We start from the raw sequence: 122,116 nt of genomic DNA, 5'->3' as shown, positions 1-122,116 counted from the left end.
TGTCCCTCCACCCCATAAAATACTGTCATACAGGGCCTCAAGGTGGATCTGTGACTCAGGCTTCCCCCAGGAGCCCCAGCCCTTCAGAGGCTTCCCAGAGCTACTGTGCACCTAGGAGAACCTTCTAGCATTGTCCTGCTACACTGCCCTGTCTGGTCCCTCTGACCCCTGTACACCAACGGCAGCAGCAATGAGGGGTGAAGAGCAGGCTGTTGGACACTCCACAGTGACTAGCACTTTCAATGCCTTGTCTGAAAATCCGGCCACATGAGCTCTTAAGAATGACTCAGTGCTAGAATCTTATCTGTCCAACCTCAAAATGTACAACTGTGTGGCTCACATACCATGCCTACAATGTGCTGGGGGAGGAGTGGAGAGCTGCCAGCTTATTAAGTCATAAGCAATGACCAGAACATGCAAAACATGCTGTAGCATCAGAGGACAGCCAGTGTGGTTTTTGTGCATGAAGAATTGGTCAAGGGCTGGGGTTGTGGCTCAGTGGTAAGGCACTTGCCTCGCATGTGTGAGGCACTGGGTTCATTCCCCAGCACCACACAAAAAAACTAAACAAACAAAATGAAGGTATTAAAAAAAAAAAAAAAAAAAGAATTGGTCAAGCCAGAATGAAAACAGAGTGTATATGAACTTCAGAATTTATTTAAACAGGAAACCTGTAGGTTTGAACAAGAGGGGAAAAGGAAGGTAAAAAATAGCATCTCCAGGAAAACAGCCCAAAAGGCACAGGGTGCCTGTTGTGCCCTCCCAAACAGTAAAGCAGATATGAGGAGCCCAAAGACCTCATGCCTACCCAATGAGGCTCTGCACACACTTTAGACTACCGAACTCTAAGCTTCACTGTACAAAACACACTTGAAATGTGTATCAAAATCACCAGCCAAAATAGCTTTTCAAAGCTGAAGGCTCAAAGCCCAAGTTTAGACACCTTCACAGTGTGGAATGTCTGCAACCTTGTGTCCCAGTAGGAGGAATAGCAGTGTCCACCAAGTGGTGCCTCTGTACTTGGGCCACTGACCACAGAAACCACCCTAGAAAGGCTGATAGGCGCTGAGTGACAGCAAAAAGGCACATGTCCCTGTTCAAGCTGCTCATTCCTGGGTGATTCTTAGTGTTCTTTCTACTTACGTAATCAAGATAATCAACTGAACTTATCAATGTTCTGGGATGAAAATGGAAGAGCACTTATTACTTATTACAGAACTTTTGTTTTCATATTTAGTAATTTAAAAACTCACTGGATTTTATAAAAATTTCTTCCAACAGGTTACTGAATCTACAAAACAATGAGAATTTCACCAAGGACTGCACATAAACCACAAAAGCAACTCACGGACAAGAGCTGCTCTTATTGCAGGTGGCCAATAACACTGTTTTAGGTCATGAAATTAGTATCTCATGATAAATATTCTGAGTGAAGACTGCATAGTTTGGGGCACAATTGCACATTCAGATGAAGCACTGCTGATCAAGGCACACGGAGCTGGGAGCTGGAAGCATCCAGAGGTCCTTAAGACTTCTCCTCCTCATCTTTAATTTCGGAAATTCTGTCTATAGATTTAAGGATTTCAGCAACAAAATTCAATGTTTCAGCTCCAGAAACCAGCTGCCTAAAATGGAAATAGATATTGGGGACTGTTAACTACAACTGATCAATAGCAATGAATTAGCCACACATATGGTACACATCTATAATCCCAGTAATTCAGGAGGGTGAGGCAGGATTACAAATTCAAGGTTAACCTGGGCAGTTTAGCAAGACTCAAAAAAGGGCTAGGGATGTGGCTCAGTAGTTAGGCACCTCTGGGTTCAATTCCTGGTACCAGAAAAAAAAAAAAAAGGGCTTGGGGTATAGCTGTAGTAGAGTGCTCCTGGGTTAACCCCCCAGAATTGAACACATGCAAAAAAGCAATAGTGGAACTAAAGCAAAGAAGTTCCAGAGTAAAACCCCCTCAGATCCACTGAGGAGATGCTTTGCTCAAAAGGAGAATGGACTTCATTGCCTGTAAGCACTTCTAGTGCGGTGCCACTACTGTCTTGCAGAGATCAGCCCAGTGAGAAACAAGTTCAGCTGGTTCCCAACTTATAATAGTTTGACTTTATGAAGGTGTGGAAGCTATACATATTTCACAGGCACTGAACTTGGAGTTTGATCTTTTCCCAGATCAGCCACATGTGGTACGTTACCCTTGGGATGCTGGATAGCAACAGCAGGCATCAGGCACACACAATCCTGGGAGTTACCCAGGACTTCACACTGCTATGCTGCTAAGCTCTGGTGTTTGGTAGATTAAGGGTATTAAATGCATTTTCAATGTACAATATTGTTGATATACAAAATGGTGGGATTATGGAGATGTGGTTCCATGGTAAGCCAAGGAGCATCTGTGATCATTATTAGTAATGACAGCAACTGACATTGCCCAGCAGGGTCGCTGCACCAAGAACAATTTAGTGCAAATGCATTTTTTTCCCCTCTCTTTTTGGTACCAGGGATTGAACTTGGGGGGCACTTGACCACTGTGCCACATCTCACCCCTATTTTGTATTTTAGAGATAGGGTCTTACTGAGTTGCTTAGCACCCGGCTTTTGCTGAGGCTGGCTTTGAACTCACGATCCTCCTGCCTCCGCCTCCCAAGCTGCTGGGATTATAGGTGTGCACCACTGCGCCTGGCTATATTCAGTTTTTATAATAAGAGGGAATCTATCATTATCCTTTATCCATAATCTCAGTATTAAGGAGCTGGACTTGGGTCTGCATGACAATGTTTGTGCCTCCCAAGTGGAGACTGCTTCTCCAAGGCAGGTTAAAAAGACTGCTCAGCTACCCATATGATGACCTTGAGATTTAATGGGTCCCCCTAAAACACCTCCCTCCCTGGAGTAACCTGGTCCAGCCCCAGACCAAGAGCCTGGGCCACTACCCAAATAGGTAGTGAAAATTCTAGTCTCACCCCTTACCGGTTTCAGGGCCTCCAGCCCACAGCACTTACTTTATGGAGGCATGTGCACTGTTCATGACAACACGGAGATTCTGTAAGGCCACGTCAGTGTTTTGCTTTACCACCGTCAGGCTGGCACCCTGGCCTGACCTCAGGGCTTCATTCTCGCGCTTGAAGTTGGAGACCTGTGCCTGGGAAAAAAGGGTGGGAAATCTGCTAAGGACTTTTGTGACTGAGTGGAGACTACTTAAAGGCAGCCCAACAGAAAACACACGTCACCCTTGGTGGAGAGGTGTGGACTTGTCCGTGGGCCCTGGCCCACTCATTCCAACAGGTGCTTTGCCTTGCTGAGGGTATTTCCTAAGGGAGACAAACCCCAACGTTTCTCCCTTAACTACAGGACATGCTCAGTATTTAGCCCTAAGAAATGGGGACTTCTTACAGGTACATGCCCCACCCTAGATGCCAAATTATTAAAAGCATGAAAAATGGGACCAGGAGGAGCATGCCCTCCATTTATTTGAGGCCCTAGTGGAAAGCCTGTGCCACCCGATTTTGAGATTGCCTGCTGGGGGGAATAGGGTGAACCCAGAAAAGGGTCTCTCATACTTTTTTTTGGTACCAGGGATAGAATTAGGGACCTTGCACGTGTTAGGCAAATGCTCCACCACTGGGTCACCTGCCCAGCCCTTAAAAAAAATTTTTTTTCTTTAAACTTTGATTTATTTATTTATCTTTTATGTGGTGCAAAGGATCGAACCCAGTGCCTCACATGTGCTAGGCAAATGCTCTACCACCCCAGCCTCTTTTAAAAAATTTTGAACTTGCCAAGTTGATGAGGCTGGCCTTGAACTTGTGATCCTCCTGCCTCAGGGTCCAAAGTAGCTGGGACTACAGGCATTTGCCACCATGCCCTGCAATATCTTTCTCACACTCACATGTGACTCCACGAATGAAAGGGGAAAACACTTAAGATCTTTTCCTTAATTACCTGGAGCAAGTTTATTTCCTGTTTCAGCTTTATGACGTGATTTTCTGCCTTTACAGCCCGTTTCTGTTGCCCAAAAAATAAACACAAAAAGCATTACTGATAACATAGTCAGCCCAAGAAACTTGTCTGACAAAGGGAGGAGGGAGCTTCTGTCACCCTTCCTGGCCCTTCTGCCTCCAGTGACAGTGGAGGCCGGCCCCATAAAACCTGTGCTCTGCTTCTGCTCCCCAGCAGAGCATGGCACAATGCCAAAGGACACTGGTCCACCTGAGGGAGAGCTGCACACTCAGTACTGTGAGGGCATCTGCCTGACCTCAGGTCCAGCTGGACCTTCTCTGGAGCTTCCTCCCATCCCACAGGCAGAAGCCTTCCGCACCGTCATCAGCTCCAGGTTCTGCTCCACCTGCTGGACCACTGACTCCAGGTCATGGTAGTCACTCTCCTCTTTGATCATCTTTGCTTCTAGCTTCCGCTCAAGCGTCCTTACCCTTGTCAGAGGAAAAAAACGAGCTGTTAAGTTCATGTGGTCACTTTTGAGAACACTTTGAAAAGCACTTTAATGTGATTAGCTGGATAAAAGCCACTTGGAGCTTGTGTTTAGAACATGTCCTCAGACAGAGATGAGGCAGCAGTGACCTAGTGCATCTGCACAGGTTTGGGGAGCTGCTCCAAGCTCTGCCCATCCAGCGAGAAGCTGGGCTGGTTTGGGTCTCACCCTGACAAAGCTTTCACAGAGTACAAGAAATGTGCTTGATGTTAAAGTTTTACAATAAAACCCAGATACAGTTCAACTCTGGGCATTTCATTATCACTTAGAAATGGTGATTTTTCCTTCGTGGTAGATGTTTAAGTTGACTCCTAACTAAAAGCTTACATACATTTCTGTTTGAGTTTCAGAGAAGCTCTGAACCTCATTCAGCTTTCTTCTTAGCTTAGAATTTTCATCTTTCAGCTGTAGAAAAAGAAAATCCTTATTAGAAACTTAAGTGTGTCTCACTCAAAAGGGGCATGTGCTTCTGCAATGGGCTCTGGAAGAATTTTTTTTTTTTAATAATACTGGGATCAAATCGAGGGCCCTGCCCATACCAGGTGCTGAGCCACACCCTCAGCCCTGGAATTTCTTAATAGAAACGCCCCAGGGAACTGGAGTCATTCTGCAGCACGCTTACATAGATGACCTACTGTCACAGACTCCAGTTCTACCGCAGCTTTTAATGTTTTTAGGTGATCATAATTTTTAAAAATCCCTTCACTAAGAGCACTCAGCAAGATGTCCCTGAGCCAAGGATTCAGCTACCCTTTATTCCAGTCTGTTCCTAGATGGGCCGCACCACTTAAGTCATCACAACACCTCTTAGTAACCAGAAGCACATTTGAGGAGGGCTCTCATCAGGGGAGTTCTATAGCAGGCTGTCACACGACCAACTGTCTTGTCCCTGAAGGCAGAGCCAGGCCACCCAGAAACAGAAAGGCCCCAATCCTCCTCCAGGAGAACACTGCTCAGACCCTTGCACTGTGCTTGTGTGCCAGCCCCTCACTTACTGCTTCATAACTTATCTGCAGCGTCCGCAGGTGTCTGTCTCCCAGAGACTCCCCGTGAGTTGTAAACTCTGCACTAGGACTCCCTGCTGGAGATGCCAGAGAGATGCGTGAATCTGTGTCACTCAGTGTCCAGGGGGGCAGAGACTCGGGCCCCGCCAGCTCCGATGGGGTGGAAAAAAAGGAAAGGTACGTGCCACAGGGTGATGTGCTGGCCGTGGCCCTGGAGGAGTGAGTCTTTTCCACAGCAGATGGTAAATAGGCCCCATTCCACCCACTGTCTTCATCTTCCTCCTCCTCACCCACGATGTCGCCAGCCCCTGTGGGGTCTTCAAAAAATGGCTGCTGATATTCCAGGCCATACCCCACAGTCTGGGGGGTGGGAGAGCTGTGGTCCAGTCCCAATGAGTGCCTTGAGGCTTCCTAAAAACAGTAGAGGCAAACACTGAGACCTGGAAGCCACTGCTCACCTTTCTTTCTCTATGCTCAGCCTGGAACATGACAAGAAAGGCCCATCTGTTGCCAAAGGGGCCAAACAGCTGATGAAACCCCCGATGTCCCCTCCTCAGCAGCAGCAGCAGCAGCTTTACTTTGCCCTACATACTCACATGTCTCGTCCAAAACACCACAACATAGAGAGACGTCTTCTGAAGTGACTAGGGCAACTCCCCAGACTTACCTTTGGGTAAATTCTGCTATTGGTCGTGTCATCTTTCATCAGACCAAGGTTCTTGGTTTTCAGAAACTCTTTAAAGGAGAATGGATTTGCCTCTTCAAGGTCTTCCAGTTTGTCATCTGAAAGAATGGACATCAGAGAGACTGTTACAGGGAAACCCTCCAAGTCCTCTCTTCCAAGCATGACCACATCATCTCAAGAATGCCATCCTCTGTACCCTGTGACTCAGATGATACCAGTAAACAAGAACTGCCAGAAAAGGGATCAATAAACAGATCTCAATTCTTTCCATTTCTCATTCCTGGAGTCCCACAGGAACCCCTTGGGAATCTCTTTTTTTTTCTGGTGGTACTGGGGATTGAACCCAGGGTTTCACACATGCTAGGCAAGTGCTGTCAATGAGCTACAACCAGGGCATCTTTATGATGGGCCAGGCTGCCTCTACTCCACAACCAGACACTGGTGTGGGGCTTCAAAGCTCATGTGCTACAAGACTTGGTAACTGCTCTGCCTCAATCCTTCCTCCAACCTCTGTACCCACTGTCCCCCACTATCCCACACCTAACTGCCACACCTAACCCACTGTTAACTGAACCTCTTCCAGGTGCCAATCTCATATATAGGGTTCCTATAATCCCTGCCCTGCTGCCTCTTCGTGCTTCTTGGGTGGGACTGCCCCATCTTCCTGACATCCTGTCTTAGGTTTCCCTGCCCTCACACCCTCTCTCTTTCTCTAGGGACAAGATGGCATCCTACCCCCACCTGCTCTTTTGGGCTCCAGGTACACCCCTTATATCCTGTCATATTGACCACCCGTGGCCAGACATGTGCCTAGCACTATGTGGTGGACAGAAAGAAAAAGAAAGGATCACTGAGCTACTCTACCTCCAAAATGGGTCTCGTGAGCTCCTGCTGGGCCTTGCTTAGTACATTTCCCTTTTCCATAGCCAAAATCTGCAAAAAGACATTGTCACTCTACCATGATTATAGGAAGCTTTATGTGCTTGGGGAGGGAGGAGCTTGGAGTCTATCAACAGTGGTTCTCACTAACAAAGGAACTCAGGGGACAAGGCGCCAGGGCTCTGGCCCAGGCAGGTGACTTGGCTCCCATACAGTCTGGCAGCCTGGGACTGTGAAGGCACTCCCTGTGAATTCCGGTGCCCATCGGGGTTGGGTGCAGCTCCTGTCTTGTGATGCCCCTAAAGGTACTGGGACCCTGACATAACCATCTGCACCACAACTGTCTGGACGGAATGAGGATGAACTAGATCTAGCCACCACAAGGAGAAAGTGCTCCAGCTCGCTTCCAACTCCCCAACTGAAGGAAGAGCCCCAGTTCTCGCCCCCACCGGGAAAGTCGGGTGATTTCCCTGCTCCACTGCACACTGACCTTCCTGCACTGGGGCTGTCAGCCTGGGGGCGGGAGCTTCCCGAAACCAGACTGTAAGCTCGGCGGGCGCACTCCCGGGCGGCACTCAGTGCGCGCTCAGGGCTCCCTGCTGGGTCCGCGGCTCGGGCAGCCGGCGCCCCGACTCTCACCTGTGTCTCCCACGGAAGCCAGCACCGGGCTGGGGACATAGCACATAAATGTCGGCCGAATGCCGAAGAAGTGCGGGTGCAGGTCCCCGCCATGGGGGCGCTCACAGTCTAGCTGGGGGAGACAAGACCGGCGCTCATAGAACGCAGCAGCTGAAAGCGACAAGGAGAGCGGCTTCACCGCGGGCCGGCCCGGCCCCCGCCCTGTCCCCCCGCGGCCGCGGCGGCCCCTCACCGTCGGGAACGACGAGGCTCCGGGCCCGGGACAGCGGGGGCGCACCCGGGCGGCGCGCGTAGCCCGACATCGCCGCGGCGGCCTAGCCGGGCCGCGGCCCTACGGCCCGCCGCCGCGTCGCCGCCGCCGCTTCCATTCTCTGGCCGCCGCTTCCGCCTCACGCGCCGGAAGCGCGCAGAAGCCGTGGCCCGTGTGGGCGGGGCCCGTGCCGGAATCGGAAGTGACGGCAGAAGCGCGGGGGCGCGATGGCGGCGACGGTGCTGGTGGCTGCGCGGCTGCTGCGCGGCGTCGGGGCCGGAGGCCCGCGGCCCAGGTGAGCCGCGCGGTCGTCCCGGGCGGCTGGGCCTGGCTTCCCCGCGGTTCATGCCGGGGCGGCAGGCGGGGGCGGTCGGGAAGGAGCGCTCGGTGACCGTTGAGCTGCTAGACTAAGAGGGGAGTCGTCATGCCGTGGGGCAGGCCTGGGGACAGAGAACTGGGGCTTGCGGGGTGGTGAGCAGGCGCCAAGACCGGAGGGGCTTGGCGAGCCGGAACTAGCCCAAGGGGGAACCCGAGTAGGTGCTACCAGGGCCTTCGGGGCCAGGTAGGGGCCGCGACTAAGAGGAGGCTGTCCCGGTTAGCTGCAGCTCAAGGGACTTCCTGTTGGAAGCTTGTTTCCCGGTGGTAGTCGTGAAGACCCGAAAAGCGCAGCCTCCCGGCCTCCGGCCCTGTGACTGAGCCAGGGTCTCGATCACTCTTTTGTGCACTCAATGCAGAATTTTTGAGACTGCTGAGGAAGGGGTATTTCAGTTTTTCTTTTTTTAGGAAAGTTATTTTAATAAATGACTTAGTGAATTAATGCTAACAAAATATTTAAAAGATAATTTGATGAATCTTGGAAACGGAGATGTTGACTTTTAATGTGGACAGAACATGACTGCACAGAAGCAGTCTTTACAAGTGCACCGCCTTGAGTTTGTTGTAACTGGGCTTTTCCTCTAGGTTTGGACCCTCTGCACACAGACAGTTTAGTAGCGGAGGCGCCTATCCCAACATCCCTCTGTCTTCTCCCTTACCTGGAGTACCCAAGCCTGTATTTGCTACAGTCGATGGACAGGAAAAATTTGAAACCAAAGTTACCAGGCTGGATAATGGGCTTCAAGTGGCATCTCAAAATAAGTTTGGACAGTTTTGTACAGTAGGAAGTAAGTACTATGGTGTGCTGCAAGTGTTCCCTGGTATTTTAACGTGGCATGCTTTTGTTGATTGTTGGTTGTAATTAGCATGTCATGTTTAGAGTGGAAGCATGTTACAAGCCTAAAAACTTCACCAAATATGACTGCCAAGTGTCCATTTTGGGTGGTAACATTTAGGGTATAGTCCTCCCCCCAACTTTGACCTTTCTGTGATTTGTGAGTTTTCATCTCAGTGTAGGATTTCACAGTGTGACAATGTGTATATTTGTAAGGATGGTGAGCGTGTTTATTACCTTCACGAAGTTTTGACTTAAATCATAGTCTCAGCTTTGAACAGTTTGTCTTGCTTAGATTTCCTATTTTGAGTATCTGATTTAACCTGTCCATTTACTTTTTGTCACCAGTTCTTATTAATTCAGGATCAAGATATGAAGCGAAGTATTTTAGCGGAATTGCTCACTTTTTGGAAAAATTGGCATTTTCGGTCAGTGTTCAATTTGTTTGGTGTTTCATGTGTGCGTGCGGGCGTGTACTGAGGATCAAACCCAGGGCGTTATGCATGCTGGGCAGGTGCTCTACCACTGAGTTATGCCCTCAAGCACTCAATTTGGAATTTTTGAGACTGCTGAGGAAGGGGTATTTCAGTTTTTCTTTTCTTAGGAAAGTTATTTTAACAAATGACTTAGTGAATTAATGCTAACAAAAGACTTAAAAGATTATTTGTATGTTTTGGAAATGAAATTACTTTTTTTTTTTTTTGTTGTTTTTGGGATTTGGATTCTTTAAGTTTTCTTATTTACTTTTACTAGTCTACTGCTCGATTTGACAACAAAGATGAAATTCTGCTTACTTTGGAAAAGCACGGGGGTATCTGTGACTGCCAGACCTCAAGGTACTGTCTTTTATGTGGAGACTTACTCTGTGACCATGTGGAACTGCCCTTCTCATCCTTGGTCAGAGGCTCAATGAGCCCCTCCCATCAGAGAGGCTAAGGAGATTAGTGGTGAGAAAGGAGCCCTGGCCAGGACACAGAGTTGGGTGAAGAAAGGGGACAGAACACAGGTGACATGTCTTACATGGAGAAGCAGTACCTGGAAGAACACTTGCCCATCACTTCAGTGAGGGTATTGGCTATTGTCAGAGCAGCCCTGTGCCCGGGATGCTTACAAATAAAGCAGAGGGCCACATATAGCGCATGGGCACAAGAGCTGAGGGTGGTGGGTGTCCCAGAGTGAAGACACAGTCTGGAATGGGGAAAGGAATCAAGGGAAAGAAGGTGTTGGGATTGTTTTTGAAGGGGTCTGCTAGACGGATGAGGTAGGGCCATGCCACAGCCCAGCATAGCCAAGGCACCAGCTGTGTTCGTTGTATAGCCGGAAAATAGGTGTGGAAACATGAGGACAGCTGTGGAGCATGCTCAGACAGTTCTGGGCCATATGAGGTGATGCAGACAGATCATGGATTATTAAAAATGGTTGATTATGTAAACCTGAATGTGAAAAAATTTACATAAAAGACAAACACTAAGAATTCAGTTAGTAAGGAAAAAGCCTAGTGTTCAGGTCCTCCATGTCTTTGCCTCAAGCTTCCTACTTCTTCCATGTAAATCCTCTCTTGGTCAGGCAGGCCCTTTTCCTGACTCAGATGCAGCCCACTCTCCAGCTTAGGCAGTGGAGCTGCAGACCGCCCACTTCTCAATGTGGGGCCTTGTTCTGAGTAACAGTCTAGCTGGACAACAGGCTCAGTCCCTAAGCTGTTGAGGCTGAAGCATGTTTGCATGTTGACCAGTGGGTTGCTCAGCAAGGCTTAGAAAACAGGATAAAGCGCTTCTCCTTTCAAGATGGCTTGTAGTGAAAACCTTGGTAGGATTGGCTCCATTTGATTCAACAGTGTCCTTTACTGAAGAGCTTCCCTTGCCTGCCGCTGTGGCTCTTCTTGCTTGGACTCCATGCCCTAGGGAGAGGGAAGAGAAAAGGCTGGGTGTAGCTTGGGAGCAAGTGCTTGCCTCGCTTGCTCAAAGCCCCAGGTTCAGTCCCCTGTACCATATAAAAAGAGGAAAAGGAAGTGTCTTTTGGTTTTTAACCAAATGATGGAAAGTCCCTGCTGATGAGGAAAGCTTGAGAGCCTGACCCCAGAACCTGACATTGCTGTCTTCCCAGAGATACCACCATGTATGCTGTGTCTGCTGACAGTAAAGGCCTGGACACTGTGGTTGGCTTGCTGGCTGAGGTGACTCTGCACCCCCGCCTGACAGGTATGGATCTAGTAAGCACATGGTCAGGGTGGTGGGGAGCCAGAGGGACTGTTAAAGGGCCACACCTGGGAGGAACAGCCCCACATTGTTGGTACAGTTTCACTGGGGATGATGCTGGTGAGGCTGGGGTTGTAGCTTTGTGGCAGAGTGTGTGCTTCGCATGCACAAGGCCCTGGATTCAATTCCCAGCACCAAAATGAAGAGGAAAAAAATCCTTGGCACTGGGTACTATGGCACACACCTGTAATCCCAGCAGCTCAGGAGACTGAGAAAGGATTGCAAGTTCAAAGCCAACCTCAGCAACGGCGAGGCACTAAGAAATTCAGTGAGACCCTGTCTCTACATAAAATACAAAATAAGGCTGGGGGTGAGGCTCAGTGATTCAGTGCCCTTGAGTTCAATCCCTGGTACCAAAAAAAGAAAGAAAGAAAAATCTTTGGCATCTTAGGGCTTAGTGCTTTGACTCATCTCTCTAGGCCCTTTGAGATTTTTAGTGAAATTTCAGAAATGTTCAAGTCATGTGCAATGACTTGGGAGGCTGAGGCAGAAGGATTGCAAGTTTAGGTTAGCCTGGGCAACTTAACAAGACCCTTAGCAACTTAGTGAGACCCTGTCTCTAAATAACAAAAGGGCTGGGGATGTGACTCAGTGGCAAAGTAACCAGGGGTTTAATCCTCAGCACCAAAAGAGAAAAGAAATGCTCTTCAAACTTACCCTTAAACACCTTGACTGGCACACTATCAGAATTTTTCATGGTGGCCACCATTGTCCTTGGCCTTGCAGATGGACTTGCAGGACATGGAGTTCCAGCAGGGAGAGGTACAGGTTGTCCTAGGGACCTGGCAGGTGCTGTGTCAGCAGTGGGCCTCAGTGCCCTGAGGCCAGGGTCCTGCCCTAAGATCCTCTTGACCGGGGCAGCTGATGGAATGGCACCCTGACCTGGGTCTGTGTCTGTTTCCTAAGTGCCTTTGTGCTGGGCCTGGTGTCCTTATAGCTGTGCCTTGACACTCAGGTCAGGTGTCTTCAGGGCCTTTTACAGGTGAGGCAGCAGAGGTGTGAATCATATTCAAGTGACTACTTCATGGCAGAGGGGACAAGAGGTCCTGGTTTCTGCTTTCTGTTTGCCTGGCCTTCCCTTCACTCACTTGGGTACCCTCGGGCTGCCCCTTGATGGAGGTAGAGGCACCACTGTGCCACCAACACAGAACCTCTGCCCCACTCTGCTTCCTGTGGCACGTGCCGCTGTGCAGACTGAACTTTGTTTTTGGGTTCCCTTGCAGATGAAGAAATAGAGATGACACGGATGGCTGTCCAGTTTGAGCTGGAGGACCTGAACATGCGACCTGACCCTGAACCACTTCTCACTGAGATGATTCATGAAGTAAAACATGAACCCACACGTGTATTCTCATGGGGGCTTCTCACACATGGGTGGGTGGGAGATCCCTACTGTTGTCCTCACCGGTTATGGAACAGTTGAGACATGGTCTTTAATTGTTTTGTGGTGCTGGGGATTGGACTCAGGGCTTGTGCTAGGCAAGCACTCTACTGTGGAGCTTCAGACCCAACCTCCTACAGGACAGTCCTGATGTCTGAACCTGCAGTGTGATGTTTGCATCTTCCACTTCCAACAGTTACAAAACCTTTGCTATTTTTGTCTGTAGAATAACCCTCCTATTTTGCTCTTTTTGTGAGCTGCTACTGCCAGACTGCAGCTGAACTCCCCAGCCTGCATTGGGTTTTCCAGAGGTTGAGCAGGAACCGCCTACATTCTCTGTGTCTGTTTCCCTTTGTCCCCCTCTCAGGCTGCGTATAGGGGGAACACTGTGGGCCTCCACCGTTTCTGCCCTTCAGAAAACATAGCCAAGATTGACCGGGAAGTGCTCCATTCTTACCTGAGGAACTACTACACCCCTGACCGCATGGTTCTGGCTGGAGTGGGCGTCGAACATGAGCATTTGGTGGAATGTGCTAAAAAGTACCTGCTTAGAGCCCAGCCAGCCTGGGGGAGTGCTGGGGCTGTGGAGGTGGACAGATCTGTAGCGCAGTACACCGGGGGGATTGTCAAGGTAGTGAGGGGAGCTCTGGGGAACTTGCACTTTGCATTTCTCTGGCATGTGCTTTTGGTGTATTGTGGGTTTGTTTGTTTTTTTTACAGGGGATTAAACCCAGGGGTGCTCTTCCACTGACCTCCATTCCCAGCCCTTTTTTGGGGGGAGGGGTACTAGGGTTTGAACTGAGGGCCACTTGGCCACTGAACCACATCCACATCCCTATTTTGTGTTTTATTTAGAGACAGGGTTTCATTGAGTTCCTTAGCACCTTGCTTTTGCTGAGGTTGGCTTTGACCTTGCCATCCTCCTGCCACAGCCTCCTGAGCTGCTGGGATTATAGGCCTGTGCCGCTGCATCTGGCTTTCCCTAGTCCTTTTTGATATCTGGTCTTACTAAATTGCTGGGGCTGGGATCACAGGTATGCATCCTGCCCCATGGTGTTTGTATTTACACTCTTACTTTAGTGTACAGTATAGTCCCACGAGGAACAAACACATCCTATTTTTGAAGGAGTTCATCAGGTCTCAGTTGAGCCTCAGGACATTTGAGCACAGCATGTACTCACTGCCATGTCTTCATTGGATTTCTGCATAACACTTGTTTGCTCTTGATTACAGCTAGAGAGAGACATGTCCAACGTCAGCCTTGGCCCAACCCCTATCCCAGAGCTCACACACATCATGGTGGGGCTTGAGAGCTGCTCCTTCCTGGTGAGTCCAGGCCTGGGTCAGGCAGCATAACCGAGGAGGCGAGTCTGCCCTGGCCTAAACGCTGTCCCCGTCCTTGTAGGAGGAAGATTTTATCCCTTTCGCTGTGCTGAACATGATGATGGGAGGAGGGGGCTCCTTCTCAGCTGGTGGGCCAGGCAAGGGCATGTTCTCCAGGCTCTACCTCAACGTGCTCAACAGGTTGGTGGCCTTCAGTGGACAGGGCTGTTCTCAGGATGCCATGTGTCTGGACCTGTTTCCTGTGGCCTGGCACTGGCCATACACCTTTGCCCAACCACCCCATGTTCCCTCAGGCACCACTGGATGTACAATGCGACCTCCTACCATCATAGCTACGAAGACACTGGCCTCTTATGCATTCATGCTAGCGCCGACCCAAGACAGGTGAGGCATAGCCAGCAGCCTGCAGACCAGGGTCTTGCTTGTGGGATCAGCAGGCTGATGTGCACCCTCATCTCCTTCTCTTTGTAGGTTCGGGAAATGGTAGAAATTATCACAAAGGAATTTATTTTGATGGGCGGAGCTGTGGATGCAGTGAGTAAGCCTGGAGCCATTTCCAATCTTTATCTGCCATCAGGTGGGGAGAGAGCCACGTGAAGGAGCAGCCAGCAGTGGGGCTTGTGCTGGCTGGCTCCACTCCCGGGCCTCCTGGCCGGTCCTGAGGAGAGTCTCCATACTTCTCAGCTGCCCCAGGGAATGGTGGTGAATTCAAGCAGTGCCATATCAGATGGGTACCCCTTTTCCAGCTGTTTATGCCTGAACATAAGTTTCTATTGCCTTCTGCGGGGATATTGGAGATTGAATTCAGGGGTGCTCTTTCACCGAGCTGCACCCCTAGCCCTTTCTTATTTTGAAATAGGGTCTCATTCAGTTGCCCAGGCTGGCCTTTAGCTTATAATCCTCCTGCTCCAGCAGCTTGAGTTGCTGGGAGGTCAGGTGTTGCAGTGCCTAGCTTATCCACTGATTTTGTTTAATTTTTGATATCTCACCTTGATGTTTGGAAGCCTGGTTGCTTTTTGGACCAAATAATCCAATTTGTGCCCAGGTGGGGAAGCCTGCCATGTCACCAGTCCATACCCGCATAGCACTGGGCGTTGTGCCTGCCTCTGAGCGTCCTGCAGCACAGCCTGGTCTTCAGGCTTTCTCTCTTACTGTGCCCACACATTTTTAAGTCAGAAAATAAGCATATTTCAGACATAATATGCTTGTAGATCAGCACTCTTCACTTTCATTTGTATCTCAAAAAATACTTTTCCACCTAGATGAAGTCAATTTGACATAAATTTATGGTGTTATTTGCTTGAAGTTGTGAAAACTGAAAATACCTGTGTTAGTGAGGAATTATTTTAGTAAGATGGCTTATAGCAGCCCTCTGTGTTACTGTGTTTCTTGGAGCATGGTGGCTCCCAGGCCCATTCGCACATCGACTTCTTGCCACTCTGACCTGTTCCTCCATGGAACTGATACTCTAGAGCCACAGTTTAAGTTCAAGTCTAGTCAGGGCTTCTTGGACGCCATGCGGGAGAGTCTGCGCCCAGGACATATTTTGCGTTTTCTCATTTTCCTCCTACTCTTGTTGTATGCCAGCTTTGGGGCCCTAATTGGGTATTTCATGTTCCCCACATGCTGTGATTTGGGCAAGAGATGAAGGAGAATCAAGGGCACACTTCTCTCCATCATGAGCATGGCAGAGGCTTTCTCAGGTGCAGCTCCTGCCCAGAGAACTTGGTGGCTGAGCCTGGCTGAGTGTGCTGGTGACCCAGACCCAGACATCCCTCTGTCTCTTGTATTCATTACTGCATTCAGGGAAGACCTTTGTGCTGGGACACATTCTCACCAGTCCCTCTTCCAGTTTGTGGCGACTACTGGTGATCAGGTGGGTAATTGAGTAATAGCATATGACCCTCAGGTGGAGCTGGAGCGGGCCAAGACACAGCTGATGTCGATGCTTATGATGAACCTGGAGTCAAGGCCTGTCATCTTTGAGGACGTGGGGAGGCAGGTACTGGCCACTCGCTCCAGAAAGCTGCCCCATGAGCTGTGCACGCTCATCCGTGAGTACACGCTCTCAGCCAGTAGCTTCCACAGCCTAGGCTGAACTCAGATGAGGCTATGCCCCACTATAGAGGGATAGTTGGGTGCCCCTTGTGGACATGACTGCCCTGCCCACGGGCCTGGTCCTTGCCAGGTGACTTTGGCAGGGAGTCAAAGGGCTGGGGTGCATATTTGCTTCTAGTCTCACCCCGTGTCAGCTGGCACTTCAGCCCCTGACCTAGCCTGGAAGGGGTGGTTGTCAACGTGGGTTTTCAAGGAGGACCAGTGGCTGAAAAGTGCCAAGGGAGCAGTGCATTGTGTAGCAGCAGTGCCTTGGGTCAGCGCCTGCCCTTGAGGGTCTGGCAGGTGCCTCAGCACAAGCCTGGCACAGAGTGCTTGTTAGGTGAGAGGTGTGTTGCTGCAGGGAGGTGTCTCCATGTGAGTTGCCTTGGGTGTGAACTCCTTGGAGATGTGCATGGTTCGTGAGCAGTGTGAACACCAGGACTTTGAAACCCGAGGGAGCAGCAGTCACAACACCCTTGAGGTTGGAACTTGCCAGCTGGGAATGAACATGACCTTTGTCCCCCACACTGGAAGGCAGGCAGGCAGGCAGTGAAGGGCACGATGACTGAGCATTACCTGCTGGCATCACCTGTCCCAAGGGGACTGCCATCCTGTCCTCCTGGGGTTGGCCTCCTGCTGGGGAGAGGCACCTGCCCTGCCTTTCTTTAGGACCATCCTCGAGTGTGCTGGTGTGGTCTCGGGTCTTGTCTTCTGTAGACAGTCAGGCTGCCTGCTTGGTGTGCTCCTGGGCAGTGGTGTTCTTCACATGGCCCCTCTTCGAGGGTGGTTCCTGCAGAGGTGCAGCCCGGAGGAGTGCAACCTCCTCCTTGGACCCCTTACAGATGTGCCCACTAGATAGGCAGTCCTTATTCTGGGAACAGCAGCCTCTGTTGAAGTAGGCATGCCATCGCGACATTTCCCATTTACTAAGAAAAGCTTGCACTGTCATTTTGACCGTCTTGCCCTTGTCCACCCTGCTGCTGCTGGACCCTCTGGAGCCCTCAGCAGCCCCCGACCCCAGGTGCTGGGAGCAGTGAGCCCCTCAGCCATATGGTGGTGGTGGCTTTGTGGGGAGCTGCTTGTGCTTGCCTGACATCCTCGCTCACTCTACATCAGGCAATGTGAAACCAGAAGATGTCAGGAGGGTTGCGTCTAAGATGCTGCGTGGGAAGCCTGCTGTGGCCGCCCTGGGGGATCTGACCAACCTGCCCACTTATGAGCACATCCAGGCAGCGTTGGCCAGCAGAGATGGGCGACTGCCGCGAACTTACCGGCTCTTTCGGTAGAGACTCTCCAGGATCTTCAGGGACCCCAGCTGCAGAGAGGTGTCTCCATGTGAGTTGCCTTGGGTGTGAACTCAGTGGAGATGTGTGTGGTTCGGGAACAGTGTGAACACCAGGACTTTGAAACCCGAGCGAGCAGTAGTCACAACACCCTTGAGGTTGGAACTTGCCAGCTGGGAATGAACATGACCTTTGTCCCCCAAGCTGGAAGGCAGGCGGGCAGGCATTGAAAGGCACGCTGACTGAACAGAGCAGAAGCAGTTGAGCCCGTTCCTGCTAATAAGATGGTGACTGTCTCTTATCCTTCTGCTCTCCCTCACCCTCTAGCACAAGGGTGCTGGGAAAGCCCTTGGTAACCTGCTCTAGGAGGAATCACCCAGTCCAACCCAGTGTCTCAAAGCCTCTTGCCCCAGGGTATCAGTGAGTGCAGGGCTGGGGCTGCTTGTACTTGAGGACCGGTGGTAACTGATGGTGGCAGCAGAGGGGAGGGGCATGGCATTGCAGTGTGCTGCTGCACGGATGGGAGCAGTCCCCAGGTCTGCAGAGCCAGGAAGCGTGGCCCTTTCTTAGTGCAGATAGAGGGACTGCACGTCTCAAGGGAGTTGGGCTTCTGGGCATGCTTGTGAATTGGCTTCTGAGTGTGCTTGTTGTTGAATTCTTTTCCTGTAGTCACTGCACTCTGGACACCTGGAACCTTCACCCTGGGCGTCCAGTGAAAGGGTCTGCTTGATGCCTGCTGGTGGGAACACAGTCTACTGGGACTGGAGCCTGGGGATGTCCCAGTGTGCCTCAGGTGACTGTTCTTGCTGGAAGGATGCCACTGCAGGTGCCCTGAGCACCTGGGGCAGAGCAGGGGTGCTGGCCTAGGTCCTCAACAACTGCTGAGCAATCCCCGCACCCTGGGAGCCTAACCACATACCCACTAGGCTGCTCTTCTCAGGGTCTGTGCCCCACATCACAGTTCTTCCCATTCCCTCCTCCCAGCCTCCCTGGCCATACCCCTTTTCTGTTCATCTTCCCTTTGCCACTAACTTGCACCTCAAAGTCACCTTCATGGGCATTTCCTGAGGTAGGTTGTGTAGTTGGTCCTGAACTCTTGAGAACTCTGGTAGCCAGACAGGGGCTGGCTACACCTGGACTCTTGCTGAAGGACAGTGTGTTTGAGAGAACAAGAGCCATTTTAAAAATCACCATCATGCCTAGTCCTTACTTGGTTCTTATATTAATTTGATTTTTTTATTAGACTAATTTGCCATGTGAAATGTTCATCTAAATGTATCAAGTCCATCAGTATGCTCTTGACCTCTGACCTTGTTAGGCTCAGCACTCTCCAACTCGGGCCAGACTAAGACAGAGGCACCAGTGGCAGAAATAGGCGGCCTGAGAAAGAACCTATAAAACCATCCTCCTTCCAAGGCTGGCTCCACAGGAATCTTACTAACAGAAATTTTAGTTCATTGATTTGGAACTTGAGATTCATTTGAGCAAAATACACATGCAGACCATTGAGTTTTTATTGAAGTGGAATGGTGGGCACTCTCCCGCTTTATCAGAAACATTGGTGCGTTGCTTTAAAGTTTATATCCCATATTTTGGAAGCTGATATTAATAGAAGTCTTAGTGTTCGCTGGGATTGCTCGTGGCTTCAGCCCAGTCCACCCGAGTCTTCCCCTTGCGTTGCCTCTGGCCTGCAGGAGGAATGCTCAGCAGGGACTGGGACAAGACTGTCAGCAGTTGCGAGACGAGTCAATTTCCTGCCTTTGTGTTCCATGGCCTTTTAAAACAAGAATACTGTAAGAATAGGGTGTGCACAGACTTTCTTTCCAACATTCAATTTTGGGCCAAAGAGTTTTTAAGATTTTATATACGCATTTATTTAAAAATATAAATATGGAAAAATAAATAATTTAAAGACTAGAGTGGATGTCCCTAGATCTCTGTACATTCAAGGCTATATCTTGTCAAGAATATAAGACTCAAAGAGCAATGATGTGGTCAAAGCCCTCTTTAAGGAATGGAGTCCCCAGCTAGGCTTCCCTGCCCAACCTAAGTGTCCAGGGCAGGAAGTACCACCTCTGTCAACACCACCCTGTGGCTGATGTCCCAAAAGCAGATGGTCTGCTGATCACTAAAACGGAGGAAGAACATAGCTGGACTTGGCCTCTGGAGGGAGGGGAGGTAGCCCTCACTCAGCTGGGGGTGGGGGAGATAGGATCAGCACATGGGCCTCAGCCCAAGGAAGAGAGGGCTCAAGGCCTGGGAGAGGGCAACTGTCATGACCCCAACATGGCCTCAGCATGCTGTAGGGCAGACCCAGGGCCTGACCCCCATACACCTGTGTGGAGAGGAAGGGCCCAGCTTGTGTGGGACATAGAAACTGGCTCTGGGTGTGGAGCCGCAAATGAAGGAATGGAGGGAGAGGCTGTGGCACTAGGCAGGTCCTCTGCCACACTCCAGAGCATGGGAGTTTCAATACCCTGAGAAGCCCCCCAGGTGCCTGTGGGGACAAGTCTTAAGTACAGGCTCGCCCAGGTATGAGAAGGCAGCTTTCTTCCCGGGATGCACAGTCTGGCCTGGGGGTTTCTTGGTGAGAAAGTAGGGCAGCCCTAGTAGCAGTGCGTCAGGACCCCAGAATGAATGACAGGTGTCAGGAGCACACACTGCAGTCTTCTCCAGCCGCTCTAGGTCAAAGGTCCTCCTCTAACAACTTCAGGAAATGGTGCAGATGGCACTGGAGTTCTGATTCTTTATTGCTTGCTGCTTCTGAATTTCTTTTGAAATCCGTCTTTTAATTCCTATCAAGTACAGTTCTCGGTCAAACTTGCCAGCAGCTAGTGGAATGCTGTGAGGGAGAAGCAGTGTTAGGAATGCCTCAGCTCCCTAGCACAGGCGCCGTCCTGGACCAGGGTGCCCCCTGGATGGAGCCTCAGCTCCCTAGCACAGGCGCCGTCCTGGACCAGGGTGCCCCCTGGATGGAGCCCCAGGGCTACCTGAGGGATACGGCCTCCAAGCACCAGGCCGCCAGCCACACTGCCCTTCAGGGCTGGCTCTGCTTCTCCCTGGGGCCCACTGGGAGAGACAGCAGCGAATCTGGAAGACTTCACTCCTAAAGCCTCCTCTTCCCTTTCCTTGGTCCTGAGGTCATAGGACAAGCCTCCTTGGGCAACCCTGAGGATACTGGGAGCAGCTCCCTAGACAGCAACTTCACATTGGACCCCAGGGGCTGCCAGCACCCTACCCACCTTGCCTGTTGCAACGCATGTTACTGCACCTGCCCAGCCCAAGCCACAGCCAGAGCCTGGGAGGGAGCTGGGCACAGGGGACACTCACTTGTCTCGGCCAGGCCTCACTTTCACCCGGAAAAGGCCATAGACAGGGCGGTGGTCAGATGTCTTAATCCCAGGGCAGGAAGAGTACTTCACAGGACAGATGTCGCCCTTATGGCGGCTTCTGTACAAGACCCGGTCCTTCAGAAGAGACAGCAGAAGCAGGAGCACTGATGAGGTGCCATTCTGCTGCAGGCCTGGCCTGCCTGCCTCTGCCCAGCTGTGTCCCATAGCAACCTTCCAGCCGGGACCCTCAAGCACTTTACTGCTGGGGTTCTAGAGACCTATGGTGTGGTGCCTGCTTCCTCCTGGCCCTCTAGGAGCCGTTGGGCGCTGCCTTGCCCCTACAGCTGCCCCAGTACTGGATCTCAGGTCTGGCAGGGAGCCGAGTTGTACAGGAGTCTCTCCACCTTCCCTCCAGATCCCTGGCTGCAGAACAAGCTGTGGCCTGGGAGAGTATGGGGCATAGGCTGTCCTGGCACTCGGGGTGTGTCTGAGGGCCAGCTTGCCTGTGCTTTTGCAGCACCTTTGGAGGAGGGCACCATCAGTCAAAACAGACTCTGAGGTTGGGTCACTGGCCTGGCAGGCTGTGGTGTGCATGAGAGGGCTCCTGAGTGCCAGAGGGCAGCCTGAGCAAGGCAGAGGTCATTCTCCTGAGGACATCCTGTGGAGGTAGAGGCTGGCCTGGGTGCCTACCGTGTAGGAGGGGGTCCTCTGTTTGGAGGTGCTGTCATAGGTGTCCTTCCCAATGTCAAACTTGTATGATGGGAGGAAGTGGATGTCCGGCTCCTGGAAGCCCTTGAAGATGGACCCTGCAACACAGGCTAGCTCAGATTAGCACAAGCCCACATGTGCTGGCCAGCCCCAGGCTGCTCACCTTTCTTCATCTCCTGGATGAGCTGGTCATGCTGCAGCAGTGCCGGCACATCCACATCCAGGCCCTGCTTCAGGATGGCCTCCACAGCCGTGCGTCCACCACTCAGGCGGAAGTTAAAGTCTCCAAACCAGAACACCTCATCGAACCGGGTGGTGACATCCGCTGGGTACAGGGAAAAGTGCATCCATGCTGGTCTCCCCTTCTGTGGCCACAGCGACAGATGCACAAACCCCAGGCCGAGCAATGGAGCTTCTCCACCTGGGTGCCCTCCCCCAAGAATCACAGGACAGCTGGTGGGAGTGGGGGAGGCAGCCAGTGAGGTCTTCTGGCTTGTCCAGATTTGGACAGCTGCAGACAAGCCAGAAGCCACCTAAGCAGTGACCCTCATAGCAAACTGGCCACTGTCTCAGACCCTCACTGCCCTGGAGGGTAGGTGGCAACGATGAAGACCCCGGCTAGCAGGTGAGCAAAAGTGGCCCAGCTGGACTTGGGGGTCTCACAGGTCCACACACCATCTGTGCAGCAGCACCAAGTGACTTCCTGCGATTTCTTGACCTTGACTCTCAAACCCCTAAACAGTTCCTGCTAAACCATGCAGAGAACAAGCAAGGAGATGCCTGAGGCACCTGCCAAGCACAGCTCACCTGCACTGGAACGGTAGGGGTTGGTGTCTGGTACGTTCCTAGGCAGAGCCAGGGCTTGGATGGTTCTGGTGTAGTCCAGCAGCCGCTCCGCCACCTTCCCATCACCAGCTGAGGACGGAAATGGGTGGGGACATGGGTTTCTAGACACACGTCCAAGGGACCTGCCTGGCCACCCCACCCTGTCATCTGCTGTGAGGCTCTGGACAGCTCTGCCTCAGTGGCTGTCCTGAGCAGCAGGTCCTATCAAGGCAGAGTGACTCTGGGAACCAGGCCTTGGCTGACAGCAACTCACAGGTAAAGTGGGACGTGATGAAGAGGAAGGAGGTGCCGAAGAAGGTGAAGCTGACGCCCAGGGCCCCCTTGGTCTTGATCTGGGACACAATGCGCGTTGTCACCGTGGAGCACTCCACCTCTGTGAGGGGTGGGGTGAACAGCCTCAGTGAACCTGCTCGAAGGCCCTCACGCCACCTGTGCCTGTGTGCATTCCCGTGCCTGCGTGTCACGCAGCAGTCTCCAGAGCCGAGTCCCAGAGGACCAGTACATCTGTCTGAGAGCGGGCCCTGTGTGGAACTACCACCCTCTGAGTGCACCTGGGGCTGTGGGACATGGTGCCTACCTGAGCAGAACCAGATGAGGTCCCTGCGGATGAACAAGGACACATACAGAACCCCGTGGGCTGCCGAGGACAGCAGCACATAGCGGGGGCCCAGTGTCTCCTGAAGGCGTGTCTCCCACTCCCGCCTGTAGGGAAGAAGTAGGTGGCTGGGGTAGGGGGAGCACAACTGGAAAGCCCCCAAAAGGACTCCTGGGGATTTCCCAGGACTGAGCTCCATCATTTTGCACTGAGAATGGTGGATGGGCAAAAGGAAGGCCACCGCCTGGGGCTGAGGCCAAGTCCCATTCGAACAGCCTGTCTCTGTTCTAGATCCCTGTGGGACCCGCACAAGCACCTCTGTCCCACACTCTGCTTGGCTGGGCTCGCAGGGCAGGGGTCTCCCTTAAAGTGCATGGTGCCCACTCCCCACGGTACCTGCCAAACAGGCCCCAGGAACTCATTGGGATGCCCACAGGCTACATCCTGTGTCAGGATGGCCAGTGATGCCTTTTGGGTCAACAAAGAGCCTACGGAGGGCCAAAGTGGCCTAAAAAAGATCCAGCACTGTTCCTTGCTACCTTTACAGCCTTGTAAATCAACTATTGGTTTACAAAAAACTGAAAACTGCCTATCTCAAATTATCTGCATCAGTATCTGTAAAGAAACCGACTTGCATGTCCAGCCTGGCATGGAGATTAGCACATGGGGCCTCAGGCCCACAGCTTCAGACTCAGGCCTGTCTTAGCACTGCTGTCCACAGAAGATACTGCTGAGCCCGAGGGGCTTGGAAGGGGCCCAAGCCGGTGCCTACCTGTCAGAGCAGCCCTCCTGCACCCCGATGACATACAAGTCCTGGGTGTAGTCGGCCTCGGTGGGCAGCAGGAACTCATTCAGGCTTGGCGGGAGCTCCTATGGAGAGGAGCACAAGATAGTATTACATCAAGGCCACTGGCTCCTCAGGCCTGGGCAGAAGCCATGGAGCACCTGTGCCACTACCCAGTGGTGGCTGCAGGGCACCCCTTCTGAACGAGGGAACTGAGGCTACTGCAGTCGATACCGAGGTGTGGTTTCCACGTCCCATGGAGCCTTGATACCCTAGAGGCCTCGTTTGTAGGCAGGCTGCTCTGCCTCAGGCTCCCTCCCTGAGCACGAGCCCAAGCTTGTCCATCACCATCTCTCCACTGACCAAGGCTGTGTCTGTGACCCCCTGTGTGCTTGACGAGCATCTGGCATCTAGTCTCTGTTGCTTGCCACTAGGCCTCCCTACCCCTCAGGGACAGTCAACCTTGGCCAGGTCGGTTGTCTGGCCCCTCATGGAGCTGGTGGCCAGGGAGATGCAGGTGGGCACTGGGGGCCCTCTCAAGGGAACAGTGTGCTTTCCCTGCTCTACCTGCACACCTCTGTTGGGGCTGGCGATGGGGCATCGGGCCTCGGCTCCCAAGAGCAGAGCCATGCAGGAAGCAGTTCTGTCTGCTCAGGCGCCACCCCGCAGTCTTACCTTCTGGCCCTGCATGTTCCAGGTGGCCACAAAGAGGGCCATGTTCCGGTCTGGGAAGTACTGGGCCAGCTCATCTGCCCCTAGCAGGGCCCCACTGGCCAGGAGACTCCCCTCCAGGTAGCTCCTGCAGAGAAAAGGCAGAATGCTTCAGTGCCCAACCAGGAGGAGTGACCACAGGGACATGCTCTCTGGGCTCCCAGTCCCCGAGACTTGAGGCCAGCAGCAGGGCTGCCTGGGCCCAGAGGGGCAACACCGAGCCCCACAGAATGTCGGCACCATCTCCCCTTGAGCCGGGGTTCCCTGAGCCAGAGCACGCATGAGAACCTGCCTATTCCAAGAGAGGAGCTGTGCCTGCTGCTAGCCACACAGCTGCCTCCTTGAGGAGGGGGACATCACTTTGGGCTGTTTTGGTAGGTAAGGTTCTGGGAGGTCACAGAAGCAAAGCCAAACTCTGTGCTGAGAATGGGGTTGGGTGGACACAGTGTATTTCAGGGAGGGGCCTGGCTCTCCACTCCTCCCCAGGTCAACACAGTGGGATGGGTTAGGATAGGAAGGCAGAGGAGCCCATCTCAACCACCCAACTGCAACGGGATGGATGTCGTAGCACACCACAATGCCGCGGGGCCGCAGGAAATAGCAGCAAGCCGCTGACCCTACTGTGGGTGCCCCTTGCCTCTCCTGCCACAGGGTCTGCAACACTGCCTGTAAAGACACCAGGTGTGTGCAGCTCTGTGGACCACTCGTCGGGCACAGCTGCTGGCTCTGCCACCATGGTGCAAAAGTCTCCAGGGCCACACGTGCCTTGAAAACACTCACACAGACATGGAACCTGGACTTCAGGGGATGGGCATCACTGTGAAGTATTGCAAGTTCTGATTTTCTTCTAGCCATTTAGATATGTAATCTGGTCTCTGCCTGCTACTGGTAGGACAGGCAGTGGCTAGACACACATGTGTCCCTCCACGAAGTGTGTGGACATGTCTTTCACAATATGAGGCGAGAATCCAGTTCCTCTCTACCTGGTCCCTGCTACTGTCCCCTTAGTCACAGGCCACTCTTCTCCACAATCTGGAGGGCCCATCTCCATGGACAGGGAGGCCTGACCTGCTCAACCGTCTGGCATGGCCAGGCCAGGGCCAGCCATGCTGTTTCCAATCAGTTTCCAGGCTGCATCCACCCTGCATCTGACTGCTCTGCCTCTCACATCCTTGTAATCCCATGACTTAACTTCCTTCCCACCTTGGGGGCGCCCAGCAGGCTCCAAGTCTGCCATGCCAGCCCCAGAGACACCAGGACACAAAAGCTGGTTCAGCTCTTGGGGCCTTGGCACCCCTGGTGCCTGTGGAGCTTCAGCACTAGCAAAGGTGGACTCTTCAGAGCCCTTGTTCACGGACACTGCAGGCTTCTCACGCTCTTCAAGGGCATAGCCTGCCTCTTCTGAGGGCACTTTCCCCTCATCTTAGTCCTCTCTGATCCTGCTACAGAGACAAGCCCCAGGCGAGCAGTGGGCCTGAGATGGGGGAGGGTGGGGTTGGAGTGTGCTTCTTCCTGGGGCTGGGCTAGCCATACCACTGGCTGCTCCCTCACACCCCAGGTCCCAATCCACCACTGTGCCCTAGCTGCACTTCACCCTTGCCCCTCTCATACTGTATTTAGGGTGGGCCCTGGACTTGATGTCCTTGAGTGGCCACCTGAAGACACAGGTAGACTGGAGGGAGGCAGCCATCAGCCAGCTGCCCCTGAGGCCCTGGGAGTCCTGGGAGGAAGGAGTCCCTTCAAAGGGACCTTGTTCTGGACTTCTGCTCCAGAACCGGGAACCCTGCAGGAAGCACTTCCTGCTCTGCCTGCTCACAGTCCCTCCACCCCAGTGCTCCAGCAGCACAGCACCGGAATACTGAGGGCAGGCAGCCCTCAGGACCAGAGACCCAGGTCCTAGGACAAGACCAGGCTCAGGAGAGGAGGCCATGGGTTTTGACAGGCTGAGCCCAAGTCGTCTGTGGGCCCTTGGTTAGGGTTACGATAGGAGTCAGGCAGACAGGAGGACATTGGGGTGGCACTAGCCTCTTTTCAAGCTACGGAACTCTATGTAAGATCACAGAGAGCCACACACAGGAACCAAGGGCCTATGCCTCCTCCAGGGTGTGACATCTCCACTCAGCTGTGGGGACAGAGCAGGGCTGGAGCACAAGCGCTGAGCAGGTCTTGAAGCAGAGCACAGGAGTCCCTGTGGTTCCAGGCATCACCAGGCTGCTGCTCCCCTGGGAAGCAGAGCCTTTCCTTGCCTGCAGCCTGTGGGTCCTGCTAACTGTCCTGCTGAAATGCCAGCCTGTGCCCAGAGCCCCCCAGGGCAGGGGACTGCAGGCAGCCTATGGCTGTCCAATGTCCCTCACACACAGTGGTTAAACAGAAAAACACTCAAGGCAGAACAGAAGGAGGCCACCTTCCACGTGGAGGACCACCAGCACAAAATGCAAGCTAGCCAGTATAGGCATGGAGCATGGGGGCGCCATCTTTTACAAGAGCACCCTGCCTCGGTGCAGTGATCAGGCAGGAAAGTCCTGGAGGAGAGGCCCAGAGGCAGCATGTCTAGGACGCACACATGGGAGATGACTGCTGAAAGGAGACCTGCCCTCTTTGCCTGCACGTGAGGCATTCCTTAGGAGAATGCTTGCACAGCCTGCTCCCCAGCAACAAAACAGGCCATGGCGAGACTGCCCTCCCAGCAGTCTTACCTGCTCCGGACGTCCTTGGTGCGGATGGGCGCCAGGAGGCTGAAGGAAGACTTGGCCGAATGAAGGGAGTGGGTGTCACAGGCCAGGGGGCTCCGTGGCCGGCTGGGGCCCAGGCTGCTGTGGGCCCGTACCAGCCTGGGCTGTGTGTGGTGCTTGTGGTCGGCATGCTCGGAGTCAACCTTGTTTGCCATCCTTGGGGAGTTGGAGGCCACGTTCAGATCCGGGGTGGGTGGCGGGTGAGGGGGACACAGGGTGGCCAGCCTCGGGGAGCTCCCAGCTGGGGCAGCCTCCCTGTGCAGCAACTCCAGGGAGGTGCTGATCATTCCAGAGAGACAGTTACCCCATGAAGAGGGGCTCCCACCCTCGCTGCCCACAGCCCTGCGGGGCTTGGGGATCTCCTGCAAAGATGTGCTCAGGCAGGGTGGGGGGCAACTGTGGGCCGGGGCCTGGGGGGCCATGTCCTGCTCAGAGCCCTTGTAGGGGCTGGTCCCACCCTGGGTGGGCAGGTCCTCCTGGCTCCGCGGAAAGCGCCTCCTTCTCCAGCCCTTATCATCTAGGGACAGGGTCCGCTCTAGCCTGGGCCTCGTGGGGGGCTGAGGGGTGGTGGGTTTTGCCCGGGCTTGGGGGTCCTCACTGCTGATTTTTGCCGGATCGCTGAAAGAAGGCACGGGGTTCTTCTCAGGGTCCTGGCAGTGGGGAGTGGGCAGGGCCCCAGGGCTTGGGAGGAGGTCTTTGTTTGCTCCGGGAAGCCGTCCCTTGAGCATTCTGGCTTCCAGCTGCCCAGGAGCCTCTGTGTGACGCAGGCACGTGGCCTTGGTCGGCATGGTGCTGGAGCCCTCACCCAAGCAGCCTGGCCCTTTGAGAGAGCTCCTCCCTAAGTTGCCACCAACTCAGGTGTCAGGGACACAGTCGGAGGTCACGAGGAGCAGAGGAGAGAAGCTGGGAGGCCCCCCTTTGGCCTGGGGTGGTCCTTCAGGGGAGGGCAGTTCTGCATGGTTGGAGTCACCAAGGCCTGGTGGAAATCCCGGAAACCTTGCTGTTAGGGGTCCCAGGGTCTCCCCAGGAAGGCGGGCCTGCTGTCCTGGAGGATGTCCGTGGTGCTGCTGGTGACAGCCAGGGACACATCCAGGAGGGGCTGGTCCGCGCTTCCTCCCGGGGCTGAGGAAGCCTGTCCCCGCCCCTGGGCCCACCTCCGGGTGCCGCGGCGACACCAGCCCTCCCGCCCCACCCGGGCCAAGTGGGGCCGACGGGCCGGGTCGCCCGGGCTCACCTGCGCCCGCCGCTCCCCGCAGGCCCTGCCGGAGCCCGAGGGCCCACCCACCGCGCCGGGCGCGGGCCGGGGAGGGCGCGGGCCGGGCTGGCCCCGGCCGCCCGCAGCAACGACCGCGCCCGCGAGGGGCTGAGCGCGGCCTGGAACGTGGCCCAGGGGTCAGCGCACGCGGCCCGCTCAGTGGTCACCCCGGCCCCGCCCCGAGCGCCTCCGCCCCGCAGCCCGAGCGCCGCAGCAGCGGCCCCTGGTGGCCGGAGGACCACGCCCGTCGGAGGGAGGGTGCCGCGGGCCGACCGATAGGCAGCGACGACGGAGCACCGTAGCAGCACCCATGGGACGACCCAGGCCCGGTGTCTCCACACTATTCTCCCCGCAAACACAGGAAACCACAAAAGGTACTTGAGAGCCCAAAATAGTTTATTTAACAATTTGCATTTAGGAAAAATAGCAGCTCCCACCTCCGAGGGAGCTTCCTGGATCAAGTGGCAGGCAGTCACATCCTGAGCAGGGATGCTCTGGAGGGCGAGGGTCCCAGCAGGCACACCTCTCAGTGGTGGGAACTGGTGGGTCCAGGCACACTGGCCTGGGAAGCAATCTGGAAACTTTCTGGGGGTCTTTCCTAGATGATGAAGTAAACCAGAAAACTGGGAAGGGCTGTGCTAATTCCACATTCTACAATCTCTACACTTAAACTCAAAAATGCCAAACCGTTTATGTTCCCCCAGCAGAACCTACCCAAATTATTACCTACTGATTTTTATAAATATTTAAATCTCCCCTTTCCTTCAGTCTCTAGATCAACAAGAATAAGGAGTTTTAAGAACAGTCGGTGAAGCCTTAAAGCTGTCTGGGAAGAGTGGGAGGCCTGGTGGGCCTAAAGCTGCTGAAGGTCTCTACTTGGGGCAGAGACCAAGGCTCCAGAGGTCTGTCGGGAAAATTCCAAGCCCCTCCCTTCAAGATGTACCAACTTGGTTGGTGCACACCAACCAAGGGGCACGGCACATGGGTGCAGCCTGCACAGCTCCTTGGCTAGGTGTCTGTGCAAGCTAACACTCAGGAAGGGAGACCCACACTGGCTGGTTACATCAGCTCTCTGGGGCTCCTCCTAGTGACCAGGTCAGGCATCCCAATTAGGCTGGAAATATCTTCATTACCAGAGAGAAATGCACTCTGCGGTCAGGACCTGTCTCCCCAGCTTTGAGCACCTGCAAGGTGCAGGGCCGAGGATCCTCTTAGGTCTTTTTTCTCAACATCCTCAAGGAATTGTAGATTCATCTGCAATAATTGTCAGGTGGTTGGAGCAAGGCCCTGGCTTCCCAGGATCATTGATCGCCTCATGTGGCAACCCCCATCCAGTCTTGCTTCATGGGATGTGCTCAAGAGGCTCAGAGCGTCACATTCTCAGATCACCCTAAGTGACTAGGAAAGGAACACCGTGCTTTTGTGTAAAAATGAATCAGATTCACTCTATCCAGCATCTGAAAGGAACCATGGAATTAATTTTGCAATGATTCATAGAGATGGACGGTAAGGAGGAGATGCACAGTATGACCGGCTCTGAGGTACTGCCATGTCCACTGGGGGCAGGAGACCCTAGGCAGTCCATCCAGTTCTTGGTGGAGAACAGTCATCTCAGGGTTCCAAGTGCAAATCCAAAAGGGGATGACTCTAGTTCAGTGCCGGGTATTTCCTCTGGCCAATCCTCCCTGGCCTTGAGCTCCCTGAGCTGGTGGAGGCCTGGAACAGAATAAACAGCACTGACCTGCGTGCCCACCTCCAGGATGAGCAGCACCAGGGGCCACACAGCAGGAGGCCGGTTAGTGGGAGGAGCCACAGGGACTGCTGACTCAGATCAAATGGTCACTAACTGGGGAACTGTTCGTCCACCCACCACCCTGAAGGCCTTGGTGGCTGCACTTGGTCATTCCTGGTACATGGGAATATACAGAGGGTTTTTTCCACAGTGGTTCATTCTGTCAGGGCCATGAGACCTAAGGCCAGTTCTGCAGAGCTGGCGCAGCTGAGTGTGCGGTGAGTCGAGTGGTGGCCAGTGGCTGGTGGCTTCCCTACTGCACATGGAGTAGGCCACCAGGCACCAATGGCAGAGCAGACCTTCCTCCCCCTCTTTGACACCTGCTGGACCAAAGGCAAGGGACGGGGCAAAGCTACGAGGCAAGCACAAGATGAAGTGAAAAGAAGAGAAGGAAGTGACATCATCTGAAGCTGAAAGCAGATAGATGCAAATATAACTGGGGACGCAGCAGTGTTGGGGGGTCAGAGCCTCATCTGGACAGGGCCATCAAGGGAGCACTAGCACCCCGCAGGACAAATGTGATCAAGAGCCCGTGGGCCAGGTGGCCAGTTGACAACAAAGCCAGGTGAGCTTCGCATTTGGAATCCCAAGATGCCTACCCACACCTCTTCCCCTATTGCACTCCCCTTGAAATGACAGCCAGACCACACTCCAAGGCAAGAGACTGGAGAGAGGAGAGAAGACAGAGGCAAAGAAATCAGAGAGTACTTCTGAACATTTCCCTGGAGGAGGCACACAAAGGCCAGCACACTGAGGGGTCTAGCCCACAGCATAGGCACCCTCAGCACAGAGCTAGAGGCCCCGGAGGGCAGACACTTCCCTTCAAACTTCAGAAAGGATAAAGACCCTGGAATCCCAACAGTGGGCACCAGAAAATGGCAAGAACACCTTGGATTCTAAAGAGAACTGTCAGGAATTCCAACAGCCCAACCACCAGGGCAAAGGCATGTTCAAGCTGCTGGGCCCTGCCAATTGGCCACGCACCCGGGCTGCAAAGTGCCCCGACAGCACCCCCAGACAAAGGGATGGAGCAGAGTGCAAGGGTGAAAGACGCCAAACCAGGGGCTCCAGCTCCAGGGTCTGCATCCCAGGATGAGGCAGGAAAGGGCCCAGGTGGGAGCCTGCTGCCCAGAAGCCAGACTCAGCCCAGGAAAGCAGTGCCATAGACACACAGGACTGAACTTGGGAAAGCCACATACCACAGGCCAGCACCCAGGGAAGGAACACAGTGCTTCCTGTGGTCCACCCAGTGCAGGACAAGAGTTCCAGGTGGGCTGGGGGTGAGACAAACCCTAAACTCCTGAGCAGCAGGCCGAAAGAAATCACTGAGCCTGAAGAGCCCAGCAGCAATGACACAGGACAGCTCAGAAGAAAAGGGGCCAGACGCCAGTCCTGAGAGAACCAAGGAAGAGAGGGACAACGGGATGGGGAGCAGCTGCCTCCTCACACCTGTGCTGTGCAACTCTGAGAGTCTGGGAAGAAGAGAGGCCTCCACTATGCAGCCAGGGTCACAAGCCAACAGGCCAGTTGGGGCTGTCTCCAGGAAAGGCAAAGGTCACTCACCTGTGCCAACTGGGAAGGGCTATAGAAGGGCACAGTTCCACTGGGAGGATTCCCTGCAGGGCAGTGGTCACCGGGAGCCTGCAAAACACAGAGAAGTCACCTCAGAAAGGCAGGACTGCACAGCAGTTGCTGTCCAGCTGCAGACACGGGCCACTCTTCCAGAAGGACTGCCAATGTTCTCAAACAGGCCACAGGAGCAGAACAGGGACAGTACTGGCAACACTGGGTGTCATTACTGGATGGCTCACAGGACTATCGCAAAAACAAAAGCAACATGCAGAGTACAATGCTTTGAACTTTAGAAGACACACAGAGCGCAGACCCGAGAGGCTGCTGGTGGTGGCCCGTCAGCTGGCAGAGGTGGAGCATGAGCAGAATCCAGGGTCTCATGTGCAGCCAAAATGTCCCTTGAGCCTCTGTGACAAGAGTGAGCTGGCCCTCAATATACACTGAAGGTGGAGCATTCCTCCACCTCCCCAGACCAGCCACACAATGGCCACGAGGGCTACACTCCCACGGATGGCAGGAGACTTCCTTACACCTGACCAGCAAGAAGCCATCTTTCTTCCGAGGGCAGGCATCCTGGTCAGTGCAGCCAGGGCCGAGGCCCACTCCCTGGAAAGCCAGTGCAGAAGAAGCAGAACACGGAGCGTCTTCAAGCTTCCCCACACTGTGGGGTGGGTCTTGTCGTGGGGGCATCTGGACAGCTAACCAGGAGGGCCGGACAGCCAAAGGAATACTCATCCCTGGTCAGTAGTGCTTTAGCAGGACCAGGTGTGTCAGTCACAGGTGCACAGAGCAGCCCAGCATGGGCAGGCCAAAGGCAAGGCCACGAAAGCGAAATCTGGCGAAAGAGGACTGCCAGCCACACAACCTGGTCCGCAAGCTGGCTTACTCAGTGCGACGGTGAGTCCCTGAGCTGCAGCGCAAGCGCTGCCAACAGCAAGAACATGCCAGAGGCAGTCATGCTCCAAGCTACAGCTCAGTTTCACAAAGCTTTGAGGCCACCAGAAACAATGTGCTTCAGAAAGGGAAGATGCCCGCTAGCTTAAAATCCCTCTTTCAATCTAAAGTGTTTGTTAAGAAGCAAGCTTTGGGGCTGGGGCTCAGCGGTAGAGTGCTTGCCTAGTATGTGTGAGCTGCTACTGTCACTTTCACATCACAGAGGGGCAACTAAGGCTCTAGAGAGGTGAAGCAGGTTCAATCCTTTGCACCACATAAAAATAATAAACAAAATAAAGATATTATGCTCAACTATAACTAAAAAATATTTTTAAAGAAAGAAAGAAACATTGGCTTGGCGTGGCACTGGGATCGTCCAGCCCTCAGCCTACAGCTCTGTGCCACTCCAAGGAGGCCTTGGTGGAGGAAGGCCCTCCTTGGAGCTCCCACAACATGGTGACCACACAAGTGCCCCTCCAGGAACATACTTTCTGCACTTCAGACCCTAAGCTGCCTTTCCCTGTGCACATGTGCATTTTCAAAGGAAAGGGCCACTGGTTAATGCAAACGAGCTGGCCAAGCCTGGGCCCCAGAAGGAATTTTGTGCCAGGTGCTCCCTTCCTCTCCTCCCTGGGTGCATCCAGTCTGTAGCAGGGAGTCAGGACCCAGGGAGTGACCCCTGCAGAGCTTTTAACATCTGCCCAGGAAATAGGAAATGGGGCAATTACCCACTCCAAGAATTGAGGTCTTTCTGAACACACACAGTGCATCAACACGTCCACAGCCACTTCACCCTCCCCAAGGGAAGCTGTTGCCTGCTGCTCCCAGCTCCTGGCTGCCACCCTGCACTTCCTGTGGATCTCACCTAAGTCGAAACATGCTCATGTGTATGCTCTGGACTCTGACTCATAGAGGAGGCATTGTGTGGCAGGATGGGGCCATCATCCTGCAAGTCCCTTCCCACCTTCCCATGGCACTCTGCCTACCTTGGGTTCTGTGGTGGGCTCTAAATTGGCCTGAGCCCCAGCTGGCCCTGGTCCTACCCTGCCAGCTCCTTCTGCAAGATGTGGTTCCTCGGCATCTGTGAATGAGAGAGGGCATGAGGCCACCACCCCATCCTGATCCGAGGCATCTTTTATAACCCAAGGGCATGAGCTCCAGTCCATGTGGGGCCCCCATGGAAGGAGGCCAGAGCATGGAGAACATGACCTTGAGTGGGTCCTGCTTCTAGAGGGTGGTGTCGGAGGTCAGGGACCAGAAGGCTGATGTGGACCCGCTCACACCCTTGCTGCCTACCTGGGCTTGGTGTAAACAGGTTAGAAGGAATCGGCAGGGGAGCAAGCGGAGCAAAGAAATCTGCAGGAGCAGGAGCTGGCTCACCCCGCGAGGCCCCACTCGGGTTTAACACATCCACATAGCGAGCTCTGGATCCACCTGCCAAGGGGTGGGAAAAGCAGATTTAGGCAGGCAGCCCAGGCAGTCTCCAGCATCTAAGTTATTGCCTTACAAGTATATCAGAGTGAACATGGACCCTCTGAGGAGGGCATCCCCAAGAGCAGACTGGGCTGGCTCCTGCCCAGCAGCAACAACATCACATAGGTTACATTTCTGTTTTTCTTTTTTGGTGCTAGGGAGTGAGAGCTCTACCCAGGAGAGCGCTACCCAAGCTGCACCCCCACCTTTAATTTTAAGACAGTGTCTCACTAAGTCACGCAGACTGGCCTTAAAGTAGCTGGGATTAGAGGCAGCTGTCACCGCACACAGCTCTAGATTGTGTTTCTGACTCATGGGACACCTCTGCCCATAGGTTATCAATGCTGATGCTTTGCACTGGAGAACTAGACTCTTCCCCTCAAAGATTCCTCTCCATAAAACTCATCTTCTCTAAAGCACTGGGACAGACACCCCGCTGGTGCACACTGCAACAGCTCAGCTCTGCAGGACAGTGCACCACACAGACTCCTTAACTTCAGCTGTGGTCATTACCTGCTTTTCTAGAAAACATGTTCACGGAGGCTGTGGGAGGGCCTGTAAGCCCAGGGGGAGCCACATGTGAAGCCCTGGGCAGCGATGTTGGAGGTGGGGGTGGAGCCTTCTTCTGCAGAGGGAGAAACAGCTCAGAAATCCACTCAGGACTCTTCAAAAGGAGGACCCACATGCCAGAGTATCAAGGAGCAAACAAGCACCCACCCCTCATAGCAAACACTCAAAAATCACAGCCTACCTCCTCCTCTGGCTCATTCAAATTCACCCACTGGTTCTTCTTTTCATCCCAAACAATCTACCAGGATTTAGAAAGTAAAGACAAAAAACAAACAGCAGAGTGAAAAGTCAAGCCATCAGCATTTCATCACTGAGGATGCTTCTCTCAAGCCTGCTCTGAATCTGAAAAGCACTGTGTAGCCTGCAACAGGCACAACTCCACCATGCTGTCTCTGCAAGACTCACCGACTTGTTCTTGTCATCTGGCAAGTAAGCTTCTGTCCTTTTTCTCCCAGGTAGCCAACGAGAGAACCAGGACTCACTCTGAAGATAAAGCCACCAGAACAGCCGTGAGCACACCATACTTGATGAAACAAGCCCAGCCCCAAAAGACAGACACCATGCCATGTGAGGTCACCAGGAGTAGGGCCCAGAGAGAAGACAGAAGGTTGGGGTTGGGATAGAGGCTGAGGGCCGTGAGGACTCTTGTTCAGTCTGGGAAGATGGAGGACACAGCGTGTGCTGTAGTGTGCACGTACTTTTAGTGCATGGAACTGTGCACAAAGAGGCTGGGATGCTGTGTTCACGCATGCACATGCGCACACACATTTTTTTACAATGCTGGGGATGGAACCCAGGGCTTTACACATGCTAGGCAAGTGCTCACCTTTGAGCCATGCCCCAATCCCCATGTGTATCTTAAACAAAATCCAAAACAATATCCCTTTGGGAAGGTTAAGCATCTGAACCCTGATGAACAAAGTCCTGGACATTCTCTACCTGAGGAGTGAACAGCAGATAAGAGGGCCTCAAAACAAAGGCCCTTTGGTTTCCCAGGTGGAGGGAATTTGAGTGAGAGGCAATGTAATTAATGTGTAACATGCTAGACTTTGTCTCTATTAAAAAGGACAGAGTAGGAGTGGTGGAACACACGTTATGCCAGCAGCTCAGGAGGCTAAGGCAGGAATATCACAAGTTCAGCAATTTAGCAAGGCCCTAAGAACTCAGTGAGACCCTGCTTCAAAATAAAAATAAAAAGGGTTGGGGATGTGGCTCAGTGGTTAAGTGTGATCAGTCCCTGGTGTGTGCGTGCGCACGCGCACGCACACACACACACACACACACACACACACACACATAGAGCTGTGGCATGGCTACTGGTAGAGCTTACCTAGCATGTGTAGGACCCTGGGTTCCATCTCTAGCACTCCAAAAGAAACCCAAATGAAAAGCAGAGAAAAGCAGTGCAGCCAAAGACACTTCTGGTCTTGTTTTTCCAGCAGTCCCAGAGACAACCTGTCCTGGGCACTGTCACTGCCTGCTCACTGAGAAACTGTGCAAAGCACTGCGCTTTGTCTTTCCATTCATCTTTTGATCACTCGTGTTCATGTTCAGAACACCTGCCATTCAAGTTAAGTCCTGCCAAACGGAACCCTCTGAAAACAATGCCACCCTGCTCTTGGGAGGACACCATCAGGAGCACAGAAGCTCTCTACCCCCTGAAGGGGACATTCACACACATGTACCTAATACGGGACTTGGACCATGGTGCAGGCAGGACTCCCACAAGTCACTAAGATGCCCCACTAGAAATGGAGAAAGATTGGAATGAGCACCATAAAAAGGGCAGGGTGAAAAAGGAGAGGGTAAAACACATGCAAGGTGCTCCTCAGAGAAGCCAGTGGACCACAGCGAAGCTCCCGCAACCCAGTAGGATGCCAGAGCCAAAGGCCTGGAGGGCCACAGCAATGCTGGAACACTTCTCTGCCACCATAAGCAGAGGACTTGGCACCACCCTTTGGGAAGCCGTTCAGCAGCATCCCTGAAGCCTAAATTCTCCTCTCAAGGGGAGACACCAGGAGAAGCAAGCACAGTGACATCAAGGGACAGACAAGAGCATTCATGTGGCTCTATTTACAATGACCCCCAAACAAATACCATCCAAACATCCATTACTGAGAAGAAGGGTGACAGGATGCAGCACATATGACAGGAGCTATCACACAACACCCAGAAGGTGGTGACTGTTGCCCCACTCCTACCAGTCATGCTCTGGGGCTGCTCTGACAGGTGACAACCACAAGGGCACTCTGGGGACCTCAGCCACCCTCACTGACCATGTGGTGCATACCTCACACGCACACACAAGACCCTCATTCAGCTGCTGTGTGCTTTACACTCAATGGCTTGCTGCAACTCAAGAGCAGAACTTCAGGTGTTACTTTAATTAAAACACAAGCAAACACCTTTTCCTTGCTCCAACATCTGAAGAAAGCTGCCTCCGAGAGGCCAGGCTCCCTGCCCAGCAGGACAGTGCGGTGGGTGGCTCTGCACTATACCTTCTTGGGTTCCTTGGTCTCCTTTCTGGCCACATGTGCAGGCCTCTTTGTTTCAGAAGCAGGTGACAGAGAAGAAGCAGACTGTGCTGACCCTGAGCTGGTGGGATCCCAGGCTGGAGAAATCTCTGCATCCTGTGCTGTCCTAGAGGAGCCCTGTTCAAAGGCGAAAGGGAAGCTAGCTCTCCTCAGGCTCCTCAGGGGAACCAAGTGAGGCAGGCCACCAAATGGACCAGGCAGGGGAAAGGGTGAGAGCAGCCCAGTTCTGTGTGCTCTGAAGTGGCAGCTACACTAAGCAAGCCACTCCAGCACTCCACATGAGTTGGAAGGAGCAGTGGCTGCACTGAGGACAGGCCCAGGCAGAGCCAGGCAGTGTGTGTGAGACAAGACCTTTAAAAGTCACTCCTGATGCTGGGAATGGTTACACATTCCTGTAATCCCAGCAGCTCAGAGGCTAAAGCAGGAGGATCACGAGTTCAAAGCCATCTTCAGCACAAGCAAGGCACTAAGCAACTCAGTGAGACCCTGTCTCTAAATAAAATACAAAATAGGGCTGTGGGGGTTGGGGTTGTGGCTCAGCAGTAGAGTACTTGCCTAGCACATGAGGCCCTGGGTTCTATTCTTAGCACCACATAAAAACAAATAAATAAAATAAAGGTACTATTTACAACTACAAAAAATAATTATTTAAAAAAAAAAAAAATAGGGCTGGGATCTGGCTTAGTGGGTGGTCGAGTATACAGGAGTTCAATCCCTGGTACCAAAAAAAAAAAAAAGAGTCACTCCTGGGTTAAGACTCTGCTTTCCAAACTGCTGGACCCTTGCTTTACTGTTCCAAGGACAGGATATATTTCAAGTCAAGAACTTATAACAAAAGGGGCTGGGGATATAATTCATATAATTCAGTTGGTAGAGTGCTTGCCTAGCATGCACAGGGCCTCAAGTATAAGTCCCACCACTTCCAAAAAAAAAAAAAAAAATAGAACTTAGAACAAAAGCTCATGGCGTCTATAAAGAATCTTCTAGAATGTTGGAACAACACCATACAAAACAAATGTCTCCATCTCTCTCCACACTTTAAGGGTTAAAGTGATTTGGGAGCCCTTTGTCTTTGATAAAAATTTAACAAGTAATTCCAAAAATCTTCAGGATCTTCCTACTTGCTACCGAAGAGTGTGGACTCTAGGTGCCTACTCAGTGAGCTTTATGGAGAACAAGTGGTTATGAAAAGATGGGGACAGTACCAGGTCAGCAAAGTTTCCACCGAAGTCCTCCTCACTTGGCTCGGGAAATACATTCCCGACAGGCACATCCTGTGGCACCATTCCTGCCAAGGCAGAGAGAGAATTGGGTGGGCTCTAGGCTCCGACAAGGGCAACAGGGCCGGCCCAGCACACACACCAGCTGAGATTCGTGGCTCCACTCTGCTGGGAAAACCAAGACTGAAGGCTTTTCCAATGCGGGGAAATTACTTTGTTCCTTAAAGCCAGGCCCAAGTTTTCCTTTGTTCAAATAGGCAAAACGAGTTGGCACAGAGCAGGGATGAGCTCTACCAATCCAACTTCCAGACCAAAGTCTGCCACGTCCACCTGTGCATCCCACAGGACACAGAAGGACAGCCTGGGGGCAGACCCTGAGAAGCTGCCAAGGCCATTTCTTCGTACCCTGAGTGGCCATTTATGCTTCATGTCATGACACAGCCAAGTCATGACAGAAGCCAGCAGCAGCACTCCTGCTGCAGAGACCCTTAACCCATTTGGCCTGTAACTTCTAGAGCTCTGGTCCAGTCTCCTCTACCAACCACTCCTGAATACCAAGGCCACCTTGGTGCTGCTCTCAGGACAGCAGCATCTCAGCAGACAAACCTGGGTCCAGGCTCCTGGTCTCTTGGAGCAGGGAGCCATTTTCCTGGAGAGATGGTACACCAGGTGGCAACCCCGGCCCAGTGTACAATGCTGCAGGATCAGGTCTGGAGGGCTCTGGGAAGCCAACTGCAGGCTCTGGGGGTCCACAGCCAGGACCTGACTCCAGGGCTCCTATGGGTGATGACACTGGGAACATCGGCACCCTGGCAGAGTGGGCCAGCTGGCCATCAGGGAGCATCTGTGGAGCTGCAGGGGACAATGGAGAAGAGGAGGTCTGGTCACATGGGGGAGCTGAATGCATGCCACTCATAGTTGTTACAAGTTCTTTTGCATAGCCTCACTCCTTTTATCAAGGGGTGTCAGTGTTTAGATAAAAAGCAGAGCATTCACTTTCTGGGAGACCAAGGGCAGAATAGATGCCTGCACCTGTCCCTGGCTGTGATGTGGGGCACAGGCTCCACCCCACAGCATACCCTGAAGACAGGCTAGTGAGGGGCTGCCTGCCACAGGTCCAGAGTCCTCCCTACTGTGCCAGGAGTCAAGCAGGCTACTCACCCTTACACCTCCCCCAACTCTGCACATGGGTAGGGCCTGGGCCTGATAGCACCAAGCTGGGCCCTGGATACAACGAACAAAGCAGAGTTCTGATGGAGGGACCCAGTCAGACAACAAAGCAAGCACCAAGGAGTTGGCAGGGTGGGTTGGGAGCCTGCAGATGGAGTAGGCTGGCTATTTGGCAGAGGGCAGGTGGCAGAATGGCAGGGCCAGCAGCAGCCCAAGACAGAAGTACAACTGGAAGACAGGGTTGGAGGGCAGCTTGTGAGATCAGCAGGGCTACAGGCTGAGCCTGCAGGACTGTGGGCTGCCCTGAGGACCTGTCTTTTCTCAGGTGAGGTGGGATCAGGCAAGAAGATCATCGAGGTCATCTAGGTCAGAGGTATGGGGCACGAGGGAAAGGTATGGACCCTAACTCCTGGAAGAATGCTGCCTTTTCCTCAGGCTGCTGGTGGGGCACAATAGGGCCCTGTCTGAGCTGGCATTTGTGAGCCTCCCAGAGAAGCACATGGGTGAGGCAGCTGGAGTTCAGGGGACAGACCTGGCCAGGCAGGAGGGTTGCTTTCGGCAGACAAGTGAGGAAAGCTCAGCAACTCAAGGGCTTGCCAAGAAAAGGAGCATAAAGAGAAATGAGGGGGTAACCGAGGGGCCCCAAAGCCCTCCTGGAAATGTACAACATCTCAACTCCTGCTAGCATAGTGAGATGTTCCCTGTTCAGAAGCAGACCCCAGAGAGCAGGCACACGGGCTGCTGCATGTCCCACCTGAGGCCAGCAGATGCACGCCCTGGCTGGAGGGCTCGGTGCTCGGCATCAGCAGGGGCTGGTCAGCACCCAACCCCGATGGCTGACCCTGCACTGGGGCATCCAACTGATCCACCTCAGAGCCTGGAGTGCTGGGGCACTCCTGGGGGTCGGCCCCATCCTGATTCCATGGCACAGCACCCTCCTGAAGAGAACAGAGTCAGGTATATGGATGACGTCTCAGCAGCCCAGGAATGCCCACTGCCCTTCCTGAGCAATGAGGAGATTCTAACAACATGCATGCTGCTACACCTACACTGTTGACATCAAATACTTTCCAGGTAACAATCACAGGGGCACAGACCCTCTTGTCCAGTCTCTGTGCCAAGTCCTGGACGAGGCTGTGCTGCTGTAAAAGCCAGCACTATACCTGGATCTGCCTCTCCACACGCTGCAGCTGCACCAGCCAGGCAGGCTCAATAAAGGACTCCTCCTCCGGTTTCTCCCTCAGCTGAGGATCGAAGAGGCGCAACTGGGAAGACATCTAGAACCAAAGCCAAGGCACCTGTCACTGTCAGGGGACCTGAGCAAAACCGTTTTTGGGTCTTTTTTTTGTATTGTTTTTGCATGGTGCTGGGGCTTTGCACATGCTAGGCAAGCACTCTACCATTGAGCCACATTCCCAGCCCTCACAATTGTTTTCAAATGAACAGTGCTCTGGAATCATGTTGATGGGCACTTTTTAACAGTGTGCCTGTGACACCCCAAACCAACCATACTGGTGATCAGATAGAGTCTACAAAAAGGGTGAGGTCTGAAGACCTACGAACTCACAAGCATGTGGACCAGCAAGGCCTGTGCCACACCTGCGGCAGGTGCGTCAGTACTCTGCCTGATCCTGCACATGACGCCCCCATCCAAGTGCTTAGTGGACCTAGGAACCTGTGTGAGCCTTGGCTGAGTGTACAGGCCATAGCAGGGCATAGATGCAACAGGCCTGCTGAAGCTGGGGTGAGGATATGGGATTCACTCGTTATTCTTGGTACTTTGGTATAGGTCTAAAAACTACCAGAATAACAATTTTCTTAAGTATTACATTCCCTACCACAGAGATGGAGATGCGAAGGAGAAGAAGCACCCTGAAGTGCTAGCACTGGGAGCCACCACAAGGTAGGAGAGGCTTAGGGTTTCTGTTCCTGCCCTTGGCCACCAGCCATGAACCTCGCCACAGGACAGTACAGAAGCTAGGGTTTGCCAAGTAACAGACAGATGCTGACTGAGACCCGAAGCTCATTGTCTCAACCACCATACCAAACTCCCTCAAAATGCAAATTACCGAAGGTGGGGATCATCTTATTTTGAAGCTTACCACTGAGTTCCTGTACTGGCAACAAGGCACCCGAAGAACTCCTATGCTAAGACTGCAGAACACATAACACCTTCCAAGAAAGCTTAAGTCTCTAATGCAGGTTCAGACATCTGCCACAAACCCACCCTTCCCAATACCGTTCCCCGTTCCCATGTCTGGGTGCCCACAGGTTTCCTACAGGCAGCACAGCACGAGTGGGAAGCACAGGAGACCCACCTGGACCAGCTGGCTGATGAGCACTGCAGAGTATGCGGTGGGCTGCGTCAGGATGCTCTTGGCGATCACCTCACAGTAATGGAAGGCCTGCGTGGCGAGCCCCATCTCAGCCAGGCGGCAGGAGTAGATAAACTTAAACACCTGGAACACAAGAAAGGCTGCGACCTGGGGGCTTCCCACGCCACTCCGCCAGTTGTGGACTGCTCTGCACATCTTGTTTACCACTGAAAGAGCACCCACAAGGCCATCAACCACAGTGCCAGTCCCCGACCTCTGAGGTATTTTAAGGTCCACACATACATACATACACACTCTCCTGTTTGAGACCACACAGACCCCATGCTAAAAACAGATAACATACGTATAACTACAAAGCTCTGATTAAAAAAAAAAAAAATGTAGAATTTCAAGTATGAAATCAAGGATTCTAGTTTTTTAATATTTTAAATATTAAGAACTCCAGCCACTTGGGAGGTTGAAGCAGAAGGATTGCCAGCCTGGGAAACTTAGTCTAATGCCATCTCAAAAAAATGACTAAAAAGGACTGGGGATATAGCTTAGTCATAAAACACTCCTGGATTCAATCCCCAGTACAAACAGGTAAATGAATAAATAAATAAGTAGACACATAAACAGATAATAGATACATAAAATCTTAAGAACCAAAATGTAAATTAAAAAACCCTCAAAGCCATTTGGTTTAGTTTTTGAGGAAAACACAAATCATCTTGTCTCTCCAAGAGGATATCCAAAACCCCTCACCATTATTTGCTTAAGAATTCAAAAACCTCAACCACCACAAGCTTTTAGGGACCAGGCACCCATCCCACTTACCTGGAAATGAGGTAAGGCGCTGGTCTGGGCCCCAAGCGACTGGGCATATTCGTAGGCTTCTGTCCTCTGGATAGCCTCGTTTGTGGCAAACTTTAAAAATGGCAAACTGTTGAGGAAGGAAATTGTTACTCTGCCACATACAACCACCCTTGAGGCAAGTCACCCAGAAGTGGCCCACCCTGGGACAAAGATATAAGGCTGCCGTTTCCAGACTAAAGGAGAGGGACGTTTTCCTTCTGAAGGAAAGCATACCGCTACATCTACTTGATTCCTTACCTGTGATTTGATCCAATCAAGACAAGTTTTGTAGTTTTCTTTGTATAAACCCCAAATCCAACCTGGGCCATAAGGTAGCAGAAGTGTGCAGCATCTAAGAGGCCTTTGGAGGCTGATGAGAGACAAAGCAGCTTCCCTCAGTCCCTGGGAATGCTCCCAATAGGCATCACACAGATAGACCCACCCAAGGGAATGCCTGTGGCTCCTGGGACGCCAGGCCTCTGGTGTCCCTAGCACCACACCCCACGGCCTACCTCACACCTGACCCACCTAGGGTATCGCCCATCGTAGCCATGGTCCTGGACTCGACGTCCATGTTGTTGTTCAAGTTGGACAAAACCATAGCAAGATGTGGCCTCCAATCTCCCCACTTCTCGTCCCCACAACACTATAATTAGAAGAAACCAAACAAACCCTCATCCTCAGAAGAGCAGCACTTATATCTCCTAACAATTGAGCCCAGGGAGAAAGCAAGAGCAAGAGGTGGATGCAGCGAGAGCATACCCACGAGAAGGTGCTCACCGTGGATGCAGCAGGCATCCGCCCAGACATGAGCTGATAGACCGTCTGTAGAGGGTCATTGATCGGAAGGCTGTTGGCAAACCTAAACAAGACACAGAAGAGGAAGACCTGACTCTGGCTCTGTTGAAAATACCAAAGCCCAATCTTAGCCCTTTTACTGAATGATCAGACTGAGGTCTCACTTTGGGAAAACACACATATCTCCAATATAAAAAGTACAAAAGGTGAAGATGGAAAATATTAAAAAACACCAGTTAACAAAAAATTTTACATCTCTCAGCAGTATGACACAAGGAAGAGGGCCAGGTAAGCCTCCGAGCCCATGCTGAACAGTCTCATGGCACAGATGGAACATGATGATGAGCCCCTACCTGGTCATGACGCGGGCGTGTGTCCGGCTGTCCATCTTACTTGCAAGTAGCAGAGCATGACCCCATAAGCCATTTTTCATTGCAGACTCTAAAGCATCCTGTAACATATGTCAGGGTTCATGACAGCCATCAGAGTAACTCAGCACTGCAACAAACAGGCGACGGCCACATGTTATTACACCCTAAGGGAAGATTGGAGACTGTGTTCTCGGTTTGGAGGACAGAGAAACCAACATTCTGTTTCCCTAGTTTCACAGTCCTGCAGCATACAGTCTTGGTAAGTGCATACTGCCTTCTCTACTGCAGCATGAAGACAGGCCTACTGGTCACACCAGTCAGGGCCCAAGGCAGCATCACCCCAGACCAGCCTGTGCACTGTGAGGAAGGCCACATCAGCACCCACTCCTCAATCTATATGACACACAAGTCTCCAAGGACACCCTCACAACACCATGCCTTCATGAATGCACTTTTGCTGCACCCAAAGCAACCAGTAGTATAATTCTGCACTTACAGCTAGGATGCAAAAATGTTACCACAGAGATAAGTATAATAAAATGCTAATAGGTTACACAATTTCATTCAATTGTGAAGTTAAAATCCTGTTGATCAAATAAATATGAGCTTTCACCATGAGTGATGGCATGTGTCTGTAGTCCCAGATACTTGGGAGGCTGAGGAGGGAGGATCACTTGAGCCCAGGAGTTTGAACAGCATGGGCAACACTGTAGAACCCTATCTCAAAAAAAAAAAAAGAGCTTAGGAGGGTGGTAGTACAACCATTGGAAGAGTTTGTGCTTAGCATGCACAGGGCTCTGGATTTGATCCCCAGCACCAAAACAAAAATATGAAGTTTCTGAGTTGTGCAGGGCCCCATGGGCTAGTTCAAAGTGATTCTCACCCTTAGCACCTCCAGTACAGGACATTTTCTGCCCTAGGCCCAGCCCTCCTGGGTGGCCAAACTGTCTCCACTGCCATCACCCTAGCCCCTCCCTCCATTCATGCAACCAGAGCCCACAGCCAGGGTGCCAATGTGCCTCCAAGGCTCTAGAACCCAATCCTGTCCTCCATGCACTCGGCACCTCCTCCTAATACCCAGTACTGCCCACTGCAGGAGCTAGGGACAGAGGCCTCACATGGTGAGAGCAGGCTCATCTGCGACACCCTGCCATCCCTGAGACATGGCAGCGCAGCAAGCAGAGCAGCACGCAGAACTCACGCCCATCCATCAAGTTCTCACCATGGCATTGTGTGGAAGGAGACACCACCAATGTCCTCAGGGACACCCTGTCTAACAGAGGACCTGCTTCCGTGCCCTAGCAGAGCTGCTGATGCTCCTGGAAGAATGGCTGGTCTCTCCTTAGTGCCCAAGCCAACAGGTGGATGCGAGAAGCCCCATGGTCCTAAGCACAGCCATGGCTCACCTTCTTGCGGCCATAGAGCAGCAGTTCTCGGAACCGCTCTGTCTCCTTCTCCAGCGTGCTGGTGCTGGCAGTCTGACTGTCCATGAGAAACGAGAGCTGGGCCTCACCAGACTCCTCCTCCTGCACCTGCTCCACGGCCTCGTTAGTGAAGTCTATCAGGTTAGCCTCGTTGGGTGACTTCCCTGGGAGCCACACCGTCCTGTGGTCACGCAACAGAAGCTCTGCGATGTCTGTTCCCACCACGGTCTACGGGGTGCACAGAGATGGCACAGAGAGCCAACTAAAGGCTTTCATATCAACAGAATTGCCAGCAGGATGACAAGACAATCCCCATACAGTCAGGAGAGGGTCCTCGCCAGGTTTCTGCATACCCAATTTTCCAGCTAGGACATAGCCAGAGACACAATGGGCCCATAGCCCCCTAGGACTGAGACCTCAGATGACGCCCCCACTCTTCCTTCCCCAGGTCACGGCTAAGAGGACCCTCCTGAGGGAGCCACGTCACAGCAGGCCTACAACCCAAGCTTGGGATGCAAACAGGGGAACAGATCCTAAGACCAAAGACCAACAAGGACAGGCATGGAAGACTTAAGAAGTAACACACCCCATTCTGTCTGCACAGCAGAATGATGAGATTCCAAAGGAGACTTGCAGACTCTTTGTCCATTAAATTTTCATTCTGCAAACATTTTGTAGCCTTGTTCTGGGCAAAATTAATAACATCCACTTTATGGGTGTCGTCTCTGGAAAAGAGCAAGTACCAGGTCAAGTGCCAGCAAGGTCAGTGACCTGGGGGTAAGCTTTGCAGCTATATTGTGCAGAACCTGAGTGGTGCTTGACAAGGTACATACTTGCCAAGAGGCCCTGGGAATGAGCGCAGCTCCTCCTGCTCAGGCGTGTGCTGCAGCAAGGTCTGTAATGAGAGGGACGTGGGGAGCAGCTTGCACTGGCAGCCCTACCCAGCATGGCACCACACTAGCCCCACATAGAAAGCGGGTGTTCTCATGGCTGTGACGGGAGTCTGCCATCTTCCTCCTACAGTGAGAACTGATGCAGGTTCCCAACACGTGACAGGAGAGCCTTCAGGGCTGTAGAGCTGGTTGGTGGCCTTCCCCACCACAGCTTCCCTTACAGTAGCCCCCCACCACCATTTGGTCCGTGAAGCACCCCATCCATTACAGATAATCAATGATAAAATAAGCATCCCCAAAGTCAAAAGGTGTGATTAAGGACAAAAACTGCACACACAATAAAACCAAGTCCAACCCCAAAACAGCTGCCTAACGCTGCCTTCCAGGAGGAAGAAGCTGCAAACAGAACAGACCCCGAGAACACACATCCCACAGCCATGCTCGTGGAGACATGAGTGGCAGTTGATATCAGACCAGAGGCACACAGAGCTGGCTGAGTCATTGGTATTACCTCCATGCTGTGGATCTCCACCAGAGCAGGCTGTCCTTCCGAAGGCAGGTTGGGGATCACTTTAATGAGCTGACCACCAGGACCAAACCTGGCACAGATGTGAGGCACTGAAAACTTTTCAGGAGAAGTTGGTCTTGATGGAACTACATTTAAATAAATCAGAAAAGAAACAATCAGCTCATCACTTCTTAGAGTTTTTGCTCCCAAGTCCCCTGACCAGCTCCTTCTCCATCTGTGATGGCCACAGAGCAACCAACGGAAATGGCAGTCAAGCACCTCAAGCAGGCAATGAGGCTTTTAACTCAAGTGAGGCTTTACCCTAGAAAGAGAGGCACTGTTACACCTGACAACTTTACACATATTTCTGCGTGTTTTCAAGACACGGCTATTAATCGAGGACTCTGGAGAGAAGGTTAGAGTGTGACTCATGGCACAAGTCTGGGAACAGTTCCCTGAGACCGCACCCCCACAGGGCCAGTGCGGGGGTATGGAGAGCTGCCACCTAAGCTTGGCTAGTGGCTGTTACACTTTAACAACGCACGTGTAGATGGGCTGGCAGCTCTCAGAGCCAGAGCCACACTGCAATCCAGGGGCCAGGACTGGTCTGTTGCAACAAGCTCTGCTACTCAAGATAGGAGGGGACAGAGCCATCCTCAGGCTGCAGAGAGCTGAGTGAGGAAGTGCTCATGGATCTCCATCACATTCAGAACTGAGTCCCTCATTCTGGTTCAGAGCTGGCCATCACCCTCTGAACTGCTGAGACAAACCTTGATCCACAGCAGGCCAGCCGGTGTCCGAAGGGTAGCTATACTCTGGAAAGCCATGGGCACTGCCGAAATTGCTGTTGTAGGTGCCATAGGCATAATCGCCGTGAAAGGAGCCTGGGGGAGGCGGGACCTCGAAGGAACCAGTAGTCACATTATGGCTTCTGAAAATCTGACTCTTGGAAAAGAAAGCAACAGGGATAGTGAGTTCCATCAAAGCCGGCAAGGTTGTGGGCACACCATCCAACTACACCAGGGAACTGGGTTCGCAGAACTGCCCACACGCACCTGGTGGGAATGGGAGCTGAGACTGCTGCGGCGGCTGGGCAGACTGTGTGCGCTGCGCAGGCTCCGGGCTGAGTGCTCACTGTGGACGCTGCGCCTATCCACCTCCTCCCCATAAGGGTCTCTGGGGGGCTCAGTGTCATCGTCAAAGCTACCTGTGAAACGAGGGTCGTACCTCCAGTGGTCATCGTATTTCTCAGGCCTAAAGGAAATAGGGGTTAAGGCAGAGAATGGGCGTGAGAAGGGAAACTGGGACACCATGCAATTGCTGGCCCTCACTGCTCCCTGCCCTCCCCTCAATACCAAGGCACACTTCTCATCCTAAAGAATGTTAGTTATAGCAGACCAGGCACAAGAAGCCAGGCCCAAGGTCACACTCAGACCCTGACTACAAGTGCACCTCAAGTGTGGCCCTTTTCTGGGTTGTTGGTTAGACAGACAAGCCACTGGCCAGCACTACTGCAGGTTGGCTCTCCTTTCATAGCCCAGAGCTGGAAGCACCAGAGAGGTGTGGCCCAGCCTCCCTCTTTGAAACCAAGACTGAAACAGTAGGCAGTGCTCCCCAAAGGCTGGGAACTACAGCTCTCTAGCCAGCTCTGAGGATGGGGGGTGGGTGGGTAAGCATACATCCCGGCATACTGCCAGCCTTCCTGACTCAGGTGCACTTTACCTACCTGTCGCCATAAGCATAGCTTTCCTTCCTGTGTGGGTCATACTCAGCATCACACCAGTACCTTCGGTCCCAAGTGCGGGGATCCCTGAATCTAGAACCATAGTAGCGATCCCAGCGACCTGGATCTATAAGTGAGGAATGCAGGGGTCAAAAGAAAGTCAGAGTTCATGGAAGAACTGCACTGTCACAGGCTGGGGAGGTGCCAGCGCTCTCAAGGAACCACAGCCTCCTTCTAGGATGGGAAGACCCCTCAGTGGCAGCCCTGATTCTGGAGGAGAAGGCTGTGTCCTGCCTGTCTCCATGACACCTCTTGGCAGTCAGCTGGCTGTTCTTTCAATACGAGTGTTTTGCTTTAAAAGAAAATAGTGCTAAAAGACATCTTTATTAATGATTTTGTCATCACTACTACCTTTTTTTTTTTTTTTAATATGGGAATGAGGTCCATGCCTCATGCCATGAGAGCACTCTACCATTGCTCTATCCCCAGAACCAATTGCCACTGTTTAATAGTTAATCCCTGAGTCTAGATTTTACTAGTACTTCTTCCTAATATGACCCAGAAGATTTTAAGAAATAATCTCAATAATAAAAGGTAATTTCAGGCCTATAATCCCAGCTACTCACAAAGTTGAGGTAGGAGGATGCAAGTTCATAGCTAGCCTCGGCAATTTAGCAAAACTGGTCTCAAAGTAAAAAATAAAAAGAGTTGGGGATGTGGCTCAAGGATACAGCACCCATGAGTTGATTTCTCAGTAAACCCCCCAAAATAAAACACCTTCAAAAAGGAACACCATGAACAAACTGGGTATGGATGTACCATTTTTGCCAAGTGTGTACAAAATGTCTATTTAAAGCAGGAACACACATTCAAGGAGCAAAACAACCCTTTTGGAAGCAGGAAGGGTGGGTCACGTGGGCACTATCTAGAGGCTGCAGGGCCCTAAAAACAGAAGTACGTGGCTAGGGCAGACGTAACCAGCAGGGCTACTAATGGTGGCCACGTACCACCCAGGCTGCCTGAGAGGTGGCAAAGCATCTCCAACTGCCATGACAGCACCATCTATGTTCATCACTGCCAAGTGGTAGGCCTTGGGTGGTCTCTGAGCACACAGACATGACTGGTGGGAATGGAGAGCGAGTTTTTATTTAATTTTATTTCATCAGCTCACAGAGTAGTCACAAATGGATAAGACAGCCCAGAATTGCTGATACTGCACTCTTCTAAAACATCAGGGACCACTACCAATACTACAGAGCTCCCTCGGCTGCAGTGAAGACACACATGCCTTCAGGTGCACAGAACTTTCAATGACCTTGGCTCATGGATGAAAACACAAAGAAGCTACTGAAAAGGAAGTCAGTTCCTTTAATCCAGGAAAGCACAGTGCAGACACAGCTGCCCACTAAGGAGCAGCCTTCGGACAACATAGCAGCTAGTGGCTGCAATTCCTCCACATACCTCCGTAATCATACTGGCCCGAGTAGTAATTCGCATAGTAATCACTCTGACTGCTCCATCCACTCTTGGAATTATAGTATCCTTCAGGATATGCTTGCCTGAAAAACACAGAGTTGTTAAAACACATTACCTAAGACAGCAGTCAATACAAAGTACATAAGCTGACATTCATCAAAGTGCTTTGGTTGCCAGATACAGGGGCATGCCTGTAATCCCAGCAACTAGGAAGGCTGATTTCAAGTTTGAGGCCAGCCTCAGAAACTTAGTGAGATTTCAGGAGGATTTCAAGTTTGAGGCCAGCCTCAGCAACTTAGTGAGATCCTGTCTCAAAATAAAAGCAAATAGCCCCAGGGTTCAATCTCCAGTACCAAAAGAAAGAAAAAAGGATGTTCTGATTAGAAGATCCAAAACAGAGAATGAGATTATGGATTCCCACCATGGGGCTAACTGAAACAGCTCAGCAAATTCACTAACAGGGCTCAGCAAAAGAAAAACAACCCTTTGTGTTCTCAGGGCTTCATTCTGTAAGAGTTCTTGATGTACTAAGGAAAAGGAAAAAGTGCTGGGTCTAAGATCAACCTAAAATGCCAATTTCACTAGCCTTTACAGCAGATCACTAGCCACATGTACTCTCCCTGGCCTAGGGAGCACCGGCTATGAAGAGCCTGGCATGCATTCCTTTGGATAAACCAAGCCACAACCCTGACTCTATCAGAAAGGTGGGATTCAGCAAATGATCAAGTATAATAGGTTCTGATACTTTTAGGACTCTTAAAAGGACTTAATAGTGTATTTGACTATTATAATAGTTGCTGGGAGCCATCAGCCAAGTAGGTATGACAAATTCCTTGCCAGCTTACTCCCATGCTGTCTAGTGGAAGGACTTCTGAAAGGTGACCTTGCTCAAGGACCAGGGCAGGATCCGTGTTTAGGGTGTTCCCCCTTTAGAATAGGGCGGTTTAGCATAATAGGAGATTAGGGTGTTCCCCCTTTAGAATAGGGCGTATCCTGCTGCTGAGTTCCTCTTGAGTGCTTAGGGTCAGACAGTATATTTTGGGAGACAGAAGCCCATGCGGAGTGGATTTGGGCAGAGAACGTGGATTCCCCCAGAACGTGTTTGTAGACGGCCGGTGTGAGTTCGGGAATAAAGAATTGCTGTTTGAATCTACAAGCTGTGTGGAGGCTCGTGATTTGTGCCCAGCTAGAGACTGCAGCATCTGGTGGCCCGTACGGGAACGCCTGAAGCTTGGGGGTAAGTGAAATTGCTCGCCCCTGAGGGAAGGCGAGAGAATGGGTGACCATTTCAAAAAACAATGTGTTCTCATTTTGATTTATTTTGTTTTTGTTTCAAGCTGCCTATCCCTAGAAATTTCTCAGGCAAACTGGAAAAAATGGTTGACTAAAGGCTTGAAGTTTGTCGGCCCTGAGGAAGAGAAAATTGATACAACGATTTTTTATTCCGTTTTTGCTTCATTCAATTTCAGTTTTGTTTTGTGTTATCTTATTGGGTTGTGTTATCTTTATAGTAGATTAAAACAAACTGAAAAGATGTTAAGTAAATTGTTAGAGGTTCAGGACATGGAGAAAGACATTTTAGATCAAGCAAAAGAGAAGGTCTCTCGAGCTAGTCAGACAGAGGAAGAAAATTTAAAGGAAAAGGGGTTGTTAGGAAAAAGGCCACAACAGGAGGCTGTTACTAACTCCGTTTTATCACAAGAGGGTTTAATTCAACCAACAGCCCCACCGATAGAGACAGCTGAGTGGCCCTCAAACCCCGTAGTTGATAAATGGAATCCTGAGACAGGACCTCAAAGATTAGCATGCCCTGTACTTGAACAGGTAAGAGGGCAGCGAATTCACCGTGCTTTAGATTTTAAAACAGTAAAGCAGTTAAAGGAGGCTGTAACAACCTATGGTCCCCAAGCTTCCTTCACGGTGAGCATGGTCGAGTCCATTACTAACTTGGACATGACGCCAGCAGATTGGGCTAGCATGTGTAAATCTGTGCTAAATGGAGGACAATATTTGTTATGGAAGGTTGCCAATGAGGAATTTTGCGCAGAGACAGCTAGGCGAAATGCAGCAGCCGGTTACCCTCAAAGAAATCTAGAAATGTTGCTAGGGAAAGGACCTTATGAGGGTCAGCGGCAACAAATTGAATATGATCCTGCTATATATGCACAAATTGCTGCAGACGCAGTTAGGGCATGGAAGACTTTACAAGGACATGGAGATTTACAAGGTCAGCTATCTAAGGTAATACAGAGAGCTAATGAACCTTACGCTGACTTTGTAGATAGGCTAATTCAAACGGCTGCCAAAATATTTGGGGATACGGAACAAGCAATGCCATTAATAAAACAACTGGCTTATGACCAAGCAAATCGTTGCTGCAGAGAGGTTATTAGACCATGGAGACATGAAGATTTAAACACATATATTAAATTATGTAGAGATATTAATGAACAAGGGCAAGTCTTGGCAGCTGCAGTACAACAGGCTTTAGATGCGAGGCCAAAAACATGCTATGATTGTGAACAAACAGGATATTTTAAAAGGAGTTGCCCCATAGGAGGAGGATTTAACAAAACTAGGTATCAAAGAAATAGAATACCGGGTATTTGCCCAAGATGCCGTAGAGGGAGACATTGGGCTAATGAATGCCGTTCTCAAACTACCATAGAGGGTACTCCCTTATCAAAAAACGGACAAGGACCAGGTATTTACCCACGATATCGTGGAGAAAGGCATCAGGCTCCATTGCCAAAAAACGGACAGCCGGGCCCAATGCTCCGGGGCCCACAACCACAAATATACGGGGCAGTGGAGGAACCCAGCAACACCATCAGAGTAGTGCCCAGGACACATTGTCCATTAAATCCCTCATCAGACAAACCCGAGGGAGCGCAGGGTTGGACATCTGTGCCTCTGCCAGAGCAGTACTAACTCCAGAGATGGGAGTTCAAATCATTCCCACAGGAATAAAAGGACCTCTTCCTCAAGGGACAGTAGGCTTATTATTGGGACGTAGTTCATCTACATTAAAAGGACTTATGATAAGTCCTGGGGTAATTGATCCCGATTATGTAGGTGAAATAAAAATTATAGCTAGTTCTCCAAGAGGTATATCAGTAATTTCACCTGGAGATAGAATAGCACAGTTGTTAATAATACCCAGCCTACATAATAAATTTCCTAGTCATAGTGTAAAAAGAGGTTCCAGGGGATTAGGCTCCACAGGTGTAGATTGGGCTATGTTGTCTTTAAATTTAGATTCTCGCCCAATGTTAAAACTAAATATTCAAGGACACGACTTTAATGGGCTACTGGACACAGGTGCAGACCTTAGCATCATATCTAGTAAGGAATGGCCAAAACATTGGCCATTACAACAAGCCACTCAAACGCTTCGAGGCCTAGGAGTGGCGACTAATCCCCATAGAAGTGCAATGGTATTAGATTGGAAGGATCCTGAAGGTTGTGAGGGAACTATACAGCCATATGTATTGGATCATCTTCCTATAAATTTATGGGGACGAGATGTCCTAGATCAATTAGGTTTGACGTTAACAAATAATATCAATCCTAATGCGCCCACTACTAGGGCTAGACAAGGTTTTAGGAAAGAAAAAAGATTAGGAAAACAAGGACAAGGTATAGCAGCACCAATTCAAATAGATCAAGGAACAGACAGACATGGGTTGGATTTTCAGAAAGGGCCACTGAGACAATAAAAATTACTTGGAAATCAGAAAGACCAGTGTGGGTTCCTCAGTGGCCCCTGACTAAAGAAAAGATACAAGTAGCCCATGATCTGGTCAAACAACAATTAGCGGAAGGACATATACAACCTTCCATATCTCCCCATAATACTCCCATTTTTGTCATTAAAAAGAAATCTGGTAAATGGAGATTATTGCAAGATTTAAGAGCCATTAATAATGAAATGGTTATTATGGGACCTGCTCAATCAGGGATTCCTCAATTGTCTGCTTTGCCAAAAACCTGGCATGTTTTAGCCATAGATATTAAAGATTGTTTATTTTCAATTCCAATTCATCCCGAGGATAGTCCACGTTTTGCATTTACTATCCCTGCATTAAATCATGAAGGTCCTGATCAGAGATATGAGTGGAAAGTACTCCCTCAAGGGATGGCTAACAGTCCAACTATGTGTCAAATATATGTTAATAAAGCAATCCAGCCACTTAGAAATCAAAATCCTGAACTACAAATATTTCACTATATGGATGATGTATTATTGGCACATAAAGATAAAAACATATTGCTGGAATGTTATGCCACACTTACAAACTTATTAAAAAATTATAATCTAGAGATAGCAATAGATAAAGTACAATTAAATTTTCCAATTAATTATTTAGGAGTTCTATTATCCTCAACCATGGTCCGTCCACCAAAAATTCAAATACGAGTAGATCAACTCAAGTCACTTAACGACTTTCAAAAGTTATTGGGAGACATAAATTGGATAAGGCCTTATCTAGGCATACCAACAGGAGAGTTGGGACCTTTATTTGATATTCTAAAAGGTCCATCAGATCCAAACTCACCTTGCATGTTAACTCCTGAAGCAAGAAAGGCATTAAAAATTATTGAAACATATATGGAAAATATACATTTGGATAGAATTGATATAAGTTTGCCTTTATTATTTATTGTACTACCAACAAAAAATATTCCTACAGGAGTATTTTGGCAAGAAGGTCCATTATTGTGGATACATTTATCTTATTCTCCTAACACTATTCTTACTAGGTATCCTGAGGCTGTAGGACAATTAATACTCAAAGGAATAAAAGCAGCAAAGGGAGTGTTTGGAATTTCTCCCAATAAAATTATTACTCCATATACTATGGATCAAATTGATGAGTTAGCTAATGAGTTAAATACTTGGGCAATAATCATGTGTAAATCTAATGTTTCATTTGATAATCACTTACCATCTAATCCTTTGTTGTCTTTTTGGTCTAAGCATCCTGTAGTTTTTCCAAAAATGACAAGAAAAACCCCTATCATGAATGCTCCAAATATATTCACTGATGGGTCAAATAGTGGTACAGCAGCAGTAGTTACCCCTGATCAAACTTTTACATTTTTAGTACCCAAACAATCAGCTCAAAAGGTAGAGCTTAATGCAGTATTACAAGCCTTTTTAATATTTAAAGATTCTGTATTTAATTTATTTTCTGATAGTCAGTATGTAGTTAATGCTATAGTATCTCTTGAAGATGCTGGTAGGATTTCCCCTTCTTCTACTGTTTTCTCTTTGTTTTCCACTATACAAAGTCTAATCTGGGACAGAAAAGATCCATTCTTTATAGGACATATTAGAGCACATACAGGATTGCCTGGAGCCCTTAGTTTGGGCAATGATTTAGCAGATAAATCTACACATGACATACATATTTTCTCCACAATAGAAGAAGCTACGAATTTTCATAAAAAATTCCATGTTAATGCTAATACTTTACAAAAGCGTTTTAAAATAACTAAGGAACAAGCCAGACATATAATAAAACAATGTCAAAATTGTGTGACCTTTTTACCACAAGTTAATCTTGGAGTCAATCCTAGAGGACTGATACCTAACCATATTTGGCAGATGGACGTCACACACTTGCCAGAATTTGGAAAATTAAAATATTTACATGTTACAGTTGATACTTCATCCGGATTTTTGATGGGCTCCCTTCATGCCGGAGAAAAAACTAAAGATGTTATAGCTCATTGCTTACAAAATTTTGCCACTGTGGGCGTTCCTAAACAGTTAAAAACTGATAACGGTCCTGGCTATACCTCTACCTCTTTTAAACAATTTTGCTCATCATTTGGTATTACTCATATAACAGGAATTCCATACAATCCACAGGGACAAGGCATAGTTGAAAGAGCTCATCAAACTATTAAAACGTACTTATTAAAGCAAAAAGAGGGAATTGGAAAGGGGTATATATCCCCCAAAGATAAACTTAAAATAACGCTTTTTACTCTAAACTTTTTAAATTTGGATTCATCAGGACTTAGTGCTGCGGAAAGACATATGTATCCAAAAAATGTGCATAAGCCTAAAGTTCTTTGGAAAGATATTCTAACAGGACAATGGAAAGGTCCAGACCCAGTGATTGTCTGGAGTCGGGGCTCTGTTTGCGTGTTTCCACAGGGAGAACAGCAGTCGATTTGGATTCCAGAAAGACTAACCAAAACGATTTCTACAGATTGAAAAGAAGATGATTTGACTCAAATCCATAACAGCTGATCTTGGCCATTCTTACATCTGCGACTGTGATTAACCAGGATGCTTTTTTCAATATCTATTTTATTATTGCATTTTCCACATCATAAGGTTCTATTTTTATTTTTTGAGCTCATACAAACCTAGGTTAATGTTTTTCTGATCAGTTTTATTTTTTGACTATAGAGTTTTTAAACATTGCAATGGAGATTTCACCTAGGTAAAGCTACAAGGCCTTTATTATTATCTTATGTGTTGTACACTTGTTTGCACATTTGTGTTTTGTGTTATATGTCTGTGTGTGCGTATGTCCATATTTCATATATGAGGAGCGCTCATGAGAAAATGGATCCAAATTATTATTTTTTTTTATTCACGTGATTTAAATGGCTTAATTTAAATTAAGTAAACAGCTGTTAAGGATTGTTTTTAAAGGTGGTTAACAGATCTGCTTGTTTACTAATTTAAATCAGTTAAACAGCTGTTAAGGATTGTTTTTTAAGTAGGTTAACAGATCTGTTTGTTTACTTTCACCTTTCCTTTTCATTATATTTAATAATTCTTTTCAGGTTAATGTCTTTTTAGCATCATTGCCAGAATTCCTATCTTCATCCCAATGAATATAACTCAACAAGTATGCTCAATCAAGGAGTCAACTTACTTTGGGAGGAAACGGACTTTGGGAAGAGACAGACAGATTGATAGATTCCTCCCCTTTGAACTGCTTACAGAACTTGCCTGGACTATGTAACTACGTTTAGTGCAGCAAATTGTGGTAATGCTGGCATATCTTTGCTGATGGTGTCACCAGTGATCTTTGCTGATGGTGTCACCAATGATGCAATTTTTCCAAAGGAACTGTCAATTGGCTTGGTGTCGTGGCATTTCTGTATCCTCCTCCCTTCTGCTAGTGATGGTCTAAATTTGGGGGCCAATGGCTTATGCTGGACCGGCAGTCAGTGACGGGTATGATCCAATTGCAGTGGTATCAACCTAAGACAGGAGGCTGACGCCTAAAGGTCAGTTGCCTAAAGGTCAGTTTTCCGATGACGGGTAAGCACCATATGTTGAATTGGACAACCTACCAGGCGCGGTCCTTAAGCCACATTAACCTCACTCCCCCACTGGCACCAAGGCCAAATTTGGGGGCCAACAGAGGTGAGGCAAAGAACCTCACCCCCCCACTGGTGCATAGACCTATCCACAAGTATGGCTGTATGCTGGACCGGTAGTCAGTGACGGGTATGATCCAGTTGCAGTGGTATCAACCTAAGACAGGAGGCTGACGCCTAAAGGTCAGTTTTCCAATGACGGGTAAGAGCCATATGTTGAACTGGACAACCTACCAGGCACGGTCCTTAAGCCACATTACTTGTTGTTTAATTAATCAGAAGGGGGGAGATGCTGGGAGCCATCAGCCAAGTAGGTATGACAAATTCCTTGCCAGCTTACTCCCATGCTGTCTAGTGGAAGGACTTCTGAAAGGTGACCTTGCTCAAGGACCAGGGCAGGATCCGTGTTTAGGGTGTTCCCCCTTTAGAATAGGGCGGTTTAGCATAATAGGAGATTAGGGTGTTCCCCCTTTAGAATAGGGCGTATCCTGCTGCTGAGTTCCTCTTGAGTGCTTAGGGTCAGACAGTATATTTTGGGAGACAGAAGCCCATGCGGAGTGGATTTGGGCAGAGAACGTGGATTCCCCCAGAACGTGTTTGTAGACGGCCGGTGTGAGTTCGGGAATAAAGAATTGCTGTTTGAATCTACAAGCTGTGTGGAGGCTCGTGATTTGTGCCCAGCTAGAGACTGCGGCAAATAGTCATTTTTTTTTTAATGTGGCTTTTCTCATACACCTTCAGGAGTGTCACTGAGCCACGTCTGACTGCTTGGCTGGCACAGCACCAGTAGCAAGGTCCAGCCATCCATCCCCTTCTGCTTGCTCGGCTGCTCAGTCTAGTTGGCCACACGAGATCACATTCGTCTGCAGAGCAGTGGTTCTAGAAAAGTGGCCTGACACAGAGCCAAACCAAGAGCACGCCACCTCCTCAGCTGACCTCACCACCTGCCCACCCTTCAGGAAGGACACTGCCACAGAAGACTGTTCTGACCATGCACAGATCCTGCAGCTACCAGCCAACAGGCTGAGGGAACGGCTAACACTGAAGGTAGGTGGCTAACACTCAAGGTAAGCATAACACTATACATGAATGCATGTGCACACACCCTAGCAAGGCTAAGAAGAGGAAATTACTCTCTAGGCTGCGACACAGGGATGAAACCACCCTGTGGATGCCTGGCCTTGCCTGTCCCAGAGGTCTGCCAGGGCACAGAGCCCCCTCCTCCCACTTGAAGTTACTTTACAAGTAGTCCTACAGGTGGGCAAGTGGAAGGAACACTGGGAGGTGAGAAGCTCATCCAGCTCTGCTCTCCTCTGTATGCTCTCTCTGGGCTCTAGGAACCACTCTCTTCCCTCACAGGCTCTGAATCAACAAGCTCTCTACCACCATGCCCAGAATCTATCACCATGCCCAGCTTCCCAGGTGGCATGGCCTACACAGCAGTGAAAAATCCCTGGAGTTTTCTCACAACCAAGACTCTATTTTGCAGTGCTAAGGATGGAACCCAGGGCCCTGTGTAGGTTATGCATTTGCGCCACCACTGAGCTGCATCCCTTGTCCACAATGTCTTGGGAGACAGAAAACCAGTGTCAGTGTCCTCATGCTTTATACAGCACCAAGAATGGCCAGCGACTCACACCTACACACTGGTGTGTGCCTTTACAACCAGGGGCCCAGGGGCCAGCTAAATGGGCAAAGGTTCACAGGCACAGCATTCTGTTTTCCAAGAAATCACCAGAAAGCCACAAAGGATCAGTATTCAGACACTTCTGAAAGAAAGCACATGTAAAGTGTTGGAGCTTTTGTGCTTTTGGACCACGTTCCTGTACATTGCTAAGTCTACAGCAACACGCCCTGTGACAAAGCCTACTCCTGTGAGGCAAAACTCCTTCACTCTGCCTGACAAGGAACAATGACTGAGCTGAGACGGCACAGTCAGCGGTGACCAGGATCCACTCCCCACTACTTCACTCATCTCCGCCAACAACCCTGAGGGACAGAGATCAGAAGCAGTCTCTTGGCTTGAGGATTGTAGGCAGACTTTGACCTGCAGGAAGTTTACTCAGGGAAGGCATGATGCCATGGCTCTTTCTAGATATTTCCTCTGCAACTGCAAAACAGGCAGGGACCACCAGTGTAGGAGACATGCAGGCCAGAGACACTTACAGGCCTTCTGGCAGAGAAGGCCATCAGGCACAGGGCATAGGCTTTCAGGTCCTGCATTTTGGAGCTGCCTGACAGATCCCAGGATTATGCTGTCTCTGTGGCCAGTTCTTCCAGGTGTCTGAAACTCTGGAGAAGTCTGCGCCAATTCAAAATGGCCATAGTTGGGCTGGGAATGTGGCTCAAGCGGTAGCGCACTCGCCTGGCATGCGTGCGACCCGGGTTTGATCCTTAGCACCACATACAAACAAAGATGTTGTGTCTGCCGAAAAACTAAAAAATAAATAATATTCTCCCTCTCTCTCTCTCTTTAAAAAAAAAAAAAATGGCCATAGTCTAAGAACCCTAATCACCCATCAGCAAACTGCTTGAGCAAGGACCACTTGACAGGAAGAAATCACCAGTTCAGAGGCAGGGAGTGCATGAGTACAGAGGTGGCCAAATACCAGTTGACCAGCTCCACTAGCACTGCATGTGGCAGTGTGTTTAATTCAACTGAAACACGCATCTGGCCATCTGGCCGTCTGGCCATGCTGATGAACATGAATGAACATGTGTTAAAGAGTTTGCACAATTCTTTACAGATACAGAACTTGGCAATCACTAAGTTACCATTACAGCCAGAGACACAAAACACATGACTGGGTGCAAGAGTTTAGTGCTGCGAGGGACACAGCTCCTACCTGGGAGTGGGCCGGTCGGAGCAGTGACTTGCTCGGGAGCTGGGTCGCTCAGGCTCCGAGTAGCGGTAATTCTCGGAGTAAGCGGGTGCTGAGCTGTCATAGGGCCTGTATCGAGGTTCATACAGGCCATACATATCCTGTGGGAAGACGTTTTGGGAACCGTCAGGATTCCAATCAAGAGCAGCCAGTTCCAGCTCTACGCACGCTATAGACAACCACCCTCCAAAAGCAGGGCCGAAGGCAGACTTCCTCATCAGATGAAACCACAAGGCGAAGTTCATATCCCCAGGCAGGCTGCAAGGCCTTCCCCAAACTGACAGCCCAGGCCCTGTTCAGGAGATAGCACAGAGAAGCCCGAAGGCTAGTTTGTCAGCAGGCAGCCTGGAAGAGCTATGCAGACTGCTTGAGGGACTGTGTCTGACCAAGTGTGTGGCCTGCCTCGGCCACCACTCAGTGAGCAACAGAGCCAGGGTTCCTACAACCAAGGGCAGCCTCAAAAAGAGCCTTACAACTTCCTCTAAGAAACTGCCAGCCCTATCACAAAATAATCCAGGCCTCGACCCAGTCACGAAGGAGGGCAGATGCATGAGGAGGGCCTAAAGAGGGTCTGAAGAGAGGCATGTGTAGGACCCAGCAAATGCATCCTCCTGTGTCTGAATATCCCACCTTTGTGGTCACCTGGCAGGTAACACGGAATTGGGGGAAACAGATTCATTCTGACCACCTACTAGAGATGCGGCAAAAAAAGAAAAAAATGGTTTTGGGCCAATGTGCAAGTGCCCACACGTACACCACTGGCAATGCTCTAGCCCTGGGAGAGAGAGCAAGCCACAGCCACAGGCAGCCCAACGCTGTTCCCCAGGCCCCTCCCTATCAAGGCCCTCCTGCACAACCGGGGGCCAAGAATTCAGGCAGCACAAGAGTTCAATATTGCCGGGCTCCATATACAGCAGACTGATTTTCAAACTCTCCATAACACAATGCTACCCTTCTGGACAGAGGTGAGGAAAAGCAGATAATAACCACTTGGACTATACTTTTTCAAGCTATCGCAGAATTAAATGCAACCTAAAATAAACAGCAGTCACCAGCTAGCAGCACTGCAAAGACAGGAAAGAACAAGGCAGGACCTTCCCCCTCCGCTGTGGAATCACCGCACATTTTAAAGGAGTTATGGAATCCCACCTCTCCCCACTACTCCACACGTGGGTTTTCCTTAATATTTTCATTCTTGAGGATAACAACTCTCTGGTTATTCCTGTCACTTCTTATATTGGTGTTTTTGTTTAAAACCATGCAAAGCTCCAGAGGCTAGGCTGGCTTCCCAAGTATGCATCGCAGAGCTCTGACTCTGCAGTAAGCTGACAGGTTCCAGGAAACAAAGGCTCTTTTTATCATGTAACCTGGGGACACTGGGTTACACAAAAATACCATAATGCTGGTATTAAACATAATCCAATATTCTAACATTCAACAGGAACCTCTAAGATAGGGCCTGTGCTCATGGCCCAGGAGGACTTTTCTCAGAGGCACTGATTGGGTCTAAATTAAACAGAGAAGTCACCATTGAGGAGGGTTCCACAAGAGGAAGAAACCTGACAGGCCAAAGCGACGGCAGATAGATGGTTAAACAACTCTACCTGGTAATAGAGGGAGGCCGTCCCAGCCTCTGGAGGGTAGGGCGGCGGGTACTGAGGAGGGCAAGCATCGTAAAGTGGCCTGTAGTAGTAGTAGGATGCCAGGTCCTGAGGTGGTGGGCCAAACGCACTTGTAGGTGGGTGCAGCCATGGCTGCTCTGAACGGACGGCTGCCTGACTTGAGCTGGTGGACACGGCTGACGCACTGGAGGACTGAGGTGGCCGAGGAGGCACCTTCTGACCTGTTTCAGCTGGGGCTGGGCTTGTTGGTGGCTGGGTTGAGTTTTTGGACTGTCCTTGTATGGAGGGGCTTTCTGGATTTGAAGGTTCTGGAAATGCCGCCTGGGGCACTTGCTGGAGAGAAGCCTGGGGCTGGGGAGGTACCAGCTCTGGCTGGGCTCTTTCTATGCCAGCCTGGTCCTGTGTATCTTTCATCACCTGCTGATAGAAACGATCTGGGTTAGGAGCCCCAGGCCCAGGCTGTCTGGGATGACTGGCAATGGCTTGTTGGGAAGCTGGGCCATCAGGATGGGATGGGCTGTACACTCTCACAGGATTTCCCGAAACTCCACTTAAAGTAAAGTCTAGAGTACCGACAGTTTCTTCCCGATTACTGGAGGAATTTGCCTCATCACTACCAAATACCGAAGTACCATGAGTGGGTGGAACTGACAGTGCAACTGTGCTTCCCGTAGGTCTGCTGACAAACTCAGGAAGGACCTTTGATGAACTGTGAGCATTTTGACTTTCTGGAAGCATACTCTTTGGAACTGGATGGGGTGGTATTTGAACTAGCAAACTGGCAGGCTGATTAGCAACCATTTCAGAAGACCCAGAAGTATGTGGGACATTACTCGGGGTAAGACTGTTTGGCAGAGATAAGCCAGTGACAGCACTTGTTGGAACCCTGGACACAGTAGCATGTTCTCCAGAATCACCACTGAGAGCCTGGTTGCTTCCTGCAGATTTATCTGCCACCAAAGCATCTCCCCAGGACTGATTCTTCTCATTAGGATTCAGTGAGGACACAGAAAAATTAATGGGCTGAGCCAAATTATAGCTTTGATCAGGCTGGGCGATCAAGACGGGCTGATTCTGCAGAGACTCAGTGGGTGGTGAGGACAATAAACTCACATAACCAGAACCTGCCTGGGACTGCAGGGTTTCCTCATCCCCCACCTTTGGAGGGTTCTCAAGGTTCTCAGAGGCACCAAGGCCAACTCGACTCTGCAAAACACGGGCAGAAGCTGGCTTCCGCAACTGCTGCATAGATACCCCCTCTTCTGGAGGCTGCACAACTGCCAACAGCTGAGGTTTTGCAGGAACATAAAGTGCAGGAGCAGCAGGGGCTAAAAGGACATTGCCGCCAAAATCTGGCAGCTCATCCTGTGCCCACAAAGTTGTTGCTGGGCTATCACACTTTGTGGCCCCCTGGGCCCTGGCTGAGGGCCTCTTCTCAGGTGTTGGGCGCCCAGCATCCAAAGGTGGCCCCATCGTGTGCGGAAGCAAATACCCAGGTTCTGTGGTGGTGGTATGAGGCAGAGAGCAGGCCTGGGGTGCAAACAGTGTCTCCATGTTGTCTGGTGGCTGCTCCAGGTTACCTGGGGAGGCATCAGGTGGAGCAGCAGCTGGTCTGTGCTGCTTCTGGCAGTCTCGGCTCCCCCTCACTTCACCTACCACGTTGGCACGATCTGCCTCAACTAGTTTTACCCCAACTAAGTGGGATTTTACTGGTTCAAAAGAACTATTTACACTTGTCTGAAATATCCCTGTAGGTTTCGGGGGACTTGGGGTAGAGGGCTGGGACAGGCTGCTCCGGTAATTCTGGTTTCCAGTGGTCTCATCTGTCTCACCTCCTACAGGAGAAGAACCGATTTGCTTAAAAAAGCCTCCTGCAGTTTCATGCTCAGGTTTTCCTACTTCTTGCTGAATGAACGTGCCCACTGGCTCTTGCGATCTGGCTGACCCTGGAAGACTCCTATGGCTTTGGCTGCCATAGCTGGATGACACACTGTCAGATCGTGTGGGATGCAGTGGTGCCTCAGGAGCCTCAAGATTCAGCCCCCCACCTCTGTTGGGGACCACAGCACTCTGCCTCACAGCTGGTCCGGGAAGGGGCCCATGTCGGAACTGGTCACTGGGAGAGGAAGGGTCCAAACTTGCAGGCTCACTTGGCAGAACTTCTTGATTCTGAATGAATTCTAAGTTCTCAACATTCTCACATCGCGAGCTACTGGCATCATGAGCCCCAGCACTGTCTGCATCACCCCAGGCAACAGAAGCAACACTTTTACTGGTCTGCTTATCATGCTGGATTCCTGCAGAGTGAGAAAAATATGACTGTGTGTCTCCTTCCTGCTGTGTGGCCTCAGTGCTGGGGCCTTTGGGAAAGGCCTGGTAGGTGCCACCAGCTACGTGTGCAGGGGGCAGTGGCTGGCCCAGTACAGGACTGGAGGAGAAATCATCGAAGCCCAACCTCCCAGAGGAGCAGGCTTTTTCAGATGAGAGATTCTCTTCATTTTCTGTCTCTTCTCCTTGGAAAAACACTGAGAGCGCTCCTGAGCCTGTTTCTGGAGGGGACCTACTACTCCCAACCGCTGAGGGATAGTGCACGTGGTTTTCGGGGCTATTTCCCTGAGTGAGAGGATTGACAATGGCAGGGTCTGGCAAATGCTCTTTATTCGCTGCTGGATTCTGTCTGAATTCCTGGCTTGCCCATGTACTCCTGCTTCTGGAATTCTGCCCCAGCACAAGTTCAGGATGCAAGTTACTTGCTGAGTGGTTTCCACTAGGGATGCGGACTGCTTCATTCCCTTCACCAGCAGCCAAAGGTTCTGGAGGAGACACAAGTGGGCTATGGGACTCCTGGCCAAGACCATGGTGCAGGTTGGAAGGAGCAGGAAAATGGGGAGCACTGGGAGCCTGGGGTCCTATGCTCTGAACAAGTCCTGCTGGGCAGGGGCAGTGGTGCTGATGGGAGGGCTGTGGGCTTCTCCACACTGGTGCCCCCTGACCTGGCATCTGTTGAGGAGGCTGGGAGAATAAAGGGGATGCTGCTGGGGCCACTGCACCATCTTGTGGGGTATACTTATTCAAGGGTTGATCAGGTCCAGACCCACTCCCATGCAGATGGCCCCCGTGAGACTGGTCAGGACCCACTCCTGGAATGTAATGAGGTGGATGTGGCAGAGTCTGAACTTCAGGCCCTGAGGTGGAGCCAACCTCCGAATTCCTGTTCATCTCAGGCCCAGGCAGCAGAGAAGAGATGGATGTAGTAGGAAGTAGACTGGCATCTGGCCCAGGCTGTGACAGAGGTCCTGGCAGAGGCTCATAGGGTCCTTGGGAGCTATCCCCGGCATTTGTGTGAGGCACAGGCAAACCAGGCCATTGAGAAAATGCTGGGAGGGTTGAGCTATGCAAAACAGGTAGGTCACTTTTAGAGGAACCACCCAATGGTGTATTTTGGAGCGTCTGTCTACTAAAAGCAAATGGATCTGTTACTGGCTGCAATGGGAAACTTATTGAAGTCACTGGTATGTTATTACTGGCTGGTCTCCTGTGAGGGCTGTTAGCCCAGAACATGCTCCGAGGATTCCCAGCCGGAGGAGGTCCAGCCATGCCAGATGGGACTGCCTGGGGCGGTGGCTGCATAATGGACCTCTTGCACAAGGAGATGCTGCTTACAGAGAAGGCAGGGTAGAGTTTTTTCTTAATCTGAGCTGAAAAAGAAAAAAGGAAAAATAAACATAAAACCCATATGTTCAAAGTCCTGATATCAATCAGAAAAAGTATTTAAAAGAAAAGAATTAAGCATGACTTCAAGTTATTTAAATCCTAAGGATTATATCTCTCCCATGTACCCAACCCAGCAGAGAAAGTTTGTCCTCGGGAACTGCCCTGGAGAATTCTGGGAGTAGATAAAACAAGGACATTGACAGCCTGGACATCAGCTAGCTGAAAGTTCAGACAGCCCTGCCCCTCTGCATTCCCTACCTGGCCTGCCCAAGGACTCTCTGGACCCTCACTTGCGCTAGACAAAGTGAGCCTGACCTCCAGTCTGACACATAGCCAGAAAATGCCCATTGGCCTTCAATACTCTCCTGTGTACCTCACCAGATGCAGGAAAAGCCAACCCTACTAGTAAGAAAGACAGATTAGGGCTGGGGTTGTAGCTCAGAGGTAGAGAGGTATCCTAGTATGCGTGAGGCATTGGGTTCGATCCTCAGCACCACATATAAATAAAATATTGTGTCCACCTGTAACTAAAAAATAAATATTTTTTAAAAAAGAAAGAAAAACTACACATCATACTTTTCATGCATGTTAACTTTAAATCTAGAAAACAGAGTTTAAACTTTGCTCTTCCGCTTCCTTTAATGAAAATGCATTATAAAATACAGTTACAAAAGCTACTAAATGCCTTTTTTCTCACCCTATACAGGTCTTGTTTTTTGTATAATGCCTGGTTTTTCCTTTGGTAACAGTGAAATGACATTGCCTCTAACCACTGAAGTTATAACCAGGCTGATAAATTTACTACAGCTTTCTAACTTTCCAAATGACTAGATCACAAAATTTCCAATAGGAAAAAATGCTAGCACAGCAGAAACTCTTCTAGAAAACAAAAGGGTAAAATCCTCACCATACTGTTTTCCGTTATTTGTTTTAGAACCGAATTCAGCAGGTGCAATCTTGACTAGCTAACATGTCCTCTTGAAGCAAAGACTCAAGTTTGGCACCTTGAAAGTTCTTTCCGGTGTCAGTCTTTCTCCCCAGCACAACCCTCCTGAACATATTTGTTTCACTAATCCAAAAGAAAATTAAACTGAAAGTAGAAATCTTGGGAGGCCTCCAGAGTTCAATTCATATGTCTTTGCAGATGTACATTGTTTTTGTCCTTGGAAATCTTTCTGATACTCAGGAAAAAAAAAAAAAAAAAACAACCGATGTATGCATTTTAAGTGAAGTCATTTACAAATGAAAATCCCACTTGAAAACCAATGCCATAATTGATTAACTATTATAACTGCCCACTGCTTCTGCTTCCTATGTCAATAGGGACCCTTTCCAACTGACAAGCACTTTGAAATACACTCAACTCCAGTAGACTCAATAAGAAATAATACCAGAGAGTTCACTTGGTTCTAAACTGTAATTAAAAAAAAAAAAAAAATTTAGTTGTAGATGGACACAATACCTTTATTTATTTATTTTTAAAATACTTTTTTAGTTGTTGATAGGCCTTTATTTCATTTATTTACTTATATGTGGTGCTGAGAATCAAACCCAGTGCCTCACATTTGCTAGGCAAGCGCTCTACCACTGAGCCACAACCCCGGCCCTAAACTGTCATTTTAAACAAAGAAGACTTGGGCACCTTGGCACACACCTGTAATCCCAGCAACTTGAGGGCTAAGGCAGGAGGATCCCAAGTTTGAGGTCAGCCTCAGCAACTTAGCAAGAGCCTGTCTCAAAATAAAAAAGAAAAAGGGATGGGTATATAGCTCAGTGGTTAAGCGCCCCTGGATTCAATACCCAATCTACCCCCTCCCCAATTTTTATTTAAAAAAATAATAAAACAAAGAACATTTACAGCATCATTTAGATGTACCCAAAGTAGAGACAAAGTCTCCCTTCCCCCTCTTTCTCCATATGAACTGCATCCACCTCCATCTGTCCAACCAGCTACAGAGCCACCATGTATACAGCAATTCCTGTACCCACAGGCAGGACATAGAGACTTCCAAGCCCCTCCTAAAATGGCTGCAAGAATACACAGGTATTCTAGGAGTTCCTGCAGGACAAGAACCACCCTTAAACACCCTTAAAAATAAAAACATAAATACATAAAATAAAATACAGCAGAGGCCTAGAGGATTCATTCATTAGGTATTACTGTGACAAGACTGGTTGTCCAGTGGAGTGGCACTTCTCTTTCTGCAACAAACTAGTTTCTCTCATTTATAAAATAAGAGAATTAATATGATTTTTTTCTGATAGGATTCTACTCACAGTGGATTCGGCCCAATCTCTACTACTGTTTAATATGGAAATTTTACCAGAATCTAAATTTTACCAGAATCTAATTGTGCAACCTGTACAATTAATAGAAACTTGCAATTATTTTCTCAATTCTGCTCAGTGTGCAACTGTTTTATAAGCAAACAGTCACCTAAAAAGAGCAGCTGCCAGCATCCTAACTGGGATTTTTTTTTCTTTTCTTTTTTTTTTTTAGCAATATGGCAATTCCATTGGGAGCAATCTTATGACTTGAACATTATTCTTTTAATCTTCTTCTCTACTCATTGACAGTAAAACAATGAATGGCCTATCATCTATCTCAGGATCATAGAAATTTTTATTCTGTTCAGCAAGTCTTTAACTTTCAAAAAGACACCTGTTTCAGACAGAGTGGCTGATCTTCTCAAAGATGCATTATTCATAAACCCTACTCTTTAGCTCAACTGCCTCCTAGCTACCGGGATATTTACGCAAGACTATTTGCAGTATAAGTCTCTGGCTGTGGGACTGGAGTACTTAGCACAGAAACCCCTTTAATCTCACTGCCTCCAGCCAAAAGGAACACCAATGAAAAGTAATGAACTATCCTCTGCCTACAATCTCCCTCACCATGCCTTCTACTGCACTCTTATCAGACTAGGGATACTTGACACACACACACAATAAATTCCTTCTCTTCTAAGTTAGAAGTGATACCAAAGACATTCAGGTGTTGAAGAAGGCAATGTCAGAGGGAGCTGAGGAGTCTAAATGCTGCTAAAAGTGATAAAAATCCACAGGGGCACTGACACTCATAAAGATGTTTATAGAAACAAAAGGGATCACACATTAAGATGTACCCAATATCTCCTAGAAAACTTTTTTCCAGGACGTCCTGGAAATTCACTGAGATAACTGCTATGAGGGGTTACCAATCACAAGAACAAGAATGAATCACCATTTTGCCTCTTGTCTTTTCAAGATACCAGCACAGAAACCCTGGGGGGGGATGAGGAAAAAACTGCAGGGAGGCTGTACTGTGCTAAACTTGAGAAAGTACCACTAAGGAACAACCATCTGTGACTCTTGCATCCCACTACTGTCTATCTTGCTAACATAACGCACCATACATATTTGAACCGAAATAGTAAAAGCAATCCATGCCCAATCTATAAGCCACTTAAAAACGTTTTTAAGTGAAGCAACAAAAACTGATTCTAAGTGGCTTTGATACATCTGGACAAGCCACTGTAATATCCACATTCCTCTAACCCCTAATAAAAAGCACAGTCCTCGACTTTCCTTGCGACATCCTGATGACCCTGCCAGGAAATCACAAATCAACAAGGCTGCCCTTGGATCACAGGAGCATCGCGGAGGAAAAGCATTCCGGCCGACCAGGACCAACAGGTTCAGAGCCCTCAACGCCAGGGTCACGCCAAGCCGCCACAGAAATCCCCCAGACGCGCTCTCCTGAAAACTTAAGGGGTTCTTTAGCGGCGTCTCTGTCTGGCCCCGTCAACACGCCCTCCCCGGCAGCCGCCACCACCAGGTCCACGCGGGCCGGCTCCGGCTCCTCAGGCCCACGTCGGCCGGCGGGATGGCCACAAGCCCCAGAGGCCCTCCCGGGACGCGCCCCAGCCGCCGGCGGCCCGGCACTCGGCGGCCCGGGTTTGAGCCTTCCCTGGCCCCGGCGCAGTTCCGGGAGACGCGCCGCCCGTTCGGGGCTCGCTCGCCGCCCGCTGCGGTCTCGCTGTCGGTCGGCTTCAGACCCCTCGCCCGCTCGGCCCTCACCGTGGCTGGCCCCTCAGGCGCTGCGGCCCAGAGCCCACCCAGCGGCGGTGACGAGCGCAGGTACACTAGCCGCAGCAGCCATCTTGGCACATCCGGCTCCGGCCGACGTGTCCGGCACCGACGTCAGTGCGCGCCCCGCCCAGGCCCCGCCCCTCGGCTCGCCCAGTCTCTCACCGCCTCATCCTCTAGGCATGCCCCCGTAGCCCCGCCCCTGCCGCGTCTGTCCTTCACTGACCATCCTTCGTTACGCCCCCAGCCCCGCCCCACACCAGGGTCCAGTCTTTCATCACTTCGTCCCGCTCTCTGGCCCCGCCCCTTGCCAGCATCCGTCTTTCTCTGCCTCTCCCTTTTGTCACGCCCCTTTGCCCCCCCCTCATCGTCGTCCAATCTTTCACCGCCTCGCTCTTTCATCCCGCTCTTGGCCACACCCTTTACCCCGCCCCCATGGAGCCAGGACTTCCCGCCCCATTCCCTTCGCCACTCCCCCTTACCACGCCCCTCCCTCTACCGCCCCACCCCTTCGTCACGCCCATGGCCCCGCCTCTCGCCCACCTATCCAGGCCTTACCCGCTGGGGTGGCCCCGGGACGTCTCCCTGGTTACGCCGGCTCTGTCATCCACTTTTTTCTCGATTTCTCTGAGAAGAGACAGCATTTTCCAATCAAAACCCCAAGAGAGAATCAGTCAGAAAGAACGAAGCCAGCAACTCCACCCACCGAGGACGGCTGCGCCGCGGAGCCGCGAGCTCCCGAGTGGGCCCCGACGCTGGTGCATCCCTCCCCTTCTTCCGTTAGACTCGGCTGGAAGCCGGTGGGACGATTGCGCGTGCGCCACACCGCCTGCTCGGGTGGCCGAGCAGGCGCGGAAGCCTGACTGCGCACGCGCGCGCTCCGGCCGCAGCTGGTTGCCTGGTGACGCGGTAGCTTCGGCTCGGGTTCTGCGCTCCAGGCTGCTTAGGGCTAACCCGGCTCGCGAAGCTGGGCCTCCTTAGCGCTCGTGGCGGTGCTGTAGGATGCCCGCCGGCCCTCAGCCAGCAGCGGGGGGCCCCGGAGCCTTGTGGCGCCCGGCCCGGCTGCAGCGTCCTCCCATGCCGCCCCGACCTGACTCCTCCCGGGCGAGGCGCGGTCCTCTCTGCGCCCTAAGTCGCAGTCCCCCAGACGGAGCGCGGGACCCGGCCGCCTAGCCGGGGGGCTCGTAGAACGCGAGATAGCCGGTGGCACGGTGAAGTCCCTGAGCGGGCCGCCCGCAGGCGGCTCCTCCCATCGCCTGCCGGGTGCCCAGCTCCAGTCCTTGGTGAGGATTTCGGGGAAGAGGCGGGGGCTCTCGTCTGTACCTTCATTTTCCCGATGGGCTTGACAGGGAGACAAGTACCACCCAGGCCTGGCCCGCTCACCTGCACTCCTACCCGGGAGGACAGGACCCAGGATTCCCCCAGGTCCTTTTAGAGAACACCAGGATGGCACGTCAGCCCGCCCAGCTGCCCTCCGTGGGTGCAGTAGCCAGCGGCTAAAGCCCCTGGGTGAGAGGCCTCCTGGAAGAAGGAGGGAGTGTGATTCTGCTGCTTGTTTGCAGTGACGCTGGGAAAGGAGCCGCCAAGCAGGCAGAGCCTCCGGTGGTGCGGGGCGATTTTCAGCCCCGCTGACGTGGCACCCTGAGCCACTGGGCAAAGCTAACATTTGCCTTTCAGAGGCCAGGTTTCTAGCCTGTTTCAACAATGTGTGGACACGTGGTAGACAGCCCTGGGCCCCTAGCAGAGACATCGAGGACCAGACCCCTCTTTGTGACCCACTTCTTCCCAGTGGGCAAGGCACTTTGTGGCTACTTTGTCCCAATAGACCCCTGGACAGAGAGGTGTCACTCTGACAGGAGGGACAAGGCCAACAATCCCAGGCTTAAGTTGCATTTAAAGAGCCCTGGAGCCTGTGTCTTGAGAAGGCTTGTGCCCTACCCTGGTGACTCTAACCTAGAAAGGAGATGAACTGCAGAATTCAGCTCTGCCCAGATCCCAGGGCAAAGACTAGTTAGAGAGACAGTTGTATTGATTCTTACCTAGTAGCTTACAGGGGCTTTGGGGCTGCTCTCTCTCCCTCCTCCTTCCAAAGTGGGCTCTCTGTACCCTGGTGTCTACAGCTAGCCCATCAGGCCTCTGGGCTATGGACTAGGGCCTGAGGTCATAACCCAGACTGCATCTAGATGCTCTATGCCTTTGTCAGTTTCCTTATTCTCTCTGAGCATTGGACTTTTCTGTAAGGGGAAGCAGTGAGCACCTGGCAGTTTGGGGACTGAAATGGGATACCAGGACAACAGGCTCGAGCAGGGACTGTCTGGGGCCAATGGGGCATAGGGTGACAGGCTGCCAACACATGGGGCCCTTGCCAAGGAGCTGCTTGCCCAGGGTAGCCATCCCTACTCCTGGTTAGGCCTCCTTCTGCTTGTCTACAGTGTCCCCTGGTCCCTTTTCCCAACACTCCTCCATGCTTGGAGGTTGGACACACATCTCTATCTTCCTGTAGTACCCCATGTGGGCTGGATGGCAGCTGGCAGAAGGCTCCTGACTGCATAGCACACAGCACAGGGCTGTGTCAAGGTCATCACAGAATCCTGACCTGGGCAGCCTCTTCCTCCAGCTGTGCTGCTCAGCATGGTGGCCGCTGGATACTTAACATGTGGCTGATCCATACCAAGCTAGGCTGAATGTGAGGTGCACATGTGAGATAACATGTGGCTGATCCACACCAAGCTGGGCTGAGTGTGAGATTGTAAATAATACAAAGTATTTCATTGGCTTAAGTTGCATTTAAAGAGCCCTGGAGCCTGTGTCTTGAGACATTGGTTGCTTTCTATTGCCAATTGAATGATATATGGACACATTGGATTAATAAATGAAAATTTATTTTACCTGTTTCTTTTGTTATTGTTCTTTCTTTCTTTTTAAATATAACTACTAGAAAGTGTGAAATTCTGTGTGTGGCTAGCATTATGTTTCTACTGAACAGTGCTGGTCTGGACTGCAGGTGTTAGGTGGGGTGAGGGCCCCTGCTCAGCATCTCTAGCCTGAGCTTGTAGCCTCCTAGAAATGAGCTGCCATGTGGAACTGGCAGGCAGGGGCGGTCCTCCAGGGGATGCTGGAAGGAGAGGCAGCAGTCCCATGAAGGTGGGTGGTCCCTGGCCATGAGCCCCTGCTCTTTAGTTCTTCTAGGTGTAGAGTCAGCCTCAAGTGTGAGTGGGGATTTCATAGTAGGCCTGCTTTGCAGCTGGCACTGCACTTAGCCCCTGGTGCAGATCCCGTCCTGGACATGAAAGCTGGAGGAGAGAGGAAGGGGATAGGGCTGGCTGAGTGGTCCAGGCCCAAAGCATATTAGGACCTCATGGTGGGTCTGGCTGTCAGGGAGGGCTTCCTGGAGGAGGAGGAGGAGGCAGGAAGTGGAGTTGGTCATACCTTTGTTGTGTTGTGTGGCTTCTATTTATGGGCCTTGCAGTGTGTAGGCTCTGGGTGACCATTATGTGACTAGATCAGGTGTGAGGAGAGGGTGGCCACAGGTCCATGAGGGTGAGGCAAAGTCCTGGGGACCATGGTGGGCAGCATGGAAGGACCCTCAGGCCTACTGCCCTTTTCCACACATTCACAGCCATGAAGAAATCAGAGCGTGGCTCAGTCCCCTGGACAGATGCCACCATGTCAGCATTCCTCTCACAGTGTCAGCAGCATCTGAGCCCTGTGTGTCCTTGTTGGGGGCATGGAGCAAGATCACATGACTATCTGCTCTTGCAGGTTTTTCTAGAGCTGACCTGTGGCCAAAGGGTATCCATCGAGGCCTGGCCAATGCTGGGAATCAGGCCCCGCAGCCCCTCCTCCCAGCAGAGGTGGGCCCTTCACTGTGGGGCGTCCCCTGGCTGGCGGAGCACAGGTAAAACGGCTTGAGCAATGGCTGACTGTTGTGTCCAGTGGCACTGTGAGCTTTCAGAAGCCAGAGGCCCTTGGCCATCTCCCAGATGTACAGCCTTGGGCTCCCTGGCCTCCCAAGTCTCTGTTTCCTCACCTGTAAACAGGTGGGGATCATGCCCTGTCCTAGGCTGCCTCCAAGGGCTTCTGGAACTCTCCTCACACGGTGGTAAAGGAGAAATCACAGTGAAGGTACGGGCAGGCAGAGACTAGGGAGAACTGCCTGGCATCTCTCAGCTGCAGCAGGTCTGGAAAAAGCGGGGAGACTTCCTTCTGGACTGAACCCCTGCTACTTGCCCGGCACTGCTGGGGCTGGGCTTGGCTGGAGGGGTGAGGCATGGACAGCACAGACACTTGGTGGCTGCAGATATACCAGTGGCATAGGGGGCCTTGTGAAGCACCTGTTGGAGCAGGGGCAGGAGTGACATTGTATGTGGAGCTGTTTCTTCACACACGGCCAGGAGGTGCGGCCTGGTGGAGTGGGGCTCTGCAGTCTTGTTAAGAGATTTGCATGGCATATTTGGAAACTGGAATCTTCCTGGGGCTTCTGAGTCACACATGATCATTGCTTTGCCTTCCACAAGGCTCTGCAGTGATGTAGGGAGGCCGGAGTCCTGGAGGCAGCCTTGGATGCCTGAGACAAGCAGCAGAGTTGCATGGGGCAGACAGGTGGGAAGAGCCGACTCTGGATGAACCCCCTGAACAGGAACCCAGCTTAACTTGCTCAGCATCCACAGCACCCTCAGCCACTGCATCTGTCCAGCAGATAAGCACAACTAACAGCAAGGCCAGAGACTTCTGCAGCCTGGGAGGCGGTGTAAGATGCAGGCCCGGATTGGTGGACCAAGGATCTGAGAAAGGGCCTCAGTGGAGCAGCTACAGGGTTGAAATTCTGCCTTGTACCTGGCTAGCTGTGGGCTGGCTCTTGCCCAGTGGCCTGCCAGCCCCTCTCCTGAGAGCAGTTGCCCAGTATACAGCAGCTGGGCTAGGCACCGTGGCTCCTTGAGCCCAAGAGGAATGACCCCTGCCACAGACCCCAGAGTCTCATAGCCCTCACATGAATGGGTGACCTTGAGCAAGTCACCCACCCCATTGAGCCTCAGCTTCCTTGTCCTTAAAATGGGTGATAGTACTGCTTCAGGGATGGCACATGGATGGTCCCAGTACCTCCCTCTGCATGCCAAAGGGCACTGACACAAGACTGTCAGCAGGGGGAGGCAGAGAGCCACCTCCAGGAAGCTGGGATAGGCAGCCTAAGGCCTTTGGGAGCGCTGAGCCTTAGTTCAAGCCCCTGCAGCCAGAAGAAGCCCCTCTCCCTCAAGGGGGTAGGACCCCCGGAAGTGCACAGCAGTCATGAGGGAGGAGGCCCACGGAGGCGTGTGGGCCACTTGGGTTGACGTGCTCAGAGTGCAAGTTGCTAGGCCCCTGTGGTATGGCCTCCCCCAGGAGAGAAGGGGACAGTGCCTGGGGCTGCTTCTTCAAGCAGCTTGTCCCCATGCGTCCTCATGTACTCTGGGTTTAGTCCTTGTGATATTTCTGCTAGGAGATGGGCAAGGCCTGATGGCTAGCATGCCCATCCTAATGCCAGAAGCCCCGGTTTAGAGACCTCGTCTCTCTCCTCTCCAGGTCCTCCATTCGCCAGGAGCTCTTATGACTTTGGGAGCAGACAGGTTCTTAAGAGCAGCAGGGCCCCTGAGGCCTGTCCTTGCATCCATGGGACAAACTTCATGGAGTGCATACACTGCTGGAGGTTGCTCTCTTTTGGGAACAATGTATTGTACCAGGCATGGTGTCCACCCTGTGATCTCAACTACTCAGGAAGCTGAGGCAGGAGGATCACAGGCTCAAGTCAACAGCTTAGTCAGACTGTCTCAACATAAAAAAGAAAAAGGGCTAGAGTTGTAGCTCAGTGGTAGAGCACCCCTGGATTCACTGCCTTGTGCCACAAAAATGAGTAAATAAATATTGTTTTGTGGGGAGACCCGCAGAATGTAAGATGAACCGTGCTGTGCAGTCAAGGCGCTGTACCACCCCCTCTGCCGCAGCCTCCTGTCACCCCAAAGCCAGACAAGAGCTATCAAGCAGTCCCTCCCGCTCCTCCACCCTGGGAGCTGTTTTGTCTCATAAGTGAAATCCCCCATCAGGTGGTCTTTTTGACAGCTCCCTTCACTAGCCACAGTGTCTCAGGTTTCATCCATGTTGTAGCAGGCGTCAGAGTTTCGTCCCTTTTTATGGTTCGATGATATTCCACTGTATTTTTATTGGTTTGGTCGTCCAGAGAACAGAGCCATGGGATGTACACACAGAGGGAAAGAGATTGCTCATAGGAACTGATGCATGCTGACAAGTCCCAAGAGCTGTCCTCACCAAGTCAGAGGCCTGGGAAAGGTGCTGCGATGGCTTTCAGTCCAAAGCTGGCAGGAGTCTGGAGTCTGTGGGAAGAGAGCGGTGTGGCTCAGCAGCTGGTGCTCAGCTTCTTACTCTGCCTTTGATCTACTCATGCCTTTAGCTGATTGGATGAAGCCCACCCACACTGGGGAGGGCCCTGTTTTTCCTCCTCTACAAATGTAAACATCAGTCACCCTCAGACATACCTTCAGGGACACACTTGGAATGTATGCCAATGGCCTAGCCAAATTAACACCTAGGATTCCCAAGCACAGCAAGGACAGACTACATGCTGTTTGCATTCCTTAGCTGACACTAGACACCTAGCTGTCTGTGCTGATGTGGATGCAGCGGCAGAGAGCACACACCAAGAAGTGGAATTTCTGGGTCTGGGTCCTGGGAATTCTTTGGGCAGAGTTCAGGCTGAGACCTCCCTCTGGAAAATGAGAATCAAACCACTTGCCATAATTCTGAATGTGACACCCCTTTCAAGAACCTCCCACCCTCACTCTTCTGGTGGGCAGCACAGTGCCCAGAAGGGACAGGGCATCCCAACATGGTGGGGAAACCTTGGGCTCACGCTTGTTCTCTGAGAGCCAGGCCCAGGATGGGCAGCACTTGGCGGTCTAAGAGGGAACATTGCTCTGGTCTGTGACTCCCTCAAGGTGTGGGCCGGTGCAGTTTAAACCTCCCTTCTCCAGCATTCTTTCTGGAATTTGAAAAGAAATCAATAAATAAGGGCAGAAGGGACCTTGCACTTGTGCTGGGCGCGGCACCCCTGGGTACCTGACATGCTGCCCCGACTGCCCATCAGCACACCCCTTCTGGTCCCATAGGGCTTTCCAGACTCACAGGCCATATCCACACAGCCCACGCAGACATGCTGTGGCTTCCATGGGTCTTCCTTGGGGCTACAGTCCTCACGGGGCATAAGACCCCTCCTCACATCCCCCCTACCTGCCGAAGGACTCCCTGGACTGTCCCCAGGATGGACAAGGTGACGGAAGAGCTGGTGGGGACTCCTGCCCAGGGTGTTCCCTCCAACAGGCTACCTATGCCTTGCTAGCAGCCAGATCCCCACTTCCACCAGCACCTGGCCTCGGTGGGGGCTGACACCCATGGGGTCTACAGATGGTGTGGTCCCCAGTTCCCCTGTGGGCCATGACTGGACTCTCCTGTCAGAAAGACCCAAAGACTCCTGGCTATCTCCAAGCAGGACAGCCCCAAGAAAGTGAGTCAGATGACACCAAGTTTAGCAAAATCTGGATGACCTAATGGTCATCATTTTTATTGCAAATCGGTTAACAAAAGATGAAAAAAATACATAATTTCCATCATCTACAGTTCTGCATGTAGATAACTTTTTTAAAGTTTCCTTTTTCTGTAAACTACACTCTATTTTATAAAACAGTAAGAATCAACATCTTAGGGCGTGTCTGGTCATGCCCACCACGGATGGTACAACACTGTCCTCCGAAAAGCCAAAGGAGCGCCCTGAGGAGGTAGGCACCTGCCCTGGGCAAGCTCCCACACACTCAGGAAATGGGCAGGGGCTGGGGGCGACCCAGGGCCATCCCTGGGTTGTGCTCTTAGGAGCTACGGTTCCGGCAGCTGCAGGTCATGTGGCCTGGGCCACATTCTGACATCCCTCATCATCTGACACAAAACAGACTTGTTCCATTAGATTTTTTAAACAAAATCCATCTTTAAAAACATATTTACAGACATAACTCTGCCACAGGCGTATACTCCACACTGTAAGGATCTGCTGCTCCCCTGGACAACATCCCCCTGAACCAGGGGGAGTGCCCCAGAGCAGGCTCTACCTGGCCCTCCAGACACCCCCAGGGCTGGACACAGATTGCCTACCCATGGCAGACAGGGATGCTGGGAGAGAACTGGTGGACACCAGCCCTCTGGAAGTCTCCAGACACGGGAGCCTTCAGCAGTGGAGTCTGTCCTCTGCTGAAAGTGGATCATGCTGCTCAAGGTGAGGGACTGGGGCCCCTATCAGGATGGCCCATGCAGTGTCCTTCCCCAGAAGAGGGTGGGACCCCTCCACGTGGCCTCCAGTGGGTACCACACTCCACAGGTGGACGGCTGCTCCATATGACACCTCAATGTCAGGAAGGGGCTGGTGGGAATGGGAACTTGCAAGACCAGTGACCACTAGGAACACTGACCCTGAACAAAGATTCACGACTGATACCAGGGAAGGATTCCCGGGACCACAGCTTTCAAAGCGTGTTTTAGACCCATCACTAAAAATACCAAGACAGTGGACCACATCATTTAAGTTTCTTGTTTCAGATACAGATTAGTCCACATGCCCAAGGCGCCAAGGTCCTGCCTTAGTTCCCTCTAGACCCAATTTCTCACCAGACACAGGGGACACTGGGAGGGGGAGGGCAGGGCTGGTGGGCCCCTAGGAAAGGCCGGGTACCCTGAGGACTCTGGGCAGGGCAGTTCAAACCTCCTTCCTCCAGCTTTCTTTTTGGAATTTGAAAAGAAATCAATAAATAAATGGCACTTATAAATCATGAATCTTTGCTTATATTTTACAAACATGTAAGGATCTTTACCCTAAGTAGGAAAATCATGTCTCTAAGAATAGTTTATTTCCTTGGAACACAAAAGTTTTTACCTGGTGCCATAAAAAACAGTACATATAAATAAAAAGGCAGTGTTTCTGTGTAAAATAAAAGTACATAAATAAATACTAAAAAAAATGAAATTCTTGTTCTTATTTTGTATAAAAACATTTTTTTTTTTTAAAAAAAAAAAGGCTCCTTTGGTTGGCCCCAGCATCCTGGAGCACTGGACACACCCGGCAGGGCTTGGGAAAGGAAGCTGGGGTCCCGTGGGCGCGGCTGTTTACTTGAACGCCTCTGGAATGTGGGTGACCTGGGATTGCATGGTGGTGGGCGGGCTGGAGATGCCCTCGGACCAATCAGAGATGTTGGAATGTGGCGACGAGCTGGACCACTGATCGGGGGACTCTGGGGACGGGGTGAGGAAGGGATGCTCGGGCACCTGAAGCTGGTGGCTAGGGGTATTGTCCACAGGCGAGGAGGAGTAGCTGTGCTGGGAGGGTGGGGTCAGGAACTGGGTAGTGGTCATAGGCGGGACCAGTGAGGATGGCAGTGAGGTGGGCAAGGCCTGGCTCTCCTGGGGCAGGATGGTGTGCACCGTCAGGTTGCTGGGGCCCAATGGCTGCACATCCTGGCTAGGCTCCCCTCCCAGGAGGCTCCGACCCAGGTGGCCACTGGCTGCTGTGCCCACACCCAGGTGTGGCTGCGCAGGTGGCTGCAGGCTCTGGGGTTGCTGCATGTCTGGCATCTGCAGGTTCTGTTGCTGCATCTGCAAGTTTTGCTGCGGCACCTGCTGGGGCTGCACCAGGTGAGGCTGGGTGGCATGCCGTGCACTGGGCAGGCCCTGGTAGCTCATCATCTGGGACAGTGCGCTGGCAGACAGACTGCCGGGCAGTGAGCCCATCATGGTGTGCTGGAGAGCGGGGGCCTGTGTGCTCAGCGAGCCGGGTGCCACCGCCCCTCTCAGCGGGTTGTACTGGCTGGGCACCATGCCACTCTGCAGCCGGGAGAGCCACTCACATTGGCCATTCAAGCCTGCAGCCCCGCCCACAGTGAAATTCACAGCCCCTGTGCTGCTGGCACCCAGGATCGTGCCAGTGCTGGAGGCCACAGGCAAGTGGGAGAGCCGTGGGGGGCCAGGCTCAAAGGCCAGCCGGCTGCCCCCACCCAGCGCTGCCATCTCAGGCTTGGCTGCCACATTCAGATGGCTGATACCCAGGTGGGCATCAGGCATGCCGGGCAGGTGGTTGAGCGGCATGGATGGAGATTGCTGGAAGGGGGAGGGCAGGAGGGGTGGCGAGGCCACGTCCGACAGGTAGCCATGCGGTGACTCGAGGGAGTCCACTGGTGACAGCATGCTGGAGCTGTCCAGCAGGCAGCCCTTGCCGTCCTGGGACTTCTTCCTGCGTGCCTTGAGGTCCCTGGCCTCCTTGCTGCCACAGGCTGGGCCTTTGGTGCTAGGTTTTCGAGCCTTCTTGCCCTGCACACTGGGCTTGAGGTTGCCCAGGTAACCGCTGGGCGAGCAGAGGGTGGGCGACAGGCGGGGTGTGCTGCCCAGGGCGGCCCCATGTAGCTGGGGGCTGCGCACCAGGTTGTGCTCATCCAGCAGCCGCACGATGTCATGGTGCATGCGCTCCTGTGCGATGTCCCGAGGCAGGCGGTCCATGTGGTCGGTGATGTCCCGGTTAGCAAAGTGGTCCAGCAGCACCTTGGCGGTCTCATAGCTGCCCTCCCGGGCGGCCAGAAACAAAGGTGTCTCTTCCTGGGGACATGCAGAAGGCAGGTGAGGGGCTGGCTGATATGGATGGCCACTTGCACATCCCAGGGGTTGGGAGCCCATGCAGACCCCACTCCTGCCAGCACCATACCATGACCTGCCCTGATTGCTGACCCTTTTATTGGGGAGAAGCCATTCAAATGAGGCAAGGGGTCAAGTGTCAGGGGGCTTTGTGTCTGCTGTCAGCAGGTTGACTGACATCTAGGGAGGCCCACCCAAAGGCAGAGCAAGAGAAGGGGACACACAAAGGGCATTTCCATGGAACATTCTATCCCAAACAGGACAAATGGGTAGTATCAGAAAGGAATAGGTGAGCGTAGCTCCTGAAGACACGCCTTCTACTTCCTGGGCTGGGACAACGCCCAAGCCACCACAAAATGTAGTGATTGGCCAGAGCCTGTTGCTTCAGGATGGAAGGCGTGGGTCATTCAGAGTGGCTCCCCACACTGATTCTTTTCTAAAACCTTAGATGACATGTCATCTGGCACCCACCCAGAGGGTCTGTGGGGTCCTCTACAACTAAATATGTAGGCCTTCATCTGCACAGTGGGGTCACAACCCACTAAAAATCTAATAAACTGTGGGCCCGGTCTCCCTCCTCTAAATCTGCAGACGTGGAATACTGCAGTGATTGGCTTGGGGTCCTGGAAGTGCATCCGTGGCCTAGGTAAGGAGCTTCCTCTCAAGAGGGACTGTCAGCCCTGGCATCTCGGCTGTTTCCTGGCCTACTCTGCCCAGTGGATGAGCCATTTGCCTGAGAGGCTGCTGTGCAGGGAGTGAAAAGGGGCCCAAGGCCTGGTGCCCAGCAGCCAGTCCCTCAGTCTCTGGGGTTCTGTTCCTCCCATGGGACAGACCAGATCATGCTACCAGCCTTGGACTGGGAGCACCTGGGTCTGAAGCATTCCCTGGTGCCTGACGCCTGCTGTGACTCCCTCACCCAAGACAGGCCCTGGCTTGAGATGTAGCTAGGGTCACCTGGAGTCAGGGCACGGGAGGCAGAGGCTCTGCCCTTTATGCCCAAGGGCCCAGAGGAACCCAAACACAGTCATCAGACAACTGAGGAGTCCCGGGAGACAGTTGGGCTGCAGCAGGGAGGAAAAGCCAGGCCTGCGCAGCACCGTCTCCCCAGCCTCAGGGCAGTGGGTGGGGCCACCTCTGCACCTAGAAGCCTGGCCAAGCACAGAGCCACCCACCTCAACCCCTCAGCTGCACTGGTGTCACCATGCATCCATGACAGCAGAGGTGAGGCCCAGGTAGCTGACAGAGGCTCATAGCAGCACCTCCCCGATGCAGGGCAGGACCCCTTAGTTTGCTGCAGCACCACCCCGACTTGGGAGGAAGTCAGGAGAGTAGCCATGTGCTGGCTCCTGCTGGGCGGCTGTGTGCATGTGCCAGAAGTTCCCACCACAACCCTGAGACCAGCTCTCGCCTCCTCACCTTGTTGTTCTGCATGTCCTTGTTGGCCCCATTCTTTAGGAGCACAACGGCGGCATCCACGTTGTTCACAGCAGCAGCCCAGTGCAGGGCCGACTTGCCTGGGGGAGCAGACAGAGAGAGTCAGGAGCAGCCTGGGCAGCGGCCCTGCCCTGACCCGGCAGCTGGGCTACAGCCTGGCCTACCCAGGTCATCCACGGCGTTGACGTCCGCGTGAGAGTTGATGAGATCCTCCAGCATGCCCTCCACAGCCAGGCGGGCGGCTAGGATCAAGGGAGTTGTGCCGTCATGCATGCGGGCGTCCAGGTCTGTGGCTCGGTTCCGGATCAGGATCTGGACACAAGGGAGGATTCAAGCAGGGGCATCACAAACATGAGCCTGATGCCTCTGGCTAGGGACCGATGCCTAGACCAGGGCCAGCTACCCTCCCAGAGTCAACAAGGCCACCCCTGCACCTGAATGGTCCTAGAACCATGGGACAGTGTGAAGCTGTACTTGAGGTGGACTGAGCCCCTCAGCGACACGGGCACTCATCACAACCATGTATAGCCTCGTTTAATCCTTCCATGCCCCCAAATAGAGGGGTCCTGGTCTTGCCCAGCCACAGGGGTGCAGAGGGTCATGAACTCTGGCTCACATCCTATACCATATTCAGAACCACTGAGCCAGGTTGTGTTGGTCTAGACCCCCAGTGGTAGGGTGAGCAGCCCGCAAAACACCACCTTGCCCAGACTCACAGGCAGGAAGGGTGGTCCCCATCTACTGGTGAGTGGACAGGGCTAAGCAACGTGCCCCACTGCGTAGGCCCCAGCAGTGCTCCTGAGAGTCCTAGTCTCTGCCTGCAGAGGGGCCACTTGGAGAGGCACACACTGGGCATGGTTAGCGCCTGCCCCGGGCTTCCTTCCATTTTCCTTTTAAGGCTAATCTCAATTCCTTATTTCCATTTGAGTTAAGAAATCATCAAGCGGCAAGTTTCATGAAGATGCCTGGCTTATGCCCCATCTGAGTTGCTCCAGGTTCCAACCAGGGGATGGGTATGCAGATGGCAGCCTGCAGGAAACCTCTGTGGGGGTGCTCCCAAAAGACCCTAAACCCACCCTTGCCCCAGGCTCCCTGGCAAGGACAGAGGGTAACTGGGCCAGCACAGCCTCTAAGCTCTCTTCTCACCACCAGGGGCTACGCCTGCGGCCACGGCTGTAAAAGAAGGGCAGGGCGAGGAGGGCAGCAGCACTGGGACTAGGACCTTGAGCCTACCCTGACCCTGAGCCCAGGCTGTCTTGGGTGGGGGTAGGGAGGCCCTTCCACACCTGCAGCCCCCAGGCCTCTAGCTGGGCACCACTGGCAGCTTCCCACAGAGGACAGAGTGGGGTTTGGTGTTCTCCCTGAGCACGCCTCCTGGGGCGCTCACATCCTGGGGGAGACTCCAGCTGACTGCTTCAGCTACAGCCAGATCAGGGTTCCCAGGGCCCCCTGGGCCTAGCTGTGGCAGCCCTGAGGCGGCACAGGAGCAGCTGCTGCCTACCTGGAAGACGCCCTGAGCATCAGCAGAAACGGCCGCATGCAGTGGGGTGCGCCCCATGTTGTCCTGGATGTTGGCGTCTGCGCTGGCCTCTAGCAGGCGCTTGGCAGCATCGGAGCGCGAGTAACGGGCAGCCAGGTGCAGGGCGGTCTCGCCTGTGCGGTCGGTCTGGTTGTGCAGGCTGGCGCCCTGGTAGATGAAGTCGGAGATGACGGCTGGGGCATCCTCCTCCTCCTCACTGTTGCCTGTCTCCAGGCCGCCTCCACTGCAGGAGGCGATCATGAGCGGGGTGAAGCCATCTGTGTTGAGGGCAGAGAGGGCCGGGGTTCAGTCCTGCATGGCCAGCCTCAGCCCCGAGTTCAGGGGGCAGCCTTGTGGACATGCTGACCAATGCACCATGGCCCTGCACACACAGCCATGCCACGGGGGCAGCCAGGGCACTGCAGAAGCTACCCTGTGCTCCTTAAGGACACAGCGCAAGCCCCACTGCCAACTTGCTGGTAAGTGGTGGGGACATGGTGCTGCTCCCTGACCTGTCCAAGACCCCTCACCAAACCCCCCGGAAAAAGACAAGTCTGCAGTTAGAACCTGGACTCTGAATGACTCACAGGAATCAATGGGAGGGAGGGCTCAGGGTGGCCGGTTCAAGGAAGGATCCCACCCTCCCATGGCCTCCCAGCGTGTGCGCTGGGAGGGGAGCAGTGACTGAGGGAGGGCAGGCAGGCTGCGGGGGCCCTGGCTGGAGCTCCATCTCCCACATCCCACACCTAGCCCAGGGTCAGAGCTCAGGTGGCCTTACCGGGCCCACGGACATTAACATCCATGCAGTCAGCATCGGCCTCTCCCTGGGGCGGTGTGGGTGCCATGGCGGACATGCGTAGGTCTGCAGCGTCCAAGTGCTGCTGGGTCCACTGTCGGTGGTCTGTCTGGTCATCCAGGTCAGGAAGAACCACAGGTTCCTCGAACTAAGTTGAGGAGGAGCAGAGAGCCACACCCTCAGGTCGGCCCTAGAGTTAGCCAGCCACTGGGGGAGGCCTGGACCCACTGGACTCACCCGGAACTTCTTGGTCTCCAGGCCCTCGTCCCCCCACTCGTTCTGGCTCTCATCCATGAGGGCGCCGTCCGAGGCGTTCTTCAGAGGCCTGGGTGGGGTGGAAGGCGAGGCTGAGCGGGCTCCCAGGGAGCCGCCTGCGGCCATGGCTCAAACAGAGCCCCCAGAGGACGCTGTCTGCCCACCCCCAGAGGCAGGCTGCCTCCACTCACTTGAGGCCCACGGAGTCCTCGCCCAGGGGCTCCCGCCGCTTCTTCTTGCTGGCCTCGGACACCTTGAAGCCCTCGGGGAACCAGAGCTGGCCATGCTGCCGCCGGCGCTTGCGGGACAGCAGGACCCCGCAGCCCACGAAGAAGAGCAGCACGAAGGCGGCCGCGGCCACATACATGAGGTGCAGCTGAGCAGGCGGCGGCGGCTCCACCGTCTCACCTGCGGGCAGGGGCCGCGGGTAGGCGCCCGGACGTCAGCGTGGCTATGCAGTGGGCCAGTGGCCAGGAGCCTGCTCACCTGCTCTCCACCATCCCGCCCCCCAAAATAAGGTCATTTTCTACGCGATTAATCAGAATTGCAAACTATTGCTAAATTCTCTCCTGCACCAGCCGACTCTGTCTGGAGACGGCTTTCACTTTTTCCCCTTTCAGGGAGAAGGATTAACCAACTTCAAATCGCCGCACTTGCATTGAGCTGTTAAGACAAAGGATTTAGGGGGATTTTCAAGATACAAACTTCAACACTTCACATGACACCGATCAATTCTTCACTCGCTCCCTCTCTCTCTCTTTAAAAAAAAAGCTGTAATGATTTTGAAATAATACCCAACAAAGAAAAAACAGGAGGAGGGGTGGGGAGAGAAAGGCTCCCACTTTCCACTGGGTTGGCTCGTCCCCTGGCAGCTCCTCCAACAGCTGTTGCCAAGGGTAGGGAAGGCGGGCCATCCAGAGAATTCTCTCCTGCACTTCAGATGGCAGGACACACCCACGGGTGGCATGGGGAGCAGGCCACTAGGGTGGGGGACAGGGGGATGGGCAGCTCTGGCTTCTCCCAGGGGACCCTCCCCAGTAGGCAACCTGTTCCCGTTGGCTTGGGCGGGGGCCACACTCACTCTGCACCGCATCGATCTTGTAGGGGATATTGAGGCTGCCCAGCGAGGCCAGCGCCCCCAGGAAGGCAGCCACATCGGTGGCACTCTGGAAGCACTGGGAGGAGGACTGCATGCACTGCCGGTTGTCGATCTCCAGGTAGACGATAGACCTGGGACACACCGCCAGGCTGGGACCAGAACCCGCCACCAGCGCCCGCCCAACACACTGCCCAGGGTCAGCCCTGGCCCCTCACTGCCATCCTGACAGAAGAGGCAGTCTGACAGCAGCAACCCGGAAGTGAGCAGCCCGTCCAGTGACCTCATACAGGACACAGGCACACACAGGCACTCATTACGGAGCCCCTCAGTGCGCTCTCCCAGCGCCCCCACAGCCCCTGGGGCTCCCTCTGTGCCACGAGCACCCACTTCCCTTATTCAGGAGTCCACGCCCCTCCTAGGAGCTGCGTCCAGGCACTGCAGAGTACAGGGATGCAGAGTGGGGGGCAGGGGGGCAGGTTCAGAACCTGACAAGGGCGGGGCCACACCCAGCCTGGACACTAGGACCCTAACAGGCCTCTGTGTGATGTGCGTCTGGCCTTCCTGGCTGTTTCCCACCAGCAAAAGGACCATGAAACTTGGGGTTGGGCACACCAAGGTGCCACCACCCTGGTCCAGGGTCAAGCAGGAGATGATGGCAGGAGAGTGGGACCCCTAGGCGTAGGACATGGGTGATGGACTTGCTCAGCTAGTGCTTCTGGACCCCCAAGGTGGCCGCAGTGTCCACAGGCCTATGCCCTCCCATAGTGCTCAGCTCCTCAGCCTTCAGGGCCCAGCCACAGCACCCCTACCCAAGCTCCCAGCCCTGACTCTTTTCAGGCTAGAAAAGGGGCCCCAATGACAGCTGGGTCTTGTCCAGAGTAGGTGTGCCAGCCCCATGGGGGACCCTGGAGCTTCAGTCAGCTCAGTCCCCAATCCTGGTGCACATCTGAACCCCAGGCCCACCATCTGGGCAAAGGCGTGAAGCTGAAGGCACCAGGATGGGTGGGGGTGCTGGGGGAGATGTGGCCATGGAGGCAAGGGCCTTGTCAGTCACACCACCTCTGCTCCCTGGCTGCACAGGTCCTGGACACTCAGGCCTGCCCACTTTTATCACAAAGCCGGTGGTACTGCCTGCCCCGGGCAGCTGATGCGAGCAGGTGGAACTGGATGGAGGACAGGGAGGTACTAGGGAACAGACCATGTGGACCAGGGCTCACTCACCCCCGAATGTCCATGGGGTCCAGCTCCCTACGCTGGCGCCTGCTGCTGCCGGGGAGCAGGGAGGCAGTGGCCTGGCCAAGTAGGGAACCAGGTGCTGCCCAGCCCGCGGCACGCTTGATGGGGTGTTTGCGCAGCTCCTCCTCGTGGCCATAGTAGGGGAAGATCATCTGGTGGCCCTGCGCATCCCGCTTGAAGACCACGTTGGTGTGCAGCACACGGCTGAGCTCCCGCAGGAAGTGCAGAGAGTGGTTGCGCAGCTGCTGGGGTGGCAGCAGCACCACCAGCACCAGTGTGCCGGCGGCCAGCCGCTCGGGGACGTGCTCCGCGCAGTCCAGCCCGTCCCACTCACACTCGGCGCTGTTGCAGCCCTGGTCGCAGTGCCCATCGCTGAAGTGGTCCTTGCAGTACTGGTCGTACAGGGGGCTGCAGGCACAGGGGGCTCAGGCCACCTCCCAGTGGGGTCCCCCTGTGTCCCCCAGCCACCCACCACCTCCAGTGCTGGCCCATGTCCTTCCTCCCGTTGCCCTGCACTGTCCCCGGCCCCGGGGAGGCCTCGTCTTACTTGCACTGGCCTTCTGCGTGCTGGCAGTCGAAGCCGTCGAAGAGGCAGCCGGCCGAGTTGCACTGGCTGTCGCAGCGGCCGTCGCTGAAGTACTTCCAGCACTGCAGGGACTGCGTGCAGTTCTTCCAGGGGTCGTTGAAGTTGAGGGAGCAGTCACCCCCATCCCAGCCACAGGCATGGTTGTTACACTGCAGGCTGCAGACCTTGTTGCCCGCGTCCGCCTGGCACTCCGGCAGTTCGCAGGCCTCCTCGATCTGTGGTGGGGGGATGTCACGCCCAGCACCACCCCCAAAGCTGTAGTCTAGGATGTGGCACAGGAGCCCGTTGAACTTGGGGGGGCACAGGCAGCGGTAGAAGGGGCTCTCGGATGTGGGCTCACAGCTTCCCTGGTTGTAGCAGGGGTTGCCGCTCAAGCAGGGGCTGCTGGCTGGGAACTGGCACTCGGGGCCCGTGAAGGGCGCCAGGCACAGGCAGGTGGGGCTGCGTGGGCCCGAGATGCATGTGCCCCCATGGAGGCAGCGCAGTGTGCCACAGGTGCGGGCATCATTCTCGCAGGTGGCGCCCTCAAAGCCCTGAGGAAAGAGGCAATGCAGGGGTCAGGGCCAGCCGCATCCCCTACCTGGAAGCGGGGTCGTGGACCTGCCCAGCATCAAAGCCCCAAAAGTACACTTCTCAGGGAGAAGGTCAGGGGTCGCTGGTGTGGGAGGGAGAGGGGGTGACAGGGAGGTGGAACCCCAGGAAATGCATGTGACACAGTGCTGGCAGATGTCTGTCATTATACACAGCCTGATACCCAGGGCAACCCGGAGCTACCTGTGGACCTGAGTCAGTGACCAGCAATAGTGCTGGGCAGCTGTGCAAGGTGCTGAGGGCGGGGAGGGCCAGCTCTGCACTCTGACCTACAACCTGTAAAGCTAAAGCTGCTCCCAAAGTAAAGTTATGAGAATCTGACAAATGAGGGCTGGAGGCTGTGGCCCTGCGGCAGAGCACTGGCCTTGGCCCTGGATTCAGCCCCAGCACTGCCAAACAAAAATGCAACTGGTGAGCTCTGCAGAACCACGATGGGCCCAGCTCCACCCTGAGGCCCTGCTGAGTGAGGGAGGCCTGCCAGGGGCTGCTTCAGGGCTGCATGGCCAGAGGGGAGGCCAGCCTCCAGTTCGCTGTGTGGTTATACCTACCGCTGGGCACTTGCAGATGAACCCACGGGCAGTGTTGGATGCCACATTGCAAGTGCCCCCGTTCTTGCAGGGCTTACCCTTGCATCCATTGATGACAGACTCACAGCGACGCCCTGGGGATGAGAGGAGTATGAGGGTTAGCCCTGCCCCATTCCCATGGCCCCGCCCCCTGGCCCCTGCTGCCCGGCCCCATGCCACACCCAGCCCCCAGACCTACCAGTGTGGCCAGGGCGGCACTCGCAGTGGAAGTCGTTGACACGCTGCACGCAGTTCTGGGTGCCACGTGCATCACAGGGGTTGGACAGGCACTCGTTGACATCGCCTTCACACCGCTCACCCACAAAGCCGGGTGGACAGGTGCAGCTGTAGCCGCCCACCTGGTCGACGCAGGTGCCATTGTTGAAGCACCTGGGGCTCCGGGAGGTAGGGTCTAGAGGGGGGCTGCAGTCGTCCACATTGATCTCACAGTGCACACCTGCAGGGTGCAGTGATCAGGGCTGGGGCCACAGGGCTGCCCGGCCTGTCTGTCCTGATGCAGCAGGTGGTCAGTACTGGACCACCAGGATGCTCAGGAAAGGCTTGATGGGACAGCAAAGGTCAGACCCCACACTTCCTGCTGGGACACCCTTCTGGGTCCCTTCCTGCCAGCTCTGCACCCACCCAGGCCCACAAGGCAGAGTGGAGTCATGTGCTGGTTGCAGGACACACCAGCCCAGCTCTCCCCTGGTGAGAACCCTGGCCCCCGCCCTGGGGTGCAGCCTTACCCTGTGTTCCCCGGGGGCAGGAGCACTTGTAGGTGTTAGTGAGGTCGATGCAGGTGCCCCCGTTCTGGCAGGGGTGGGACAGGCACTCGTTGATCTCCTCAGAGCAGTTGGCCCCATGGTATCCGGCCATGCACTGCAGGGAGAACAGGGACGGGGAGGCAGCTCGAGGGGGGGCACAGCTTGGCGCTCCCCACCCCGCCCTGTAGGCTGACAGCAATCAAGCTGCCCTCCTGAGCAGGGAAGCCTCAGGGACCTCAGGACCATGCAGGGATCTCGTGAGCAGGAGGCTTTGCTGAAGGTGGGATGAGGCCTGGTCTCCCAGGCTAGACAGGAGGGCCTCAGGGAGGTGCCAGCTGAGCCCAGGCACAACCGGGGGGCGGGCAGGGACACCTGACCCACCGCCCAGCGCATTCTCCCTCCTCCTTCTCTGCTGAGCCCACATATGGCTCCTGGCCCGACTGTCACCTTGCAGGAGTAACCGCCCAGGTAGTCGGTGCAGGTGGCCCCGTTCTGGCAGGGGCTGGGCGAGCACTCGTCCACCTCGTCCTCACAGTAGCTGCCGGTGTACCCCGCCTGGCAGCGGCAGTGGTGGGTGTTGCCTGCATCCACACACAATCCTCCGTGCTGGCACAGGTGGGAGACCTTGACCCCTGCAGGGGGTGGTGGGCGGGAGTGAGGTGAGGCAGCTCCTCCCTCAGGATTGCGGGGACCACCCAGGGCCTGCTGGTTACCTCGCTGCTGTGCGGCCACCTCACAGGAGACACTGGGCACGTCGCAGTAGAGGCCAGTCCAGCCACTGCGGCACTCACAGCGATACAGAGTGTTGGTCTGCCAGCACTTGCCTCCATTCTTGCAGGGAGAGGAGTCACACCAGCGCACGAGGTCCTGGGGGCAGGCGGGGTCAGCATGCTCACCACCACCCCCCCGCCCGCCCACACCACCAGTTCTGATTAGGGCTCTATCCTGCCACTCCCCCATCCCTGCCAGCAATCACTTCAGCCAAAGGACCCTGCGCTGAGGGGAGCTGTGACCCCATTCCACAGGGTGCAGGCAGCAGAGAGGACTGGGGCTCTCCCCACCTGCCCTGGGAGCAGCCTGGCACTGGGGCCAGTCTGTCTTGCTCTCAAGGCCCCAGAGCTGCAGGTAATGGGTGGTCCATGAAAATGAGTATTGGACACTCAAGCCTGATGCCCACAGAGCACAAGGTTGGCCTCCAGATCATCTCATTCCACCCCGGCTCCAAGGACCCTACGGGATGTGGAAGGGGCCTCCCATTGGCAGTGCAAACCCCATGCCTGGCGTCCCCTCCCGCCCTCTCACCTGGCAGTTGAGGCCAGTGTAGCCCTGCGGGCAGGTGCACTTGTAGGTGCCGTAGCTGTCCTGGCAGGTGCCACCGTGCAGGCAGGGCCGTGAATCACACTCGTTAATGTCATGCTGACAGTAGCTGCCCGTGAAGCCGGGAGGGCACAGGCAGGTGAAGGCATTGATGCCGTCCACACAAGTGCCGCCGTTGAAGCAGGAGCTGGGGGGGTGGGGAGGTGAGCGTGCAGCATGTCCCCACCGAGAAGGGGCCACCCACAAGCAGCTCCCTTCCTTCCTGTGCCTTTTCTACGACGCGTGCTGAGACACCTTACAGCACACACAGGTATGTGGTGGTTAAAGTAACAGAAACCAGTCTGCATCCAACACGGGAAACTATCATGTCACAAACCGGGGACTGAACTTCTTGGCCACCAAGGCCAAAGGGAATCGAGATGTTCTGACATGCTTGTTGGACAGGAGACATCCCAGTTCTTCTGGATAAACTATGAAGGTTCCTGACTAAGTCACGGGAGGTCACAATGACCCTCTGAAGAGAACACAGTATTGGAGCTGGGGTCACAGCTCAGGGGTAGTGTTTACGAGCCTGAGTGGGGCCCCGGGTTCAAGTCCCAGCACTACAAAGAAAAAGACTGGACTCGAGTCCATCAGAGCTGAGTGCCCTCATCCTGGGCAGACAGCTGCCAGTGTGCTGGGCTGCCAGACACTGCGCCTCCACGGCACTTCCCCGGCCCACCCCAGGCCAGGCCCCACGGCGGCAGCTGGAGAGGCCACAGACAGGGCCACCCTGGCAGCAGGCACACACCTCTCTGTGCAGTCGGGCGTGTTGTTCTCACAGTGGATGCCATTGAAGCCCGCGGGGCAGGTGCAGGTGTAGCTGTCCACGCAGTCCGTGCAGTTGGCCCCATGGTGGCAGGGGTTGCTGGCGCACTCGTTGATGTCCTCCTCACAAAAGGCACCCTGGAAGCCAGGCAGGCAGTCGCAGAAGGCCGTGTTGACGCCGTCTGTGCAGGAGCCACCATTGTGACATGGGTCTGGGAGGGGACAGGAGGGCCAGCCTGAAGGGTGGGCACCAACCCACGCTGCAGGGCGACTAGGCCTGCAGGCAGGCTTGCTGAGGGGGGTGGAGGTAAATGCTGGGTGCCCCCTGGACACAGGCTGAGTCCAGCCCTTCTGAGGGTCCCCTGACCTCAGGCTCCAGAGCAGGGAGGAGGGGTGATCTCCCCTCCATACTCAGCCAATCAAGGGTGGCACCAAGCAGGACCCTGCTTCTCTAAATCCCAGCTTTCCATGAGGCTGGGCTGGGGAGGCCCAGGAGCCTGCACCTTGGGGGCCTGCCGAGGACCAAGTCCGCAGCAGGGAGGGCCAAGCCCCTACCTCAGCCCGGAGGTCCGAGCAGGGCCAGTCTGGTAAGCAGGTAGAGGCCCACTGTGGTACCAGGAGGCAGTGACTACCTCCCTAGCCTGTCCCCCAGCCCCTGACCTGGACTCCCTAATGAGCCACTGCAGGAGGACCAAGTGGATGGCTCTGGGGTCCTGACGGCCAATGCCACCTGGCTGGGCACTGACTGGCAGTGTTCTCCCCTTTGACCCCAAGGGGCTCCCTGCCCATGCCCGCCTGGTGGGAGAGATGCCTAAGACCATCCCAGAGACGCAGAGCGCCGCACTCACTCGGCCGGCAGTCATCGATGTCACTCTCGCAGTTGCGCCCTGTGTAGCCTGCCTGGCAGAGGCAGCGGTAGCTACCGTTGGTGTTCTGGCAGGACGCGCCATTGCGGCAGGGGCTCTTCACGCACTCATTGACATCAATCTCACAGGTCTGCCCTGCAGGGGGCGGAAGAGGCCTTCACCTCAGCTGGTCCCAGCCCCTCAGGACTGTCCTGGGTCCCCTGACTTGGCCAGAGAAGCCTGCAGAAACCCAGGATGGGAAGGGCCCTCCAAGGCCAGTTCTAGAGCCCTCCTGACAAGAGCTTATCTCCTAAGATGGCGCACCTGTTCCTCTTGTCCTCCCTGCCCACCCCCCAGTCTGGACAGCCAGCCTCACCCTGCCAGCCCACTGGGCAGACGCAGAAAAAGCTCTCGTAGTCCTCCGACTCCCTGCACACCCCGCTGTTTCTGCAGGGGCTGGGGGCACACGGGGCCAGCACCCCCTCACATGTGGCTCCTAGGGAGAGACACGGGTGAGACCCAGGAGCCCAGCCCTGCAGCACCTCAGCTAGGGAACCTACGGGTCCCACAGGGAGTGAACACACAGGGAGTGTGTCCCTGCTGAGCCCTGACCCTGAACCTGGGGAAAAGTAGGTGGAATGCAGACCAGATGCCCAGACCAGCCAGGCAGATGCTCACCTGGCGCTCCCCCACTCGGCCCCCATCACTAGAGAAGTCTAGGAGAGGCAGCCACAGCCTGGTGGGGACACTGCACCTGCCCCAGCCCCCCGTCTTCTGAAGACAAGAAGCCCTGGAGCTGCCAAGCTCTGGGTCAAGGAGGGCTGAACAGAGGGGCAGGCTCTGCACCTGTGCTCTGAAAGGGGACAGAGCCCCTGCAATCTCAAGCACACCCTACTTGTCAGGGAGCCTTGGGTGCAGCCGGGGCCTCAGCCTGTGACTCCCGGCTTCCCCAGCAGCCTTCCTGTTTATGGCTCTGGGGCTGGCCTCCCAGGAGCGAGGAAGCGTTATCTTCCTCGTCTCCCACCGTGTCCGGGTGCTGGTGTGACTTTCCAGGCCTCTCTATCGGTTTCCACAGTGACCTGGGCAGGCAGGAACTTAGCCAGAGTTTCCGACAATTGTACAAAGGGAAGCAGGAAGAGGGCAGACCGGAAGCAAGTCAGCCCAGAGGGCTCCTCCCACCAGCCCCAGAGCAGCAGGTCCAGAAGGGACACAGGGTGCACCAGCTGCTCAGAGTTTCCTCACTGACCGACAGGGTGACAAAATCCAGGCCCCTGGCTCTTGTCAAAGAAAACACTCTTCTGGCCGCAGGCCACCGAGTGTCATGGGAACACAGTCATGGACCCCCACCCATCTCAGGCAGGCCCTCCCAAGGCACCTAGGGCCCAACTGTCCCCATGGCAGTGTCCTCTGCCCATCCCCGGGGTAGCCACAGGGCCCTTTCCACTATGGACCTTCCTGTCGAATACGCTGCACATCACGGCCACAGGGGGCCCATTTCCCATGATCACTGTGGCCAGGCCTAGGCAGGGGCTAAGACACCCGGGGAAATGTCTCCTGCCTCTGCTCAGCCACAACAGAGAGCTCCTTGTTCCCCTAACACAAAGAGACCCGCCGTCAAAGGAATCCCTCAGGCCCGGCATGCAGGGGAGGGCCGTCGGCCCCAGAGGCCCATGCAGACTGAAGGACGAGGCCCTGGTAGCCAAAGGTCCAGGCTGGGCTCCTGGTGCTCGCCTCTGGGCAGGTGAGTCATGTGACACACCTGGGACAGACTTAAACTGGACCTTCAGGCTCTGCATTTGCTCATCTGGCATCTCCATTCCTAGGGCCAGGCCCTCAGCAAGGAGCAGAGTCTTCCGAATGCTGCTGAGGAGTGGACGCCAGCCCAGGAGTGCTGGCACTGAGGCCTGCACCACCTCACCTGTGTAAGGCAGTAGGCAGTTGCACTTGTACCCAGCGACGTCATCGATGCAGGTGCCCTGGTTCAGGCACGGGTTGGACGCACACTCGTTGATGTTGGTCTGGCAGTTGGGGCCTGCAGAGTGGGCAGCAGTCAGTGTGTCTGTCCTGGCCAGCCCGCCCTCACCCCTAGGAGACGGCCGGGCACTCACCACTGAAGCCTTCCCGGCACGTGCACACATAGCCGCTGGTCATGTCTTTGCAGGTGCCGCCATTGACACAGGGGTTGGACTCGCACTCGTTGGTGTTGATATCACAGTTTGTCCCACTCCACCCAGGCTCACAGTCACACTTGTACCTGTAGAGCCACCATGCTGCTGGTCAGGCCTGGCCTGGGCAGCGTCGGCCTGGGCTCTGGTCCTCCTGGCCCTGCCACAGTTGCGGACCAATGGAAGGGGGGTCTGACCAGGTGGACCCTCTGAGTCCTTTAAAATAGGGCTGAGACCACGGCAGGGGTCCCCTCTTGCCAACAACCAGTGCAGCAGGGCCTCTGCAGTGCAGAATGCACAGCCAGAGATGTCCACTACTGTCTGGCTGCAAGAGCAGCATGGACACCCCAGGTGTCACTGCAGCTACACATGAGGGTCTTGAGGCCCCTTAGGCCTGTGTTCCAAGCAGACACTAGGGCCCTCGGGGACGCACAGCCAGGACTACCAGGCAGACCAGGGGCTGACTAAGCCCCACATTGGGGCTCTGGGGTCACATCTGCCCTTGAGCCCTGCCCCCCCAGGGCCATCTGCCGCCCCGCCCAGCCAGTGCTCTATACACAGCGTCCAGGGCCATACCCGTTGAGGCTGTCCCGGCAGACCCCATGGACGCAGGGGCTGCTGTTACACTCGTTGACCTCGGATAGACAGGTAGGGTCGTGGTAGCCCTCAGGGCAGTGGCAGGTGAACCCGTTGATGCCATCCTCACAGGTGCCCCCGTTGTGGCAGGGGTTCGCCGCACACTCGTCGATGTTGACGTTGCACATGCTCCCTGTGGGCAGCAGCTGTGAGCCTCCCTTCCCCCAGGGCCGGGCATCGGGGGGCAGACTCCCGGGCCTCAGTTACTCCCTCAGCCAAGCGGGGACACCGCCTCCTCTGGTCTCCCAGGTGCAGGAGACAGCTGGACATGGCAGCAGCTGCAGGGCCCACGCTCAGGACCTGCTCCCACCAGCTTCCCCGTGGCCCCTGACACAGACACTGCTGATGTCCCCTCTGATGGAACCTGAGGCCAGAGTGGTCAAGGCATTTGCTTGAGGATAGATGGTGCGTGGCAGAGGCCGAATGTGCCCGCCCACGCACTGGCCACTCCCTCGCAGCAGGGCCAGCACTGACCAGGGACAGATGTGTGGTCTCTACGGCAGCTGACCTCTGCCATTCTGGCCCTCAGGTCCCAGCTAGCCCCAAAGTCGCCCAGACCTGGACTGTCCACCTGACCTCAGCCTCGTCCACCTCTGCTCTGGACCCCTACCTGTGTAGCCTGGCTCACAGGCACACTCGTAGCCATCGATCTTATCTAAGCAGGTGCCCGAGTCACAGGGGCTGCTGGCACAGTCGTCCAGATTGACTTCACAGTTGGGTCCTGGAGGAGGAGTGGGCATGTGGTCAGCTTAAGACCCCTGCCTTGCCCCCCTCACCTGACCCCAGCCTGGCCAGGCACCTGTGGTCCCCTTAAGGCAGAAGCAGAAGTAGGCATTGTCGCGGTCCTGACAGGTGCCACCATGGCGACAGGGCTGGCTGTGGCACTCGTTAATGTTGGTCTCGCAGTGGTGGCCCGTGTAGCCTGGTTGGCACAAGCAGGTGAAGGTGGCCACACCATCCTTGCAGGAGCCGTAGTGACAGGGGTCAGGGTCACACTCATCTATGTCCACCTCGCAGTGGGTCCCTGTGTAGCCTGTCACAGGAAGGGTGGGCACAAGAGGGCTCAGGCCCAGCCACTCCCTAGATGCACCTTGGGAAGCCGCAGATCAGAGCCAGGGTCACTGCCACTCAGAGAAGGGTGCCGGGTCACGCCTTGGGACGTCCTCACAGCCCCGTCTGGGTCAGAGCAGCTCTGTGCTCTTGGTCCCTGGACTAGACGGCTCCAGACAGAGCTGTCCCTGATCCCGCCGCATGGCCCCCCGTCCAGCCCCACCCTTTGCCCGCACCTTCCGTGCACACACAGGTGTAGGTGTTGGGCCCATCCAGGCACCTGGCCCCGTTCCTGCAGGGTGTGCTGGCACACTCGTCCACGTCATACTGGCACAGGTGTCCACTGAAGCCTGTGGCAGGCAGGGGTGGTGGTCACATGGCAGTTCTGTCTGTGGCCCTGTGGGCACCTCTCTGGGGCTCAGCAGCCAGTGCCCAGCTGGGCAGACCCCAGGCTCCCCACTGCACTTTCGGAGCCCTGGCCCTCTGATCAGAGCAAACCCCGTGAGGGCCCATGTGTCTACCTCCGCCTGACAGAGGGGCTTTTTCCCAAACCCACTCTGGTTGCCATGGCAACTTCCTGGGCTGTGAATGAGGGCTCCCCACACTGCAGTGTCTGGGATGGCTGATTTGCATTTCAGGAGGCCAGAGGCCCCGTGCCCCAGGGCAGACAAGACACCCTGCCAAGCTCCCTCCAGGGTGTCTCCCCTGCTCTGCCTCCCAGCGCTCTGCAGCAAGGGCCAGGGAGGCAGCGGGGGCAGGAGGCTCCCTCCTAGCCCAGGAGTGACTGGGGCTCTCAGCCCCTTCTCTCCAGGCGGAAGAAACTGCACCCCACACCCCGGCACACCCAGCAAGGTAGGGCCGAAACCCATGCTCCGCCTGGACTTGCCCTCTGGGGCAACCTAAAAACACCCCCTCCCAGCAGCCTGGAGCCCCTACAACTTCAACCCCCAGGACAGTGGGATGGCTCCTGTGGGCCAGCCCTAGGCCTGGGTGCAGGCCACCGGCTGTGGCAAACAGGATGCAGGGCCCTGGGGGACCTTACCTGTGGGGCACTCGCACACGAACTCGTTGATCTTGTCCAGGCAGCGGCCACCATGGAGGCACGGGCTGCTGGCACACTCATCCATGTTGACCTCGCAGTACACGCCTTCATAGCCTGGGGGTGGGAGAAACTGCCTCAGCCCCCTGATCCAGCCCCAGCACCCCACCCCGGCTGTGCTCATACTTGTGCCCCTGCAGGCCCTGCGCTGACCCACCTACTGGGCTTTGGCCCTCTCTGCTGCTCTGTGAGCCTAGCCTCAGTTTCCCCAAATGCCCCCCAGCCAAGAAAGCAGAGGTGTGGCCAGTGTGCCCATAGGCTGCCCCTGAGGCTGTCCGGCCTTGGCTGGGCTCCTGCTCCCTGCGCTCCAGGGCTGGGGGTGGCTGGCAGGACGCACCGGGCATACAGATGCACTGGAACTCCCCGATCTGGTCCAGGCAGGTGGCATCGTTCTGACAGGGGTTTGAGACGCACTCGTTGACATCGATCTCGCAGCGGGGACCCGTGTAGCCCTGCAGACACTGGCACTCGAAGGAGCCCAGCGTGTTGAGGCACTTGCCCGCGTGCTCACAGGGGTTGGCACCTGGTGAGAGGTGGTGGTGAAGGGCCACTGCAGGCCCTGGCCTCCCCCACCACCTGTGTCCTCCAGGGCTGGCCGCTTCGCCCAGCTGCCCGCACCTACCCAGTGCACATTCGTCCACGTCCTGGCTGCAGGCTGGCCCCGTGTATCCCGAGGGACAGGTGCAGATGGCCTTGCCATTGACAGGGTTGGTGTCACAGTTGGAGCCCTCATTGCAAGGGTTGCTGATGCATGCGTCGCTAAGGTGGCAGAGCAGGCCTAGTGGGACAGCAGTGGTCAGCTGGGCTGGGCTCCTGGCTGGGAACGGAGGCCACCATACCCGGAAAGGGGTCTCCCACAGTGACGCCCTTGATGCCCACACTCAGGTTGCTTGGGAGGGCAAGGCCACAGCACTCACCAGTGCGGCCGTGGGGACACTCGCAGTAGAAGGAGGCCACGCGGTCGTGGCAGGTGGCACCGTGGAAGCAGGCAGCACTGGCACAGTCGTCAATATTCTCGCCACAGTCCTCGCCCGTCCAGCCATTGACGCACACACAGTTGTAGCCGCCAAGGGTGTTGTGGCAGGTGCCACCATTCTGGCAGGCGGTGGGCATGAGCTGGCACTCGTCCACGTCCTCTGTGCAGTACTGGCCTGCAGGGGTGGGCAGGGGACCGTCAACCCTGGACTGCCACACACAGAGCTCCTCATTCCCCAGGTGAAGGGCTACAAAGCCACCCGTCCAGGGAGCCCTCCTGGCTGATCCCAGCCTTCCCTGTACTCTGCCACCAGAGGGCTGTGGTCCCAATTCCCCACCCTCACCCATCACCCCACCAGACAGGAGCTCTGAGGGCGGAGACTGTGTCTGTCCACCCTGGAACCCGGTGTCCAACTCGGACTTCAACCTGGCTCAACACGGGGACCTAATGCTGGACACAGGCTGCTAAGGGCCCATCAGACCAGCTGATGCTCCTTTGTGCTGAGCCCAGGGTGGGGTTCTCAGGCCCTGGTCCTGGGCACAGTAGCTGTCCCTCACGTGGTCCTTCCAGGACAACCTGGACCCTCCCTCCACCCCCACACAGATGAGTGGGCGGGTCCTGCCCGCCCAGGCCACTTTCCCACATACACACCTGTCCACTCTGGTGGACAGCGGCAGTTGTAGGTGTTCACTCCGTCCACGCAGGCACCCCCGTTCTTGCAGCCATTTCCTGGACAGTCATCCACATTCTCCTCGCAATTCTGACCCGTGAAGCCTGTGGTAGAGGGAGGGCAGGATTGAGCCTGCCCGGGGCCAGCCGCTGGGCTCCCCCATGCCTGGCTCCTGGAGTCTGCTGGAGTGTGAGCAGGCCATGCCTGGTGCCCACAGGGAACATGCTTCTCTCAGAGAGTCATCACCCGAATGGCCAGCTGAACAGAGGCTCTACCACAAAACTGTCAGTTGCAGGGGCCAACTCTAGGGCCAGGTGTCTCCGACATGAGGACTGAGCGGATGGGACCCAGGTGGGCCTGCTCTGCCAAGACATGGTCCTGCCCCAGGGCACAGAAGCGGCCTCGGCCTCCCAGGAATGGAGACGGCTGGCCTGCCAGGCGTGGCTCCACAGGGTGAGGGGGGCTCCTCCCGAGGACCAGTTAGCTATTAATCCACTCAACTCCCGCTAGGTCAATGATCAACCCAGAAAGGCGTCTGGCAACAGCCAAACTTGCGGCTAGTTACTAATTAACACCTCCTAGGATGCCTTCAAACCCCTCCTGCCCTCAGGCTCCTCCCTCTGGACCCCCATTCTACTAGCCACTGAGCAAAACCTGCAGGCTAAGGAAAGCCGCAAATCTGACGTAGGTTTGGAGAGAGCACCCCAAGTCTGGTCCCCCTGGGGGTGGCAGGACTCCCTGCACTTGGAGGGCCTGGTCTAAAGTGGGTGGAGGTCCTGGGCGGGGCCTGACCCTGGGCAGTGCTGAAGACTGTTGGGGGAGAAGGGGGCAGGCAGGAGCCCCACGTGGACCCCAACCAGCCCTCTGCCCACACAGCATCCTCCCTGTCAGATGGGGCCAGGGGGAGCCTAGAGGGACAGGCAGGTCCAGCTGGGGCAGATAGGGCCAATGCACCTCCAAATCCCAGCCAGGCCTTTGCAGAGTTCTGGCTGCTGTCCTGACCACAGCATCCTGTGACTCCTTGGGCTCCTGTGACCTCTCTCTGGGATCCTGGCCATCAGAAGGGCATACAAGCCCCTTGGGGAACCTGGGTGCAGTGCCTGCCTCAAGTCTGAACAGTGAGTCTGGGACAGCAAGGGGCTCAGTTCCTCGGAGGGACTCCTCACCTGTCCCCATCCTAACACAGCCCAGCTCTACACTAGGTAGTGAGTGTCCCCTCATCACAGTGGTAACATGGTCCCAGTGCACTGGCCTCTAAGACCCACCTACTCTGGTCAAACCTCAGTAGCCCTTCCCTCCCTCCCACCCACCTCCCAGCACCCAGAGGCTGCCCTGTGTCCAGGTAACTATTGGGCACACCTGGAGGACCTCATCCCACCCTGCCCAAGAGAGTCTGATGGTTCCACACAAGTTGTCCTCTGACAAGGCCCTTACTACCACCATCCCACGAGAAGGCAACTCCTTGACCCTGTAGCTGATGTGGGGTCCCAGCTGAGGTCACGGCCACCAAGGAGGGTCTGAACCCAGAGCTCTGGTGCCCACTAGGCACCAGGGCTTTGCCCCTCAACCTAGTGAGAACCGAGCTGGTCGGTGTGCCTTGGCAGGCCGACGTAGGGGGCTGCATGTACCTCTCCAAGCTTGCTCAGGACTTTCAGGAAATGCACAAGCCCAGCGTCTGCACGCAGAGGCCTGGGGCTGGCTCTGCAGACTGCGGGCAGCAGCAAGCTTCCCCTTTGCAGGGGGGCGGGGCAGTCCCAGGGTCACCCCCAGGTCAGGAGGGCCCAGGCACTCCTTGCACCCAAATTCCATGACCACTCCCCAAGCACTTTCCCCAACTTGTGCACAACTGCCGTGGAGCAGTCAACTGAGGGGGCGTCAAAGGCTTTTTTCTTTTTTTGGCAGCACGGGAGATGAAACCCAGGGTCTCATGCATGCTAAGGCAAACTCCACCCCTGAGCCACCTCCTCAGCCCGACAGATGAGGTTTTCAAGTCTCTGCGTCACTGTTGTTATTTTTAGAGCTGCAGCAAGACTTACTCAAACGAGAACTGCAGAAGAAATGAGGAGGGCTGTGCTTGCCTGTCCCCCCCAGGAGATAACAGGGCCACCAGGGCCATAGCCCTCTCTGCCCTGCCCTCCAGCCCCCCAGCTCCAGAGATTGCACCCTCCAGGGAACTCAAGAAACAAGGGGCAGCCTGTGAGACTCCGCACCCCAGGATGGCTCAGGACGGGGGCAGGTGCCATGGGGAGATCCAGGGTGAGGAACACCTGGAGAAGGTGCTCCTGCCCCAGAGTTTAGATAGCCAAGGAACTTGGGGGCCATGCACCCAGCTGCCCAGCTCACATCAGACCCCATCCCTGGGCAGAAATGGCCTGAGGGATGTCAACGTGGTGGGGGGTTAACTGCTTGGCTTCATATCTGGCCCCCAGCCCCATGCAAATTTCCTCCAAAGGGGCCAATCTGCCCCGCGGCACCCTCAGGGCTCCCTCCACAGACCATGGCCCTCTGCTCTGCCCTCAGCCCAGGGAGCCCACCAGCCCCGCCCATCCAGCTCTCTGCAGCTGGCCTTCTCTGAACATCCTCCCTAGGCTCCCCCAGGAGCCCTGGCTCCCTCCACACTCCCTCCATTCCTGCACCCTGGGCCCAACAGCAGTAGCACAGGTTCACACAGGTGGGATTCAGGCAGGGGGCCGGCGAGGCCAGAGGACCTACCTGGAAGGCAGGCACACTCGTAGGTGGTGTCCCCTGTGGGGCGGCAGGTGCCCCCATTCTGGCAGGGTGAGGGGCTGCAGGGCACATAGGGCAGCTCGCAGTGGGGACCAGTGTGGGTGGCACGGCAGACGCAGCGGTAGGAGCCAACCTCGTTGTGGCAGGTGCCCCCATGGCGGCACAGCCCCGGGCTCTGGCTGCACTCATTGACATCTTGCCTGCAGGTCGGGCCGTGGAAGCCCGGCGGGCAGCCGCAGATGTACGAGGACTCGAAGGGCAGACACTGGCCGCCATTGGCACAGGGGTTGGAGGCACATGGGTCAGCCTGTTGGCATGATTTCCCTGGGGGAGCAAGGCAGGTGGGAGGCTAAGCTGGCCAGCCAGCTCTGCAGCCAGGGCCTCCCTAGATGCTCATAGGCTCTTCCTGAAGTATTATCACCATAGCCCTCAGGACCTGCTGTAAGACATGGTCATCTCTCTATGGACAAGGAACAAGAGGGCCTAGGAGGCCAAGTGACCACCCAAGAACAGAGTTGCTAAGTTGGGGGGTGACTTCGAGGCCATTTTCTCCCACAGCCTACATACAACTAACTCTGGAAGCTCAGGGCACCAGCAGGAAGAGAGGGCATGGCCAGGGCTGGGTGTCAGCACACCTTTTGCTCCCAGAAGTAGGGACAGGTAGGTGGCCAGGGCCTCAGAGTGGAACAGTCCAAACCAGGCAGCTGCAGGGCTGGGAAGGCAGGGTCACTGGGGGATCACAGGCCTGGCTCTCTCAGCCAAGCATCAGCCTGGCTTTCACAGAACACAACTAGTCACGTGGATGGTGGGGCAGACCAGTGTCTGTCTACTCCTGGGACTGAGGGTGCCTGCTGCAGGGCCTGAGACCTCCCCGTCCTCACCTGACCAGCCTGGGGGGCAGCGGCACTTGTACTCTGTGAGCGTGACCAGGTCGCAGGTGCCCCCGTTCCGGCAGGGGCTGGACAGGCAGGCGTTGTCAAGAGGCGTCAGGCAGAGGGGCCCAGAGAAGCCCAGGGGGCAGATACAGGCATAGTCTGCAGCACCACTGCGGTCCACCACACGGCACGTCCCGGCGTTCTTGCAGGGGGAGCTGAGGCACGGGTTAGGATCCTGGCATCTCTGGCCCACGAAGGCCCCGCTGCACCTGTTGGCAGACACCAGGTGGTCAGCTCCCCTGGACTGGCCCACTTGTCACGGCCACAGCAGCCTCTACCCCAGCATGCTCGGGTGGGCAGCCAGGGCTCCAGGACCAATGTGTGCTCCGTGGCTGCTTGCTGTGCAGGGAGATGTCTTGGTCTACAGTGCTGATCTGGACAACATGGGACACACCGATACCACCTGGCTGGTCACTTTAAAGCAGTTAGTTCCCCAGGAAGGGAAACTTCAATGAACAGAAGAACCACTGCCAACAGGGGACCAGCTCCAGTGTCCAGCTTGGATTTCAAACAAGGCTGGCACGTGGGTCTGGGTCTACACCACAGGGAAGGGGCCCTGCAGTCCTGTTCAGGAGGCTTGCCCACTCTCTTGTTTTCTGTGATGGAAACATATGGTTTGGGTAGCAGAGTTGGTGTTTTCTAACCTCTCAAACATCACAGTCGGAGGTATGTGGACACTGCCCACAGGGACAGGATTCCAGTGACTTTCCCTTCTGCGATCAGGCCTTCTGCTCACCCAGGCACCGTCCTCAGGAGTAGAGGCCCCATTTACAGCTGGGAAGACCAGGGTGACGTGGGGGCGTCCCTCCTCAGCTCTGTGCCAGCTGGTCCTGGCCTGCGAGGAACCTCCCACCTCCCACAGGCCTGCCCTCCCCCAACACAGGGCCAGAGAGACGTCCTGCTTCCAGGCCTGGTCTCACGGTCTCAGGTTCCTGCAGGGACTGCTCAGCGTCTGCCACACCCTGGCCCCAGGAGCCTGCTCAGCCACCTGCTAGCCTGGCTTCCAGACCAGGCCATAAATTGCTCCCGTCACCTCCAGGCCTCGTGCTCCCGGGAGGGCCCTGGGAGCAGGCAGGCACACCGCTTCCCAGTGGGAAGCCTCTGGGGCAGAACGAGCTGGCCAGCCACAGGGCAGCCCCCATGCCACATGGGAGGTGGCCCCAGGGGAAGGACAGAGTCTAGCAGAGGCAGTTTGGGGCTGGGGTCGTGTGTCTCTCAACTGAGGGGCTGCTCCCCTGTCCCAGAGGCCCAAAGGCATCTGTGTTCCCTGGTGTCTTTCATCTGCGGCTGTGGCTTGGGTAGGGAAGATGCAAAATGGCCACTGTGGCTGACCATCTGTTGCCAGAAGCCAAAAGTCCCAAACCAACTGGCTTAAAGACAACAAACCCACCCCCAACCCCAGGAGTTAACTCAGGCCTTTGCTATGGCTCCCGCCCATCATGCAAAGGGGTGGGGGCGGTGGGCACCTGGCTCCCCTGGAGCCAGAGGAAGTCCCGGAGTGCAGTTCCACCCATGTGGCCACTCCAGGAGCCTCAGTGTCCACACCTGTCTCTGTGGCACCAGGGTCTCCTGCAGGGCCACACTCAGGGAACGTGGGGAGCAGGCAGGCCCCTGCGGTGCTCGGATGCAGTCACTGGCTAGCCTGACCAGCCACTGGGAGCCTGGGGTCCCGCAGGCTGGGGCTGGGCAGGCAGAAGCAGCCCTCCTCTGCATCAAAGCCCTTTTGTCAGGCAAAGTTGGCCTGGGCCCACTAGGAGAAAAGACTTTTTTCTTTCTAGCCACTGACAAAGTCGGCAGGGGTGGATGAGGACAGAGGGTGCTTAATCATCAAAGCTGGGGCTGGAGCTGCCGTCCACGCCTCCCGGCATGCACCCTAAGCCCCTGGGCCAGGCAGTGGGGCTGTCCCCGCCCCACAGCTCTGGGGGAACCCTACACACTGCCAGGTGCCACTCCTCAAGTGGGTGAGATCTTGTCACTGGACACCCTAGGGGACACCCTGGGACTCCCAGCACCTGGAACAATCCTCTGCTAAACATCTTAAGGTAAGGACACTGGGTGTCACCAAATGATCTAGGAGGCCGGGACCACACAACCCTTGCCCTCCGCCATGGGCAGTGTTCCCAGGGAGTAACTGTCCCCCTCTACACCCCAAACAGGGACCCCAACAGAAGGGCGTGGGAGGACCTGCCTGGGCTAGGTGCACCTCGCTCCCGAGGCTGCTTTACGCAGGACTAGGGAGGGGAAACACACCCAGCGAATCAGGAGACGGCAGGGACAAAGGGTGGCTGGGGAGCAGGTGCACTTGTGGATGGGACAGCTGCTCCTGCAGGGCGAGGCCAGCAGCCAACCCTGGCAGGCGGGGCAGGAGCCAGGCAGCCGAGGCCTGAGGAGACTCCTACGCGGAGGAACGCGGCAGCTGAGAGAGTCTACTGTCCTCCCCACCGCCACCGGCACTGGGGCACCAGAGTGAAGGCATGCTGCCCAGCCGGCTGCCACAGGCACGGTCGCCATCCACCACCAGCACCCCACAGCTGGGGAAGAGCAGGGCCACCAGAGGGATCTTCCCTAAGGTCCAGAGCCAGGTGCGGAAAGGTCTGGCCACGGGGGACAGCTTCAGGGCCAGACCCAAAAGTCTCTCTCACTTGAGGGCTGGAACTTGGCAGCATGTGTGGGTTCCCCAAAGCTGTGGGCTGAGCCTGCTCCTCTTGCCCACCCATGCCTGGTTCCTGCTCCTGCTCTGGGCAGCCTCCAGCCCGTGACCACCTGTCTGCACCTCCCCACCACCTGGCCACAGAGCTAGGCTGCCTGGGACAGGCACCTGTTGCCTTCTCTCCATGGCACTCAGATGACCCTGAGAAGGTGGGAGGGACCCCAGGGGTGCATTATGGCAGAGGCCAAGGCCACCCCATCCCTACACCAAGGGCCATTCTGTCCTCAACACCTGTCTGGCAGGCTGGCATGAACCAAGGGTAAGGCCAGGAGTAGTCACGCGAGGACAGCAACCAGAGGAATCAGGAGGGGAGAAGCCCCTCCAGGAGCGAGGGCAGGGGCTCGAGGACCCCTGGCTCTGCCCCAGCTGCTGCCCAGCCTTGAGTGCAGTGGGAGGATTGGAAGATGCTGGGGCCAGGCCTCCGCTGAGCCACCCACTGAGCCACCCACGACACTTCCTGCGTCTACACATCCAGCAGCCAGAAGGCCCTTCTGGGGCTAAAAGGTGGGACTTCCCAAGGTAGGAGTCAAGAACTGCCCCACCTCCACCAGGCCCTGTGGCTCCCGGCCACCCACAGTGGGAGGCCAGCTGCTTCAGGTGTGCCCAAGGGCTCCCTCCCTTGCTCCTCAAGGACACCTGGGCCCTTGCTCCTCAGCTCTGCCTTGCCTCCACCAGATCGACTTGGTGGGGTGGCGGGTACAGAGTGACCTGTCCTGTCCTGGTGCTCAGAGATGAGTGGCAGGTGGGCTGGGGACCCCAACAAGGGCCCCAGAGGGAGTGGGCTCTGAAGACCAGGCAGAGGGGCACAACTGGTTCCAGAGCCCACGTCCCCGGCCGCTCCCGCTGCTTTGTTCCAGCCCCACGGTTTCCACTGCGCTGGCTCCCGCCTCTGGCAGCGGCGGTCCATAGAAATGTGACTCCCCAAAGCATCCGGGGGCAGATGTTGCTGCGACCTTTCACCCGGGACTAATTCTAAATTGTGCTGTTTTCCTTTCCAAGCTAAGCGGCCATCTGCCACCCCCTGGGGACAGATGACAGCTCCCTCAACCCCAAAATGATGAGGAGGGGCGGGGGACAAGTGGGGGGATTCACCCAGCTCCTGCCCAGGAGGGTGGGGGTCAGCACAGGGGCCCCCTGTCAGTTCAGCAGGAGGAACCAGAGACACAGGGAGGTGCTTCCCAGGCAGCAACCGGAGGAATCGGGAGGGAAGAAGCCCCTCCAGGAGAGAGGGGGCTTGCAGGACCCTTGGCTCTGCCCAGCTGTTGCACAGCCATGAGTGCAGTGGGGAGTCAACATGGTCACCAGCTGGGTAGAGGGGACTCTCACTCCGGCCAAGTCTGGATGTGATTCACAGACAGGCAATCTGCAGGACTGTCCGATCTGAGGAAACCGTGTAGCCTAAAGGGCTGTGTACACAGCTGCCCCACCCCACTCGATTCTGGGGCCAGGGCCTGTGGAGAGGTGCTGGTGGGGTGCTGGTGGGGCACTGGTGGGGCGCAGGTGGGATGCTGGAAGGGTGCTGGTGGGGCACTGATGGGGTGCTGGTGGGGTGCTGGTGGGGCACTGGTGTGCCTGCAGATTTAATCTCCAAAGGGCAGGCAGGGGCTGTGCCTTCCACCACAGAAGGGACAGCCCTGCAGACTGAAGTCCTAAGCACCACCAGGCAGCCATGGTACAGGGAGCCCCTGGTTTCAATTTGCCCCTAACTTGCTTCGCCCACCTCAGCAGAACTGACCCCCACTGGACTCCACCCAGCCCAGCTCCAGGCCCATCTTCCCAGAAGTCCAAAGCTTCCCAGGAGCACAGAGTCTCCACCAAGGGACTTCTCCCCATCTGCCCCCAAGTTGCCTGCTCCCAGGAAGCCTGTGCCACATCCTGCCCGGAGCCAGTCCCACCCCTCCACCAGGCTCTGCCTTCCTGGGAGGCCCCGTCCCACAGCGTCCCCGCTCCCAGCCCCAGAGTGCTTTCTTTCCAGGAAGGGGAGTCTGGCATCTGAGGCTCCTGCTCTGTAATTTCCCAGGCAAGAGTCATCGGCAAGGGCCAGGACTGTGGCTCAGTGGTGGAGCACTCTTCAAGCATGGGTGAGGCACTGGATTCAATCCCGGCACCACATACAATAAAAATAAAAACAAAATAAAGGTATTGTGTCCATCCACAACCAAAAAAACTATTTAAAAAAAGAGCTATTGGCAAGTCGATATCACCAGCGATAGCTCCATGCAGCCCTGGCCAGACCCTGCCCTGCTCAGCCAAGAACCAGCCAACCAGCTAGAACCAGCCTAGAACCAGCCAACCCAGCCACATAGACAGCCCAGCTTCCCTGACCACCCCTGCCTAGGCCGCGGGGCCACTTGTGGCCCAGGCAGGGGATGGGAACCCCTTGCTGGAGGGGAGACACAGATGGGCTGTGAGGGATGGTGGTGGGGTCCCCTGCAGGACCTTCACAGGTCAACAAGCTCAGCCCCAGGGACAGGCCTTGGCTGAGGCTCCTAGGGGTGAGAGCGGTTCTAGTATTCAACCCCTCCCTTGGGCAGAAGCCATTCCAGGGCCCCCAAATCCCAGCAGGTACCACCACCTTCCAGGAGCAGGTGCTCATGACAGGCTGGGCAGGGGACTCAGTGACCTGCTGGCCCACGTGCTATACCTGAGGTGCTGGATCCTTTTCCTTTTGGGAACAGCAGGTGCAGCTCAGCTCTGGGGACAAAACCCCAGGACATAGGAGGCCTCATTGCTCACAGTCCCAACCGCTTGCCTCCCCAAAGCCCCAGCATGAAAAGCTACAGCACACAAGGTCCAGGCTCCTGCTCCAGGGACCTCTGTCCAAACACCTGTCCAAGAACCAGCGAGTCATGGGGACACTGGAGGACCAGCCAGACCACAGTGGGGAGGCCTCCAGCATTTCTGCTGTCACACGCCTGCTTCAGCTTCCTCTGCACACAGACAGCAGGTACCTGTGCAGCAGGGCACCACTCACCCAGCTCTCTTGGGCTGGAGGCTGCAGTGAGGGACTGCGGCCTGCAGCCACCACCTGTGGCCCCACCTGCCCAGCTGATGACAGACGGGCACAACTGAGCTGCAGTTGCCCCAGCCTCTGCAGCCATTGGGCTGGGAGGCCTGGAAGGAGGACAGAGCATTCAGGCTGTAGGCAGGCTGGGGCCAGATATGGGCCTGGGCTCAGATGCAGACAATCCCTGGCCCCAAATATGAGCCACTGCTCAGATCAGAAGGTCGGCAAAGGAGGAAAGTGAGTCTGGCAGGTGTGGCATGCCCATGGGCAGCCGCAGGGGCCAGCCTCGAGGCCCAGGCATTCCAGCTCAAAGAGCCGCTCCCAGCGGCTCGGCTCTTTGGTCCGCAGACCCTCCGGGTTGCATCCTCCTAGGGCTTGAAGCCTGCTGGAAGGGAAGTGCAGAAACGGCCCTGCTTCCTTGCCGCTGGGACGCCTCAGTGCGGAGATGGAACCTGCCCTCCCTCCCGAGAAGCCACCTTTCACACCACAGGGAAAACAATGTCCACAGGGTCCGCTGTCCCGCTGCTGCGCTAGGAACTGGTATACCTCCTGAGCAGACAGAACAGACCCTGAGGGTCAAGCCACTTCCCAGGATGGCCCAGCTGGAGTGGGCAGAGGTGACCCTGGGGCGGGGTGGGGTCAGGGTCCAGCCAGCCCCTCCCAACATTGCTGGAAGCAGGGCCCAGGAAGCCTGGGTCACTAGGAGCCGCCGTCACTGCGGGAGTGAGACACCTGAGGGAGGCCGTCGCTCCACTGGGGGTCATGTCCCCCCAGCCCCCCAGGAGATGGAGCCCCACACTGCCAGTGAGGCACAAGTGTTCCCCAGGCACTCCTAAGTGCAGCCACCCCGAATGCCTTGAGGGGTTACAGGACGCCCTGTGGGCTGGCACCTGTGGCACCAAGGAGGCAGAAGTGGAAATACCCTGACTGCCAGGGCCTCTGCCCGTGCACCCCATGGCCGCTCAGAGCAGTGAGGTGATCAATAGGCTCGTGAGGCCAGTGCCGCCAGGAGGGCTTCATCCAAGCTCGATTAATTAAGCAGCAATCACAGCCCGAGCTCGATGGCAAAGCCAGAGTCTTCTGACAACCTCCCTCCTCTGCTTCCCCAGCAGGCTTGGGAGGGAGGAGCTGCGGAGACACTGCTCTATCCTCCCTGGGGGGCGGTGCCACCTCCTCCCCACCAGGGCAGGTGCCTCAGTCCAGGCCTGTGGAGGACACTAGGGCCAGGAAGAGGCGGCACCGAGGACCCCTTGACAACTGTCCAGAACAAGCTGCCTCAGGAGGAACCCGCAGCCACACCCTCCTGGCCCCCAGGCTGTCAAGCTCAGAGGTTCCTCACCAGGGCCCTGGGTAGACCCATTTCACAGCCAGGCAAGTTGTGTGCACCATGCCGCCTGGTTTCACAGGCCCTGGGGACAGTTGGAAGGCAGGACAACTTCCCTGGAGACAGCTAAGGAGCAGCAGAAGGCCCCCAGGAACAGGGGGGAGGGTGTCCCCAGCACCCAAGCCACCCCATACCTTGGCCTGGACTTCCCAGTGAGGGCTCAGCAGAAAAACAACGCCCCTGGGGGTGAGGGAGCTCAGTAAGAGGCGCACAGAGAGGGCCCCCAGTCTGCTCCTCCCAGCCCCCCATCCAACAGCAGGCTCCCCTGGCTCTGCCCTGGTGCACCGCCCTACCCAGCCTCAGCACTGAAAGAGGTGGAGATGAGGCCCAATCCATCCAGCCGAAGGAGTGACCGTCCTTAGCTGTATCCTCCCACCCGCTCCAGGAAGCCTGCCTCGGGACCCTGGCAGGGCCGCCTCTGGGCTGCCTCCTGACTCAGGAAAGCACAGCTGGTGGTTTGGGTGGTGGCCCCAGAGGTCACCTCCATCCCATAACACTCAGCAAAACCCTTCTTTCTGGCCAATGTGCGGAGGGCCTCCACCAACCCGGAAGCATCTCTGCTGCTGCGCAGACCCCCACGCCCCCAGGCAGCCAGCCAGGCCGGCACATAGGCCCTCTGTGCATCCTGCAGTCCACAGAAGCCTCGCTCTGCTCTGGGCCCAGCACAGCCACAGAGCCGCCTGGGGACACAGTCAACTTCAGAAGACAAGAGCCAGCCAACTGTACCCAACCCTGGTGGGGCCTGACGGGGTGCTCTGAGTAGTGGCTTGCACTGTCCACCTTGCTAGACGCCCAGGGTGTCCCAGGCCATCTAGGTGTAGTGGGTCCTTCCCTAGGGGACAGTGGGGTGGGGTGGGGGGCTTGTGTTGGTGAGTAGGTCCTGGGCCCTCTGCCCCTGCAGGGCACGAATAATATACAAACCTGCCCAAATCCTGCAGAGGGGCTGGGCTCTGGGGGAGAACTAACTTTCTTTCTTTCTCTCTCTCTCTCTCTCTCTCTCTCTCTTTTTCCTTTTGCAGTGCTAGGAATGGAACCCAGATAAGAGCTCTATCACCGAGCCACCGGGGAGACCTTTACTCCAGTGTGGGGTGAAACAAGAGGAACATGCTCCCATGGAGCACAGGGCGGTAGGGGGTCAAGACCCATGGCTTCTAGCAGCCTGTGCCAATCTACAACGATCTCAAAACGCGAGGCCCTGCAGGCCACGGCCAGGACGGCCAGCACCTCCCCTGTGGCCTCACTGGGGACTCCCACCTCCTGGGGAGGAAGGCCTGTTCAGAGCAAGCAGGCATCTGTAGGGGAGGATGCAGACTCCCCGGCCGAGGCTGCTGACCAGGCACCATCCCGGCCTGACCAGAACAGGTGATAGAATGGGGCATGTCTGGCTTGAAGCCTAAGTCCAGTGGGGCCCCAGCCTGGACTGTAGGCCCTGCAGGCTAGAAGAAATCTGTAGCTGCCCACCTGCCCTGGGGCTGCCACACTCAACTGCCCAGCCCCGGTGGACAGACTACCGACAGCTGCTGCACCAGACCCTAGAGCTGCAGCGGAGGGTGCCACCTGGTCTGGCCCCCGCCACCTCATGGATGCTGGAACACACAGCCCGTGGCTCTGCCGTCTGGCTCTCCAGTCAGCCAAGTCTGAGGCTACTCCATGATGCTCCTAGTGGGGGATGTGAGGGAGGGGACCACCAACCTGTGGGGACATCCCAGGAGCTGGACATACCCAGCACTTACTCTGCCTAAGGCCAGGGAGACGGAGGCCCAGGGCGGAAGCACGGCACAGTCCATACGACGCTGGGGCGCAGCCTCCCCCTGGAGGATGAAGACTCCCTCTTCCCCCTGGATGATGATGCAAGCTCCTCTTACAGAGAAGCTGCAGGGAAAAACACACCCAAGCCCTGGCTTCTCCCCCAGCCTCTCACTTCCAGTAACCGTGTTGTTTCCGCTCACCAACAACCGAAACTGAGAGGAAATGGTGGGAGGCAGGTCCCCAGCCCACGGAGCAGTCCCGGTAGGTTAGCCCTGGACAGATCTTTCCAGCCCTGGCCACCCACCTTCCTCCCCAGCCAGGCAGCCTCGGAGAGGACAGGGACAGAGACTCAGCTGCTCCCTATGTCACCTAACCAGGCCTGGTCTGTGGACAAAAGGTCTAGAGCCAGGGTGCTCTAAGCCAGAAGGGAGGGAGCGCCTCCCTTCTCAAATGTATCTCCAAGTGACCCTGGGGCCACAGGGACCGGGGGCAGGGAATGGGACCACCTCACGCCTGTGCCCCTGGGCTTGACCAAGTGTGAACGTTTCCCAGGTAGGTCCCATGGTCTAGGCTGTGACTCACCTAGGACTGTCCCGGGCAAAGAAGTCAGAGGCCAGGAACCAGCCGCCCCTCAGTTCCAAAGCCCCATCTAGGGGTCGCAGTCGAGTCCCCCCACCCTCTGGCCACCTGTCCCCATGCAGCTCCATGCTCTCAAATCTCAACCCGTCTCCCAGGGTCATCGTGCTCACACAGGTGGACGGGCCTCGGGCAGGCACTGTCCCCAGGCTTTGGCACTGCTGTGGGGTGTCTGTTCAGCAGTCAGCAGGGTCCACAGATGATGGGGGCCGCTGACCCCATTCAGAAGGATTCCCCTTCAAGCACTACAGACACACAACTAACACCCAGGCTGGTAACGACTCTCCTGTCCACCCATGGGGCACAAGGGGGAGCTGCAGCCAGCCCTAACCCTAGCCTGGCCCGCTGCGGCAGTAGAATCTCAATACCCAGGGTCTGGTCTGCCCTCCCTCTGCTGAAAACAGTGCCCACCTGGCAGATGAGGCCAGGTGAGTGACCAAGGCCAAGGGAGGCTTCTCTGGTCAGTGGCCATCCTATCTTGGTAGAGCCAGCTTTCAGTGGTGGAAGATCCAGGCAGCACCTAGCCTGACCTCATCCCAACATGCCCCAAGCTGAGGCGTCAACCTGGTGAATTTGGGCACCACAGGTGTGGGTGTGGAGGTCCAGCCTCCCCAGCCCAGACCCTGCCTCCCCCACCAAGGCCCACTTGAAACCAGGACCCAGACATTCCTTCCAGGGAATCACAGACCTGACAGAAAGCCACCGAGCACCTAAGACGGAGGCAGAGGGTGACGGTCATCCCAGCTAACCCTCTCCAGGGCAGGAAGGCCCAGTCCCTGCACCCCTGAGCACAGGGAAGAACAGGGGGCATTTGTGGGGAGGGGGGACACCTCTCCAGAGGCTTCCATCCTGGGAGCAGCATCTGTTGGGGGCTACAGTAAACAAGGATTGCTGGGGTAAAACTCGGGCGGCTTCTATTCCCAGAATACCCCAGGCCTCAGAGGCACAAAGAAAGCAAAACGCCAGGTCCCTCTACCCGTCCTGCAACGGCCACTGGGGACCACCAGGACTGTCCTCTGGGGGGGGTTGTCCCACAGGGGACATGGTGCTTCCCAGAGCCCCAAGGGCAATTCAGGTCACCGAGTGCACACAGGGAGGGTCAGGCGCTGGGTGCTGGGGTTTCTGAAGCCCAGCCACACGGGCCAGGCATCCTCACCAAGCGCACCTGGTGGCTCCAAGCTGTCCCTGAGTGCCAGCCCCACAGCTCCCAAGCCGGGCAGGGGAAGACCCAGGAGCAGGCGACAGGGCAGGCAGGAGCCCAGGTGCCCCTGGACATATCCAAAGCCTACAGCACTGCTGCCCAGCACCTGCTGTCCCTTCTGCCTGGTGCTCCTCGGCTGCTGCCCTGTCCCAGCCAGTCTAGATGCTGCTCCATGGTGGACTTACCCCGAGGCCACAGCAGGCCTGGACATCCTGGCGAGGCGCTCCCCAGCTGACCTTAGGTGTCCTCCCAGGACCTGACCTGTCCTCCTGAAGCATGACTCTTAAGACACATGGCTCCTTCCTGCCCATCAGGGCCTGTGAGTGCCTTGGCCATCTGCACCCCAAGGTCAGGCCCATAGTAAGCACTCAGTAAAAACTCTCTTCCTGCTTCATCCTGATTCCCATTGGCTCCTCCTTGGGCCAAGAGAGGTAGAAAGGTTTGGTGACTGGCAGGAGCTGAAGTGGATGGATGTGGGCCGTGGTGGGCCCTGAGCAAGGCAGAGGTGCGGCACACCAGGCCACTCTCACTGACTGACCACCCTGATGGTCGCCTGTCTGCAGGTGGCCTCACAGGCCCAGAGATGAGAGCAGTTCTCCCAGGAAGCCATCCTGGACACCAGCCAGCCACACCGCCTCCTCCTCTGGACTGTGTCAGCTGACTGCACGAGGACATGCATGCTTGTGCCCGCCTCTGACCAATGCCCCGTGGTCTTGGGCAACTACCCCAATCCTGGAGAATGAAACTCTGAGGGCGCCACAGCAAGGTGCTCAGCAAGGAGCCAGATAGTCCAGGAACACGTGGACTCAGGGAAACACCAGGCACGCCCAGGCCAGGGCGCAGGTGGGCCTGAGGAGTGACCGCCTTTGGATGATAAAAAAAGTTCTGGGACTTGCTGGGCACAGTGGTGCATGACATAACCCAGCAACTCAGAGGCTGAGGCAGAAGGATAGAGAGTCAGCCACTTTGTGAAACCCTGTCCCAAAATAAAAAAAATAAAAAGGGCTAGGTATGCAGCTCAGTGGTAGAGCACCCCTGGGTTCAGTTCTCATACCCCCAAAAATAAGTTCTGGCACTAGACAATAGTGATGGTTGTACAAACTTGGGAACATACTAAATGCCACTGAATTCTGCACTTCTGATGGTTAAATGGCAACTTTACAATATGTATGATTCAACTCCCCCAAGCCCCATCCCCCAGATCAGCCCCAGCCCCCTTGGGATTTTAAAAGCAGGGCTGGGGGCGGCAAGGCCACCTGAAAGGGGCATCCCACTGCCTTCCACTTGGTCCTGTACACCCAGGCCAGGCATTCCCCAGCTCTGCCCTCCCCAGCAAAGGTGACCCCAGCCTGGAAGCTGGGGTTGAACACCAAGCCGGAGCCCAGAGCAGCCCAGCCTGGCACACCCTGCCTTGCTGCACGATCCAGCCTGACTCCTGGCCACTGCCAGTACCCTCACACCCGCAGGCTGTCCCAGGACACCAGGGCCCAGCTCAGGTCCGTGGGGGAAATCAGGGCCCAGAGAGGAGATGTGAGCTGAGGGGCAAAACTGACCAGAGCCAGCCAGGTGGCCGGTGCAGGGCATGCCCACCAGAGGATCCCACCTGGGAAAGAAGGATGAGCGGGCAAGCCCCGGCTCAGCAGGGATGCCCCAGAGCCAGCGGCTTGTTACAGCTGGTGATGCTTCTTGTTCAGTCTCTGGCACAGGTCCAGGAGGCTCTGGACGTACCTGCACAAGGACCTGGCACAAGCTGACCACGCCCCGGCCCTGCGTCTAGCCACTTGACCTCAGCCTCAGTTCCCCACCTGTGATGGGGAAGGGACAGACCTAGGCCAGCCCCAGGGGGTGACCACGCCACACGTGCCGCAGGTCAGGAGGCTAGATGAAAGCGTGGAGCCTTCACCGAATGTTCTGAGGCCAGCTCAGTCGACCTGCAAAGCCACATCCTTCACTATTTATAGCACAACATGGGACGGGAAAGGTCCCCTCAACACAGCAGGGTAGCACAACCCCTCAGCCCATCCTGAGCTGCCCAGTGGGCCTGGCCATCCACAGGCCCTCCACGGGGACCGAAGCCAATCCTGGCTCACAGGAGCTTTGTGTGACCTGGCCATGGCACCCTGTAAGACCCTTCCACTGCCACCCCAGCTCTGGGGTCACAGCCCTGGACTCCATGCCCCTAGGCATAGAGGGCTCAGGGCCCTGAGACACTTCCCACCCACCCCACCCTCTTCCTGCTGAGGTCACAGTTCTCCTTCACTCTGTTCAATGGAAAAAGTGCTGGCTGCTGCTCCTGGCTGGCCAACCCCAGACCCACCTTCCTCACAAGGCCAGCCCCAGCCCTGGCCAGCCCCTGGTGTCTCCCCACGGTTCCACAGCTGGCCAGTGACACCATGTGAGGTGGCTTCTCTAAACCCTGAAGACCAGGTGGCAGACAGGAGGCCTTGACTGTCTCTGCTCTTGTCCCTGAGGTAGGACTGGAAGGAACCCGCCTCCCAGAACCGCAGGTGACTCAGTGGAACATCAGCAACCCAGGTGACAGAGACGCCTAGAACAGGTTCCATTCAGTCCCTCCCTGGCCCCAGTCACTTCCTTTGTGGCCCTGTCCCTCTCTTAAAGGGAAGTCACACCCCCAGCCCTGCTTCCTCCAGAGGAGCAGGCGGCCAGCGGGGCAGGGAAGGCCCCCAGGACCTGCAGGGGCCTGGCACGTGGGCCCAGCATCAGCTTCTTTAGGCCTCATCCTGACTCCCTGGCCTGATGTGGAGGGCATCATGGGGCTGCTGGGAGCACCTCGGGGCACCCCCTACACATCACGTGCACATGCTGGTTGCCTCTCTTGTCCCCAGCTGAAAAGCCAACTCTGCAGGGGCTGGGATGCACCTGCCCTGTCCCTGCCACCCAGGCAGCAGGCAATCAAAGGCGCCCCTGGAAGGAAGCACCGAGGGCTGCCCGCTGGAGCCATCAGGGAATGGAACCCTTAGAATCACCAAGCTCCTCCCCACCCGGGGCCCCAGACGGCACCCAGCACCCAGCACTCTTCAGAACTCTGAATTAACTCACTAGTCAACCCACAGTCCAGAAGGAGGCCTCGGCACAGCTCACACGGAGAGGGCGGGGGAAACAGACTCGCGGGGCGCCTACAGCACCAAGACATCAACTGCGTATCAATCCTGATTTAAAGGTAGGGAAACTGAGGCTCAGGCCACCTGATGACCCAAGGTCATGGAGCAAGTGGGCTGCAGAACTCAAATGCAGGGTGGTCCAAAGCTAAGGCCCCTACCAGTCACCAGCCACCCTTCCCAGCACTTCTGTGACCACCTGGAAGACATCTCCATAAAATTTTGACTTGGGTGCAGACAAGACAGTATCTTAAACTCCCCTGTGCCTCTGACCTCTGCCCAGGCAGACAACACAGTAATCCTTGGCCAATGAATGCATGCTCACCTAAGCAAACAAGGGTCTCTCCAGCAAGTTCACTCCCCATCACACAAAAGAAGGAAGTGCCCACCCAAGCACCCCTCTCAACAGTCATGCGGCTGGCAAGCAGGATGGAGGGGCCAAGGGCCACAGTGAGCCCTGCAACTGCCCAAAGGGCCACCAATCTCCCCACTGCAGCTACCAGGGATACCACACAGAGCAGGTGCCCAGAGACTGTGCCCCATCCACAGAATGTACAGCCCATGGCCACTGGAAGACCAGGCCTCTGTGACACTAGGACCTTTTGGGAAGGCATCTGGCACCAAGGGAATCCACTTTTCCAGCCCTGAGTCCTGCAACCCCAAGCAGCTATGTCTGAGGAAGGTTCCTTTTCCTGGGTGGAAAAAGATGATTCACCAGGTATTACCATGGCAGCTTCGACTCCACATTTTCCAGATCCTCCTAAGAGTAGGTGACACCCAAAGCCAAGAATTTCACAAGGGTTGCAACTGGGTACTACAGAGCCAGGATGCTCCAGAGAGGAAGCCTATATGCACAGGCCAACAGGACTGTGGGGGCTCTCATGTGTCCAAGCCCAGAGTGGCCCCGATGCCCCCAATTGCAGTGTGAGTCTCAGACCTGCGCTTCTCCATGGCCCTGGCCTCCAACTCTGCTACACAGGCCAGCACTTCCATCCCATCTAATGGGATTTGTGGGGTGTGCACAATGGGACCTCTGTGGGCAGAGCTCGGCCAAGTGCCAGGCCAAACTGAGGCAGGCTTCCTTTTGCCAAGAAGGAAGGACCACTGGGCCCCAGTGGAAGAAGTGAGACCAGGCACCAAACCCTTGCCAATGGCCAGCTTGGGTCATGAGGGGCCTTTCAGACAACTTCCCCAGATTAGGAATGGGAGAGAGCCCACAGCCCCATGGCTGAATTGGCTTGAAGGGTCTTAGCCCATAGCCCAGGCAGCGGGGTACTCAGGGGCCATAGCAGTCTGCACCTCAAGACATAGCCCCTTTGGCCAGGGCAGCATGTGGGACCCCAGGCTCTGTGCTCTCCGGACCAGGCTATGCCATCCCTTGATGGCGCCAAAAAGGGACCACCCCTCCTTCCCCAGCACAGTAGCCCTCGTTCCCTGCACAGGCTGCGAGGCAGGCAGAGGAGGTGGCGGGAAGGGGTTTGTGCGTTCTGGGAAGCCACGCATAATTAATCACACGGCATTAATCCGCCTCCCAACAATAGCCACTGCCCTTCCACTGAATCCCAGCTGTCGCCGCTGAATGGAAGGAAACAAGATTTAGGGCATCAAGCGTCCATGAGGCTTCCACAGGGGGAGAAAGGGGCCCCAAAAAAGCAAAAAAAAAAAAAAAAAAAAAAGTGGTGTGCATTCATTAGCGCCCGACAAAGACACAATCGGCTTTGTCCAATAAACTGCTCACAGACCTGCCTAATTGGCTTCAGTTGGGGAGGCAGGCGCAGGGGTGGGGGCTGCTGCACACAGGCTGGGCGGTGGAGGCAGGGGCTCTGGTGTTGCCAAGGCGATCGGCCTCCAGCAGTTGGAATGAGGGTACACGGCCGGCTGGAGCCATTTCTCGCCTGCAGCCTCCAGGGGAGGGGAGGCCTCAGCCTGGGTACCTCCTCATTATTCTCATCAGGGATGAACTCAAGTTGAAGGGCAGCAGCCACAGCAGAGAAACTTCCTGAGGACGGCTGGTGCTCGTAAGCAGCCAGGCAGGCAGTGGGTCCCCACAGGACTTCCCAGGCCACTACAGACGACCCCCTGGCCCTGAGACATGCCCATCTTATAGCTGAGGACTTGGAAAAGGGCCATAATCAGGAAGGTGGAGTTTGCAGGGGCCAGGACAGAAACCAGACCCTGAGACCTCAAACCCTACAACCCAGACAGATGGCACCCACAGAGGGATTCCAACTTCTCCACCTCACTCCAAGCCCAAAGGCAGGTTTTGGTTTGAAACCGTCAATTTCCTGCAGAGTGGCTCACCTGCCCAGAGAAAGCGTCCCCTGCCCAGCAAAGACGCTACCAGTCGACAGGGTGGTGGGGGCTGGCCCTCTGCAACTGCTCCAGGTTCGCCCCAAGTTTCCGTTTCTTGGGGACTTTTAGAAGAAACGGGGTGCTGGGGATTCCCTACTCGTGCCTCAGCAGCCCAAGGTGGCCCAGGGAGCGCATCAACTCCGGCAGCCAAAGCAGCCAAAGCAGCTCTACACGGCATAATTGCTGGTGATTAAGTAATTGCCAGACTTTGTCCAATAAAAGTTGGCACGTGACCGTGCCCAGCCTCTGGGCTGTCTCCAGAAGACAATGGCCCAGTGTTCTGTCCCCAGAAGGCAGGGGCTCTGCTCCTGACAAAAGCAACAGGTCCCGCAGGACGATACTCACACACAGGCCTCCTCGGTGCTGTTGACCACTTGGCACCTGCCGCCGTTCAGGCAGGCTCCCCCTGGCTGGGAGCACCTCAGACCTGGGGGAGAGGCAGGGGAGAGGTCAGTGGGCTTCTGGGGGCAGGTCCACCCCTTTTACCCTGGGAATGGGATCCACCACCAGCCACAGACCCTCAGACACTGCTGTGTCATGGGGTTGCTGGGGCTAGCATCACAGGAAAGCCCTTGTGAAACCCAGGGGGCTTCAACATTCTGGACAGAGTGTTGTGGTCAAAAATGGGAGTGAGTGTGGGGAGCAGGCTATCTAGGTAGCAGGTGAACAGGTCACACCGGCGAGGGGGAGAAACGGTCTGACCCACCACCTGGACAGCAATGGAAAATACTGAGATGACTGGGGCCATTCTCCCAAACTTTGCAATGCTTCAGGGTGGGAGGGGTGTGTGTGTGTGTGTGTGTGTGTGTGTGTGTGTTCACTGGAGAGCCTGGCAGAGGCTCTCTGGGACCCCAATCAGCCACCGGGATTGTCGCTGTTCAAACTGCAATCTGCAAGGAGGCCGCCGGAGGGGGGTGGACACACTCAGCTCCCCCGCTCGTGGGAAAATGCGACAGCTGCGGAGCTCGCTGCCCCGCCCGCCAACAAAGCGCGGGCCGGGAATCAGAGCGGCGCATTGTCGCGCCAGGGCCGCCTCCTGGGGCACCGGGCTGCACCCGGGGACCTGCCCCGCCTCCCAGGACACCCAATACCTGCTCCTAGGGGCGGCCCCCACACCCACCGAGAGGGATGAAGAGCCCCTATTTGGAAGGAATTCGACCCCTCTTAGGAAGGGATCATTAATCAAGCCCCTCCCTCCCCGGCTTATGGGCTGCAGAAATTAAGGCCCTGTGTTGGGGCAGTAACGGGGAGTTACGTCGTGGAACCCTACCTTCTGGAAGAGGACACACTATTCCCCCCCTCCGACTTCTTGGGAAAGAGTGAAATCAATCACCATTAGCTCCCGGAGACCCCTCCCTGTGAGACTGGCAGAGAAATAACTGCCCCCTTCCCACGTACCACTCTGTCCCCTCAAACTTCCAAACTTCAGCTCAGCAAAGGGAAGGTCCAAGTCAGTCCACCTGATGCGGCCCTTTCGCACACTCCCCTCCCTCAAACTGTCTGAGCGGGGCGGGGGACCGCAATCTGGCGGTGGGGAAGACCGGGGACAAGGCCACCAGGAGCTGGGGACACAGCCGTCCGCCGCTCCCCACCCGCCTAGCGCCCCGCGCGGGTCAGAGCGAGCGAGCGCAGAGCCCAGGACCCCACACTGCGCGCCCCGACATCCGCCCCAGGCGCGGGCCGGACGCGGAGAAGAAAGAAAATAAATGGCCCCAAGAAGCAACAGGAAACCAAAACCTACTCGATTCAAATCGAAAAGTAGTAGGCAGCCCGCCCGCCCGCCCCCGCGGCGAGCTCCACGCGAGGCTGCTGAAGGGCTAGCCAGGGTGAGGCCTCAGGAACCCCACGCCGGGCTTCAAAGCCGGCTTTGAGCGCGGCTCCAGGCGCGGACAACGCGAGTCCGCTCGAAAAAGAACCGGAGAGGAGGGTCGGTCCTCCCCCGCAGGACTCCAACTCCCTTGCCTCAGGCCGTCCGCTCCCCACTCCCAGCCACCCGGGGCGCACACGGGACTCTGCCAAAGTTTCCGAAGGGCGCGGGAAGTTGCTGGCTCGCGGGTGGGCGGGTGCCTACCTCTTGCGGCGAGTGCGGGCAGCAGCGCCAGGCAGAGCAGGGGCGCCAGGAGCGGCGGCATGCCTGCCCGCCCGCTGCCCGCTGCCGGGGCAGAGGCCTCCTGAGCTGGGCCGGCGGGGTTCGGATGCACACGCGCGCGCTGGACAGTCCCGCAGGTGGTGGCCCACTACTGCCCTCTTTCTAGGCTGGCGGGCGTGGCTGGGCTCCAGAGGTCTCTCGGGCGGAGCTCCGCACCCCGGCTCGTTCCTTCACTGCGCTCGCGCCCGCGCCCCGCGACGCGCGCCCCGCGCCCCTATGCTCCCTCCCGCGGCCGAGGCACTAGTGAGGCGCAGAACTGCTGAGCGCTCCGCCCCCGCTGCTCCGACCCCGCCCCGCCCCGCCCCGCCCCCGCGGCCCGCCCCGCCCCCGATCCCTCCGCACCCCAAACCCCCTCGTCGTTGGTGTCCTTCCCAGTGTCCCTACCGGCCCTTCGGTTTCTCCACTGGGCTTAGTGTCAGGACCCCGGCCCTCAGGGGTTAAGAGCCTTGGAGATGCGGAAGGGGTCAGGAACAGGCGCCTGGGGACTATTTCTTGTTCGAAAGTTTTCAGAAGCCAAAAGTTTGAGCTGAGGCTGCGGAAGGATCCGGCTGAGTTGTCGCCACTCTTAGCGACATTTGGCGACAATTTGCATCTCAATAGAGGATCGGTTAGAGTGAGAAAGACGTAGCTTTACGAACTGTGTCCAGCAGGGTGCTAGGTTCGGGGACATAGGAGGGAGAAGCCGAGATCACGTTTTGGGGAATCCAAGGCTGGGTGTAGAAGTCATCCCCAGAACAGCCTTGAGTGTGTCCCTGGCCCAGGGGCTCCACTCCCGGGAGCCCGGTGGCCGCGGCTTTAAGCTTATGGAGGATCGAGGCCAGTAACCCCTAGCTGTGAGTTCCGGAGCACTTGACCCTGAGAGATGGTCTCCTTAGAGGCAGCTTAGGGCGCCCGAAGTGAATAGCCCACTACCAGTGCCTCGCCAGATTGTACAGCTGCTCCCCCAGCAGGGACCCATGTCTAGATGCACTTTGGTCAATGTCCTACCTACCCCTGCCTCCCGGACGCCGGCCCCGGAAAGTGCCTGGGTGGGACAAACCCAAACCCGGTGTAAGCAACGACTCAGCCTCTCCCACGTGCTCTTTTCGGATGATTTATTTCTCCACAGAGATGCCAGTCTTGGGCATCCTGTGCCAAACCCAATTAAGCATTGGGCTTTCAAAATGTCTGCCATATGGCTCAAGCGGTAGCGCGCTCGCCTGCCATGCGTGCGGCCCGGGTTCGATCCTCAGCACCACATACAAACAGAGATGTTGTGTCCGTGGAATACTAAA

At 54.8% G+C, this 122,116-nt stretch overlaps 5 protein-coding genes across 21 annotated transcripts; 1 reads left to right on the top strand and 4 right to left on the bottom strand.

Moving 5' to 3' along the window:
- Positions 1 to 630: 630 nt before the first annotated feature.
- Entr1 (endosome associated trafficking regulator 1) lies at positions 631 to 8,085 on the bottom strand. Of its 5 annotated transcripts, XM_076845078.2 has the most exons (11): positions 7,936 to 8,085; positions 7,704 to 7,853; positions 7,050 to 7,118; positions 6,168 to 6,283; positions 5,686 to 5,911; positions 5,492 to 5,577; positions 4,828 to 4,901; positions 4,326 to 4,437; positions 3,950 to 4,012; positions 3,010 to 3,149; positions 631 to 1,625 (listed from the first exon to the last, which is right to left on the bottom strand). In XM_076845078.2, exons 1-11 carry the CDS (start codon positions 8,003 to 8,005, stop codon positions 1,526 to 1,528), a joined length of 1,206 nt encoding a protein of 401 aa, XP_076701193.1. In that variant the 5' UTR covers positions 8,006 to 8,085; the 3' UTR covers positions 631 to 1,525. The 5 variants fall into 5 exon arrangements, with proteins under 5 accessions (XP_076701193.1, XP_076701191.1, XP_076701192.1 ...); XM_076845076.2 differs by having other exon boundaries at positions 5,492 to 5,911; XM_076845077.2 differs by lacking the exon at positions 7,050 to 7,118 and having other exon boundaries at positions 5,492 to 5,911.
- An 81-nt stretch (positions 8,086 to 8,166) lies between these two features.
- Pmpca (peptidase, mitochondrial processing subunit alpha) lies at positions 8,167 to 18,716 on the top strand. Of its 2 annotated transcripts, none has more exons than XM_076845075.2 (14): positions 8,167 to 8,248; positions 8,914 to 9,116; positions 9,512 to 9,591; positions 9,917 to 9,999; positions 11,267 to 11,361; positions 12,642 to 12,742; positions 13,167 to 13,430; positions 14,033 to 14,125; positions 14,205 to 14,323; positions 14,437 to 14,527; positions 14,615 to 14,677; positions 16,053 to 16,197; positions 17,357 to 17,575; positions 18,193 to 18,716. In XM_076845075.2, exons 1-13 carry the CDS (start codon positions 8,181 to 8,183, stop codon positions 17,524 to 17,526), a joined length of 1,575 nt encoding a protein of 524 aa, XP_076701190.1. In that variant the 5' UTR covers positions 8,167 to 8,180; the 3' UTR covers positions 17,527 to 17,575; positions 18,193 to 18,716. The 2 variants fall into 2 exon arrangements, with proteins under 2 accessions (XP_076701190.1, XP_076701189.1); XM_076845074.2 differs by having other exon boundaries at positions 14,615 to 14,681; positions 16,039 to 16,197.
- A 286-nt stretch (positions 18,717 to 19,002) lies between these two features.
- Positions 19,003 to 28,611, bottom strand: Inpp5e (inositol polyphosphate-5-phosphatase E). Of its 4 annotated transcripts, none has more exons than XM_076845069.1 (12): positions 28,466 to 28,611; positions 27,196 to 28,207; positions 24,464 to 24,587; positions 23,777 to 23,874; positions 22,987 to 23,111; positions 22,663 to 22,782; positions 22,371 to 22,478; positions 21,727 to 21,888; positions 21,546 to 21,661; positions 20,854 to 20,990; positions 20,514 to 20,658; positions 20,250 to 20,365 (listed from the first exon to the last, which is right to left on the bottom strand). In XM_076845069.1, exons 2-12 carry the CDS (start codon positions 28,017 to 28,019, stop codon positions 20,339 to 20,341), a joined length of 1,986 nt encoding a protein of 661 aa, XP_076701184.1. In that variant the 5' UTR covers positions 28,020 to 28,207; positions 28,466 to 28,611; the 3' UTR covers positions 20,250 to 20,338. The 4 variants fall into 4 exon arrangements, with proteins under 4 accessions (XP_076701186.1, XP_076701184.1, XP_076701188.1 ...); XM_077108774.1 differs by having other exon boundaries at positions 20,358 to 20,448; positions 20,503 to 20,658; XM_076845071.1 differs by lacking the exon at positions 20,514 to 20,658 and having other exon boundaries at positions 19,003 to 20,365; positions 28,466 to 28,610.
- A 266-nt stretch (positions 28,612 to 28,877) lies between these two features.
- On the bottom strand, positions 28,878 to 70,508 carry Sec16a (SEC16 homolog A, endoplasmic reticulum export factor). Of its 6 annotated transcripts, none has more exons than XM_076845065.2 (30): positions 70,311 to 70,508; positions 67,339 to 67,414; positions 61,953 to 65,668; positions 60,313 to 60,449; positions 50,099 to 50,196; positions 48,641 to 48,764; positions 47,970 to 48,168; positions 47,685 to 47,859; positions 46,918 to 47,060; positions 46,347 to 46,408; positions 46,100 to 46,238; positions 45,496 to 45,741; positions 44,072 to 44,169; positions 43,701 to 43,782; positions 43,449 to 43,566; positions 43,179 to 43,290; positions 42,903 to 43,008; positions 42,069 to 42,209; positions 40,914 to 41,027; positions 40,505 to 40,688; positions 39,187 to 39,432; positions 38,566 to 38,648; positions 37,325 to 37,477; positions 35,232 to 35,309; positions 35,008 to 35,064; positions 34,770 to 34,881; positions 34,080 to 34,217; positions 33,770 to 33,864; positions 31,842 to 31,919; positions 28,878 to 30,202 (listed from the first exon to the last, which is right to left on the bottom strand). In XM_076845065.2, the coding sequence occupies exons 3-30, from the start codon at positions 65,598 to 65,600 to the stop codon at positions 30,134 to 30,136; spliced, it is 7,035 nt and encodes a 2,344-aa protein (XP_076701180.1). In that variant the 5' UTR covers positions 65,601 to 65,668; positions 67,339 to 67,414; positions 70,311 to 70,508; the 3' UTR covers positions 28,878 to 30,133. The 6 variants fall into 6 exon arrangements, with proteins under 6 accessions (XP_076701180.1, XP_076701183.1, XP_076701179.1 ...); XM_076845068.2 differs by having other exon boundaries at positions 67,327 to 67,414; positions 70,311 to 70,350; XM_076845064.2 differs by lacking the exon at positions 70,311 to 70,508 and adding an exon at positions 69,744 to 69,838 and having other exon boundaries at positions 67,327 to 67,414.
- Positions 70,509 to 77,362: 6,854 nt separating this feature from the next.
- Positions 77,363 to 121,066, bottom strand: Notch1 (notch receptor 1). 4 transcript variants are annotated; one of them, XM_076845059.2, is made up of 34 exons: positions 120,765 to 121,066; positions 119,039 to 119,120; positions 102,482 to 102,744; positions 101,586 to 101,924; positions 98,855 to 98,977; positions 98,145 to 98,378; positions 97,850 to 98,005; positions 97,565 to 97,750; positions 97,171 to 97,284; positions 96,365 to 96,478; positions 95,878 to 96,111; positions 95,689 to 95,799; positions 95,019 to 95,211; positions 94,386 to 94,531; positions 94,196 to 94,309; positions 92,654 to 92,773; positions 92,281 to 92,433; positions 91,416 to 91,644; positions 90,611 to 90,812; positions 90,022 to 90,175; positions 89,756 to 89,940; positions 89,291 to 89,423; positions 88,744 to 89,001; positions 88,527 to 88,639; positions 87,349 to 87,920; positions 86,787 to 87,209; positions 85,548 to 85,696; positions 84,658 to 84,874; positions 84,449 to 84,536; positions 84,194 to 84,359; positions 83,398 to 83,693; positions 82,061 to 82,208; positions 81,879 to 81,976; positions 77,363 to 80,426 (listed from the first exon to the last, which is right to left on the bottom strand). In XM_076845059.2, the coding sequence occupies exons 1-34, from the start codon at positions 120,823 to 120,825 to the stop codon at positions 78,948 to 78,950; spliced, it is 7,653 nt and encodes a 2,550-aa protein (XP_076701174.1). In that variant the 5' UTR covers positions 120,826 to 121,066; the 3' UTR covers positions 77,363 to 78,947. The 4 variants fall into 4 exon arrangements, with proteins under 4 accessions (XP_076701174.1, XP_076701175.1, XP_076701176.1 ...); XM_076845060.2 differs by having other exon boundaries at positions 91,416 to 91,614; XM_076845061.2 differs by lacking the exon at positions 96,365 to 96,478.
- Positions 121,067 to 122,116: the final 1,050 nt, after the last annotated feature.

Source organism: Callospermophilus lateralis, chromosome 2, assembly GCF_048772815.1.
Source record: "Callospermophilus lateralis isolate mCalLat2 chromosome 2, mCalLat2.hap1, whole genome shotgun sequence".
NCBI lineage: Eukaryota > Metazoa > Chordata > Mammalia > Rodentia > Sciuridae > Callospermophilus > Callospermophilus lateralis.
The sequence above is the reverse complement of the archived record's forward strand: the minus strand, read 5'-3'. Positions and strand labels throughout refer to the sequence as shown.

Excerpts from the sequence above, each read along its gene's own strand:
- Entr1 (XM_076845076.2), bottom strand. The coding sequence starts at position 8,005 with ATGTCGGGCTACGCGCGCCGCCCGGGTGCGCCCCCGCTGTCCCGGGCC. Across the intron at positions 4,438-4,827 it reads TCTGAAACTCAAACAGAAAT|GGTAAGGACGCTTGAGCGGA; the intron begins GTATGTAAGCTT and ends TCCTCTGACAAG. Across the intron at positions 3,150-3,949 it reads AGGAAATAAACTTGCTCCAG|GCACAGGTCTCCAACTTCAA; the intron begins GTAATTAAGGAA and ends CTTTTTTCCCAG.
- Pmpca (XM_076845074.2), top strand. The coding sequence starts at position 8,181 with ATGGCGGCGACGGTGCTGGTGGCTGCGCGGCTGCTGCGCGGCGTCGGG. Across the intron at positions 8,249-8,913 it reads GCCGGAGGCCCGCGGCCCAG|GTTTGGACCCTCTGCACACA; the intron begins GTGAGCCGCGCG and ends CTTTTCCTCTAG. Across the intron at positions 9,592-9,916 it reads TGGAAAAATTGGCATTTTCG|TCTACTGCTCGATTTGACAA; the intron begins GTCAGTGTTCAA and ends TACTTTTACTAG.
- Inpp5e (XM_077108774.1), bottom strand. The coding sequence starts at position 28,019 with ATGCCGACCAAGGCCACGTGCCTGCGTCACACAGAGGCTCCTGGGCAG. Across the intron at positions 22,479-22,662 it reads CATCACGTCCCACTTTACCT|CTGGTGATGGGAAGGTGGCG; the intron begins GTGAGTTGCTGT and ends TTCCGTCCTCAG. Across the intron at positions 20,991-21,545 it reads AGAGGACCCCCTCCTACACG|GACCGGGTCTTGTACAGAAG; the intron begins GTAGGCACCCAG and ends TCTCTTCTGAAG.
- Sec16a (XM_076845065.2), bottom strand. The coding sequence starts at position 65,600 with ATGCAGCCACCGCCCCAGGCAGTCCCATCTGGCATGGCTGGACCTCCT. Across the intron at positions 39,433-40,504 it reads CGTGCATCTGCTGGCCTCAG|CTCCACAGATGCTCCCTGAT; the intron begins GTGGGACATGCA and ends TGTCCCCTGCAG. Across the intron at positions 38,649-39,186 it reads GACCAGGAGCCTGGACCCAG|GAATGGTGCCACAGGATGTG; the intron begins GTTTGTCTGCTG and ends CTGCCTTGGCAG.
- Notch1 (XM_076845059.2), bottom strand. The coding sequence starts at position 120,825 with ATGCCGCCGCTCCTGGCGCCCCTGCTCTGCCTGGCGCTGCTGCCCGCA. Across the intron at positions 97,285-97,564 it reads CCAGTGCATCTGTATGCCCG|GCTATGAAGGCGTGTACTGC; the intron begins GTGCGTCCTGCC and ends TCCCACCCCCAG. Across the intron at positions 84,360-84,448 it reads TGGAGACCAAGAAGTTCCGG|TTCGAGGAACCTGTGGTTCT; the intron begins GTGAGTCCAGTG and ends TCCTCAACTTAG.